This window comes from Cervus elaphus, chromosome 15, assembly GCF_910594005.1.
Source record: "Cervus elaphus chromosome 15, mCerEla1.1, whole genome shotgun sequence".
Taxonomy (NCBI): domain Eukaryota; kingdom Metazoa; phylum Chordata; class Mammalia; order Artiodactyla; family Cervidae; genus Cervus; species Cervus elaphus.
In genome coordinates, this window is record NC_057829.1 from 66,999,913 (window position 1) to 67,119,546 (window position 119,634).

The 119,634-nt window shown below is 44.9% G+C and overlaps 5 protein-coding genes and 1 non-coding gene across 7 annotated transcripts; 3 read left to right on the forward strand and 3 right to left on the reverse strand.

Annotated features, from left to right (window-relative positions):
- Positions 1-29,917: 29,917 nt before the first annotated feature.
- On the forward strand, positions 29,918-45,000 carry TAF5 (TATA-box binding protein associated factor 5). Its single transcript, XM_043926290.1, has 11 exons — positions 29,918-30,507; positions 32,749-32,986; positions 37,019-37,334; positions 38,090-38,253; positions 38,363-38,498; positions 39,228-39,348; positions 40,097-40,226; positions 41,374-41,538; positions 43,094-43,271; positions 43,460-43,637; positions 43,945-45,000. Exons 1-11 carry the CDS (start codon positions 29,949-29,951, stop codon positions 44,160-44,162), a joined length of 2,403 nt encoding a protein of 800 aa, XP_043782225.1. The 5' UTR covers positions 29,918-29,948; the 3' UTR covers positions 44,163-45,000.
- On the forward strand, positions 42,216-42,319 carry LOC122709705. The gene has a single exon (XR_006345679.1). It is a non-coding gene; the product is annotated as a U6 spliceosomal RNA (small nuclear RNA).
- ATP5MK (ATP synthase membrane subunit k) lies at positions 44,985-50,501 on the reverse strand. Its single transcript, XM_043926292.1, has 4 exons — positions 50,358-50,501; positions 46,937-47,032; positions 46,754-46,846; positions 44,985-45,088 (listed from the first exon to the last, which is right to left on the reverse strand). Exons 2-3 carry the CDS (start codon positions 47,021-47,023, stop codon positions 46,757-46,759), a joined length of 177 nt encoding a protein of 58 aa, XP_043782227.1. The 5' UTR covers positions 47,024-47,032; positions 50,358-50,501; the 3' UTR covers positions 44,985-45,088; positions 46,754-46,756.
- Positions 50,502-50,570: 69 nt separating this feature from the next.
- On the forward strand, positions 50,571-94,015 carry PDCD11 (programmed cell death 11). 2 transcript variants are annotated; one of them, XM_043925515.1, is made up of 36 exons: positions 50,571-50,698; positions 52,534-52,646; positions 53,601-53,732; positions 54,702-54,869; positions 56,317-56,478; positions 57,981-58,104; positions 58,515-58,696; positions 61,995-62,102; positions 63,248-63,454; positions 64,100-64,224; positions 64,409-64,469; positions 65,116-65,262; positions 66,957-67,208; positions 67,746-67,880; positions 68,377-68,571; positions 69,534-69,704; positions 70,487-70,706; positions 71,508-71,657; positions 72,079-72,194; positions 74,054-74,595; positions 75,538-75,600; positions 81,545-81,653; positions 83,235-83,324; positions 83,504-83,609; positions 84,031-84,208; positions 86,924-86,980; positions 87,776-87,898; positions 88,450-88,572; positions 88,925-89,225; positions 89,430-89,546; positions 90,172-90,321; positions 90,545-90,792; positions 91,485-91,653; positions 92,148-92,301; positions 92,798-92,963; positions 93,683-94,015. In XM_043925515.1, exons 2-36 carry the CDS (start codon positions 52,545-52,547, stop codon positions 93,852-93,854), a joined length of 5,625 nt encoding a protein of 1,874 aa, XP_043781450.1. In that variant the 5' UTR covers positions 50,571-50,698; positions 52,534-52,544; the 3' UTR covers positions 93,855-94,015. The 2 variants fall into 2 exon arrangements, with proteins under 2 accessions (XP_043781450.1, XP_043781451.1); XM_043925516.1 differs by having other exon boundaries at positions 90,548-90,792.
- Positions 94,016-95,639: 1,624 nt separating this feature from the next.
- CALHM2 (calcium homeostasis modulator family member 2) lies at positions 95,640-101,167 on the reverse strand. Its single transcript, XM_043925518.1, has 3 exons — positions 100,697-101,167; positions 97,951-98,664; positions 95,640-96,710 (listed from the first exon to the last, which is right to left on the reverse strand). The coding sequence occupies exons 2-3, from the start codon at positions 98,503-98,505 to the stop codon at positions 96,294-96,296; spliced, it is 972 nt and encodes a 323-aa protein (XP_043781453.1). The 5' UTR covers positions 98,506-98,664; positions 100,697-101,167; the 3' UTR covers positions 95,640-96,293.
- Positions 101,168-104,385: 3,218 nt separating this feature from the next.
- Positions 104,386-107,903, reverse strand: CALHM1 (calcium homeostasis modulator 1). Its single transcript, XM_043925416.1, has 2 exons — positions 107,352-107,903; positions 104,386-104,868 (listed from the first exon to the last, which is right to left on the reverse strand). Exons 1-2 carry the CDS (start codon positions 107,901-107,903, stop codon positions 104,386-104,388), a joined length of 1,035 nt encoding a protein of 344 aa, XP_043781351.1.
- Positions 107,904-119,634: the final 11,731 nt, after the last annotated feature.

Sequence of the window (119,634 nt, forward strand, 5' to 3'; positions counted from 1 at the left end):
GAAATTTCTACTTGGAAATATCTAAGTTTATTTGGAGGAATTAATGCTTGTATTGCCACACGGTGGAAATTTAATCATAATCCAAAGGCCATTTGTGATTTCCCATCACATAAAGGAATGTCCATTCTATTTAATTCAGCAAATATTTATTGAGGGCCTGCTGAAGCAGGAACTGAGACCTACCAATGCATCCCAACCCCCCAATCTTATTAGAAGAGAGATTTGGAGCTGGTGTACTTTATTCTTGGTAAGATATTGGCAACTAATGTCGTGAAGTTTGGAAGCCAGATTCAGAGAGGAGTCAAATGTCCCTTAACGAAATAATGCTATGGGAAATGACATCTGTGAGAGAATGTGTTGTCACCGAGTAAAATTAATGCTGTCTTGGGAGTGGTGTACATACTTCTCAGGGAACTGGTGAAGATATCAAGTTCCTATGCTCATTTGGGTAAAACTGAGCTGGATTTGATGCTGAAACCAAAAAACTTAGATTGGAACTCAAACCCCTATGTTAGAACTTCAAATGCTGCCAAAACTCAGATTGAGACTTGAATCCGTGGTGTTTTAACTGAGATCACACATCTGGTCTCAGGATTTAGTGAAGCTCAGTTTCTTCTTTTTTAAAAAATGTATTCATTTATTTTTGGCTGTGCTGGGTTTTTGTTGCTACACTGACTTGTCTCTAGGTGTGGCTGGCAGGTCTACTCTTTAGTTAAGGGATGCAGGCTTCTCATTGCAGTAGCTTCTCTTGTTGCAGAGCGTGGGCTCTAGGGTGAGGGTTTCAATAGTTGTGGCACATGGGCTCAGTAATTGTGGTGCACAGGCTTGGTTGCTCCATGGTGTGTGGGATCTTCCTGGACCAGGGATTGAATCTGTGTATCCTGCATTGGCAGGTGAATTCTTTACCACTGAGCCACAAAGGAAGCCCTGAAGCTCAGGCTCTTTATGTCTCAATGCAGAAAGAAGTAAGTGAAAGACAAAGTGATAGATAAGAGGTGAATTTATTTAGAGAGAAACACACTCTATTACCGGAGAAGGCAATGGCAACCCACTCCAGTACTCTTGCCTGGAAAATCCCATGGATGGAGGAGCCTGGTAGGCTGCAGTCCATGGGGTCGCTAAGAGTTAGACACGACTGAGTGACTTCACTTTCACTTTTCACTTTCAGGCACTGGAGAAGGAAATGGCAACCCACTCCAGGGTTCTTGCCTGGAGAATCCCAGGGACGGGGGAGGCTGGTGGGCTGCCATCTATGGGGTCGCACAGAGTCAGACATGACTGAAGCGACTTAGCAGCAGCAGCAGCAGCACACTCTATAACGAGACTGTGGGCCATCTCAGAAGGCAAAATATGCGGTGGTTGTTTTTATGGACTGAGTAACTTCATAGGCTAATGAATAGGAGGATTATTCCAACTGTCAATATTTTGGAGAAGGGGTAGAGATTTCCAGGAATTGGGCCACCACCCAGTTACGGTCAACCTCGAAACAGACATAGTATATGTGGGTGTGTCATTTAACATGCTAATGTATTGCAATGAGTGTGTGATGAGGTTCAAGGCTTACTGGAAGTCTAATCTACTCTCTTGGACCTAGTTGGTTCTAACCACTTTCGTTATATCTTCAAGGGCTGTGTCATTCCTTTAGAGGTTGTGCCTTGCCCCGATCCGTCCTGTTTCAGTCCGCATCTATGGCTCCTGAACTCGGCCTCACCTCTCTCTTTGAAGTCCCCAAAGTCTGATCAAGCCTGAGATATGGAAGTTTGCAAGATCCAAGAAGACATGGAAGGAAGGAAGAAAATGTCTCCTCCTATAAGGAGTGTAGAGTCTCAAGGGAGTAGGATAGGAACTGGACTATAACACTGAAAGAGGATGGTTGAAGAAACTGAAAGAGGCAGACCTAGATATCCAAGGCGCTCTCCTTAAAAGGCCTAAAACTGCAAAAGCCTCCACATAATTACGTTAAAAGCCATAGTTTCTAACCTTGATTGACATTGTAAAAGCTACCTGACAAAAGAATTGCTTGTACTGTGCATTTCAATAATTTTAAATTAGTATTATATAAAAATATGAATAACAACATTAATAAAGTTTTACTTTATGTAAAAAATATGAAATATTGAAAACCTTAAAATTTTTAAAAATACAATCAAGAGTTGCAGTATTTTCAAAGCTGATAAGCTGAGTAAATTATGAACTTGCATTACTGCCACAAGGGCGTGTCAGTATAGTTGGTAAACTAAAGTATCTGCAGCCTTTGTCAGTCCTTTGGTATGATAGCTAGTTTTTTTAATTTAAATCACTTATTTATTTGTTGGCCACACCATGCAGCATGTGGGATCTTATTCCCGAACCAGGGGTTGAAGCAGTGTCCCTTGCAGTGGAGTGGCAGAGTCTTAATCACTGGACCATCATGGAAGTCCCATGATGGCTCATTTTATGTGACAACTTGGCTAGGCTATAGTATAGTTATTCAAAAGCTTATGTAGGTGTTACTGTGAAAGTATTTTGTACATGTGATTAACATTGTAATCAGTAACTAAGTAAAAGATACTATCCTTCATAATTTGAATGGCCCGCATCCAGTAAGTTAAAGAGCCTTAGAAGCAAAACTAAGATTTCTCTGAGGAAGAGATTCTTTCTATAGACTGCATTATCAGCCCATGCACAGGAGTTTCCATTCTGTTGGCCTGCCCCACAAATTTCAGACCCTGCTTAGCAAGCACTCACCATCATATAAGGGAATTCCTTGTAATAATAAATCTCATATATATATATATATATATATATATATATATATATATATATATATTTATCTCCTACTGATTATATCTCTTTGGTAGAACCCTGACTTATACATATGGCTCAATGGCTCAATTATGTGATATTTGTAATATGCAGGCCTTACACAATGTATCTGTTTTGTCAAATGAGAATTTCTTGTACTCCATTGTGATCATGTGTGTTACCTCATCGAAGTTATATTTGGAGCACTTATCTGGGATCTTTACATTTTGATAAGGTGCCACAACTGAGTCATGCCCTAGATTGAGCCAGAACTTCACTCTCACCCTGGATGCTATCTTGTTAGAATGGTATAAATATAAAACAGCAAAAATGGATCTTGCACAACCAGTAATTCTAGTCCATATATCATGATTAGTTGTAGAAAATATAAAATATCAATATTAGAAGGTGTTTTTGTTTGTTTGTTTTGTCGGGGGAGAGAGGTCTGCTTTGATATTTCAAACAGCCATATCTAGGGGCTTCCTGGTGGCTCCGTGGTTAAGAATCCACCTGCCAATGCAGGAGACATGGATTCAGTCCCTAATTCGGGAAGATCCCACATGCCATAGACCAACTAAGGCCATGCATCACAACTATTGAGCCTGTACTCTAGAGTTTGGGAGCCACAACTACTGAGTCCATATGCCGCAACTATGAGCCACAACTAGTGAAGCCCGTGCACTCTAGAGCCTGTGCTCCACAATAAGAGAAGCCACTGCAAGGAGAAGCTCTCACATCACAACTAGAAAGGAGCCCTTGCGCTCCACAGCTAGAGAGAAGCCCGCACAGCAACAAAGACCCAGCACAGCCAAAAACAAATAAATAAAAGCAAAGACATACCTAAAAATCATTGGGAATTCCCTAGTGGTCCAGTTGTTAGGATTCCCGGCCTTTACTGCTGAGGGCCAGGGTTCAATCCCTGGTTGAGAAACTAAGATCCTGCAAACGACTTGGCGTGGCCAAAAAATAAAAATTGACATTAGTTCATGCACTAATTCACTATGTCCTTTACAAGATAGCAGAGTCTGGTGGTCTGTAAAGAATAGTGGGTCCCTGGGAACCAATTTTTTTTCTTGTGAATTTGTTTTTATTGGGATAAGAAGGGTGGATTGGGAAATATCTCCATGGGCTAAGGCCCATCTGGGAAATGTCCATTCTAATCTTCCTGGTACAGCCTTTGGAACTCTCTCTCTGTTGGAGCTGCTGTTCTTGCTGCCAGATGCTTTCAGGTCCACTCCTTCTGAGCACCAAAATTTTAAAGCAGATCCATGACCAACATGGTAGGACTGGTTGGGGGGGTCAAAAAATCCATAAATGCTCTTTGGAACTTGGAGTGATTTCTTTTGTTACAAAATAAATAATTCACCAAAGACTTTAATCAGCCTGACAGTTCTCAAAAGGCTAAACTAAGAGTTACCATACAGGGATTCCCTGGCAGTCCAGTGGTTAGGACTCCACACTTCCATTTCAGGGAACATGGGTTTGATCTCTGGTCAGGCAACTAAAAATCCCTCATGCCTACATGGCCAAAAAATAAGGTTACTATATAACCCAGCAATTCCACTCCTAGGTATATATTCAAGAGAAATGAAAATATATGCCCACTCAACAGCTCTTACGTGAGTGTTCATAGCAGCATAATTTATAGTAGCAAGAAAGAATTCCAATAGTCAACCAGACAATGGATAAACAAAATGTAGCCTATCTATTCAGTGGGATATTATTTAACCACAAAGTGAAACGAAGTACTGAAATATGCTACAACATGAGTGAACTTTGAAAACATTTTTCTAAGTGAAAGAAGCCAGTCATAAAGGATCACATATGGTATGGCTTTGTTTATATGAAATGTCCAGAAGAAGCAAATCCATAGAGACAGGAAATAGAATAGTGATTGCCTTTGACTGACGTGGCTGGGGTGAATGGGGTATGTACGTTTAACAGGTACAGAGTTTCTTCTGGGAGTGATGAAAAGCATGAAAATTTAATGTGGTGATGATTGCAAAAACCCACTGGACTGTACACTATAAATGGGTGAATAGTATGATATGTGAATGATTCTCAATAAAGATAGTTAAAAGTAAAATGGCAAATATGAAAATGGTATATTATGATTACATTAAACTTTCTCTTCAAAATTATGTTCAAAGACTTTGAAGACAAAAAAGAGGTCATAAAAATTGTGTAATAGAAATAACTCTTGAATTTAAAAAAAGTCCTCAAACTTTTGTTCATCAAAAATTTTGCCCCCCCCAAAAAAAATTATCCATCAAAAATAAGATGACACTGAATCAAAGAAACAGACTAAATAAGATTAAACAATTTCTCTAACATGCTTTCATGAACCCACAGATATATGTCAGGTACACATCATCACGTGTTAAGGAACGTTAGATAGCTCCTTCCTGTCCTTAAAAAATAAACAGTTTAAAAGGGGTTTGTGTATGTGTGTGTGTGTGTATATGCGCGCGTGTGAGCTAATGAAATGTCTCCAACTGATAGTTTTAAAATCCAAATATTTTAAAGTGTATAAGGCAGAGTTTTGTCATTAGGGGTGGGGGTATGGCTACATTGGTAAACACTCAGTGTAGGTTTAGCTTAATTCAGACCAGATATTCTGCAAGATAAGGCAACCCATGGCTTCTTGGTCTTCCCTGGTAGCTCAGCTGGTAAAGAATCTGCCTGCAATGCAGGAGACCCAGGTTCGATTCCTGAATCAGGAAGATCCACTGGAGAAGGGATAGGCTACCCACTCCAGTATTCTTGGGCTTCCCTGGTGGCTCAGATGGTCAAGAAGCCACCTGCAATGTGGGAAACCTGGGTTCAATCCCTGGGTTGGGAAGATCCCCTGGAGAAGGGAATGGCTACCCAGTCCAGTATTCTGGCCTGGGGAAACCCATGGACTGTATAGTTGGATACAACTGAGCGACTTTCATTTTCACTTCTCACATGGCTTCTTGGTTGAGACTACGATCAGAAGGGCCCATTGAGGAAAGAAAAAGAGCCAGTTTGTGGCAAACCACTGGAAGATATTTAAGCAAAGCAACAATCTCCTTCAGATCACTTTGGGTCCAGATAGGTAGAGAATACTTTAACTAAGCAATTGAAAGTGAATACTTTTGCATATGCTGTATAAATCATCCAGCAGCAATTTCCTGGCTTTGGGAGTTTGTTTTTTCTCTATTTTCTCCTTGTAAGAGGATAGGATGCTCTTCCACTAGAAATATTGGAATTCTAAGGCAAAACCTCTACTCGGCAGGAGTCAGAAAAGACTGGAAAAGCCGATAGCCTCCTTTCAGACAGGACTTTAGCCAGATCCTATGAATGTTTGTAAGTGACAGAAGAGCTTGCAATTTGGAGGATACTGGTTCATGCCCTGCAGGATAATCAGGTAGGAGTGGACAAAGCATCAGTTAGTCACACACTCCAGTAAGAACAGACTCCCACAGTAGAGCCAGGTCAGGACTCCAGTGTTATAGGAGAACTGGGTCATGCTTATCTTGCTCCATGAATAACAGTGTATTTGAACAGAGATAGAGACAGTTTGATGTGATAAGTACCCAGTCTGTAGGGCAGTAACATTGGCATTGACATAGGCACCTGCTGCATGCATGCATGCTCAATTGTTTCAGTAATGTCTGACTCTTTGTGACCCTATGGATTGTAGCCCACCAGGATCCTATGTCAATGGAATTTCCCAGGCAATCTTTCTGACCCAGGGAGCGAACCTGTGTCCCCCATTGCAGGTGGGAAGCCCATGCACTTTGCTAGGCATAGTAAATAAGACCATTCGCATTTGTAAGTCAGAGCCTGTTACAGAGCCAGGCACAGGAGCTGGAGAAGTGCAGAAATGGTCACTCCTTTATAAAATAAAAGTGTGCTAGTCATTTAAATTCCCTCCAGATGGGCAAGATCACTCCTTCTCTTCATTAGGAAGGGCTCAGTTGGCATGGACAAAGGTCAGTGGTTGCCTGATGTCACCTGCCTGTTCCACAAGTCACACCATGTCCTGTTAATAGGCCAAGCAACACAATCTACAATAATACAAGTTATTGAAAATTTAGAGAATTTACTAGAGGAGGCAGCAATAGCTCCTGGAAAGAAGTTAAATATTTGGAGAAAAGAGGAAACCAAATAATGGACCTGATAGCACTAAATAGGAAACCAATATCCTAGAACAGAGACTGGGAAAATTCTTTTCTGTAAAGGTCCATATAGTGAATATGTTTGGCTTTGTGGGCCACTCAGCTCTGCTGCTGTAGCTCAGAAGCAGCCATAAATAATATGTAAACAAAGAATTACGTGTGCTTATAAAACTTTATTTATAAAGAAAGACAGGTTTGAGAATTCCCAGGCTGTCCAGTGGTTAAGTTAGGACTCCACACCTTTCCACACCCCCTCACGCCACCGTGACAGCACAGGTTCAAGCCCTGATCAGGGAACTAAGGTCCTGCAAGCTATGTGGTGCAGCTGAGAAAAAAAGAAAGAAGAAGGTTTTCTGACCCCTACTGTACCAGGTAGGTTGTGTACCAGGAGGCTCAGTGATAAAGAATTCACTTGCCAATGCAGGAGATGCAGGTTCGATCCCTGGGTTGGGAAGATCCCCTAGAGGAGGAAATGTCAACCCACTCTAGTATTCTTGCCTGAAAAATCCCAGACAGAGGAGCCTGGTGGGCTACAGTTCATGCGGTCACAAAGAGTTGGATATGACTGAGCAACTGAGCACATAAAGCACTGTAGAACAACTAATATCCTAGAATTAGGTGTGGACTCCCACACCGGTTGATAGGCTAACCTGTGGAGAGAGAAGATATAGTAAGAGTTAACTGTATGAAAATGGGGATAGTGAACGGGAGAGCTGCCTAGGTGACGTGGGGAACAGATGAATGGAAGATGAGTTTGGAGAGATCAGACAGGAAGGAGCCTGGGGATCAAGGAAAGGAATTTGTATATTATTAAAACTGGGGTGGGAAGACATTGAAGGGTTATAGACATATAAAATTTTAAATAAAATTACATTTCAAAAAATCACTCTAGTCGCTAGGTGAAAAAGAAGGGATGTGGTAAGCTGAAAAAAGGCCCACAAGAAGATATCCACATTGAATCCCATGAACCTGTGAATGTTATCTTATTTGCAAAAAGGATCTTTGCAGATGCAATTAAAATCTTGAGATGAGGCTCTAACCCTGGATTATCCAGGTGGGCACTAAATCCGATGACGTGTTCTTATAAGGGAAAGGTGGAATGAGATTTGAGAGACAGAAGGTGAAAAGAGATGGACACATAGAGAAAGTGATGTGAAAACCGAGATTGATATTGGAGTAGCATGGTCACAAGTCAAGGAATATCAAGGAAAGGCAGTAAACATCAGGAGCTAGAAGAATTCAGGATTGAATACATTTCACAGAGCCTCTAAAGGGAACGGGGCCCTGACCACACCTTGATTTCAGACTTCTGGCATCCAGAGCCATGAGAGAATAAATTTCTGTTGCTTAAAACCACCAAGTTTGTGATAATTTGGGTTTTTCTGGTCACACTATGTGGCTTGTGGGATCTTAGTTTCCTGACAAGGGATCAGCAGTGATAGCTCTGAGTCCTGACCACTGGACTACCAGGGAATTCCCCTGTGATATTTTGTTATAGGATCCTCAGGAAAACTATGACAGAGGGTAAGAAAAGTAAAGAGATCCTTTAGGAGCCTCCTGGAGTAATCCACATGACAGCTGCCAATTAATGATCTGGTCTAGGATGATGGCAGTGAAGAGGGAAATACATTGTCAGAATAGAGATCTATTTCAAACTAGGACTTGGAGATGACTGATATGTCTTAATGAGTACAAGCCTGAGAAACCTGGATGATGGCCATACCCATTACTGACATAGGGAGGGAGTAGGTGTGCAGCTCAGCTTTGAATATATTGTGTTTAAAATGCTGGATAGTCATCAAGAAGATATATAGAACAAAGTATTAGAAATACTGGAGAAGGCAATGGCACCCCACTCCAGTACTCTTGCCTGGAAAATCCCATGGACGGAGGAGCCTGGTGGGCTGCCGTCTATGGGGTCACACAGAGTCAGACACGACTGAAGCAATTTAGCAGCAGCAGCAGCATTAGAAATACAGGAGGGAGGTATGGGCTAGAGATAAAAACTGGATAGTCCTTGGTATTTATATTTCCTGCAAATCAGTGAGATAATGTAAGGGGAAAACACAGAGAGAGAAGAGCATCTCAACTCTAGCCCTGTAGAACATCAAAGTATAAGAGCCAGATAGATCCAGCAACTCCACATGTGGGTGCACACTCAAAATGATTGAAAGTAGGATCCTGAAGAGACATTTGTAAGTCCATATTCTTAGCAGCATTATTCACAAATCCAAGAGGTGGAAGCAACCCAAGTGTCCTTTGATAGATGATGGATAAAGAAAATGTAGTATATACATACAATGGAGCATTATTTAGCCTCAAAAAGGAAAGCATATTTTTAAAACAGTTCTTCAATGCGCTCCATGCCACAACAAGATAAACCCTGAGAACATTATACTAAGTGGAAATAGCTAGACACAAAAGGACAAATATTAAAGGATTCTACTAATTTGAGGTATCTAGAGTACTTTGGCCACCTCATGCAAAGAGTTGACTCATTGGAAAAGACCCTAATGCTGGGAGGGATTGGGGGCAGGAGGAGAAGGGGATGACAGAGGATGAGATGGCTGGATGGCATCACTGACTCGATGGGCGTGAGTTTGAGTGGACTCTGGGAGTTGGTGATGGACAGGGAGGCCTGGCGTGCTGCGATTCATGGGGTCGCAAAGAGTCGGACATGACTGAGCGACTGAACTGAACTGAACTGAACTGAACTGAAGAGTAGTCACATTTCTAGATACAGAAAGTAGAAAGGTGTTTCCAGGCACTGGGGAGGAGGGAATAATGGGCCACTATCATTTAATTGGTACAGAGCTTCATTTGGGGAAGATGAAAAAACTCATGGAGATGGTTGCATAACAATGTGAATGAACTAAATGCCACTGTACTGTGCACTTAAAAATAGTTAAAATGGTAGATTTCATGTTAGGTATATTATCACAAATTTTTTAAAAAGTAATACATTCTCACTGTGAAGAATTAAAACAACGTGAAAGTTTATAAAGCAAAATACGGAAGTCTTTCCTCATGGTCACCCTTTACATGGACTTTAACACACTTATGTTTGTATGACTGATATCACACTGACATCCTGGCACCTGCATATCAGATGGTTATTTCCATAATTCTAGAGGTGGAATTGGTGGGTCAGAAGGTCTAAACCTTTGCGTTTTGGCCAAACGTTGAAATGGATAAGTTTTGATTATATTTTAAGCCAGGGTTTACAATGAAAGGTAAGAATGTGGTGAAAATAGGTAGTAGTAGTTTAATTAGTACAACCATAAAGAAAGCAATTTATTAACATTTATCAGGAAACTTAAAAATGCTCACACCTTAAACCTTACAGCAATTCCACTCTAGGAGTCTCTACCTCAAAGAAATAAATAAATGGATACATAATATTTAGCATTGTTTCTAACAGCCAAAATTTGGGCATAATGAATACTTTTTATTAATAAGAGAATAATCAAATAGGTTATGAAAAAATTATGACTATCTCCTTGTTTATTTATTTATTTTTATTTTTTCCCATTTATTTTTATAAGTTGGAGGCTAATTACTTTACAATATTGTAGTATCTCCTTGTTTAAATACTACAGTCATTGGGATTGGGTTGGGGAATACATGTAAATCCATGGCTGATTCATGTCAATGTATGACAAAAAGTACTACAATATTGTAAAGTAATTAGCCTCCAACTAATAAAAATAAATGGAAAAAAAATGATGGTTATAAGATTCTAATAACATAATCAAAATTGTGTAAAAAGAAATAATAACAAAGTGACATCAATGTTATGTTTGGGATTAATGTGGTTTTTCTTTGTCATTTTTGCTGTAATGTGGCTTATTTTTGCAGAAAAAATGTTTGTTTAAAGATTGGAAAATCGATAAAAATTATCAAAAGAAAAGAAGCCAGGTAGAAACAAGTTTCTTCATGGAAATAGATATGCTGATGCTATACTTCATATGGAAAAACAAACACACAAGAATAACCAGGAAAGCACTAGGAATGGACAATTTCTATAAACATTAAACACTCTATAAAGCCTTTCTAATGAAAACATTGTGGGGAATCCTGTGGCGGTCCAGTGGTTAGGACTCTGCACGTTCATTGCCTAGGATGCGTGTTCAATTCCTGATCTGGGAACTAAAATCCCACAAGCTGTGAGGTGGGGCCAAAACTAAACAAATGAAAAACACATTATGTGTACTATTGTGTGAGTAAATAGACAAGACAGGAACAGAATAGAAAATCCAGAAATAGATGTCAGTACATATAGAACTTCATTATATGATATAAGTAGCATCTCAAAACACTAGGGCAAAGAAAGACTTTTTCTTAAAGTCCTTAGGAAACCTGGTTAGCCATTTTTTCAAGGAAAGAGTTAAAATAGCAGAGCTGGTTGCATATGTCTTCCTGTCTTCAAGGGAACCTAGAACCACAACTGACCTTTGATAAACATCTTGGAATGTGACCCTCAGAGTGTTTGTGTCAGAAATTGATGGTTTTGCTGTGTACACCTGGAGCAATGGACCATGCAGTCCCAGCTTGTCAGATTGCTTTGCATAAATAGCAAGATTGATGATTTGCATGCACCTGATTTCATTGCTGGGGTTCAGCCTGTTGCCATGGCTGGTTGTGTAGCAGGATAGGCCTACTATATGACCAGCTCCCCTCCACAAAAGACTCAGACTCTAAAACTCAAACAAGATTCCTTTGGCAGAGATATACCACATATGTCTGTAGTTTGATGTGTGTGTATGAGAGAGAGAGCATGTCCTGTGTAGTTGTGGAAGGAATAGATGCAAAAGCCAGCATTTGTCCTTTGGAATCTGCCAATATACATCTTTTTCCTGCTTGCTTTTGCTCTGCATATTTTACTGTCATAAACATTAGCCTTAACTGGAAACTGCAACTGAATCTTCTGACTATGTTTTATGAGTTGCCAAACTTGAGGAGGCTGCAGGAGTTCTGAAACACTGTTAAAAAAATTTTATTCGGCTGTGCTGGGTCTTAGTTGTGGCACCTTCGATATTTCTTGCGGCATGTGGGATCTCTAGTTGTGGCATGTAGGATCTAGTTCCCTGACCAGGAATTGGGAGCATGGGGTCTTAGCCACTGGACCATTAGGAAAGTCCCATGAAACACTTTTGAAAAAGATAAAGTTAGATCTATATCTCACTATAAACATTAAACACTCTATAAAGCCTTTCTAATGAAAACATTGTGGGGAATCCTGTGGCGGTCCAGTGGTTAGGACTCTGCACGTTCATTGCCTAGGATGCGTGTTCAATTCCTGATCTGGGAACTAAAATCCCACAAGCTGTGAGGTGGGGCCAAAACTCAGTCTCAAACTGATTAGAGAGCTACTTGGAAACTATACAGGCTCTAGTCACCTATGTTAACTCTAGAAAAACATAGGTGAGTTCTTCTTTAACTTAGATGAAAGAAAAGGATTTCTATCTTGATTTAAAACCCAGATGCAATAAAATATTGTAAATATGACTTTATTAAAAACAAAACTTCTGCATGGCCCCCAAAATATAAACAGTATTAGAAGACAATGGACAAACTGGGAGAAAATATTTGCAACACTTCTTGGATAAAGAGCTAATAAACCTAACAGATCTTAATTAGAGGAAAAAAAAAAAGAAAACTTCATTCCCCAAAGTAATATAAAAACAGCTCCCCAAATATAGAAAGATGTTCAAACTCTCTAATGAGAGAAAACAAATTAAAATAACACTGAAAAAAAAGAAAATAAAAAAAGAAAAAATAATAATAATTAAAAAAATAAAGAAAGGAAACAAAAAAAAAAGAAAAAGAAAAAAAAGTAAAATAACACTGAGATTACTGGGTTCTGGTCAGGACAATAAGAACTTTATTTACACTGTATTTCCACATTAGTTAGTTAGTTAGTTCAGTCGCTCAGTCGTGTCCGACTCTTTGCGGCCCCATGAATCGCAGCACGCTAGGCCTCCCTGTCCATCACCAACTCCTGGAGTTTACTCAAACTCATGGCCATCGATGCAGTGATACCATCCAGCCATCTCATCCTCTGTCGTCCCCTTCTCCTCCTGCCCCCAATCCCTCCCAGCATTAGGGTCTTTTCCAATGAGTCAACTCTTCGCATCAGGTGGCCAAAGTATTGGAGTTTCAGCTTCAGCATCAGTCTCTCCAATGAACATCCAGGACTGATCTCCTTTAGGATGGACTGGTTGGATCTACTTGCAGTCCAAGGGACTCTCAAGAGTCTTCTCCAACACCACAGCTCAAAAGCATCAATTTTTCGGCACTCAGCTTTCTTCATAGTCCAACTCTCACATCCATACATGACCACTGGAAAAACCATAGCCTTGACTAGACGGACCTTTGTTGGCAAAGTAATGTCTCTGCTTTTTAATATGCTGTCTAGGTTGGTTATCACTTTCCTTCCAAGGAGTAAGCGTCTTTTAACTTCATGGCTGCAATCATCATCTGCAGTGATTTTGGAGCCCCCAAAAATAAAGTCTGACACTGCTTCTACTGTTTCCCCATCTATTTCCCATGAAGTGTTGGGACCAGATGTCATGATCTTAGTTTAAATACAGGTAAAACCTCTAGATAGAATACATAGAACAGCTATCTCAAATGTCAACAAACAGGTTAGGGAAGGAAACAAGAACTCAAAGTACCACTGAACCATCACTTCATTTCCCATTTTGTTTTTCCTCTGGTATCTCCTGGCCTGAACTCAAAAACAAGCTAAAACTCAGAACTTTGCACCAGGAACAAACAGCTAAAACTCTAACAGAAATTCTCTAGTACAGTCTGAGTGTCAGGAAAAGGGGCCTCCATAGGTCATAGAGAGTGAGGGGAATCCAAAATGTCCTTTGTTTTTGCTTTCCCATTCTGTCCCACACCAGTCCTTAGGCAAATCCACAGTTGCAATGGAGCAGCTCACAGAGGAGGCCAAGCCAGCACCTTAAACTCTGAGACAACTCTGACCCCAAGAGCAAGGGAGCACCCCTAGTGCTCTTCTCACTATATATACTCTTGCTGGGCCCCAATGCAATTTCAGTTCAAGGAGAGCACAGAACAGCAAGGAAGCTAAAGGACTTTAGCTTAAAGGGAGCTTAAAGGACCCTTAGCTAAAGGGAGATTAAGGCAGTCAATAAAATGTTCTCATAGAGTTGTAAATGTTTTTCTGGGCTCATCTTCAAGCTGCATATGTGAGAACAAGCAGGACACTGTGGGGCTCCTAAAACTGAGCTAGACCCTGTGGGGTTGTTACTGAGTCCAAGCTACCTCTGCTTGCCCGATGACAGGCCAGTGAATCCAAGAGACAAGGAGTTGAGTTAAGGAATTTGACTTTATTGAGAAAGCCAACTGACCAAGAAGATGGCAGACTAATGTCTCAAAATAACCATTTTGTCAGGGTCTGCATGCCAGGTTCTTTTGTAGAGTCAGAGAGAGAATCAATGAGAAACTAAAGTCAAAAGCCAGGAAAGAGAGGAAGATACAGTGAAGAAGTAAAGTAAAAAGGTCTTCAGTCTTGCAAAGCATCTCCTGAAGGGTCAGCCTTTGGAAGTGGTGTGTTAAACTCTTCTTTTTGTTGTACCTATTCACATATTCTGTGGAAAAGGTCAGTATTAATTCCAACTGCAAAGAAAGGCAATGCCAAAGAATGTTCCAACTACCGCACAATTGCACTCATCTCACACACTAGTAAAGTAATTCTCAAAATTCTCCAAGTGAGGCTTCAACAGTACATGAACTAAGAACTTACAGATGTTCAAGTTGGTTTTAGAAAAGGCAGAGAACCAGAGATCAAATTGCCAACATCTGCTGGATCATTGAAAAAGCAACAGAGTTCCAGAAAAACATCTACTTCTGTTCACTGACTATGCAAAAGCCTTTGACTTTGTGGATCACAACAAAATGTGGAAAATTCTTAAAGAGATGGGAATACCAGACTACCTTACCTACCTCCTGGGAAGTCTGTATGCAGGTCAGGAAGCAACAGTTAGAACCAGACAAGGAACAATGGACAGGTTCCAAACTGGGAAAGAGGTAAGTCAAGGCTGTATATTGTCACCCTGCTTATTTAACTTCTATGCAGAGGACATCATGTGAAATGCCAGGCTGGATGAAGCACAAGCTGGAATCAAGATCGCCAGGAGAAATAGCAATAACTGCAGATATGCAGATACCACCACCTTTAAGGCAGAAAGCGAAGAAGAACTAAAGAGCTTCCTGAAAGAGAAGAGTGAAAAAGCTGGCTTAATACTCAACATTCAAAAAACTAAGATCATGGTATCCGGTCCCATCACTCCATGGCAAATAGATGTGCAAACAATGGAAACAGTGACAGACTTAATTTGTTTGGGCTCCAAGATCACTGCAGATGGTGACTGCAGCCATGAAATTAAAAGATGCTTGTTTCTTGGGGAAAAAAAGCTATGACAAACCTAGACAGCTTATTAAAAAGCAGAGACATTACTTTGCCAACAAAAGTCCATCTAGTCAAAGCTATGGTTTTTCTAGTAGTCATGTATGGATGTGAGAGTTGGACTATAAAGAAAGCTGAGCACCAAAGAATTGATGTTTTTCACCTCTGGTGTTGGAGAAGACTCTTGAGAGTCCCTTGGATTGCAAGCAGATCAAACCAGTTCATCCTAAAGGAAATCAGTGCTGAATATTCACTGGAAGGAGTGATGCTGAAGCTGAAATGCCAATACTTTGGCCACCTGATGAGAAGAACTGACTCACTGGAAAAGACCCTGATGATGGGAATGATTGAAGGCAGGAGGAGAAGGGGATGACAGAGGATGAGATGGTTGGATGGCATCACCAATTCAATGGACATGAGTTTGAGCAAACTCCAGGAATTGGTCATGGACAGGTAAGCCTGGCATGCTGCAGTCCATGGGGTCACAGAGTCAGACACAACTGAGCGATTGAACCAACTGATTCACAGATTATCTCTATATGAGCTGAACAAAGCCTCTTTAACAGTCAGGCAGAGGGGGCAGGGTCCTCTGGGGGCAGGCCATTTTATATGATTGTAATAAGAAAAGCAGCAGCAGCAATAAGAAAAGCAATGAAAAGTAAGCCAAAGAAAGTTTCCCATATGAAGTCAAAATTTGCTTTTCCCTGCAACACCTGGGCACAGAAGCCTTTCTGTGTTCCCATTCCTTATTTATAGGAAACAGACTCAATGCCCCATGAACTTCTCTGAGTTCAAAAGAACAGATTCAAACAGTTGCTAATCTGTGAGGGAGTGGGATGCAGAGACAAGGGATAAACAGTCAAGAAACAACAATGCAGCCTTGAGGCAGGGTCCTGTTTAGCCTCAGTTCAGTTCAGTCCAGTCACTCAGTGTCTGAATCTTTGTGACCCCACAAACTGAAGCATGCCAGGCTTCCCTGTCCATCAGCAACTCCCAGAGTTTGCTCAAACTTATGCCCATTGACTCAAAGATGCCATCCAACCATCTCATCCTCTGTCATCCCTTCTCCTCCTGCCTTCGATCTTTTGTAGCATCAGGGTCTTTTCCAATGAGTCACATCAGTGCATCAGGTGGCCAAAGTATTGGAGATTCACCTTCAGCATCAGCCATTCCAGTGAAAATTCAGAACGGATTTCCTTTAGGATGGACTGGTTTAATTCCCTTGCAGTCCAAGGGACTCTCAAGAGTCTTCTCCAACATCACGGTTTGAAAGCATCACTTCTTCAGTGTTCAGCTTTCTTTATGGTCCAACTCTCACATCCATACATGACTACTGGAAAAACCATAGCTTTGACAAGATTACTTTGCTGGCAAAGTAATGTCTCTGCTCTTTAATATGTTGTCTAGGTTGGTCATAGTTTTCTTCTAAGGAACAAACATCTTTTAATTTCATGGCTGCAATCACCATCTGCAGTGATTCTGGAGCCTAAAAAGTCTCTCACTGTTTCCATTTCTTCCCCATCTATTTGCAATGAAGTGGTGGGACCAGATGCCATGATCTTAGTTTCTTGAATGTTGAGTATTTTTTTTTTTTTGAATGTTGAGTATTAAGCCAGCTTTTTCACTCTCCTCTTTCACTTTCATCAAGAGACTCTTTAGTCCTTCTTCACTTTCTGCCATAAGGGTGGGGTCATCTGCATATCTGAGGTTATTGATATTTCTTCCAGGAAACTTGATTCCAGCTTGTGCTTCATCCAGACTGGCAATTTGCATGATGTACTCTGCATACAAGTTAAATAAGCAGGGTGACAATATACAGCCTTGATGTACTCCTCTCCCAATTTGGAATCAGTCTGTTTTTCAATGTCTGGTTCTAACTGTTGCTTCTTGACCGGCATACAGATTTCTCAGGTGGCAGGTAAAGTGGTCTGGTATTTCCATCTCTTTAAGCATTTTCCACATTTTGTTGTGATCCACACAGTCAAAGTCTTTGGTATAGTCAATGAAGCAGAAGTAGATTTTTTCTGGAACTCTCTTGCTTTTTCGATGATCCAACAGATGTTGGCAATTTGATCCGGGTCCTCTGTCTTTTCTAAATCCAGCTTGAACATCTGGAAGTTCTCAGTTCATGTAGTGTTGAAACCTGGCTTGGAGAATTTTGAGCATTACTTTGCCAGAGTGTGAGGTGAGTGCAATTGTGTGGTAGTTTGAATACTCTTTGGCATTACCTTCTTTGGGATTGGAATGAAAACTGACCTTTTCCAGTCCTGTGGCCACTGCTGAGTTTTCCAAATTTGCTGGCATATTGAATGCAGCACTTTCACAGCATTATCTTTCAGGATTTGAAGTAGCTCAACTGGAATTCCATCACCTCCACTAACTTTGTTCGTAGTGATGCTTCCTAAGGTCCACTTGACTTCACATTCCAGGATGTCTGGCTCTAGGTGAGTGATCACACCATGGTTAGCTGGTTATCGTGGTTATCTGGGTCATTAAGATATTTTTTGTATAGTTCTTCTGTGTATTCTTGCCATTTCTTCTTAATATATTCTGCTTCTGTTAGGTCCATACCATTTCTGTCCCTTATTGTGTCCATCTTTGCATGAAATGTTCCCTTGATATCTCTAATTTTCTTGAAGAGATCTCTAGTCTTTCCCATTCTATTGTTTTCCTCTATTTCTTCACATTGAACACTTAGGAAGGCTTTCTTATCTCACCTTGCTATTCTTTGGAACACTGCATTCAGATGGGTATATCTTTCATTTTCTCCTTTGCCTTTAGCTTCTCTTCTTTTCTCAGCTATTTGTAAGGTCTCCTCAGACAACCATTTAGCCTTTGGCATTTCTTTTTCTTGGGGATGGTCTTGATCACTGCCTCTTGTACAATGTTACAAACCACCATCCATAGTTCTTCAGGCACTCTGTCTATCAGATCAAATCCCTTGAATCTGTTTGTCACTTTCACTGTATAATTGTAAGGGATTTGATTTAGATCATACCTGAATGGTCTAGTGGTTTTCCCTACTTTTCTACAATTTAAGTCTGAATTTGGCAATAAGGAGTTCATGATCTGAGCCACAGTCAGCTCCCAGTCTTGTTTTTGCTGACTGTATAGAGCTTCTCCATCTTTGGCCACAAAAAATATAATCAATCTGATTTTGATATTGACCATCTGGTGATGTTCATGTGTAGAGTCTTCTCTTGTGTTGTTGGAAGAAGGTGTTTGCTATGCCCAGTGCGTTCTCTTGGCAAACTCTGTTAGCCTTTGCTTCATTTTGTACTCAAAGGTCAACTTTGCCTGTTACTCCAGGTATCTCTTGACTTCCTCCTTTTGCATTCCAGTCCCCTATGATGAAAAGAACATCTTTTTTGGGTGTTGGTTCTAGAAGGTCTTGTAAGTCTTCATAGAACTGTTTAACTTCAGCTTCTTCAGCATTACTGGTTGAAGCATAGACTTGGATTACTGTGATATTGAATGGTTTGCCTTGGAAATGAACAGATATCATTCTGTCATTTTTGAGATTGCATCCAAGTACTGCATTTTGGACTCTTTTGTTGACTATGAGAGCTACTCCATTTCTTCTAAAGGATTCTTGCCCACAGTAGCAGATATAATGGTCATCTGAGTTAAATTCATCCATTCCAGTCCATTTTAGTTCACTGATTTGTAAAACATCGATGTTCACTCTCGCCATCTCCTGTTTGACCACTTTCAATTTATCTTGATTCATGTATCTAACATTCCAGGTTCCTATACAATATTGTTCTTTACAGCATCAGACTTGACTTCCATCACCAGGCACATCCACAACTGGATGCTGTTTTTGCTTTGGCTCCATCTCTTCATTGTTTCTGGAGTTATTTCTCCACAGTTCTCCAGTAGCATATTGGGCACCTACTGGCCTGGGGAGTTCATCTTTCAGTATTCTATCATTTTGCCTTTTCATACTGTTCATGGGGTTCTCAAGGCAAGAATACTGAAGAGATTTGTCATTCCCTTCTCCAGTGGACCACATTTTGTCAGAACTCTCCACCATGATGCGCCCACCTTGGCTGGCCCTACACGGCATGACTCATAGTTTCATTGAATTAGACAAAGCTGTGGTCCATGTGATCAGATTGGTTAGTTTTCTGTGATTGTGGATTTCAGTCTGTCTGCCCTATTATGGAGAAGGATAAGAGGCTTATGGAAGCTTCCTGATGGGAGAGACTGACTAAGGGGGAAACTGGATCTTGTTCTGATGGGCGGGGTCATGCTCAGTAAATCTTTAATCCAATTTTCTGTTGATGGGCGGGGCTGTGTTCCCTCCCTGTTATTTGACCTGAGCCAAACTATGGTGGAGGTGATGAAGATAATGCTGCTACTGCTGCTTGCGAAGTGGAGGTAGCTTCAGTCTGTCTGACTCTGTGCGAGCCATAGACTGCAGCCCACCAGACTCCTCTGTCCCTGGGATTCTCTAGGCAAGAATACTGGAGTGGGTTGCCATTTCCTTCTCCAATGCATGCAAGCTTGCTGAGTTGCTTCAGTCGTGTCTGACTCTGTGCAACCCCATGGACAGTAGCCCACCAGGCTCCTCTGTCCAAGGGATTCTCTAGGCAAGAATACTGGAGTGGATTGCCATTGCCTTCTCTGAATGAAGATAATGACCTCCTTCAAAAGGTCCTGTGTAGGCACTGCTGAACTCAGTGCCCCCTTACCTTGCAGCAGGCCACCGTCGACCCATGCCTCTTTCAAAGACTCCTTGACACTCACAGGCAAGTCTGGGTCAGTCTCTTGCGGGGTCACTGCTTCTTTCTCCTGGGTCCTGGTGAAGAGAAGGTTTTGTTTGTGCCCTCCAAGAGTCTGTTTCCCCAGTCCTTTGTAAGTTCTGACCATTCTACAGCAGAGTTAATGGCAATCTCCTCTATGAGGGCTTATGCCATACCCAGGTTTGCTGCACCCAGAGCCCCTGCCCCTGCAGCAGGCCACTGTTGACCCATACCCCTGCAGAAGAAACTCAAACACTCAATGGCAGGTCTGTCTCAATCTCTGTGGGGTCTCCTGGTGCTCACAAAGGTTTTGTTTGAGCCCTCTGAGCATCTCTGGCAGGTATGGGGTTTGATTCTAAATGTGATTTCGCCCCTCCTACCATCTTGCTGGGGCTTCTCTTTTGCCCTTGGATGTGGAGTATCTTTTTTTGGTGGGATCCAACATTCTCCTGTCAACGGTTGTTCAGCAGCAAGTTGTAATTTTGGAGTTCTTGCAGGACAAGATGAGGGCATGTCAGGCCCTACACACACCTTATTCTTCTAAGCAGCACTGCTCCTGAACTATTGTTATAAAACTGCTCACCATATCCTCCTGGGTTGGGACACACATCTTTTGAGGGTAGCAGTTTCTGTGTCCCCCTTTCCCTGGCAAAGAAATAGAGCTATTCTTTTCTACTCCAACCAAAATTCTGTCTCTGAAATTTGATTCAGCCCTGGTGCCCAGAGGCTGAGCTTTCAGCATCACTTCTGGGCATTGAAGCCTTTCTGTGTCCCTGTTTCTTGTTTGTAGGAAACAGGCTTCAGCTTCCCTGACTTCCTCTGAGCTTCACAGGAAAGGTTCTAACAGTTGTTAATCAGGGAAGGGAAGGGATGTAGAAACAAGGGACGGGCAGACAAGAAACAATACTGCAGGCTTGGGCAGGGTCCTGGTTCTACCTCAAGGGATATACATAACAATATTTTTTAGCAAAAGGAAGATGTTAACAACCCATGAAGCATTCTTTATTCCAGAGAGAAGGTCACAGTTTGATAACCTCAAGCATCACAGGAGCTAGTCAGAAGACCACCTGAGGCCAGATTAAAGGAATGCAGGCCCTACATACACCCTGATCCCTATCAGCAACCCCATAGGGGTTATATAGGGGTTATAGGGTTTAAAGACTGCTATAAAACACCTCACCAAATGCCCCCTAGGTTGGGACACACAGTTTTTGAGGACACAACCCTACCATGTCCCCCTTTGCCTGGCAAAGCAATAGAGCTATTCTTTTCTGCAGTTCAGTAGTTCAGTCACTGGGTCATGTCCGACTCTTTGCGACCCCATGAATTGCAGCACGCTAGGCCTCCCTGTCCATCACCAACTCCTGGAGTTTACTCAAACTCGTGGCCATCGAGGCGGTGATACCATCCAGCCATCTCATCGTCTGTCGTCCCCTTCTCCTCCTGCCCCCAATCCCTCCCAGCATCAGGGTCTTTTCCAATGAGTCAACTCTTCGCATCAGGTGGCCAAAGTATTGGAGTTTCAGCTTCAGTATCAGTCCTTCCAATGAACACCCAGGACTGATCTCCTTTAGGATGGACTGGTTGGATCTCCTTGCAGTCCAAGGGACTCTCAAGAGTCTTCTCCAACACCACAGCTCAAAAGCATCAATTTTTCGGTGCTCAGCTTTCTTCATAGTCCAACTCTCACATCCATACATGACCACTGGAAAAACCATAGCCTTGACTAGATGGACCTTTGTTGGCAAAGTAATGTCTCTGCTTTTTAATATGCTGTCTAGGTTGGTCATAACTTTCCTTCCAAGGAGTAAGCGTCTTTTAATTTCATGGCTGCAGTCATCATCCGAAGTGATTTTGGAGCCCCCAAAAATAAAGTCTGACACTGCTTCTACTGTTTCCCCATCTATTTCCCATGAAGTGATGGGACCAGATGCCATGATACTTCACTCTAAACTCTGTCTCTGAGACTCAATTTGGCACTGGTGCACAGAGGCAGAGTTTTGGGCATCATACACATGAATCTGAATCTAATCAATGTTTCACAGGTTTTGAGAACTAATATACAATGTATACCACTATCCAGGAATTTCCTTAGTTTGATTAAGGGCGTTTACAATAACCCTACAGTAAACATCATATTTAGTAGTTAACAACTAAGCATGTCTACTTCCAGTCATCACTCATATTCAACACAATATTGTAAATTCTGGCCAGTGCAATAAAACAAGAAAAAGAAATAATAAGAGGTTGGAAAGGATATAATAAAAACTGTGACATAATAAGAAATATGTATTTGGTTTCTACTTACCCCTCCTCATTTCCTGGCATATAACTCCTAAACACTTTGGAATCCCTGAAGTAATAAGTGCCTGTTTGTATGCTAATAAGATGACTAACGACTGAGGACTCCTGGATAGCTTCAGGATGAAGTCTAGTTGCCAAAAAATGCCAGCCATGTGATTAGAAGGTTGGAAATTTCAGCTCCACCCTCCTGACTTCTGGGAAGGGAAGATGGGTTGGAAGCTGAGTCATCACTAACAGCCAATGTTTTAAAAAGTCATGTCTACATAATTCAGGATTGCAGGCAGATTCTTTATCATCTGAACCACCAGAGAAGCCCCCTACATAATGAAACGGGTTATGTTTCATTAGGTAGGGTTCAGAGAGCTTCTGGGTTGCCGAACACATCGAGGTGCTGGGATGGTTACCTGGTTAGGGCATGGAAGCTTGATTCTCCTTTACCCACACCTTGTCCTGTGTACCTTTTCCATCTGAATGTTCCTGAGTTGAATTCTTTAATAATAAACTAGTAATCTAGTATGTAAACTATTTGAGTTCTGTGAATTGTTCTAGCAAATTATCAAACAGGAGGAGAGGGTTATGAGGACCCCAATTTATAGCAGGTTGGTTAGAAATACGGAAGGGCCATACTTATGATTGGCATTTGATTGGGGGGTGGGGGCATATACTAACTACAGATTGGTAATATCAGAATTAAAATGTAGAACACCTAAGCTAGTGTCAGGTAATTAGGAAGTATGGGAAGCAACCCACACACCTGGTGCCACAAGTGTTGAGAATAGAGAAGAATGAAACAGGTGAGTTAAAGTATGTTTTCCCTTTTATTATCCCTATTCAGAGAGGACACGATTGTCACTACTGAATACACACAAAACTTCTACAACAATTAAATGATTTAAGTAAGGTCACAGGATACCAGGTCAACATGTCAAAATCACTATTATTCTTATACACTAGCAATGAATATCAGAGAAGGCAATGGCACCCCACTCCAGTACTCACGCCTGGAAAATCCCATGGTCAGAGGAGCCTGGTAGGCTACAGTCCATGGGGTCGCTGAGAGTTGGACACAACTGAGCGACTTCACTTTCACTTTTCACTTTCATGCACTGGAGAAGGAAATGGCAACCCACTCTAGTGTTCTTGCCTGGAGAATTCCAGGGATGGGGGAGGCTGGTGGGCTGCCATCTATGGGGTTGCACAGAGTCAGACACAACTGAAGCGACTTAGCAGCAGCAGCAGCAGCAGCAGCAATGAATATACTGCTATATCCATGGTATCCACAAGAAAATATAAGAGAAACTCTTAACTGAAAATCATTCTACAAATTAATTGGCCCATAGTCTTCAAAAATGTCAAAGTTATGAAATATAACCAAAGATTCAAATTAAATGAGGCTATAGAGATATGACAACTGCATGCAGTAAATAATCTTGGATTTTCTTTTGCTAGAAAGGATGTTATTTGGACAACGGGAAAAATAAAAATAAGATGTGCAGACAATTATTGAGCAATATTGTAGGAACATTTATTTATTAACTGTGGTAACTGTCCTGTGGTTATGTAAGAGAATGCCTTGTTTTGAGAAAATATACGTTGAAATATTTAAAGGGTAAAAGGACATGTCTTTTTTTGTGTATACACACACACACACACACACACACATATATATTGAATCATAAAGAGTAAATCGAACTGAACCACTCTATATTTATATATAGAGAGATGGATCTATCTATCTACCTACCCACCTATTGAAGGACAAAGTATTTGTAGGAAATGTTAATATTTGGGGAATGTGGGTGGAGGATAATTGGGAATTCTTTGTACTACTTTTGAACTTTTCTGTAAATCTGAAATTATTTATTTTCAAAGTTTTAAAAATAAATCTGGAAAAAAAAGTAAAGTGAAGTAGAAGAGGCAGTGACTAACAAGGAAAAGGTCAAGGAATGGTCAGAAGAAGGAGGAAAACATACAAAGCTTTGGGTTTCTAAACACAGAAAACAATTTCAAGAACATGTGAGCTGGGGGTGAGTAGGAGGGAGATTCAAGGAGGAGGGGATATATGTATACTTATATATCTGATTTACACTGTTGTACAGCAGAAACCAACAAACATTTTAAAGCAATTATCCTCCAGTTAAAAATTAAAAAGAACATGTGACGGAGTGGTCCCGGGATTTGTCTTTAAGTATGAGTCTTCCTCTCTCCTCTTCCTGTCAGGAGTTAGATGTTGAAGAGGGAACAGAGTGCAATTCCTGAAGATTAGGTCCCCCTCCCTCTTCTTCCCTTGGGGCTTCCCTGGTAGCTCAGTTGGGAAATACACCTGCAATGCAGGAGGCCCCCGTTTGATTCCTGGGTCGGGAAGGTCCTCTGGAGAAGGGATGGGCTACCCACTCCAGTGTTCTTGGGCTTCCCTGGTGACTCAGACCCAGAGATTCTGCCTGAAATGTGGGAGACCTGGGTTTGATCCCTGGGTTGGGAAGATCCCCTGGAGGAGGGCATGGCAACCCACTCCAGTGTTCTTGCCTGGAGAATCCCCATGGACAGAGGAGCCTGGCGGGCTACAGTCCATGGGGTCGCAACCAGACACAAGTGAGCGACTCAGCACACATGGGTGTTCCTCAGAATTCCGTGCTGGATCTTCTTCATTTTTTGCCCTATACACTATTTGGGGTAATCTTACTCACTCATATGACTTCAATTACCCCCTATTTGCTGATTTCTAAATCTGTATCTCTTGTCCAGGCTTTTTTCCTTCCTTACCTCTAAACCATATATGCTTCTATCTACTGGCTAGTTTCCATGTACACCTCCAGAGATCTCAAATTCAACAAGTTAAACATTGAGTTCATAATCTTCCTCCCCAATCAGGTCAGTTCTCAGGGAATTATATCTCCGTCCTTTCAGACACCCAAGCCAAATGCCAGGATGTCTGCCATGGATTTCTTTGCCCCCATCTCCCAAATCCAACTATGAAGTCCTGTGTCTACAAAATCTATATATTTTATGAATTTATTCACATCTCCTCCAACATTTATACTTTTAATAAAAACTAGTTTGTCTGGAAGAGGGTGTTTTCTATGACCAGTGCATTCCCTTGGCAAAACTCTGTTAGCCTTTGCCCTGCTTCATTTTGTATTCCAAGGCCAAATTTGCCTGTTACTCCAGGTATCTCTTGACTTCCTACTTTTGCATGCCAGTCCCCTATAATGAAAAGGACATCTTTTTTGGGTGTTAGTTCTAGAAGGTCTTGTAGGTCTTCACAGAACCATTTAAGTTTAGCCTTTTCAGCATTACTGATTGGGGCATAGACTTGGATTACCCTGATATTGAATGGTTTGCCTTGGAAATGAAGAGAGATCATGCTGTCATTTTTGAGATTGCACCCAAGAACTGCATTTTGGACTCTTTTGTTGACTATGAGGGCTACTCCATTTCTTTTAAGGGATTCTTGCCCACAGTGGTAGATATGGTAGTAGTAGTAGATATAATGGTCATCTGAATTAAATTCGCCTATCAGTTCATCTGAATGGAATTCACACATTTCAGTCCACAGAAGAACTATATAAAAAACATGTTCATGACCCAGATAACCATTATGGTGTGATCACTCAACACAAAGCTAGTGGAGGTGATGGAATTCCAGCTGAAGTATTTCAAATCCTAAAAGATGATGCTGTGAAAGTGCTGCACCCAATATGCCAGCAAATTTGGAAAAGTCAACCAAGGACGCAGGACTGGACAATGTCAGTTTTCATTCCAATCCCAAAGAAGGGCAATGCCAAAGAATGTTCAAACTACCGCAAATTGCACTCATCTCACATGCTGGCAAAGTAATGCTCAAAATTCTCCAAGCTGGGCTTCAACAGTATGTGAACCATGAACTTCCAGATGTTCAAGATGGATTTAGAAAAGGCAGAGGAACCAGAGATCAAATTGCCAACATCCGTTGGATCATGGAAAAAGCAAGAGAATTCCAGAAAAACACCTACTTCAGCTTTATTGATTATGCCAAAGCCTTTGACTGTGTAGATCACAACAAAATGTGGAAAATTCTTAAAGAGATGAGAATACCAGACCACTTTACCTGCCTCCTGAGAAATCTGTATGCAGGTCAAGAAGCAACAGTTAGAACTGGACAGGGAACAACAGACTGGTTCCAAATTGGAAAAGGAGTACGTTAAGGCTGCATATTGTTACCCTGCTTATTTAACTTATATGCAGAGTACGCCATGCAAAATGCCAGGCTGGATGAAGCACAAGCTGGAATCAAGATTGCCAGGAGAAATATCAATAACCTCAGATACGCAGATGACACCACCCTTAAGGCAGAAAGGAAGAGGAACTAAAGAGCCTCTTGAAGAAAGTGAAAGAAGAGAGTGAAAAAGCTGGCTTAATGCTCAACATTCAAAAAACTAAGATCATGACATCCGGTCCCATAACTCCATAGAAAATAGATGGAGAAACAATGGAAACAGTGACAGACTTAATTTTCTTGGGCTCCAAAATCACTGCAGATTGTGACTGCAACCACGAAATTAAAAGACACTTGCTCCTTGGAAGAAAAGCTATGACCAACCTGGACAGCAGAGACATTACTTTGCTGACAAAGGTCCATCTTGTCAAAGCTATGGTTTTTCCAGTAGTCATCTATGGATGTGAGAGTTGGACTATAAAGCAAGCTGAGCACTGAAGAATTGATGCCTTTGAACTGTGATGTTGGAGAAGATTCTTGAGAGTCCCTTGGAGTGCAAGCAGATCAAACCAGTCCATCCTAAAGGAAATCAATGCTGAATATTCATTGGAAGGACTGATGCTGAAGCTGAAATGCTAATATTTTGGCCACCTGATGAGAAGAACTGACTCACTGGAAAAGACCCTGATGCTGGGAAAGATTGAAGGCAGGAGAAGGGGACGACAGAGGATGAGATGGTATCCTCTGGGTGGCATCATTGGATGCCATTATTGACTCTATGGACATGAGTTTGAGTAAGCTCCGGGAGTTGGTGATGGACAGGGAAGCCTGGCGTGCTGCTGTCCATGGGGTCGCAAAGAGTTGCATACAACTGAGTGAATGAACTGAACTGAACTGAGTCTATCTGGAGTTTTCAAACTGCAGATCATTTTAAAATTAAATTAAAATAAATTTAATCAGCCATACTGAACATTTTATTTAAAGAACAGAATATCAAATATCAGAGTGTATTTCATGTGATAATTACACATATTATTGTTAAAATTTGTCTCACTTATAAAAATCCACATACATATGTGAGTCCTGGGTTCTGGTGTTAAACGTATTTCTTATTGTGAATCATGGCCAAAAAAATTGAAAGCTCCTGGTCTAGATCAGTGCTGTCCAACAGAAATATAAGGTTAGCCAGATACATAAATAAAAGTTTCCAGAAGCCACAAAAAAAAAGTAAAAAGAAATAGGAAATTAATTTTAATATTTAACTCATATAAAAACACCTTTCAACATGATACCAATAAAAAACTTATTGAGCCATTTTATATTCCTTTTGTCTTTAAAATCCAGCACATATCTCACACTTAGAGAACACCTTAGCTCAGACTAGGTACATCGAGTGGCAGTAGTCAATAGCCACACTGCAGGTCACTCCTGTAGTAATGCAGATCAGTTTTGCAAATTATCTACCTTAGGAGGCAAACTCTAAATTCACTCTAAGCAGTGTGAATTTAAACTTAGGAACTGAACAAGATTGTAAACTCACACCAGTGGCTACCTCTCCCATCACAGTTAACCCTAGAGATGGCACTGAAATTGATAGATCAGTAAAAACTGTGAAAACTCTGAGGATACATGTGTGTGCACGTGTGCATTATGTTGATAAATAGGGAGTGATGGGGCCAACACATCACAGGCTTTCTTGTTTTTGGTGCATCCTTCACCTTTTACCAATGCTGGGCTTTAGCCTCTCCCTCTGGGTATACAAGGTAGCTGATACCTTCCAGGAATACAAATTCATAGAGAAAAGTAATGGGATGCAGCGGGAGGTGCAAATGCTAGTAAAGCAAGAAACTGATCAACTTAAACTAGATGAAACAGATTAAATGCATCAGATGCTAACCAGTTCTCACTCATCTCTTCCCCACTCTCTGCCCTTGCCCCTACCCATGTTTCATAATCTTCAGTTCAGTTCAGTTCAGTCACTCAGTCGTGTCCTACTCTTTTTGTGTGTGTGTGTGTGTGTGTGTCCTACTCTTTGCAACCCCATGAATCGCAGCACACCAGGCCTCCCTGTCCATCACCAACTCCTGGAGTTTACTCAAACTCATGTCCATCGAGTCGGTGATGCCATCCAGCCATCTCATCTTCTGTCGTCCCCTTCTGCCCCCAATCCCTCCCAGCATCAGGGTCTTCATAATCTTACATTATGTCAAATTCCATTAGTTTTATATTTCAGTCTTGAGATCACCATGAATGTCATGATTAGACTTTCTAACCAAACATTTGCAGAACACCGCTTAAAGTTCAGTAAAAATAATCAAGTTATTTATTATGTGTTTAGTTCAGTTCAGTAGCCCAGCGGTGACCGACTCTTTGCAACCACATGGACTCTAACTATTGTGTATTAATTATCATATATACATGATCTTATTTAATCCTCACATAACTCTATCTTCCCCACGTCCCAGGTTCACTTTTCTTGTCTGCACCTATCTCATAACGTTGTGAGGTTCAAAGGAAATCAAATATGCAGCGCAGATTCTTCACCGTCTGGGCCACAATTGAAGTCCTCATACATGCAGCAGGGCTTTTAAACCTATGAAGCATGTTGCAAAATGGCACATACTGTTTTAAAATATACACTTAAAATGCGGCCTACTTGTAATAAGGGATAATATAGCACGAATACAGCATATACCCATTTCACAATCACAAAATTCAGGTCCTTAAAAACTTTTTATTGAAGTATAACATATATGCTGTAAGGTTCACAAAACGTGAGCTTGCAGCCCAATTAATTTTTTTTCCAATTAATTTTTATAAGGCATAAATGGGAAAAAGAAAAGTAACCGCCATCCAGAAAAAAATATAAACATTACCAGTAACTCAGAAGCTTCCGTCTGGTAAATGATATATGCTTTTAAGTTAAAGACCTGGTTTCGAATCTTGACACTTTCCTCCTGCGTGACTTTGGCATTTTTAAAATGTCTTTAGGTCTTGATTGAGTCATCTGTATCGTGAGAATAACGGTACCTTATATGACTGCTGAATTAAACGTCACATAATGTAAAACGTCCATCGCAGTGCCTGAAAAATAGCTGGTCTGCAACAAACCTAACTATTATCCGGCGAATGCAAGAGGCTGTCCCCACGTTCCACTTCCTGCCTTTTTGTCACTCACTTTTGAAAGTTGCTCTTGCTGCGATTCCTTTTTCTCCTTCTTTATCGCCCCTCCTACTGCCGTAAATTGCCCTCCAGAGTTGTCGTAAAATGCTCCTCCCCGCCCTCCATGTGGCGAAAACGCAATCACGCTTGACGGCGCGAGGTGGCTCAGCCGCAAGATGGCGGCGCTGGCAGAGGAGCAGACGGAGGTGGCGGTCAAGTTAGAGCCTGAGGGACCGCCGACGCTGCTACCTCCGCAGGCGGGGGACGGCGCTGGCGAGGGTTGCGGCGGCACAACCAACAGCGGCCCCAACGGCGGCGGCGGGAACGTTGCGGCGGCGTCGTCGGCCGGCGGGGATGGTGGGACCCCCAAACCCTCGGTGGCTGTCTCCGCCGTTGCACCGGCGGGGGCGGCCCCGGTGCCCGCCGCTGCTCCGGAGGCCAGCGCTCCCCACGACCGACAGACTCTGCTCGCCGTGCTGCAGTTTCTGCGGCAGAGCAACCTCCGCGAGGCCGAAGAAGCGCTGCGCCGTGAGGCCCGGCTGCTGGAGGAGGCAGTGGCGGGCTCCGGAGCCCCGGGAGAGGCGGACAGCGCCGGCGCTGAGACGGCTAGCGCGCTTCTTAGCCGGGTCACTGCCTCGGCGCCCGGCCCTTCGGCCCCGGATCCTCCGGTCAGCTGCGCTTCGGGGTCCGCCGCCGTCTCGGGCTTAGCGACAGGTTCTGTGGCTCCGGGTAAAGGTGAGCCGCTGGGTCCCGGGTAGGCAGGACCGGCACGGCGGGGAGTGAGCCGGGAAGGCAGAGGCTGGCAGGCCTGCACCTCTGCGGGCTTGTTTTGAATTTCCTGGGCCCGCCTCTAGGGCCACATGCCCGCCCCTTTCCCTAGTGCGCCGGCTGCGCAGTCAAACCCTCTTCCGAGCTGTCAGTTCCAGCGAGAGGCTGTGGAGAGCTATTGAGCCCAAGGATGTATGGGGACGGTGGGCGAGGAGAGGCGGGAACTTTCAGTCTTTTGGTTTTTCTTATTTGGGCTCTTGCGCTTTGGACAGGGATGCAGCAACATTATTTGTACTAGCGTAATTTTACTATAAATATTTTATGTTGTTTATCTTAATTTTCACAGCTCCACTGTGAGGTAGACAGTACTTCTATTTTAGAGATGAGAAACCAGACCGAGAAAGGCCAAGGTATTTGCTTTGGACCACACAGCCAGAGAGTGATGGTACATAGTGTAGCCAGTCTTTTTCAAAATATAGGCTAAATACCATTGGTGTTAAATCTTTTAGAGGAATGCAGATTCCTGGGCATCACTTCAGACTTAGTGAATCAGATCCTGTGCAGGTGGAGTCTGGGAATCTGCATTTTCAAATAAATGCTTCAGGGACTTCCCTGGTGGTCCAGTGGTTAAGAATCTGCTTTCCAACGCAGGGGACGTGGGAACGTGGTAGGGAACCAAGATCCCTCAAGCGTGGGGCAACTAGGCCCACGAGCTCTGCAACTACTGAGCCCGCATGCGGCAAGGAAAAATCCTCGGAGCCGCTGCTAAGATCCAACGCAGCCAAAGATAAATAAATATTGTAAGGATTAAAAAAAAATGCTTCCAAGAGATATTGATGTATGGCAAGGTTTGAGAACCATTCATTTAGGAACAGGTATTGGACTTCAGTTTCTGTCTCAGTTGCTTTTACTTGTGGGATGCTGATTGTTACTCTTCCTAAGCTTGAGAGTTTTTTTCCTTCTATTAAATGGGTTATCATCATATATATGTAAAATGTCTGGCACTGACAAGTTTATGCCAAGTACCTATCCCTGACACCTGAGGCTTCTTCTTCCCCTTCCCCTTTTTTTTCAGCAACTGTTGTCACAAAGTCCATGCAGTAAAAGCCATACACAACATAAAGTTTCAAAGGTGATCCTGAGCCAGTAAAAAATGTTTATTGAATTAAATTACCCATTGTAGAGCCTCTTGCCAAATTAACCTGTGTTTATGAGATCTAATCTTGGCAGCATTGCCAGGAGTGAAGTATGACTAGGAAGCACTGTAACCCATAAGTAGAAATGTGTACAAATGTGATTGAGAGGAATCTTTTTTGAATCTGAATTTTGTGAATGAACTGTAAGATGGATGAATTATGTTGTTGATTATTTTGCTATAATCTCTCATCTCTTTAGAAACTTGACCTTCAGATTGTAACTCAGAAACCAGTAGAAAGGAAAAGAGGCCATCATAGTAACCAAAAAAACTGAAAATTTGTGCAGTAAAGAGCATAACAGTACTGTAATCGCAACTTAAAAAAATTTCCCACAAACACTCATTTGATTGACAGATGTATCATTGTTTGGTATTGAAATATTACAAATAAATACTCATGCTTTTTGCCTTGAAATGGTGGTTGTGGAAATTGTTTTACGCATATAAAATAGATTTATCTTTTGGAAATATAAAAGGCAAGTTCTTCCCACCATTTACATGGTTGTATTTTATAGGGAGTGATAGATGTACATACGTGAAGGTAACACAGGATAGGATGTGTTGCTGAAAAGTTATAAAATACTCAGGTTAAAAAAAAAAATACTCCGGTAGCTCAGAGAGCTGGGAATGTTACTCCAGGGCATGGCTTGGTGGTGGTGAGTGCCATTTGCACTGAGCCTTGAAAGAAGAGTAATACCGTTGTTTGATTTGCACATACCATGTTTTATAAAATTTGTTTTTAAAATAGGGTATCTCTAGGAAAAATGCTGAATCGTCCTGCTGTTGATTTGAAAATTTTTATTTTAAGATGTGGACAAACTGAAGGCGTGTTGGTTGGGTAACTGAACCAAACTGAATCCCATTAAAAGATTTTTGTGATCGTGTCAGGGAAGAGTATTTGAGAGGAGAGGGACAAACAGCTGAGAAACAGTTCTGGACCTTAACAGAACAGCCTTAGTCTCTTGGTGCTTGTCAGGTCATTTTCTTGAAGTTATCTTTCATTTTTTAAACAGTTGGAAGTGTAGCTGTGGAAGACCAGCCGGATGTCAGTGCTGTGCTGTCAGCCTACAGCCAACAGGGAGACCCCACGATGTATGAAGAATACTATAGCGGACTGAAACACTTCATTGAATGTTCCTTGGACTGCCATCGGGCAGAACTGTCCCAACTCTTTTACCCCCTATTTGTACACATGTATTTGGAACTAGTCTACAATCAACATGAGAATGAAGCAAAATCATTCTTTGAGAAGTATGTGAATTTATATGTGTTTATAAAAAAAATGTATATATAGCTATATATATATATATATATATACACATGCAGAATGTGTATACACATCTGTAACTACACAAATGTCAGATTGCAACTCGAAAAACACTTTATGAAGGAGAGGTTACCTGGTGCCTCTCCTAAACCTAAGATGGAGGGTTTGATCTTGTTGAAGTCAGGAAAGGCTCCTAGAGGTGATGCTTGAGATAGGATCTGAAGGTTGGAGAGGAGTTAACCAGAGGAAGAGAAAAGGGAGAAACTTGTGTGACAGTCCTGTGGCAGGAAGGATCATGGTAGGCACCGAGATGAAAGAAGGCTCGTGTGGCTGGAGCAGAGCATGGGGAGTGGGGTTTGGTACTACACGAAGCTTGATGATTAGTTAGCAGCTGGAACAGGCAGGTTCTTAGGCCGTGTTGAGGGTCTTTGTTTACCCTAAGATCAGTAGTTGGTCATATTGGATAGGATTAGATTTGGCTGAGAGTCACTGAAAAATCCAACAATAGCTGCCTGAATAAAAATTTATTTTTGCTTTTATTTTAAGAGCAGTAAAGAATTCACCTGCAATGCAGGAGACACAGGAGACACGGGTTTAATCCCTGGGTCAGGAGGATCTCCTGGAGGAGGAAATGGCAACCCACTCCAGTATTCTTGCCTGGAAAATCATATGGACAGAGGTCCTGGTGTGCTATAGTCCACGGGGTTGCAAAGAGTTGGACATGACTGAGCATGCACACACTGCTACTACTACTAAGAGCAGTATGAAGCTGTGTTAAGATTAGATTACGTGGAGAGTGACTAGAACCCAAAACAATAGAGACTTGAGTATAATAAAAGTCTATTTCTCTCTCATGAAGAAAGGCACTTGTAGGACTGGTATGGAGTCCTTGATTATTTCTTGATCATGTAGCACTGACATCCTTGTCATGCAGTTTCCACCTGTGGTGCAAGGTGACTCTCCAGCTCTAAGAAATCATATCAGTGTTAGAGTCGGCAGGGAGGGCACACATCCCTCCTGGAAGTTGCATGTATTTCTCCCTTTTTTATGGCATTAGTCTTGGCCAAGAGAGGTAGGAAATATGGTCTTTACCTAGATGTCTGTGTGCTCAGCTGGTATTCCAGTGTTTTATTGTGGAGGAAGAAAGAAAAAAATGAATACCTGCGGACAGACATTTTTGCTACAGAAGTTGTTGAAGGACCATACTTTATTAGATTTTACATTTTGAAAGGATCTTTATGCGGGGGGAGAACAGGTGATTGGGGGGATGAAGTGATTATAGAGCGATCATTTTGGAAGTTATTGTAGTGGTTCTCAACTGAGGGTAATATTATTCCTCCTTCCTGGCTATTTGAAACTGGAGGTATTTTTTTGGTTGTTGTATCGACTTGACTGGAGGATCAGGTATCTTAGGGATACCAAAAGTTCCAATATGTACAGGTAGTCACGCTTAGCAAAGAATTGTTCTGCCCCCAATACTAGTAGCACCCATGTTGAGAAACACTGGACTGGGTGTGATAGTGTTGGTGAAGGGCAGTAGACATATTTGTGAAGCACTTGGTGAAGAATTAGATACAGGTGTAAGGTGGATAAAAGTGTAATTGATAATCCCTGGGTATCTGGCTCCCTTAGCTGGATAGGGACGCTCTTCACTTAGATAGAAAACCCTGGAAGAGGGCAGGGTTTGTCAGGTTGTGGAATAATCTTGAGTTCAGATTTGTTTATGCCTTTGACTCATTTAAGAGATGTCAGGTTGATAGATGGAGGATATATAAGTCTCTGGGCTTAGAGGAGAGGTAGAGGCTAGAGCCATAAATTGGAGTTGTGTGCAATATTGGTGGATAGGATTGAAAGTGTTAGTCACTCAGTCATGTCTGACTCTTTACAACCCCAGGGACTATAGCCTGCCAGACTCCTCTGTCTATGGGATTTCCCAGGCAAGAATACTGGAGTGGGTCACCATTTCCTTTTCCAGGGGATCTTTCTGACCCAGGGATTGAAACTGGGTTTCCCACATTGCAGATTCTTTACTGTCTGTGGCACCACGGAATCCAAGATTGTCTAGGAAGGAGTATGAAATAGAAATAAGTCAACGGGAGGGCTAGACCTGCACCTCAGGGAACTCCCAACATTTGGAGGAGAAGATTAATAAAAAGAGTAGAAGAGACTACCATGTAGAAGAGAGATGAAAGGAGAGGCCAGAGAAGCAGAAAGAAAACCAGGAGAGTGCCGAGTTATGGAAGCCAGAGAAAAGGAGTGTTTAAGGTGGAGGTGTGCTCAACAGTTTGAATGAGAGCTCTTTATTTCAAGCAGTAGACCCAGAAGCTAGGACTTGTCAGGTAACACAGGTAGTGGTAATAGAGGAATAATAGAAGCCAGGATTCCTGGCTTCTGTGTGTTATGTTCATTCTTATTCTACAATGCCTAATAGAAGGTATAGAAAGCAAATGTTTGATAGCTCAGTGTTTTGGTTTTTTTTTTTAACTTTTTATTTTGTATTGGGGTATAGTCGATTAGCAAACAATGTTGTGATAGTTTCAGGTGAACAATGAAGGGATTCAGTCATATGTATACATGTATCCAAAGTCCCCTCCCATCCAGGCTGTCACATGACATTGTGTAGCTCCGTGTTTTTGAAAGAAAATATTAAGGCTGATGGTGACAGAATCTCTAAGGTAATTTTTCTTACAGTACTGTCATCAGAAGGGCTTCCCAGGTAGTGCTAGTGGTAAAGAACCCATCTTGCCAGTGCAGGAGATATGAGATGCTGGTTCGATCCCTGGGTAGGGAAGATACCCTGGAGGAGGGCATGGCAACCCACTCTGGTATTCTTGCTTGGGGAATCCCATGAACAGAGGAGCCTGGCGGGTGGCAGTCCATAGCGTTGCAGAGAGTTGGGCATGACTGAAGCGGCTTGGCAGGCGTGCGTGAATTGTCCTCAAAAAGCCTCTTCCTCTTCCAGTGTAGCCATCTCCTCACCTAGGGAGCTGGGATGTCATAGGGACTGACTCCGTGTGTCCTTGTCATGAACAGTCGCAGCCCTTGCCAGCACCCCGTGCTCAGATGAGGTTATCGGCAGAGACTAATAGAAAAATTAAGAGGCTGAGATTTCTAATTTTGTTCACATCTTAGAAACTCATAATTCATATCTTGATGAGTCATGCTAGGCTAACACAGGTAACAGATTAGGAATCTATTGGCTATGTGTCAGAGCTAAAGTCCTAATATCTTTAATCGTTTGTTTTCTAAATGTTTTTGCATTGTTTGCTGCTCTTTGTGAATGTTACTATATGATTTTTACATTTTATATTATTAGAATAATTAAGATTTGTAGAAACAAAAGTACATTTAAATTTAGCAGTTGGTACCAAAGCTGGAATCTTTATATAATTGTCTTGGTAATGGTGAGTAAATGGGAGTGCTCACTCTTTGATATCAACATATTCTTGTTCTTTAGTCATGTTATTAAAGTACTAATGTTTAATATTTATATCTAATGTTAAGAATATAAGAAATCACTAAAAATGATGAGTTTTGTGAGAATGTCATGCACTGATTATTGTTGAGAGGCTGAGTGATAGGTATGTTGAGTTTATTATATCAGTTTCTACTTTAGTATGTGTTTGAAATTTCCCATAATAAAAAGTTTTAAAAAGTGGGTTTTGAGAGAACATAAGATTCTAACATTTTCAAATCTCTGCCAATGGTGGCATTCAAATGTGACTGTCCACCAGTGGTGGATATCTTATCTTTCATTCATCTATGGTGTTTATTTCAAATTCCCTTAAAATGTTTATGATGCATTTCACTAGAGAATTAACTTGATCATTTTTAGGATGAATTCAGAGCTGAATTGTAATCATTTTGAATTGTGTTACTTCTGATTCTACAACTTAGTCCAGGATTATTCAAACTACTACGTTGAAAGTATTCTGGGATGTTTATAAATATATGGGGGAGAGGCAGATCCCTTAATGATTACATTGAAAAATGCCTTTTTAAAATCACTGAAACAGGTTCCATGGAGATCAGGAATGTTATTACCAGGATGACCTACGAGTATTATCTAGTCTTACCAAAAAGGAACACATGAAAGGGAATGAGACCATGTTGGATTTTCGAACAAGTAAATTTGTTCTGCGTATTTCCCGAGACTCGTACCAACTCTTGAAGAGGCATCTTCAGGAGAAACAGAACAATCAGATATGGAACATAGTTCAGGAGCACCTCTACATTGACATCTTTGATGGGATGCCGCGTAGTAAGCAACAGATAGATGCGATGGTGGGAAGTTTGGCAGGAGAGGCTAAACGAGAGGCAAACAAATCAAAGGTATGGGAATAAGAACTATGTAATGCAGATTATGAAAACTTGTTGCATTTCCATCTACATAATTTACACGTTTTTCTTACAGCTAGTTTGGGGATAATTTTACACTGTATACTAAGTTTCATGTTCTAAGGATGATGTATATATTAGTGAGGATTTGAGAATGGTTGCATTTAACAGAACCCTGATTATACTGACTGAAACACATAAGGTTTTTTTTTCCTCACATAAAATGAATTAAAGAGGAAGGCCCTCCTAGGCTGGTGTGAGAACTCCACAATGCCATCAGGGACCCTGGCTCCTTTTACTTTCTGCTATGCCACCTTCAGAATGTGGCTTTCTTCATTGTGTTCACAGGTGGCTATAGCAGCTCCAACTTTGCAGCTGTATTCCAGGAAGGTAGAAGGGGGAGGATATACCTGCTGAATCTCCCTTCTTATGACGAAAACAGTATTTCTAAAACACCACCCAGTATTTTTGTGTATACATCTATTGGCAAGAATGATATGATATGGCCATTCTCAGCTGCGAGGGAGCCTGGGAACAGAAATGATTTTAACTGAGCATTCTGCTGCTCCAACAAAATCAGGGTTCTGTCAGTAAGGAAGAAGGAGAGACTGGCTATTGGGTAGATAAGTACAGAATCAGTTTCAGGATATAAATGACCATATTATAATTGTAATTCCTATCAAGATATTAAAAAGATGTATCAATAAACAAAAAAGTAATTTTAAAAAATTGACTCTCTTGACTTGTAGGTATTTTTTGGCTTATTAAAAGAGCCAGAAATTGAGGTGCCTTTGGATGATGAGGATGAAGAAGGAGAAAATGAAGAAGGAAAACCTAAAAAAAAGAAGCCTAAAAAAGATAGTATTGGATCCAAAAGTAAAAAACAAGATCCCAATGCTCCACCTCAAAACAGGTGAGGGAAAAAACCTCAGGAACACGTGTGGAAGTGTAAGACGATGTTATAGATGGTTCCAGTTTTTTTTAATATTCAGAGTAATTTCCAGTTTGTTTTTCTTTCACAGAATCCCTCTTCCTGAGTTGAAAGATTCAGATAAATTGGATAAGATAATGAATATGAAAGAAACCACAAAACGAGTACGCCTGGGGCCAGATTGTTTACCTTCCATTTGTTTCTATACATTCCTCAATGCTTACCAGGTTGGTAAAATAATTGGGTAGTTTCTGGGAGAAAATTGGGAGAGTCATGGAAAATGGTGATTAACCATTAAAAGTAGCTTAGATGTCTTAACTAAAATGGAGTTTTCTTATTTAAACTTTAAAGATGGCAGTTAGAAAAGGAGAATTAGACATTGATCAGAATAGATAGAAGACAATGTTTAAAAGACCTTCAGCAACTTGTTGGTACCAGAATCTTGTTTGTATGTGTCCTTTGTTTCACTGATCAGAATTCTGCTAACCTTTGAAAAAGGAGGAAGCTATGTGGTTCGTCTCTCTTGAACTTAAGTACTTACTTAAATTTTTTATTAAGAATTCTTTATATCCTTATAGACTTTTTATAATAGACTGCTGAAGATTTATTTAGTAAATTACAAAAATAATTAGATATACTTTGTACTATAATTATGGCTGATTTGCACTGTACGGCAGAAACCAACACAATATTGTAATTTTCCTCCAATTAAAAAATAAAACTAAAAAAAAAAAAACACTTGGTTTGTATATGCATTCCAGATTTGGAGGGCAAAAAGTAAATTATGACATGTTCTCAATATAAGTGTATTTGAACAGTGAATTTCAAAAGAGAATGAAATCTCAAATGATCTTTTATGTGAAGAAAAATACCTGTCATTATGTGTTCTCTTAGATGTGATTATAATTTTTTTCCCCTAAAACAGTATTGTTTAGTATGTATTTTTTAATTGGCAGGGCCTCACTGCAGTGGATGTCACTGATGATTCTAGTTTGATTGCTGGAGGTTTTGCAGATTCAACTGTCAGAGTGTGGTCTGTGACACCTAAAAAGCTTCGTAGTGTCAAACAAGCCGCAGGTAACTGAGATGACCTGTCAGGATATAAACTCATTAGTTTACACCAATCTTTATTCTATGGAATATACCAGGACATTGTGATCTTAGCAGAATTTCACTTGATTTTACTTTAAGTCAAATTGTTAACAACATTCCCAACAGTGAAAAGTGTATTTGGAGTGGCAATCAGGAGACGGGTGCTGGACTGACTTAATTTCTCTGGTCCTCAGTTTTATCATCTGTAGAATGAGGGCATTAGGCTAGAAAACTCCCTGAACTTAAAAATCTAACATTTTATGATTGTTTGTAAATTAAAAAAAAAAAAAAGTCTTCAAATACTGGGAGAGTACTTCTCTGTTTTAGCCATAAAAATGGCTAAAATGAACTAAGATCAGGGTTATATTTTAAAGTTTCTTGCTAGTTGTTTTGTTTAAACAAGATAACACATTCTCAATAGTTTATTTTAATATTTCTATAGTTTTATTTTGTGAAACATTGTGATATAGTGGATAAATTGAGTTTCAGCCCTAGTTCCAAGACTAAGTAGCTGTGTACACTTTGGTATGTTATTAACTGTTCTGAACCTCACTTTCTTCTCTTATACACTGAAATGATAGCACCTAATTTAAAGGCATTAGCATAGTGGTTGATAAATAGGAGGAACAGTTCAAATGTTAGTTCTTCTCCTAAACTCTGATAAATGAAATAATTGCCTTAAATTGTTTTAATGAATATATTTTTAAAAAGTAATATTTCTGGATCATTTTAGATCTTAGCCTCATAGATAAAGAATCTGATGATGTCTTAGAAAGAATCATGGATGAGAAAACAGCAAGTGAGTTGAAGATCTTGTATGGTCACAGTGGTCCCGTGTATGGAGCCAGCTTCAGTCCAGATAGGTAAAAGACAAACTATAAGAATTAAATACTGCTGTATTACATTGAGATTAAATGAAAATTATATGAAATATATATATGTTATGTGAAAGTTAACAACTAGAAACATTATGCAAATGTTGGGGAAAATACTTTTAGAAAAATCCCATGGTTGCCTGTCATTCTTTATCTTTTGGAATTTTGCCCTCTGCTAATTCATCTTGGGGTACTGGTGTATAGTAGCTAAATTTACAAAATCAGGATGCATAACTTCAGGGTTTGCTGGTTATAAAAACTAGCTTTAGTTTTGTGTAATTCCAGTAGGGGTTGAATTGCTTCTTTGGGTTCCTGCTATGTGTTTGGTGGCTACTGCTGTCTTCTGTCATCTCCAAAATCCAACAGATTCCTGATATTAAAGGCATGTTACCTATCAACTGAAGATTTATCTTTGTATAATTAAAAGAACTAATACTGATAAGGGAATTGGAAACCCACAAAAATGTTTGTCTATTTTTCATGATCTCTTAACATTCTATAGCAATGTGGGGAGGGTATTTTTTTGTTTTTTGTAATACCATCTATATCTTACTGCTTTCAGTCCAAAATCTTTCATAAAGATTTTCATCTTTATGAAACTTTGAGAATGAAGATTTTTGTTTTTTATAGGGTTTAGTCAGATGGTACATTTATACTTGAGGGAAACTTCTCATTTCACTGAAAACCATAGTACTTTCTGAGTAGTTTACTTTTGAAAGCTTTTCACCCAGCTTTGTATAGGGTATGAAAATAGCAACTCCATTTTAAAGTGAAAAATTACTGATTTTAAGTGACATATTTCTTAGAAGCCTTTTTCAGGTGACCTTATTTAACGATACTTTTTGTCATTACCTCTTGGTTTTTTTTTTGTTTTTCGTTTTCCAAAGAACTGTGAATTTCTTAATAGATAGTTTAAAAAAAAAAAACCTAAGCTTATTCAGTAGGTGCTCAGTAGATGTAGTGTCATGGCTAACAGTACTTTCAACTCTTGTTATTCACTGTGAATTTCAGGCATAAATTAAAACTGAGATGTAGTAGTCAGTTACCTATATTTAACATATACAAATGTGCAGAGAAACTGGACAGGTACCTAAGTTATTCTAGGAATCAAATATATTACCTTCTCTTTTCTCAGGAACTACCTGCTTTCCTCTTCAGAGGATGGAACTGTTAGATTGTGGAGTCTTCAAACATTTACTTGCTTGGTGGGATATAAAGGACACAACTATCCAGTGTGGGACACACAGTTTTCTCCATATGGATATTATTTTGTATCAGGGGGCCATGACAGAGTAGCTCGGTAAGAACATTATGAGCTTAGGACTGGGCCTGTTCAACGAACAGAATGGTTTCTTGTTGGGAATTACAAACTCCACTTATTTTCACTTCTGTTATTATCAGCTTTTTGAGAATGTCAGTATTTGTAGGTAATCTGAAAACTAATTTGGGACAGAAATATTTCTGTGTCTGCAATCATGTCTACACCAAGAGTCCATGCCTTCCCCTTCGCCAAGTGGATGCTAAACTTTGTCTTTTGCAGCCACTTTGAGCCCTTTTATTTCCCTGTCATATCTTTAAAAGTTCAGGATGAGGTATCGTGGGCTTGAAATTATTTGTGGTAGCCCCCCAACTAGGGGCTTCCCTGGTGGCTCAATCAGTAAAGAATCTGCCTGCAATGCCAGAGACCCGGGTTTGATGCCTGGGTTGGGAAGATCCCTTGGAGAAGGAAGTGGCAACCCACTCCAGTATTCTTGCTTGGGAAATCCCACGCAGAATAGCCTGGTGGCTCCAGTCTATGGGGCTGCAAAGAGTCGGACACAACTTAGTGAGTAAACCATCACATGGTAGCCAAAACTAGGGAAAAATACTTTGAGTTAGACTAGGAGTTGGATTGGAGAGTGTACATACAGAGAACTAAAGGATTATAGAATTAAAAAATTTTTGGACCATGTTAAATTAGTTTTAAGAATGTTTAGGGTGCTCGCTTCGGCAGCACATATACTAAAATTGGAACGATACAGAGGTTAGCATGGCCCCTGCACAAGGATGACACGCAAATTAGTGAGGTGTTCCATATTTTTCAGTTCTGAGATGGATGAAACTGGAGCCCATTATACAGAGTGAAGCCAGAAAGATTAACACCAATACAGTAGACTAACGCATATATATGGAATTTAGAAAGATGGTAACATAACCCTATATGCAAGACAGAAAAAGAGACACAGATGTATAGAACAGACTTTTGGATTCTATGCGAGAAGGCAAAGGTGGGATGATCTGAGAGAATAGCATTGAAACATGTATATTATCAAGTGTGAAACAGATCACCAGTCCAGGTTGGATGCATGAGACAAGTGCTCAGGGCTGGTGCACTGGGATGACCCAGAGGGATGGGATGGGGAGGGACGTGGGAGGGAGTTTCAGGATGGGGAACACATGTAAATCCATGGCTGATTCATGTCAATGTATGGCAAAAACCACTACAATATTGTAAAGTAAGAAAATAACACACCATTGTAAAGCAACCATACCTCAAAATTTTTTTAATGGAAAGAAAAAGAATGTTTAGGGAATTCCTGGTAGTCCAGTGGTTAGGACTTAGTGTTTTCACTGCTGAGGGCACCAGTTAAATCCCTGGTTGGGGAACCAAGATCCCACAAGCTGCATGGCATAGCTTTAAAAAAAAAAAAAGCTTAGTCTCTAAGTCATTCCATCCTCCTTTCCCTCAGGTAAACTAGTGAGGGGGACCCACTTACAGCTAATATTTCACGTCGTTGTTTCTGTATTTTGGATAGAACTTGGTATTTCAGAGTTAGCTACTAATTACCTTGTGTTTTCAACAATTTTTTAAAAAGGCTCTGGGCTACAGATCACTATCAGCCTTTACGGATATTTGCTGGCCATCTTGCTGATGTGAATTGTACCAGATTCCATCCAAATTCTAATTATGTTGCTACGGGCTCTGCAGACAGAACTGTGCGGCTCTGGGATGTCCTGAATGGGAACTGTGTAAGGATCTTCACTGGACACAAGGTATTTTAACTTTCATTATTCCAGCACACAAGGTTCTTTTGAGATTAAAAATAGTTTAAAAATTAACTAGTGACATACATTTTAAAGATACTGTCCACACCACTCCACTCTGTTAAATAGTTCTTTTGTCTCATTTTCTTGGGTATTTTTAACCTTACTTTTGATTCTTGCTATGTACTTTTTTTTAGGGACCAATTCATTCCTTGACATTTTCTCCCAATGGGAGATTCCTAGCTACAGGAGCAACAGATGGCAGAGTACTCCTTTGGGATATTGGACATGGCTTGATGGTTGGAGAATTAAAAGGACACACTGATACAGTCTGTTCACTTAGATTTAGTAGAGATGGTGAAATTTTGGCATCAGGTAAATGACTAGAACTGGCTTTGTGGTTAAGGGTCAATTGTATATTTAAAGGAAGCACTGAATGTTGACAATTGCAAAATTAAGTCCTATTTTGGATTTTGCTTCCCCTTAGTATGATTCAGGACTGCTACCTACATGTATATTGACTTCTCAGGTTAAGCTACTGCTTGAAATTCTTTAGAGGGAACAGAGTTGTTAAGTTCAGATTTCTTTTACCAGAAATGTAAATGCATAAAGCATACTTGACATGTCAGAAATTTAAATATGGCAGATTCTACTAAATGGTTTCCTTTTGATTTCCTCTTAGGTTCAATGGATAATACAGTACGGTTATGGGATGCTGTCAAAGCATTTGAAGATGTAGAGACTGATGACTTTACTACAGCCACAGGGCATATAAATTTACCCGAGAATTCACAGGAATTATTGTTGGGAACATATATGACCAAATCAACACCAGTTGTACACCTCCATTTTACTCGAAGAAACTTGGTTCTAGCTGCAGGAGCTTACAGTCCTCAATAAACCATCGGTATTAAAAGACCTTTGGAAACTACTGTTTGAAAAAGGGAGACTAAAAGCAAATACCTCAGTGATTAATATTTAAGCTACAAAGAATGTTTTGTCTATATGGATCTGGAAGTATGCTGCTTAGAAAATCTGTACAGGACAGTTCCACGTTTCTATAGCAACCACATTTAACTAATTTCCGTTAGTTGAATAAGAGGTATTATGTTTGTGGAGGGGACATTCATGGTGCTTTGGATTGTGTGGAAACTATGCATTTTCTGTTCAAATGCTATTTTAATTTATTATGTTTAAAAAAATCAATTGATTTCAATAATTCATCCTGCTTCAAGATTCAAATTGAGTAATATAATACCATATTGAATTTTAGCTGAAGAATTCCATGAGCATGTATGTTTCTGCTGTAAAAATGTAGTTACTGTATGGCACTCAAGTACTATGTTATATGATCCACTAACATTTTTGCTTGGCTCATGATTAGTGGAATGTACATTAACTGGCTAAGATGAACTACAATTCCTTTCTGAGAAATAGATGAAGTACAACCATCCACTGACATCTGAATCTATACCTGTTGGATTGAGTGCACCCAAACACTCTATAAACCAGGTGAAATTAACTTCCATGTTCTACTTCAGCTAAAATGGCTACATACAACCTAGTACACTTGAAGTCAGACATTTCAGTTGCTTACCTCCAGTACTGAGCCTTGCTTTGGAAAACTAAAAGATTTAGACCAAGTTACTGCCAGTTTTTTGCCTTTGTTGCATTTTGTACAGTTTTTATATTTTTGATATCTTGTAAATAAAGACAACCAGCTTTTCCAGGTTCATAATTTATTGTATAAATTGAGTATCACATGATGAGTTGACATTAGCTTCTTCAGGTATGGGAACTTAACAGATAATGTACAGTTCAGAATCCTATAAACAAAGCAAAAATAGTTTAGACACAAACGTGTTCAATTCTGCTTTTAAGACTCAGTAATTATTAGTAAAAGACTATCCATGAACCTCCCTGAAATTGAATGCAAATTCATTAGATTTTCAAAGGAGTCATTACCTCCCCCAAATTTAGCTGTCTCTCAGCTTTCAACAATTTAATCTAAAACTCCCACCTTTAACGAAAGAGCTGTCAATAATTCAGTATGATCCAAAATATACATTGTTGTAAAAGCCTAGTATATAAGATACTGGACTGACCAAAAAGTTTGTTCTCAGAGTTTTCTGGCTTATGGGGAAAACTGAATGGACTTTTTTGCCAACCCAGTAGCATCTGCCCCACCCTGGCCCCAATAAAGTAATAGTTTAAATAGTAGAAAGGAGGGAGGATGGTAGTATCCCCATTATAAAAACAGAGTAAGGAGGTACCTAATATGAAAAACTGGGGTTCCCTTGTGGCTCAGATGGAAAGAATCCACTCCAGTATCCTTGCCTGGAGAATCCCAGGAACAGGAGCCTGGTGGGCTACGGTCTCTGGGGTCGCAAAGAGTCGGACACAACTGAGTGACTAAGCGCACACATAGTATGAAAAATTGGGCAAAAAAACTACCTGTTTGTCAGGAAAAAACCAAGGACCACTGCATTTTGGGCTATGCAGTCAGTCCGCTACTGTCAATAATTTTGGGACTGGAAAAGGTCTTAAGAGCAGAGGAGAAAATTTTCTGTCATGGAAAGCTACAGTAGATAAAATCTAGGTTTTGGGTTTTCTGTACATTGTCTACTGCCAACAAAATACTTATACAAGCAAGGGCAAATGGGCGTTGGGTTGCACTAAGAAGAAAATGAAGTCTAGGTGACAGAATTGCAAAAAAAATTGAAAGCAAGATGCATTTGCAACTGATTCAAAAGGCTGGTTAATAATTACTACCAAAAAAATAATTACTACCAAAAAAATTACAAAAAGAGCTTATACAAGAAAGAGAGGATCTTTACAAAAAGAAAGTCCCAAATAAATAAAAACACAGAGACTGTTAAAAATACAAATGGTAATCAAATGGAAAAAATATACAACTTCACAAAAAAAATTTTTTACTCATCAAACTGTTAGAAACTGACATTATCCTCCAACTAATAAAAAAAATTAAAAAAAAAAAAAAAAAGAAACTGACATTATTTAACACTGCAGGGGGTGGGTGGGGAAGAGAGAGAGAAAGCTAGGTGTCCCACAATCCTTTCAGAAGGCACTTAATTAGGAGAACAATCATGTATAAACACTTCTTGCTCAAAATCATTCATTGTAATGTTATTTATATTTTAAAAAATTCTAGTAGGAAACAGATCTGTATAAAATAAATCATATATCCATGAGCACCCATGCATTCAAATTTATAGAGAACATACATGTTATAAAGCAAAATTACAGATGGATCATAGCCATTGGAAACCAAACAAATACAATAAAAAAGAGCTAAACTGAGATATTAACAAAAATTGTCAGGGTGATGGAGACATGGACAATATTTTTCTTTTTTTTTGAATGTAATAAAATTTTGAACAATGACAACAGTATAACTTTTATAGTGTGGGGGAGGGGAACCCTAACATCAAAATGGCAAAGTCATAAAGTTTTAAATGTTATCTCCTTACTGTTTATGTTGCTTTCACAGCTGGAGTTTTCTTAGACCTTAACTTGAAGTATAAGACTATCAAAGCAATACTTCCGTATGTGGCCAGCACACACTAAAAAAGAAAGGAAAAAGCAAACAAGAGTTGTTGTCACATCTATATTATTCTAAAACATAACTACTTAAAGGTATCATTAATACTTACATTCATTCTCCCTGTGAGAGTGTAAGAGTTGAAATATTTTTTGATACCAGTGAAATGGAACTGGGCATCAGCTTCTGGACCTGCCATGATTTCAATCTTTTAAAAAAAGAAAGAAGGCAACAAATTGGTTTGGATGCTATTTAAAATAAAAAATTTTTTTTTTAATTAAAGTCATATAAGTATTGTATATTAGCATATACATATACATATTGCATATAAATATTGTAAATTTTATGTATGCCTCACCCAACAAATCAGTAGCAAAATGGTGGAAAAAACATTGCTAAGAATTTGGAAGGAGGACTTTTGTCTTGGTTGCTATCACACAACATTCCAGAATGTACATCAAATAACACACAGAACACAGTAGTCTCTAATTCCATCTTCTGACCCAAAATAGGATGATGTTTTCATTCCTGGCTCTATCTATATATCATAGCACACTGTACATGGAATTCCATCAGTTTTAAGACTAGTTGAAAGTTGGAGCTTGTGATACTTTTCAGTCTCTCAGAGGGTTAACAACCAAAACAACTAACTGAATAGCTCACCTTGCAACACCACTTTTTACAGTTTTTCCTATAAATAATTTAGGACCTCCATGGGGAGGAGACAGGATTATTTATTACCAAATGGAATTAATACATACTAACTATTGGTGGTGGAGGGGAAGCTGAAATCCTTACTCTTTACAGCAAAAACAGATGAAAACATGTAAAGGTAAAAAGTAAAACCAAAATATCTGAAGAAAACATGGGCAAACATTTTAATCATCTTAGGGAAGGGAAAATACAAAGGTGGCTGAAGAAACACAGATAATCAACCTCATGATCAGTGAAGGAAATATGAAATGAGACAAATATTTAACCATCAGACTGCAAAGATAAATTTATCATAATAAGCAGCAGTAGCGGGAATGTGGGAAAATAAGCAGTCTCTCTGCTGCCTGGAGGGAGTGTAAACTGGAGTGAGTACAACCTTCCTAAAATGCAATTCTGTAATATCTACTGAATTATGACAGGGTACAGTTTATCCTTTTATCTAGTTGGTTCAATTTGTTCACCAGGAATTTATCCTTATATAGAAACATTACAAAGTGGAAATATGTAGTATGGTTCAAGGATGGTAACTGAAATACAGTTTATGGAAATAACTACAAGTGCATTTACAGGAAACTGATAAATGATGTTCCCATGGAAGGAAACAATGCATGGAGATCTTTAAATACAGACATGAAAAGATGTCCCCTTGCAATATTAAATATTAAAAGTTCCTATTTCTGGGCATTATAGAGCATATCGAAGGTTCTCAAAGTTTGGTTCCTACACTGTCAGCATCCATGGAAACTTAATGGAAATGCAAATTCTTAGGCCTTTTGAATCAGAAACTGGGGCCCAGCAATCTGTTTTAATATGCAGTCTAGGTGATTCCGATGTATGTTAAAGTTTGAAAAACACTGCAGTAACAGAAAACCAAACCCTTATTAGTAATTATATAGGGGGGAAAAAACCCTCGAATATACAGCAGGCTTGAAAAGGGGATTACATCTATAGAGCCTATGCATTTCACAAAGGCATGTATTTCTTTTATAAAGGCACATCAAAGGTCACCAGAGCAACACTCGAAAACTCGTCTGTATGACCGCCTATCTACCACGACCGACGCCACGCCGAGTCGATTGGCAATATAGACGAGCCGGTCGAGGTCCGGTCGAGATTGGTAGGCAGTGGCAGTGACTCAGCCGACTCTTGATGATGAGATAGACTCAGGGGAAACCTGTGAGGAAGTTGCTGCTATGGAAACCGGCACTCTACAGTTTGCCATTCAAAGGCCTTCAAGGGCATTCACAAGCATAGAATTGGCAATGAAAACCTTGACAAATGACCTTAATTGTGAACAGTTTCAAGAAGGTTCTTGCAGCAATGGAGGATTCCAAACTTCCTTGGGTCACCTTAGAGGCCTTGGCCAGTCCAGTCCAAGTAGGAAAATCTCCATTAAAAGAAAATTTTATAATATGGCTTTTATATTAAAGGTTTTAGTAAACTTATTAAAGACATGCTTTCCCATTCATCTTCAGGACTGATTTTTGGATCCTTAACAGTATCAAGCAGGTTTCTAGGAAAAATCCTACAGAAAACAAGGGCTTAATTCCCACTAACTTGTGTCTAACAAACATTTTCCAAAGAATGTGGTATCCAACTGAAACAATCTTAAGGTGCCTTAAATCTCCCTCTATACAATACAGAAGGAAGGCTGATGTCTGCAATATTCCACAGAGGACTAATTCTGACTGTAGGGGAAGGCACAGTTTACTAGCGGCAATTTAGTCGAGATCCGAAAAACACTGAGATGGAAGGGGAAGTGAGATGCTGCCGCTGAACAACTGCAGCAAAGCCAGTAAGCACTTCGGTTAGTATCCTCAAGCAAACTTCAGGTTACTTTTGGACAAAGATCAGGAATCCTTGTGTTAAGTGTACTTTGTGGAATAATTAAACCGAAACTTGCTTTCCTTTTGAGTTATACATTAGTTTAGAAAGACATGAATGAAAAATACCTAAGATTAAACAGAACCGTACTAATTGTTAAACTGTAGCCTATGGCAAAGTCTAAGCCATGGGGTCTTCGCTTGTTTCTAATTGCGCGGCGAACTACTTTTAAATATAATTAATCTTTACATGCCTCTCTAGATCACCTGTAAAATGGGCACTTCAGAAAAGGCCAAAAGTGACCCACTACCCTCGCTTTCTGTTTTTCGGTATTGCTGGTGGGTCTGACCGGACACCTACCCGAAATGGTGAGATCTCGCGGGAAAAGAGGCAAACACAAGAGACAGCCGCTCAGGTACCAGAAGCTGCCTCTGGTACAAGGAGTTTATAGCTCTCTGTTCTAGCTACTATTAGTGAAAGGGCTTCCCGCCGACCGAACACAGACAGATATCTAACCCGCTTACCCGGGGCCGGGCCACACTCACTCTCGCCGGACAAAGGCTGCAGCGCAGCTAAAGGAGACCTGGCTGGACAGCTTCCTAAGCATAGCTCAGTGGAAACAAACTGCTTTGGGCATACTGTGGAAGAGAGGTTACTAAGACGAGAGGTGGGGTCATAAGTCCGTTCTGATCCAATAATACGTCACTGAGTGACCTTGGAGGGGCCTCCCTTCCCTGCGGGCTTCCTTTTCTCCACTGCAAAATACATTCTAAGGGCCTTTAGGAGCCTCGCGCCGAGGCTTCCCAATCACTGTCCGAACACTCACGCCCGGCCTTCATTTTCTCTAATTCCTTTTCTATTTACCACCACTCTCCGCCAGCCCCCACCAAAGCGAAGGCCTCGCGGTGTGCCCGGACCAGGAGACAATCTGACTCCAGGCCGGCCCCACAAAGCGGAGGCGCGTGGTCTAAATCCATGTTCCCCTCCACACTCACCTTTCAAGGGGTTCAAACTCCACAGCCTACGTCCTTCACCGTACGCTGCTGCCCCTCGACCCCGCCGGAAGACACCACCTCCCCCTCACACGTTAAACGGGCCTGATGTGTTAGGGCCTCTGCGTCGATTGGCTACCTTTATAAGCCCCGCCCTTCCGTTTCCTGTCTCTAAATCTCCTCCCCCTCCCTGTTGAACTGGATCCAGTATAGTAACGGAAATAGGGCATTGAGCCCGCCCACGCTTCCGGAAGAGCAGCGTTAGGCTGCGGGTGTACCAGTCTCCGCGTGTGTGATTACAGTGGCGCGGCCTCTGAAGTAGAAGTGCTGGCGTCCCTGGGCTGGTGAGTGGGGGAAAAAGCGACAAGGGTGGAAACTTCGTGGCTTCCAGGTCTGTCCCAGGACTAGCTGCTTTGGATCCCTGCCATGCACCCGCAGTGCCGGGTGAGTGGTTAGGCCACCGCATTCAACCTCAGAAGCCGGCTCTGCTGGAGTGGTCCCTGTAACGTCAGGTTATGTTCCTAGGAAGTAGCTCAGATCCCTTTGTCGCAGGGTCACTTTACTCTTTGAAGTTTCAGTTTCCTCTTCTGTGAAGTGAAATTAAGGGTCAAATTCCTAGTAAACTAGACCGCATTGCTTTGTCCTGTTTTGGTTTTTTTTTTTTTTAACGAAATACATTCATTCCTTATTCCAACTCCTTCCTAGGCTCCCTCTAGGTCCTCACCTCTTCCACAGTACTATTCCCAAGTGTCTCTCAGAACCAATCCCTCCTCCTGTTCTCACTTAAACCTAGTTCTGGCTCTCGTTATTTCTCTATTGTACTGCAGTTGAATCCTACCCGGTGTGTACCTTCCTTCAGTTCTATCTCCTTGTGGCGCTAACGGTAAAGAACCCGCCTGCCAGTGCAGGAAACATAAGAGAGGCAGGTTCGATCCCTGGGTTGGGAAGATTCCCTTGAAGGACGAAATGGCAGCCCATTCCGGATTCTTGCCTGGAGAATCCCATGAACCCAGGAGCATAGCGGGCTACAGTCTGTAGAGTCGCGAAGAGTCGGACAGAACCAAAGCGGCTTAGCACGCAGTCGGTTTACCTTCGAAGCTTCATTCCTGTCTCCTTGTCCAGGCTATAGCCTGCAGTATATATATGTTTGGGTTACTGTTCTGTGTTTTCCTTTTCTTAAGGGTCTAACTTGCCCAAGTAAAAGTTAATTTACTCACACCCAATGAAAGATCTGACACAGAGAGCTCAACCTGTCTTTTAAAATTTAATTCCAATTATTATGCTTTATTTACCTTGTAATCTAGTTGGACAGTTCTTCAAAGAAAGACGAGCAAGCTTATGAGCAGTTTTAAATATTTTTTAAATTATGTATTATTTATTTGGCTGCACTGAGTCTTTGTTTCTGCAGGCTTTCTCTAGTTGTGGCGAGCAGGGGCTTCTCATTGCGGTGGCTTCTCTTATTGTGGAGAACAGGCTCTGCAGTGCTGCGGCTTCAGTAGTTGTAATGCATGGACTTAGTTGTTCATGGGATGTGGAATTTTCCTGGATCCAGGGCTCAAAATGGTGTCCCCTGCATTGCCAGGAGGATCGTTAACCACTAGACCAGCAGGGAAGTCTTTGTGAGCAATTTGACAGACGTATTGGTGCTCAGAATAATTGGTTTTTCCTGTCTCCATGCTTTTTCTCATATTCATTCTGCTTTCCCCTTTTCATCTGTCAAAATCATTTTCATCTTTTAACATGCAACTCAAACATGCAGCATCTTTTTAAGGAAGGCTTCCTCCTCTGCTGAAGCCTCGTTATTTTCTACCTCCTTTTTGATAGCTTATAACCTGATCTGTATTTTAGATTATTTGCAGAATTGTTTTATCTTAGAAGTGTGCGTATTCTTTGAAGGTAGGGGGTTATGTAGTCAGAGTATCTGTGACTTAACTGAAGCTGCTTAATGATGCTCCATTGAAAGTATAACTTACTGGAGAAAAATATGTGAATGTGTGGTTTTGAAGCAAAGACCTTTGGAAAGATGAATTATGAATTATCTGTTGCCTGGCATCAAACCATCCATTTCTTAGTCCTGAATGCTGTCTAGCACACTGGTGCTAGAAGGCTCTGTCTCTTGCCCATCGATCACAGCCTTGACACTGAAGTACATATTACCAACTTTTTGCATTGTTTTTAGGACACTCAAACATGGCAGCCATGGAAGAAAGCTTCCCCCGCGGGGGTACAAGAAAGACCCACAAATCAGAAAAAACTTTGCAGCGATCAGTTGAACAAGACAACTTGTTTGACGTAAGTGGTGTGCTTTTTTGGAAAGACTCACAGAACACTTTCTCTCTAGTGTCCTTCTGGAGAATGAGCCTTGTTTTCCAGATAGGATTCTTGTTGAAGTCTATTTTTATAAATTTAACTTGTTAAAGAGTCCATCCCACCACAAGGCTATATCTTTTAAAGCATGAGTGGCATTTATTATATAAGTTTTCAATGCCGTTTTTTCTTTCTTTTTTTGGCCACACCGGGAGGCCTGTGGGATTTTAGTGTCCTGACCAGGAATCGAATCTGCACCATCAGCAGTGAACGTGCAGAGTCCTAACCACTGGACTGCCAGGGAATTCCCTGTTTCTCATTCTCAGAAACTTACCATGTTGATTAAGGATGGGGAGAAAACAGTTTGAATGAGGTTTGAATGAGGCTCTGTAAAATGATCATGATTTGCATTAGAGTTTAAAATCTTCACCTAAAGTAGGTTGTGCTCCAAATGCTAGCGGGACCAGAACTAACGTTCAATTGTATGAATAGGTCTATTTTATGTAATCTTTACAACTGTATTGTGAAGCAGAGATCACCATTCCATGGTGGGAAACTGAGGCCCAGAGAGGTTATATAATTCAGCTGAAACCACACAGCTTGTTATGGTGGAGATCTTTGTGACTCTACCTTTTTTATTTTCATGCACTCTTCCAAATTGCTTCTCCCAGTGGGGAACCCCCGTGTCCATCCCTGTCTAGGGAGGAAGAACACAGAAGGGAAGAGGCTTTTAGAATAGAGCTCAGATTGTCGTCACAGGGAGAATTGGTGTCAGGATGGGAGACTGGCCACGAGACAGGAATTAAAGAACAGTTGGGAGTGGGGTGGAGTAGAAGGGTGACAAAACAGGGTGACAGATGAACTGAAATTGAAGGGAAAGGCCTGGATAAGCTACTTTTTATTTTTTTGGATCTTTTCCTCCTCCCTCCCCCACTTTAGATTTCTACTGAAGAGGAATCTACCAAAAGGAAAAAGATCCAGAAAGAGCCAGCAAAAACAAAAAAGTTGAAAGTTGAAACCAGAGAAAGCAGCAAGTTTGTCAGAGAGAAGTTTGAAATCCTTAATGTGGAGGTTTGTCAATGTTTGGTTTTGAACAAACTCTGATGTGTTCTTCTTTCTTTCCTCTTCCCATTTTTCCTTCATTCTTTGCGTATATATACATGTATATATATCTTCTGTCTCTATTCCAGTTTTGTCAATGCCTGTGATCATGGATCGTGTGTTCTTTTTCTTTTTAGCAGCTAAGTCCCTCATCCTGCTGATGCTGTCACGGAACTTGTGTTTTAGTAAATTCATAGGTTAGAATTGACAATACCCTTAACAGTCATTCTGATTCTCCCCTTTCATTTCACAGATGTGGAAACTTACCTCAGAGAAGTGAAGCAGCCTTTTTATGTCCCTTAAATTTTTAGGTAACTCTGATACTTTAGTTATAAAAAAGAAAAAGCCAAATGATAGTGAAGGGAAAGATACACATGGATGTAGATAGTGAAGGGAAAGATACTTCCAGCCTGCAGAAGTATTTTGTTCCTCCTGTGTGCTACTTAAAAAAAAGTTGATGCCAACATTAGAAAACTTAAAAATTTTACATTAAGAATGTGATTTCTGGCTTCTTATAGAAACTTGAAAGTGCTGATAATACAAGTATGCACTCCCTCATATTTGTAGCCACACATTGCTGAATAGTGTTTGTGCCCTTTAGACCTGGCACACACATGCCGGACTTCCATAGTCTCCCCTGGCCTGTGTTCTGCCTTGTGTTGCCTCCCAGGCATTTGAGCTTAGGTTGCTTGGAATAAAGGAAAAGGCGAGCGTGCCCTCCAACACCCTCATGCTGTAAACACAGTGGTATCATTTCAAACTTTAATGGTGCTCAGTCAGAAATATGACGGGTGTATGATATATACACGTATGTTTCTCTTGTAGCTTTTTTATGTCAGAGTTAGGGTTAGAAGCCAGATTCCCCCACCTCCCCACCTCCCTACCTCCCTATTCATTGTTCTCTTCCCTCTTGTACATAATTCACTCTTTCTCTTCTAGTCCCTGTGTGAGGGGATGCGGATTTTGGGTTGCGTGAAAGAGGTAAATGAACTAGAACTGGTGATTAGTCTCCCCAACGGCCTCCAAGGGTGTGTGCAAGTGACTGAAATCTGTGATGCTTACACTGAAAAGCTGAATGAGCAGGTGGCGCAAGAAGAACCCCTGCAGGTAAGGGAAACCTGGATTAAATCTGTAACTGGAGTAAGATGTAAGATGACAGCTTTGCTAAGTGCTAAGAAGGAAAGGTACAAGATACCAAGAGAGTTTATCTAGAGAATTTATTTTTAGGTTTTTAAAATTTTTTTAATAAGGCGACTTTCACTTAAGCCAGGGAACCTGGAAGACTTGCCCGAGGAAGGGATACCTGAGCTGAATGTGAAGGATGAGGGTAGGCTGGAGAAGGAAGGAAGGGAGTTCAGGCAGAAGGAGCCTGATATGTAGCAGAAGATGGCCGGTGTGACTAAAACAGAGAGCAGGGAGAGTGGTGTGAGATGGGGCTAGAGGGCTGGGTGGAGACTAGACCATGTTAAGGATTGGTTTTTCTGGAATCAATTGGAAGCCCTTGAAATGCTCTCATTGAGGTGGGTGATATGTAGACAGAAGACAGAATGAATCAAAGCAGCATGAGTAGTTGCTTAGGAACTAGTTCAGAGGCTGTTGTTATAGTCCAAGCTGTGAGATTGATGGATTTACTGAGGGCTGAGGAGGTAAAGTCAGTGCCTAGTGATGGATTCCATATGGATGGCAAGGCCAAGAGACATGTCAGAAATGAGTCCTAGGTCTCTGTTGAGCATGGTTAACAGTTGGCCAGGTCATCTTGAGATAAGAAACCCTGAAAGGGTACCAGGATTGGGAGAGATGATCATGATTTGATTTTTGGTTGTGTTGAGTTTGAGGTACAATTGAGACGACCAGTAAATAGGTGATTCTAGAGCCCAGTGAGATTGCTTTGTGTAAGTAGGTGGTGGTTGAAGCTGTAGAGGAGGAAGAAATTGCTTATAGGGGGCACACAAAGGGAGAAGAGACTGAAAGACTGAACCAGGAGTAAACAGTGTATGTTAGTTGCTGAATAAAAGGAGAGTTGCAGTCAGAAGAAGGTGGGGCCAGTGAGGTAGAGGAAAAATCCGATGAAGGAAAGGTCAGAAGCTGTGAGGAAGTGTTTCAGGAAGGAAGCAGCACCAGAGTAAAATGCCTCGTTAAGGTCATGTGAGAGAAGGACTGGAAAGTGGGCTGTTGCATCTAGCCACGTGGAGGTCATTGGAGATTTTGTTGGGAGATCAAGTATGGAGTGAGGGGGTGGAACGCAGATTGCAGAAAGCTGAGAAGTAAGTGGAAGATGAGGAAGTAAACGAGGAAGTACAGTAATTGTAGAAGATTGTTTTGACAAATCATTTTATATCTGCCTTTGTGTGAAGATGTTTGGAGACCTTACCTGTAATCCAAGACTGTGACATGGCCACAAACCAATGCCTTTGTGGGGGGGCAGTTACTCTCTTCAACTGCCTTTTGGGCTCTGGGAATCTAAGGATGAGAAACCACTGAATCAGGGTCGGGCAGTGAATTCTCAGTTTAGGGGAAAGGTATATATCAGATTTTTCTCACTTGTATTATGCAGGACCTGGTTGGCTTGCCTGAGCTCTTCTCACCTGGAATGCTGGTGAGATGTGTGGTGAGCAGTCTGGATACCACAAAGGGGGGCAAAAAGAATGTCATCCTATCATTGAACCCCAAAAATGTCAACAAAGTGCTGAGTGCTGAGACCCTGAAACCTGGCATGGTACGTATCTGGGGTGAGGGAGGAGGAGTAGGCAACATGCCTTCTCCGTGTCCTGCCTTCTTGGGGTGTCTAGACTACCCTTCACTTTGAGCTTAACTGTTATACATGGGGGTGTGTCTTTTCCTGGGGGAAGATCTCCACGGTGCTTTGGGTACTTAATGGAAGTTGAAGACTTGAACCTAATCACATCATTCTGGATGGGAGAAAGGGAAAGCAAGCCCCACATTCGCTGGTAGGGGAAAAAAAGATGCCTCCAAGGCACCTTAGCAAGGGTGAGAAAGTAAGTTCTTGAAGTGCCTTCTTTGCTGAGACTTCTTCACAGATGAAGTCCTTTTCAAAAGCCACTGAAATTTGTGGGGAAAGCTTGGGGGCTGCTGTCAGAGCAAGAGACAGGGTAGACAGAGCAGTTAGTCTGTCAGCCGTATTAATGGATACTCCACTACTGATCTCCCAGTCCAGGGGTGGTTCAGGAGATGTGAGTCCCTGCCCAGCACCTCCAAGTTGAGTAGGTGTAAAACACACTTATGTAAACTGTACTCACTTAAGAGGAAGGAGATCAATGTGATCTTGAAACATTTGGTTAGAAGCAGTGAAGTTTGGGCCAAGCCCTGAACATTGAGTAGAATGGGGAACACACCACAAGTAAGTTGTTGGAAATTGACAAGTACTGAGAGGTGGCTGTTTGACAGTTGCTGTTTTAGACACTTTCTCTGAAGACATTTTCATAGCTACCTTGTGAGGCCAATAGGTATCACTCTTGTACATTTGAGAAAATAGACTGAAAAGGGTTTACCTGACTTAAGTGGCCAAAGGCCAAATAGGTAGTGATTATTAGAGCCAGATTTGAATGCCACAGTGCTTCCAGTGAAATGTAAAGGAGGTTGGCAAGATTTTTTGGTGAAGTGAGGGGCGTGTTGGAGGTGCTTAGAAAAGACATGATGACAGCTAGAAGGGTGGCTCTGGATTCTCAGTTGTCTTGGCACTGGGGGTGCCAGCACTGCACCCCTTTCATGTATATGACATGAAAGGCTTGCCTATCTTTTGAAAATCCTCTGGAAAGAGAACCCTCTTTGTCATTCCATTAGTCAGCTCCTCACTGTCTGGAAACCATAAGATCTTCAAACCCCAGGAGAGTTAAAGTTGATTGATGTCTTTCCCTCTTCTATCCTTTAATGAGATTGAGGTTGTTTTCCTTTTCTTAAAAAAATTTCTTTCAGTATAGTTGATGTATAGTATTATACAAGTTACAGTTGTACATTAGTGATTCACAACTTTGGAAGGTTATATTCCATTTAGAGTTATAATCAAATATTGGCTGTATTCCCTGTGTTGTAGCAATTGAGGTTTAAATTTAAAAGTGGGAGGATACTTGGGATTCTGGGATGATTTGTCGAGACCATTGGTGGGGACAGTCATGTTTGGCGTGTTTGGTAGTGAATGTTGGTTATGTATCCTATGACCGTAGACTTTTTAACTTTTGGGAATGCTTTCTCTTCCTCCAGCTGCTCACGGGCACTGTGTCCAGTCTGGAAGACCATGGCTACCTAGTGGACATCGGTGTTAGTGGGGCCAGAGCTTTTCTGCCACTGCAGAAAGCCCAGGAGTACATTCGGCAGAAGAACAAAGGTGAGGGGAAGGAGAAGGACGAGTGCATGGTTGTGAGGTGGTCTGTGTGGGGATTATGTTTAAATGCCACCATTTCAGTAAGGGTGGAGTGCCAGGCTCACTAAAATCTGATGGTTCAGTTTCACTTTTTCCCACGTAGAAGATTCCACTGAAATTTGGACCCTCAGGGCCTCTGAACCAGCACTCTCCTGCCTTGTTGAGGTTTTTGTATTTTTTTATGTGGTAGTTGATTCTAAATCAGTTAGAGTCATTTCACTCCCTTTTTTGTAGATGGTTTCTTGAAAATTGGGAATATGGGGAGTACTGCATGGTGACTGGACAAGTAGGCCATGGATCTTGAAGGTGTCACTTGAGCCCAAGTTAAAAGTTCTTCTCAGATGTTTTTTCCTTTTGGGGGGCTGGACTTGCAGGTGCTAAATTGAAGGTGGGTCAGTACCTGAACTGCCTCATTGAAGAGGTGAAGGGCAGTGGAGGAGTGGTCACTCTGTCTATTGGTCACTCAGAAGTTTCTGCTGCCACTGCTACTGAGGAGCAGAGTTGGACCCTCAATAGTTTGCTACCAGGACTGGTGGTCAAAGCGCAGGTACAGAAGGTAAGCCATTCATTGTTACTATTATTTTCTAAAATAAAAATAAATTGTATTAAAGTAGAGTGCACACAGTCTAAAATTGTGCTGTCCAGTCGGGTAGCCCCTGGTCCCATGTGGCCATTAGTACTTGAAATATAGCCAGTATCACATGTTAAAATGATAATATTTTGCCTGTATTGGGTTAAGTAAACTATTAAAACAAATCTCACCTCTTTCTTTGTAGTTTTTACAGTGTGACTGCTAGGAAACTGAAAATTACATATGTGACTTCAGTTACATATGTGCTGTGGACAGTGCTGACCTAAAGATTAAATGGTATTAATATTAAAAGGCTTCTGATGAAGAACTCTCACCCCATTGAACCTCCATCTTTAATTCTTTTAGCTTATCTTTTAAAGTTTACCTCTGTATTTCTAAGTAATACGCTTCTGCTAGATCTCATGGTTTAACACTTTGAGGCACTGAGTTTTAACCCTTTATCAAGGTAGATGAAATTTCAGCTCTTATTCCTCCCTTCTCCCAACTTTTGATTAAATCATTATTCAGTGTTTAAGTCATTACAACCACATAAATACTGTTTACTCACTGAACTAGGTAATATAATTTGTTTCTTGAACCATTTCCTCCCCCAACCCTGGAGTTAGTGATCAGTTTTGTTTCTCTCATTTGCTGAATTCTCTTCCTATCATTGCTTCTTCATACATCCTATAGTTATTTTTCCCTCATTATTTTCTATATTTTCAAACCCTTTAAAATAATCTTTGTTATTTTTCTTCCCATCTGGAGTCCTTCTACTGTCATCTGGCTCCAGTCTGGTTGCTTTATAAAGCTGCTGAATAGCTGATATCCAGAGGCTTCCGGTCTTTATCATTCTGGATCCTTCCCCACTCTTCTGTATTGGATAGAACATTCTTTGATTCCATGTATTTCTCTTTTTTGGTTTACTCACTTGTTTTAATGTGTCACATTCTCCAGAAACATCCTCAGAAAACCACAAGCATTCATGCTAAGTTGCTCAGCTGTGTCCGACTCTTTGCAACTTCATGGACTGTAGCCCACCAGGCTCCTTTGTCCATGGAATTCTCCAGGCAAGAATACTGGAGTGGGTAGCAATTCTCTTTTCCCAGGGACCTTCCCAACCCAGAGATTGAGCCCAGGTCTCCCACATTGCAGGTGGATTCTTCACCATCTGAACCACCAGGAAAGTCCCCTAAAAGCACATTGGAGGTTAATCTCTACTTAATGTGTCTTGAAATTCCCAAGACCGCTGCCAGGTTTGATGATTCCCCATGGAGACTCATAAGACTAACCATGTAGTGGTCCTCACAGCTGTGATCCCCTACCGTGAAAGGGGGTAAAGCAAAATCAGCAAAGAGAAAAGGCCCATGGAGTGAAGTCTGAAAGAAACCAGGCATAAGCCTCTGAGAATCCTCTTCTAGTGGAGTCACAGGGGTGTATTTAATTCCTCTAGGAACAGGTTATGACAACACATATGAATGTTGTGAGGGCTTCTCAGGTGGTGCTAGTGGTAAAGAACCTGCCTGCCAATGCAGGAGATTTAAGAGATGTGGGTTCGATCCCTGGGTCGGGAAGATCTCTTGGAGGGGGATGGAGGCATGGCAACCCACTCCAGTATGCTTGCCTGGGAAGTCTCATGGACAGAGGAGCTTGGTGGGCTACAGTCTATGGGGCCGCAAAGAGCTGGACACGACTGAAGCGACTTAGCATGCACACATGCACGTGAGTGTTGTCTACCAGCAAAGCTCATTGAGGGTTTTTATTTTTATGACTGAATATGAAGTTCATGGACGTTCAGTTGTTTCCACTTTTGGCTCTTAGTAATGCTGCTGTGAAATTTGTGTGCAGGTTTTTGTGGGGACACATGTTTTCATTTCTAGGAATGGACTTGCTGGGTCATATGGTAACTCTGTGTTTAACTTTTTGAGGAACAGCCAAAGTGGCTTCAATGTTCCATATCCTCACCAGCAATTTAAGAGTTCTAGTTTCTTCATATTCTCATTAACACTTCTCCTTCTTTTTATTATGGCTCTCCTGGAAGGGGTGGGTGTGAAGTGGTATTTTGTTATTTTGATATGCATTTCTCTAATGATTAGTGATGTTGAGCATCTTTTCATGTTGCGAATTGGCCATTTATAAATTTTTTGGAGAAATATTGAATCAGAAGTCCTTTATCCATTGTTTTTTATTGTTATGGTAAAAAGAATTCTTTGTATATTCTAGATACATGCCCCTTATCAGATATTTTAAAGTATTTAATTTTCTTTTTCCGGAATTCCTATTAGTATGATGTTGGACTTAATGGATCAGTTCTAATTTTCTTACTTTTTACACTCTGTTTTGATACATGCATGCATTTGCAGCCTACCTTAGGGAGAGGCTCTCAACTTAAACCTCCCATTCTCTATTGAGTTTTTGTTTGACTGCCATCTTATGAGAGAGGCACTAAAAAACTGCTTGGAAATCTGTGAGCCTGGGTGGACTTGCTGTCTGGCCGACTTGCCTGTCAGGGGCAGGAGCTAGCGGGTCATCTTTAAGAAACCTCGAGGTGTCACTGTTAGAAATCCTCTCTGGCATGTTAGATTTCTCTAGAAAGGATCTAAGGATATAAACCTGGCTGCCTAAGAGCTGGATGGCTGAAAGGGGCTGGATGTCTTCATATCAATATCTGTATGATATTCAGAATTTTTCTTAATTCACATTTTCATGGTTTGTGTACTATTCCTGTGTTTTGAATCTGATAACAGTTTCCAAGAGAATAAGTCTCCCACTTTCTATGGAGATGGAAGAAGGGTGAACCCTATAGGACCTGGGGATCTGACTTAGTTTCCCTACCTCAGTGCTCTCTTTTGAGGGCCTTGTCACCCTGCTTTCTTGGCTTTGCGAGCCTCTGGTTGCTCGTGGTTAGTAGCTCCCTCTTGCACGCATGTGGATTTTCCCATGTTAGCCTGAGCACATCACCAAGTTAGCAACATCTTGTCCAAGTTGTCAGGCTGGCGGTTCCTCAAGGATCTTTGTGTAAAGTGCCTTCCATCCCTTTGGGAAATCCTGAGAGTGGAGAATCCTCTCAGGCTGGGGGATGTAGTGGTGGTGGGTGAGCTTACTGAGTATAGGAAGAGCCAGTGCCAGGGGTTGTGCTGCCCCTTTAAGAAAGATGATCAGGGTTGTGGGGGGTGGGGGAGAGTTATGGTAATGTGGCCTTGAATGTTTAGTATGAACAGTCTCTCTCATTCCTGATTCTTTCAGAGAGATGTTTTTCACAATTGGTTCTGTTTATTTCTAGGTGACTCCACTTGGCCTTACGCTTAAATTCCTCTCATTCTTCAATGGCCTGGTTGACTTTATGCACCTGGATCCTAAGAAAGCCGGAACATATTTCTCAAATCAGCAGGTAAGAAATGTTGCATTTATCTTTTCTTGATTTCACTTGAGTTGCAACCAGTGTCACAGCTGCTACAGGCAGGTCCTGGGACTTGGCTGGCTGGGTGTTAGGGGTGGTGAGGAGAATGAGAGGTGTCTTGGAAGGACCATAGGAAACGGTCAGTGATTATTTCTGGGGATTGAGATTAGAATAGGAGCCTGTGAAGAAGAAAGCACCTTGGAATTTTTGTTTCATGGACTCTGATTCTTTTTCTGTCTTGGTAGTGAAACTTTTACCTTTATAATTTAAAGTGTTCTAAGAAAGTGTTAATGTAGGAGAACAAAATGTATGTTTAATATATATGTTTGTCTTCAAAATATGAAAGTGCTATATGAGATGAATGTGAATGTGAAAGTGCTATGGTACACCTGGCTAAAATACTGCCTGATTATGCAGTCAAGTGTTAGTGGTTAAGTCTAAGTGATTTTTCTTCCCTGATCTAAATATTCAAATTTTCTACAATGATTGTGGATATTTGGGAAGAAAATTCCAATATATTCTAACTGTGAGTTAGAATATATATAGTCACAAGTGTAGAATTTAATTTTTATTAAAAATTCCAAAATGATTTATTTATTTTTTACCAGTAACTCATGCTAATGGAAGCTATAGAGACCTTGTTGGTTTTTTGTTTTTGTTGTTTTATTTTTTAAAGTAGATTTTCCCAGCACCCGGTGATAATATTATTGATTTTTTGGTGAACCTCTTTCTAGTGACTTTGTTTCTCCTTGTAGTCATACTTTAGAGTTGAGACATTTTACATGCTATGACCTTGTGATCAGAGCAGGCTGTTTCTGGTCTTTCAGATGAGCTTCTGGATACAGTGATGCCAGTGCATGGCTCCTGTTGCATGTGCATTATTAGGCTCATGGTGTTGAGGGGACCCTGATACCCATGATACCCGTGTTCCTGCCCTTGCGTAAGCGTTGATTCAGTCAGACGTAGTTCCTCTGGGGTGTTGTGTGTGAATTTTCCACATGCCGTTTGATTGTACAAACTGATTTTAGTACTTCCACCTATAACTTGGTCAGCACAGGGAGAGTCTTAACCCCTGAAAGTCGGCTCCGGGTGTCTTGTCTCCAGCGTGCGTTATCCTCATTGTGTCCCTTGTCTAGGTACGGGCCTGTGTCCTCTGCGTGCATCCTCGGACGAGAGCTGTGCGGCTGAGCCTGCGCCCCGTCTTCCTGCAGCCTGGGCGCCCACTCACCCGGCTCTTGTGCCCACAGCTAGGAGCTGTGCTGGATAACGTGCCCGTCCAGGGCTTTTTTGGCAATGCCGGGGCCACCTTTAAGCTGAAGGATGGTGCTCTGGCCTATGCTCGGGTAAGGAGTCTCTTTGTTTCATCAGGTTCTCATCACCAGAAGGACTTAAGGGACATGCGTTCTTTTTGCTTCCTTCATCCCTGAGTATTAGTTTCCTATTTTTGAATTTCCCAAACGTGGCAGACAGTTAATAAGAACTTGAACAAAATCTGTTATATTAGAGTACCTTAAAATTGGCTTGCCTTAATTGATACCACGTTGATGATTGGAACAGGAATTAATTAGGATCTACACCAGGGCTTGGTGAAGTTGTTTTAAAGGGCCAGATAGTAAATATTTTAGACTCATGTACCATATGGACTCTGTCCTAACTACTCATCTTTGTTGTAGCCTGAAAGCAACAAGGACGGTATGTGAATGAAACGGCATAGCCATGTTCCAGGCAAACTTTTACTTACAAAAATAGGCATTTCATTGTGAACTGTGATTTATTGACCCATGATTTAGACTGTTCTCTGACTTTATAGAGATTCTGTGGTAGTAAAAAACAGTTTTTTAGTTAGAGCAGTTATTTTAACATGTAATCAGAGTGCTGTTTTTATGGTAGGTGATAAATGTTCTGAGTCATTTGCACATCTGATTTAATGTCTGATTGTCTCCGATCTCTTGCCTATGACTTGTCCTTAATCACTTGGTACTCTGTAGCGCAACCACCTCTCCAATTCAAAGAAAACTTTCAAACCTGAGGCCTTCAAGCCAGGGAACACTCACAAGTGTAGAATCATCGACTACAGCCAAATGGATGAACTAGCCTTGCTCTCTCTGCGGACGTAAGTCTGTCCACTCACTGTGTGGGGTATAGAGGTGTGCGTCTTTGTCTGTGGTGCACGCTCACAGCGTTTCCTGTTCTTACTTGGTAAGGGTTCTTTTCCTGCCAGTGTGATTTTGGTAGCCCTGAATTTTAGTCAGCCTCTGCCCTAATGTATTTAATCTTGTATTTGCCTTTTGTTCTAGGTCTATTATTGAAGCTCAGTTCCTTTGGTATCATGACATCAAACCTGGGGCTTTGGTTAAGGTAAGACCTCAAGCATGTAATTAGACGCTCTCCCACCTTCAGTCTTTAGTTCACAGGTTAACTGGCAGCTCATTAGTCCTTAGATGAACACATTTAAAGGCATGCTCCTTCCCTCTGCCTGCTAACTGGGATTTGTTTTTCTTCTATTGGGTGACTTGAAATTAATTTCACGGTAAAGTCTTGCTAGCACCATGCCACTACACAGAGGCAGTAGATCATCAGTCTTGACAATTGATGGTGTTTATTAGACCAGGTCAAAAGTTAGTTCTTTGGTAATTTAGCCACCTGGGATATTAGTAAGGAGTCAGTTCCAGTTGCCTCTCCTGTCTGTAGCCACTTAGCCCCAGTGGAGCAGCTCCCCTTTATACGTAGAGTTCATTCCTTAGCAGACCTAGTCCTCTCCATTGGAGATGGAACTGGTAAGACAGACAGGAAGATGCTCACACAGAAAGGTGTGAAGGTTCTCATAAACAAACCCTACTGCATCCAGCCCAGTGTGGGGCATGTGCTTTGCCCCATGAAATCTGGAACAACAGGTAGTTAGCTTAGGAAGCTAAACTTTGAAAGAGAGGTGTGAGATGCTTTGTTGTAAGAAGTGTAGGAAAGACATTCTTGAGGCATCATGTCATCTTCCTTGGATTCTTAGGGCAAAGTGCTGACCATAAAGCCACACGGAATGGTGGTGAAGATGGGCAGGCAGATCAGGGGCCTGGTACCTACCATGCACCTGGCCGACATCCTTATGAAGAATCCGGAGAAGAAATACCACGTTGGGGATGAGGTCAAGTGCCGGGTGAGCCTTCCGAAGGGTTGCCGGTGGGGTTGGCCAGATAGGAAGAGAGCAGTGCTTCGCAGGTGGAGTTTCTGCCTTTTTCCGCAAAGTGACCACATAATGTCTGCAGTGCTGTGCCTGGCACTGGGAAGAGAAAAGTGGGTCCCTGCCTTTGATAATTGTACGGTATAATTGAGAGTTAAAATATCCATTCCTGAAGAGTGCAGGCCATGTGGCCTGGTGCAGGCTGTATGCTGTGGCCACATCTCAGAACAGGGAGATGAGGGTAGGCCGGGGCAGCAAGAATCATTGAGAATCAGTGATGATCAATAGCAGCTACCATGTAACATGTATTCTGTGCCAGTTGCTGAGCTCGGCACATCATAACATTTCATTTCATCCTTAAAATGGCCATGAGAAGGAAGTGCTGTTTTCCTCCTCTTAAATGAAAGGCTAGGAATGCCAAGTGTCTTGCCCAGAGTCATATGGCTAATAAATGGCAGAACCACTTTTCAAGTTGGGCTCTATATGATAATGTCTTCTAGATCTCTGGCAGAGGCGGGGCTTGAGCTGGAAAGGATCAGTAGGATTTGGAAGGTTTAGGAAGATCAGGGGGTGTGTCAGGTACAGAAGTAGCCCAAACAAAGCTGTCCAAACTTGAGTGTTTTACAACATAGACCTGAGAGAAACTGCACAGAGTTGTAAAGAGTACACATGATAATACACAGTGCTTAGGGCCTGGTGTATGCACACTCAAGTGTTAGGTTTTCTTATTTTCATGTAATTTCGTTATTGAGTCAATAAAGATACTGGTTAGCCATTGGTACAAAATTTTACAGTAATGGGGTTAGGAAGTTAAAGGAATTTCTCTGCCTTCAAGGAGATGACCTTTTGAGGAATAAGAGGTGGTTGGTTCTCTCAGTCATAGTTTATAGCTAGTACACAGCTGTATTGAGGGGGGTGAACACACAGCAGTACTGAGGACTGAGCGGGTGAACAGATTCCGTCATTCATTCTGTTAGACAAGATGCAGCGCTCCAGGAGAGAGAGGGAGCGGAGGCCAGGTAGGAGTAACCGACACAGGCCTCCCTGGAGGTGTGATGGCATGATGAGCGTTGCTGTAGGCCCAGGGGGTCACTTACAGGAGGAGATACATTTGAAATGGAGATGAACGCTCGCTGGATTATCATCCAGCAGGAAGCAGGGAGGATCTACAGTTAAGATTTTTCTCAGAGAGAAAGAGAGAGCGGGTTTTTAGGGACTGACCATGGCCCAGGTCAGGGCTTCCCGGATAGCTTGGCTGGTAAAGAATCTGCCTGCAATACAGGAGACCCCGGTTCAATTCCTGAGTCAGAAAGTTCCCCTAGAGATGGGATTGGCCACCCACTCCAGTATTCTTGGGCTTCCCTGGTGGCTCAGATGGTAAAGAATAAGAATCTTCCTGCAATGCAGGAAGCCTGGGTTTGATCCTTGGGTTGAGAAGATCCCTGGAGAAGAGCATGGCAATCCATTCCTGTATTCTTGCCTGGAGAATCCCCATGGATGGAGGAGCCTGGTGGGCTACAGTCCATGGGGTTGCTAAGAGTCAGACATGACTGAGCGACTAAGCACAGCACAGCACGTGGCCTTCGGGCTCAGCGGGTGGCAGAGACTCCCTCTTGCAGTGGCTCCCTCAATAATGGATGACTTGGTGACAGCCAATATCCTGTCCCTAGGTTTTGCTTTGTGACCCTAAAGCCAAGAAGCTCATGATGACCCTGAAGAAAACCCTGGTTGAGTCCAAACTTCCTGCCATTACCTGCTATGATGATGCCAAGCCTGGTCTGCAGACGCACGGCTTTATCCTCCGGGTCAAGGACTACGGCTGCATCGTGAAGTTCTACAATGACGTGCAGGGACTGGTGCCCAGGCACGAGCTCAGTGCCGAGTACATCCCTGACCCAGAGAGTGTCTTTTACGTGGGCCAGGTAACCCTTCCCCTGGACAGGCTCCTCTCCTCGATGACCCTGGGAACACAGATTTGAAGGAGTAGGAGGGCTGCTTTTTAAGGCATCTGGAAGAGAGCATGAGGGTAGTGGGCCTGAGCCAGCTAAGTGGAGATGGACTGGAACAGAGAGAAACCCTCACAAGGGCTTACTGGTAAAGTTAACGGACCTTAGGCCGTCAACCTGGAAGGTGTTGGTCTTCACCACAATACACTTGAGTCACTCCTATCAGCAGTTGTTCTGAGGCCAGTGTCACCACAAGGGGGCACTGTCCTAAATCTAGTGAGTGTGCTGCTGTCTAGGAAGAGTTTTTTTAAAACTTGGGATTATACCCCAAAATTCATTCATGTCTGTTTCTCACCCAGAAGGCTGATTCATGGGGATTCTGTGTAACTCTCAGTATGCTTGTTTTCACTGCCTTCTGATCTGATCCAGAGTCTTGGGGGCTCTCCCAAGGCCTGTGCGGCACTGGTGGGGGGTACCTCTCTCCAGGGCCAAGCAGGTGTGGTTTCTCACCAGGTGGTGAAGGTTGCGGTGCTGAACTGTGAGCCGTCCAAGGAGAGGATGCTCTTGTCCTTCAGGCTGTCGAGTGATCCCAAGCAAGAGTGTGAAGGACAGAGTCAGAAGAAAAAGAAAGCCGTTAGTGCTGGGCAGGTACCTGACTTCTCCAGACAAATTTTAGTTACAGAAGCAGAGAGCAGGGTGCCACTGACACTGGGGTCCTGGCACCCTTGGAGGGGGGAGCTCAAAGGAGCTAGTTACAATTGTGGGGCCGTGTGTCAGAGCACAGGGACGCTGTTTAGGAAAGGAGAATGCTGCTGCAGCTTGGCTTGATCTCGGTGTGCTGCTGTCCTCTTCCTCTGTGGGCTCTGGGCCAGCGTGCAAGGTTGTCTTTCCCTTGGGACCCATTGGAGGGACTTGGGAGAGGAGCGACCTGAGCAGCAGATGGGTCCTGCTGTGTGTGTGATGTGTGTGCCTGCCGGGCCTTTGGGCGCATGGAGTAGGAGTGGGAGAAAGCTGCCTCTCTGATCTCGACCTCTCAGTCATCCCTGGTGCTGGAATTTGATGCCTCTGATCTCCGCCTGACCCACACAGGCTGCTCTCTTCCCAAGGCAAGTGCTGTATTTTTGTGTTTCTCCTCCCTGAGTAGTTGGTGGATGTGAAGGTTTTAGAGAAGACCAAAGATGGGCTGAAGGTGGCTGTCCTGCCCCACAACATCCCTGGCTTCCTCCCCACGGCTCATCTCTCGGACCATGTCACCAACGGCCCACTGTTGTATCACTGGCTCCAGACAGGCGACACCCTGCACCGGGTCCTGTGTCTGAGCGCGAGTGAGGAGCGGGTTGTATCCTTTACTGGGCTGTAGGGGTGACGGAAGTGGAGGTGGGGGAGCGCTGCGCCTCTGGGGAGGGGCACAGGGGACCTCTGGGTCAGGTTCTGCTCTTAGTTGGAAACTCATGGGAAAGAAGTGGGTTTTGCCTTCAGAGGTACACCCATCCATCAAACCACAGCAGTGGGCAAGCCTGCACTTTGCCTCTGTTTACCTGGTGGTAATTAGAGCAAGACTGAGGTGCTGCTTGCAGATGCTAGTGGTCAGCGCAGAGTGGGAGTCCAGGGTGTTGGGGAGGGGGCCGCGTGGCATACTGGGCCCGGTGGGACACCCCCAGTGGCACACCCAGCCTTCTCAGGGCACTTAGTGCTTGTCCCCGAGTGGGAGCAGTTAGTCAGTACCTACTGTCCTCTTTCCTTCCCTCTCCCTCTCCCTCTCCCTCTCCCCTGCTGAGATACGGGTCTCAGAATATTCCTTTTGGTCTTAGTGTGGCAGCTTAGAAGGAAGACCCTGCCTTCTTTCTCACAGAATGTAAAATGAAATCTCCTCAGAATGAAGATGGACAGAGGAGGTGCAATAGGGTTGGTTGGTATAAGATGGAGGGAGGAGGGTGGTGTCATGGCTGATCCAGCTGCCACGCCACCGGAGATGAGCCATTCTCTTCCGGTCCCCTCTGATAATCTGGAGGTAAGTTGATAAGAAAAGGGATGAAGCAGTGATTCCCAGACTTCAGTGTGTATCAGAGTCACCTGGAGGATTTTGGTCCAACAGAGCCTGCTGTCCCCATTGCCCCCACCCCGTCTGATTCAGCTGGTCTGGGGTGGTGCGTAAGGGTTTGCCTCAGGTTGCAGGCGATGCGGTGGTTGCTGGTCTGCACACTCAGAGAATCACTGTGGTAGAGAGAGTGGGGAAAGGAGACGGGAGAGGTGGACAGTGCATCTACCCTTTTTGGAACATTCCTTGATGAAGTCCACTAGCTCCTTTGCAGGAAGCCAGCCTTAGTCTCTGCAGTAGAAGGTGGCCAGAATCCCAAGAGCTTCTCAGAAATCCATCCTGGAATGCTGCTCATTGGTTTTGTGAAGAACATCAAGGACTATGGTGTGTTCGTCCAGTTCCCCTCAGGTCTTAGTGGACTGGCCCCCAAAGCTGTAAGTTCAGCTTCCTGCACAAGGGCCTTTGAGGGGAGACAACAGGGTCACAGACCCGGAGGGTTGGTGGGGAAGAGCAGGATACTCTATATTCTCTAGAAACACTCGCAGGGGCTTCACATAAAGGTGCTGGCTGAGGAGGAGCGGAGCTGACATTCCATCTGCACACTTCTCTTGCCCATTGTGTGTCCTGGCTCAGGGCTGTGTCCTGGAGGAAGGGGTAGCTTTTCCACTTCATGCTCTAGCGTTGGGAAGGTCATTGGATGGCCAGCTTTTACAACTGGAGAGGATCCTAGAGATCCCATAGGATCACTTAGGCCTACTGCATACACTGAGACCCAGAGGGCAAGGGAGTCTTATCAAAGCCCGTGTAAGAAAATGGAGAGCACAGGGCGCATCGCTCATTCCTGTCACAGACAATTCATAAATCTCTCTTCCCTTCCCTCAGTGTGTTTCCCTCATGTCTTACCTGGGCAGGTCTCATTTGCATCTCCTGCCAAAACAATTTTAAAGATGGGAGCAGAGGGGAGGGCCCCAGAAGCATGCATAGTGAGGGGCAGAGAGTTGCTCTGGGCCTTCTTAGCTGGGTGGCCTTAGAAGGCTGGGTTGGCAGCCAGGGGCGCCTCCTGTGTTTTTACGGACAGGAATAGAGCTGTACTCAGAACTGGAGGTACTTTCTTGGGGTACACCTACTGCCTCACATACTTCTTTCTGGGTGTTTCAAGGGGAGTGTTCTAATAGAGGCGTCCTTTCCTTTGTTCATTTGTGCTTCTTCCCTTTAGATCTTGAGTGACAAGTTTGTGACCTCCACAAGTGACCACTTTGTCGAGGGGCAGACGGTGGTTGCAAAGGTGACCAACGTGGACGAGGAGAAGCAGCGGATGTTGCTGTCACTGCGGCTGTCGGATTGCACCCTGGGGGACCTGGCCACAACCAGCCTCCTCCTCCTGAGCCAGTGCCTGGAGGAGCGGCAGGGCGTCCGGAGCCTCATGAGCAACCGAGGTGGGGGCAGTAGGGCAGACAGTGAGGGCCAGGGTGGAGCATGTGGAGCCTCCATTAGGCTTCTCTGTTCCGATGAGTTGTTTGGCTCCCCCGATATTTAAAAAAACAAGGTTTAACTTTTAAAAACTGAGTAGGACCTCTGAAAAATGCACAGATCTGTTAGGGTACTGCTCAGTAAATGTTTATAAAATGAACACCCCCATTTGACTGCCACCCAGATTCCGATAAAAGATCATCGCTGTTATCCCTGGAGTTGCTGTGCTCCCTTCTAGTCCAGAATCCAGATTCCCCTAAGTTCTGTGGCCGCAGGTTTGCATTTGTGTGAATCCATTCACCCCTTCACTTTCTGTTCCTTTATTCATCACGTGTGGTGAGTGATAAAATGGAACCAGGGACCTGCTGGAGGACTTCGTGGGGGTTATTAGTCTGATCTTCCTAAGTGTTGAACATTGTGTAGAATTGTTGGAACCCTGATGGGATTTGGGAATAAGAAGCTTGAAAGGGTAGCTTCCAAACAGAAAGGATGAAAATTCCAAAGCCAAAACAAAGCATGTGTTCCTGACATTCATTGGCTATTTCCATGGATTGTGGCCAGGAGAGATTAGCAGGGGGCATAGGTCTCTCTGCCTGTGATGGGAGTGTTCATGGATATCAGACATTTTTACCAAGAGTGGTTTTATCTTCACAGTGTTTCCAATGCAGAGCATTGGAAATGTCCTCCATATGGCAGCATATTTCCAAAGGAAAAAGAATGGTGAGTGTTCATCTTGTTAATCCCTGTTTCCTTTGGCTTTTTGTCAGACTCTGTGTTGATCCAGACTTTGGCTGAAATGACCCCTGGAATGGCCCTTGACCTGGAGGTGCAGGAGGTGTTGGAAGATGGCTCTGTGCTGTTCAGTGAGGGCCCCGTGCCCGGCCTGGTCCTGAGAGCCAGCAAGTATCATCGGGCAGGTGAATACATCTCTCTCACCTGTCTTGGTTGGTAGGGGAACTGTTTGCCCATTGCTTCCTCTGCTGGGTACAGAATTTCCAAATATATAGGCTAGATGAGCTGATTCAGTAGAAGTTTTTGGCATGCTTATCTTGTGTAAATGCAAATGAAGACAGCAGCAATACTAAAGAAGGTTTAGGTATGAGTCCTTTTATTGTTGTATTCAGGTGAATCTAGATTTTTATTTATCAGGTTGTATAAATTGACACACTTGAGTTATGGGAACTCAACCCTAGGCTTCCCTAACCCGTATAGACCCAGAACATAGGTCCTCTTCTGTTTTGTGCCTAAGGGCTGCAGGGCGGTTGGGGAGATGCTGTCGTCTTCCCCCCGCCCCCGCTCCAGGAGGGTGATCCCATTGTGTGTGGTTCTGCACTGCAGGGCAGGAGCTGGAACCTGGGCAGAAAAAGAAGGCTGTAATATTAAACGTTGATATGTTGAAGTTGGAAGTACATGTTTCCCTCTGCCACGACTTGGTGAATAGAAAAGCTAAAAAGGTAAGCTTGTTGATTGTGGACTTCATTCCCATGATTTCAGAGGCACTAACACCCCTTCAATCCCACGTGCTCTGCAGATGCTTGTAGACAGGGTAACCGTGCCTGGGTCATTCCCAGGTGTACCTGTCGTTCTGGTGTGCTTGTTTTTTTTGTTTTTGGTTTTTTGACCAAGCTGCATGGCTTGCAGGATCTTGGCTCCCTGACCAGGGATTGAACCCAGGCCCTGGCAGTGACATCATCAGGTCACGACCATGGGACAGCCTGGGAATTGCCCTGGTGTGCTCCTTAGTAGCAGTGACTTTCACTCTAGTTCAGGAGGATGAATCACATGGTCACCCTGATTAGGGCCAAGCTGGTGTCGTAGAGGAGAGCAGCAGGCAAGGGTGGTAACTGTAGGACTCTGACGGATTGAAGAGTCCACGCCAAGGAGTGGAGACCTCTGTCTGCTTGTTGCCATGTGAGAGCATCTGGGTTAGTGTTGCTAAGGCATTGAATTTTTATTTTTTTTATTTATTTTTTTTAACATGATTTTAAACATTCATATCTTATTCATTTCTAAATGTCAAGAGTTATTGGTAGACTTGAAAACACTTTAAAAACAAGTCCTTGGCCACCTCCAAATTATTCTTGGTGACCTTAACATCCCTCTGGCCATAGTCTTGGGATAGAGGGCATATAAAAAGTCACCATTAAGGCATTGAATTTTAAGAGAAGGCAGAATTTAATTTTTTTTTTTTCTTTTAAATAGGTGTGGGAAATGTTAGAAACTCTTTCTTAAACATCATGTGAACCAAACAGAACTACTCTGTGTAGTCTGACCCCAGGCTATTCATTTGCACCCGCTCTGTCCACTTTGTGTGGGCAAAGAATAGCTTCAAGAAAGCTCTCAAAATGAGTGGTATTTTCTCTTCAGGTGGCACATATATTTCATCATTTTCTGAAGTACTTATTAAGCTCCTCATTGCACAGGGTATGCTACAGAGGATTATATGGATGTAATCCTTAACCTCTAGTTGCTTCTAATTTTGAGACTTTGAGACACAAAGAGAAATAGCAAGCAGTATTAACTCCTCACTAAGCTTTCTAACAGGGCTTCCCAGGTGGCACTAGTGGTAAAGACCCTCCCTGCCAATGCAGGAGACATAAGAGATGCAGGTTCGATCCTTGGGTCGGGAAGATCCCCTGGAGGAGGGCACAGCAACCCTCTTCAGTATTCTTGCCTGGAGCATCCCCATGGACAGAGGAGCCTGGTGGGCTACTGTCATAGGGTCGCAAAGAATCGGACATGACTGAAGCAACTTAGTATGCATGCATATGAGCTTTCTAGTAGGCCCCTGTTCCATTTTATTACCTGAGTGAAGCTGGCGCTCGTGTAAAGGCATGAGCACATGTTGGATGATGGGGAAGGATAGGCTACATCCTTGTACACAGTAAGCTGTCGGTAACGACTCTCTTGTTGGCTGAGTGAAAACGTTGGCTGGAGAGCTGCAGGACTAGGAGAGCAGGAACCACAGTGTTGTGTTAAAGCTGGAGAACTGTTAGCGGTCACCTGGCTGTACATCAGAGTCACCTGTAAAGTTCTGCTTTTGCCAGTTGTAGGATAGGACTGGGAATCTGAGTTCAAAACAGAAGCTAACTCCAGGCGATCCTGACATAGTTCCTTGAGTGTGATCATGTTGACAGCCTCAGAATAGAGGAGGGAAAATGGGTCCAGGGAGTGGAGGCTAATTTGTTCCAGTGCACGTGAGCCTTGGGTCCCTGGGACTCAGAGGGCTTCCTCAGTCACACCCTCCCCAGTGGGTGAGGAATGAGTCCTTGTGCTCTGTAAGAAGCAGGGATGTTGGTTTTCTGTTTTCCAGCTGAAGAAAGGCAGTGACCTCCAGGCCATTGTGCAGCACTTGGAGGAGTCCTTTGCCGTCGCCTCCTTGGTAGAGACTGGCCACCTTGCAGCTTTCTCCCTGACCTCTCACCTGAATGACACCTTCCGCTTTGACTCAGAGAAATTGCAGGTGGGGCAAGGCGTCTCCCTAACCCTCCAGACCACAGAACCAGGAGTGACTGGTCTCCTTTTAGCCGTTGAGGGGCCAGCTGCTAAGAGGACCATGAGACAGACCCAGAAGGACTCAGAGACAGTCGACGAGGATGAGGAAGTGGATCCAGCTCTGGTTGTAGGGACTGTAAAGAAGCACACCCTGTCCATTGGGGACATGGTCACGGGAACTGTCAAATCCATTAAGCCTACGCATGTGGTTGTGACCCTGGAAGATGGCATCATTGGCTGCATCCATGCCTCCCACATTCTAGATGATGTTCCAGTGGGCACATCTCCTACTGCCAAGCTGAAAGTTGGGAAGAAAGTCACTGCCCGAGTGATTGGTGGGAGAGACATGAAGACCTTCAAGTATGAAAGCTTCGGGCAAGGGGCTGGCTTTTTTTTTTTCAGCTTTGTTTTTATTTATGCAGAGGGTCTGGCTTTGAGGAGAGCTTATCGTAATTGTGGGAGAAGAGATGGAAACTGGGGCAGGTTCCAAAAATTGTGCATATGTCAGATTTTCTTTTAGTTAACCAAAATATTCACCAGAGAGTCCCTTTGTCTCTCTTTATTTTTTTTAATGGTGTATAATGTAGTGGTAAGAGCATTCATTTAAAGTCAGATCTGGGTTGAATTCCAGATTTGCCACTTAAAATTACATGACCACGAGTTAAACAGTTCCTTAGCTCTCAGTTTTATTTTCCTAATTTATAAAGTGAGAGTAATAGTAGTGACATCACTACTAGGGCCATCGCAATCATTGGAAAAAGAACACCTAGTGTGGAATGTTCCTGCTGGGTTGTCTGACATATAGTTATTGCTCAGTATATATCAAGTTACTGTAATCCACTCTCCAGTACATACCTTAATTGTATTCATTTACTTTAAATTGAGTCACAGTATGTTATTGCTGCAGAAGTCCTTGCTATGAGAAAACCAAAAGAAGAATTCTAAGTCTAGCCAATAATTTGCATGTTAATTTCAGTACCTGTGGGAACTTCAGTAGGTCATTTATTCTCTCTAGACCTCAGTTTCCTTCGTTTTAGAATGAAAGAGTTGGAGTATATTGTCTGTAAGGAAAATTCATTTCAGGGTTTAATATGATAATCCCAAAAGATCAGATGAGCTAATTTCTGAACGTTTACTCAGACATTGAGAATGAAAACCCTCAGGCCTGACGTTACCAGTGGGTGGTGTGGCAGTGGAATGGTTGGTTTTTTAAGCTCGGTTGAGTGGGAAGTTAGAAATTCTGATCTCCAGATTATAGTGACAGAGAAAGAGAGAATTGATCTGACTTTATTTCTTTTCCAGGTTTCTCCCAATAAGTCATCCCAGATTTATTCGAACCATCCCAGAGCTGAGTGTTCGGCCAAGGTGAGGGGAGCTCCAGTGGTCCTGTAGAAAGAGCATGGGCTTTGGAGTTAGGAACCTGAATTCTTAGTCTTAATTCAGCCAGTGTTGTGACTTATTTTGCCTCTATCTGTCCAGGTTGTCTTTTTTACTTCAGGAGGGATATTTGTCTGGTTTTTCAGTACAGCTAAATTAGAGCGATTATATGAAAATCAATGTGAAACTGTATTCAGAGTTTAAGTATCAATTTAAAGGCTGATTGCAGTTCTATTTGTTGACATGTGACAAAAAGAAACATTTTTGCTCTCAACCTAGTATTCTCAGTTCAGTTCAGTTGCTCAGTCGTGTCCAGCTCTTTGCGACCCCATGGACTGCAGCACGCCAGGCTTCACTGTCCATCACCAACTCCCAGAGCTTACTCAAAAACTCATGTCCATTGAGTTGGTGATGCTATCCAACCGTCTCATCCTCTGTTGTCCCCTTCTCCAGCCTTCAATCATTCCCAGCATCAGGGTCTTTTCAAATGAGTCAGTTCTTCACATCAGGTGGCCAAAGTATTGGAATTTCAGCTTCAGCATCAATCCTTCCAATGAATATTCAGGACTGATTTCCTTTAGGATGGACTGGTTTGATCTCCTTGCAGTCCAAGGGACTCTCAGGAATCTTCTAACACCATAGTTCAAAAGCGTCAGTTCTTTGGTGCTCAGCTTTCTTTATAGTCTGACTCTCACATCCATACATGACTCCTGGAAAAACCATAGCCTTGACTAGACAGACCTTTGTTGACAAAGTAATGTCTCTGCTTTTTATTTATTTATTTATTTTTTATGTCTCTGCTTGTTAATATGCTGTCTAGGTTGGTCATAGCTTTTCTTCCAAGGAGCAAGCGTCTTTTAATTTCATGGTTGCAGTCACCATCTGCAGTGATTTTGGAGCCCAAAAAAATAAAGTCTGTCACTGTTTCCCTTCTTTTTGCCATGGAGTGATGGGACTGACTGTGTGGATCACAATAAACTGTGGGAAATTCTGAAGGAGATGGGAATACCAGACCACCTGACCTGCCTCTTGAGAAACCTGTATGCAGGTCAGGAAGCAACAGTTAGAATTGGACATGGTACAACAGACTGGTTCCAAATAGGAAAAGGAGTCCGTCAAGGCTGTATATTGTCACCCTGCTTATTTAACTTATATGCAGAGTACATCATGAGAAACGCTGGGCTGGAAGAAGCACAAGCTGGAATCAAGATTGCCGGGAGAAATATCAATAACCTCAGATATGCAGATGACACCACCCTTATGGCAGAAAGTGAAGAGGAACTAAAAAGCCTCTTGATGAAAGGGAAAGAGCAGACTGAAAAAGTTGGCTTAAAGCTTAACATTCAGAAAACTAAGATCATGGCATCTGGTCCCATCACCTCATGGGAAATAGATGGGGAGACAGTGGAAACAGTGTCAGACTTTATTTTTTGGGCTCCAGTATCACTGCAGATGGTGACTGCAGCCATGAAATTAAAAGACGCTTACTCCTTGGAAGGAAAGTTATGACCAACCTAGACAGCATATTAAAAAGCAGAGACATTACTTTGCCAACAAAGGTCCGTCTAGTCAAGGCTATGGTTTTTCCAGTGGTCATGTATGGATGTGAGAGTTGGACTGTGAAGAAAGCTGAGTGCCAAAAAATTGATGCTTTTGATCTGTGGTGTTGGAGAAGACTCTTGAGAGTCCCTTGGACTGCAGGGAGATCCAACCAGTCCATCCTGAAGGATATAAGTCCTGGGTGTTCATTGAAGGACTGATGCTGAAGCTGAAACTCCAATATTTTGGCCACCTCATGTGAAGAGTTGACTCACTGGAAAAGACCCTGATGCTGGGAGGGATTGGGGGCAGGAGGAGAAGGGGACAACAGAGGATGAGATGGCTGGATGGCATCACTGCCTCAATGGGCATGAGTTTGAGTAAACTCCGAGACTTTGTGATGGACAGGGAGGTCTGGCGTGCTGCGATTCATGGGGTCGCAAAGAGTCGGACACAGTTGAGTGACTGAAGTGAACTGAACTGAACTGATGGGACCGGATGCCATGATCTTAGTTTTCTGAATGTTGAGTTTTAAGCCAACTTTTTCACTCTCTCACTTTCAAGAGGCTGTTTACTTCTTCTTCGCTTTCTGCCATAAGGGTGGTCATCTGCATATCTGAGATTATTGATATTTCTTCTGGCAAGCTTGATTCCAGCTTGTGCTTCATCCAGTCCAGCATTTCTCATGATGTACTCTGCATATAAGTTAAATAAGTAGGGTGGCAGTATACAGCCTTGACGTACTCCTTTCCCAATTAGGAACAAGTCAGTTGCCGTGTCCAGTTCTAACTGTTGCTTCTTGACTTTCATACAAATTTCTCAGGAGGCAGATAAAGTGGTCTGGTATTCCCATCTCTTTTAAGAATTTCCCACAGTTTGTTTTGATCCACATAGTCAAAGGCTTTGGCATAGTCAATAAAGCAGAAGTAGATGTTTTTCGGGAACTCTCTTGCTTTTTCAATGATCTAGCAAATGTTGGCAGTTTGATCTCTGGTTCCTCTGCCTTTTCTAAATCCAGCTTGAACATCTGGAAGTTCATGGTTCACGTACTGTTGAAGCCTGTCTTGGAGAATTTTGAGCATTACTTTGCTAGCATGTGAGATGAGTGCAATTGTGCGGTAGTTTGAGCATTCTTTGGTATTGCCTTTCTTTGGGACTGGAATGAAAACTGTCCTTTTCCAGTCCTGTGGCCACTGCTGAGTTTTCCAAAAATGCTGGCATATTGAGTGCAGCACTTTCACAGTATTATCTTTTAAGATTTGAAATAGCTCAACTGGAATTCCATCACCTCCACTAGCTTTGTTCGTAGTAATGCTTCCTAAGGCCCACTTGACTTTGCATTCCAGGATGTTTGGCTCTAGGTGAGTGATCATACCATCATGGTTATCTGGGTCATGAAGATCTTTTATAGTTCTTCTGTGTATTCTTGCCACCTCTTAATATCTTCTGCTTCCATTAGTTCCATACCATTTCTGTCTTTTATTGTGCCCATCTTTGCATGAAATGTTTCCTTGGTATCTCTAATTTTGAAGAGATCTCTGAAAGTGAAAGTGAAGTCGCTCAGTCGTATCCGACTCTTAGCGACCCCATGGACTGTAGCCTACCAGGCTCCTCCATCCATGGGATTCTCCAGGCAAGAGTACTGGAGTGGGTTGCCATTTCCTAGAAGAGATCTCTAGTCTTTCCCATTCTATTGTTTTCCTCGATTTCTTTGCATTGGTCACTGAGGAAGGCTTTATCTCTCCTTGCTATTTGGAACTCTGCATTCAAATGGGTGCATCTTTCCTCCTTTGCCTTTCACTTCTGTTCTTTTCACTGATATTTGTAAGGCTGCCTCAGACAACCTATTTGCCTTTTTGCATTTCTTTTTCTTGGGGATGGTCTTGATCACTGCCTCCTGTACAATGTCATGAACCTCTGTCCATAGTTCTTCAGGCACTCTATCTATCAGATCTAATCCCTTGGATCTATTTGCACCTAGTATTCTAGAACTCAATAATTCCCTAAACATACACTGTGTAGCCAAGTATACTTGTTCTTTGAGTGTGGACTATTGCTTGGTGGATGAAAATTTAGGTCATACTCTAGTGGATTATGCAAAGGGATGTTCACAAGGGATTCTGAGTGAACTTAGTAGAACTAGTAGTAGACTGGTAGAACTAGTAGTTCCATGTAGTGGTGGATCCAATTTGTCTGGGGTCATTCTTTCAGAGAATCTTAAGCATGTTGATCTGTGGGCCTATCTGCTTCTGCTTCCCACATTAAAAAAAAACAACCCAGCCTCTTGGAACTGAACAGGCCATCTGTGAATGAAGCTAGTCCCACATTATTGCCAGCGCTTCTGCAGAGTCAGGTGCCCATCCATCTAGGCTGTAAGTCTTATGTGCCTAGCATGTCATGGAAGGACAGGACCACTTAAACAGCTTTCTGAGGTTAAGGTTTGATCAGCATCCCAAAGGGATCAGAACAGAAATGGAATAGTTCTGAGAAGGCTTGTGTCTGAGATAGGGAAATACTTCTGGAACCTTGAGTACCAAATGCTGACAACGCCATGGCAGTGTGGGTCAAGCCAGGAAATGAGTGCATTGGGATGGAGAGTTAGAATAACAGACAGATGGACAGGTAAAACTCTAGCATATCTTGCACCTCCTCCATGCACCTGTGTTGTATTGTTAATTATTTTATTTTAATCAACGCCTCTGAGAAGCATAGTATAAACATAATGGTATAACTGCTGTTTTTCTCAAATGCTTTTGTTTAAAATTACGTATCTTGAAGTCAGGAGGAAAAACATTTGTTTAATCAGTGGTGTTGACTTACTTGACAAAATGCCACCATATTTTCATTCCCACTTGGATATGGAGATCTCCTGCACAAAAAGAATGTCCTGTATCTTGGAGCAGAGTTCAGGGTGGGTGAGGGTCTCTCAAACTAGATGAGATGTTTCCTGATCAATTAATTACTCCTTTGGAGGGGCTGCAGTTAGGAGAGCAGACCGTTCAGGAGTCTTTACGTGTGTCTTTGGAATTCCTGTTAGTCGCTGAGTTTTCTCTTGGCATTAATGTAGTTATGGCTGCTTTTTTTTTTGAGAGAGAAAAGTAAATTAAAATAATTTGGGAAAAAGAAAAAAGACAACACATACTTGTAATGTGTGTTTGTGTTTTACTTTTAATTTTTTTTTTTAGCTTAAACAGCGGACATCTATTTTCTCATGATTTTGGAGACTTTTGGTCTGAGACAAAGGTATCAGCAGGGTTTGTGCTTCTGAGACCTGTCTCAGCTTGCAGATGCCTCTCTCCTCCCAGTGTCTTCATATGGGCTTTTCTTTGTATTTATCTGTATTTGAATCTTTTTTCAAATTTTTTTTTATTGTGGTGAAAACACAATGTAAATTTACCCTTTTACCATATTGTTAGCTATATGCACATTGTTGTAAACAGATCTCTAAACCTTTTCATCTTGCGTAACTGAGACTCTATACCCATTCATTTCCTGCTCACCTCCCAGCCTCTTGCAACCATCATTCTACTTTCTGTTTCTTTGAGTTTGAGTTTGATGTCTTTAGATGCCTCATATAAGTGGAGTCATGCATAGTCCTTCTGTGACTGGCTTATTTCACTTAGTACCATGTTCTCAAAGTTCATAGGATATCTGTATTTCAGCTTTACTTGTATATGAGTTGCCTGTGGTTTTTATATTCGCCAGTACTTGGCTATTATATGTTACATTTATACCAGTGTTACTTGTACCATTTTATTGACGAGTTCTGTTTTGTTTTAGAAATTTGGATAGGCAAGCTGGGCTGGGTTAGAATGGTGGGAATTCTGTGCTTCCTTTGAAGTGATTTGTAGACTGATAATTTTCGGACCACATCTCCTTGTTGCTTTTCTGCATAGACAAAGAGAATCAAGAAAGTGATAATGCCAAGGTAGCATGGGACAGAGCCCTGAATTTTTTAATCAGAAGCTCTGACTTGAGTTCCTGGGTCTGTAGCATAAAATGAGTTTAATAGTATCTTTCCTGTTTGAGTCACACATGAAAGTGTTGTCACATTCATTTGTGAAAGCAGTTCTGCAAACAGTAAAGCAGTAGCTCAAGCATTGAAAGAAGTAAAGCAATTTCATTTTCTACACTTACGAATATTATTGTTGGCTACCTACTTTGTAGTTTGTTCACACCTAGGTGAGTGAGTTGGAAAGGATTAACTTTCATGCAGGTATTGTGAACATTCATTCCCCTAATGAACAGAAATTGGGGTGGGGGGGTGCCTGGTTGGTGTGTATGTTGTTGGGGGAGTCCAATAAAATTAATCCAAGGCCAGTTGGGGGAGATGGTCTCAAGCTAGAAGCTTATAGAGGTTGGTTTACTCTTTCCATTGCCTTTCTGCAAACAGTGAGCTGAAGGAGGATGGCCATACTGCTCTCAACACTCACTCTGTAAGCCCCTTGGAGAAGATTAAACAGTATCAGGCTGGTCAGACTGTGACTTGCTTCTTGAAGAAGGTGAGAAGTGCATGCCCTGCAATGCAATGCTGTCTTTCTTATAGAAGAAAGGGGTGAGGAACTGACAATGACCATTTGCACTAGGCTTTGATTCTGTGCTTGCTGCCTTGCTGATTTGTGGGAGACAGTAGAACCCCTCTGCTCTTAGAAAACATCTGGTCTATTCAAGGAGCTAAATTTACGGCTTCCAAAGAGCAAGCAACTCACAGTTCTACGTGTTTGTAGATTTCTTATACAAAATAGACAGGAAAATACATCACAGAGCAAGAATTTGAATCCGGTACTTTATTTTAAATAACATAAAATTCACATTTCAGTGTCCACAAATAAAGTTTATCAGAACATACAAGAAATAAAAAATTTTATTTAAAATAAAGTATTGGATTTTAGATTTTTGCCTTTCATAAAGTTGAGGAACAGTGTAAAACAATATGTAAATTGGGTGTCAGATTATGTGTTCAAACCCTAAATGGAATAGTAGTTGAGTAAAGGGAAGAGATCAGTGAGAACTGTACTGGTTGGAATATATCAGAGAGAAGGTCAAGTTCTGTCTGGGCTTGACCTTGAGGGATAACTCCTCTTCAGTGTTGCCAGAGTCTTCTTGCATGAGCATCTGTCTAATTATGTCCATGATGCTTGATACCTTTAGTTACTTTTTGTCTATAGACATTCATAAACCCAAGATGCCTTAGAGTAATATTTAAGGTTCTTCAGAGGGAATTCCCATTCCACTGCAAGGGCTATGGGTTTGATCCCTGGTCAGGAGCTAAGATCCATAAGTCACACGGTGTGGCCAAAAAAGGGACTCTTTATAATCTGACCTCGTGAATCTGGGGTACCGGTCATGCTGAAAGCCTCCTTTTTTTCCCTTCTTTATTTCTACACTGGGGTACTATCTGTTCCCATTGCCTATAATTCAGGGTCTAGCACAGATAACCTTCCCTTCTTACTAGTTCTCCTATAGAGTCTGTAGCATATTATATTCCTGTGTGTTGCTTTCTGCTCTAGTTATTTACATACTCATTCAACTTACTTTTTGCAGACTGTAATCTCTTTGAAGGCAGGGCCTGGCTGTTACCACTATCATGCCGTGTGTAGTGGCTACTTGATAAATGTTTTACTGAGTTGACTTGAAAATTGGGGTGTATATTTAGGGCAGAGCACTGTGTCAATAGAAAAATCTAAACTGATTTAGAAATGAGATGTTAGTCCCTGAAGGCTGTTAACTCACTGTGCACAACTGAGCTTGGAGGAGGCTACGAGGTCAGCGGGATTGGTGCTACTGCTTGAGGACATTGTCTCTGAGGCCTTTTCTGCCTCCTGATCAGCTGAGGCACCAGGAAGGATGTGTGTTCTGCTGGGCTGGTGGAGGCTCTGAGCTAGACTGAGTAAAGCCTGTGAGAAGTGGAGGGTGGGCAGGGGCATTGGGCCATGGGGGTGAGTTCCTGTTACTTGGGAAAATGTAGGATTAGGGCCCTTTCAGCTGTGTGATTTTAGGAGTGTCTGTTTTAGTGAAAGGAAAAGAAAAGATGCTTGTATCTGCCCCATTCCATTTCTCCTCTTGTTTTGTTTCTCTCCTAGTACAACATGGTTAAGAAATGGCTCGAGGTAGAGATTGCTCCAGACGTCCGAGGGAGAATTCCCTTGCTGCTCACTTCTCTTAGCTTCAAGGTCAGTGTGCCTGAGATGCCTGGAGAGGAGACCCCGGCTCCCTGAGCTCAACTTAATCCTTGGTGTGTGCTCACAGTGGGGACAGGGAACCATCCCATGGGGGATACATACTGTACTGTGGTTTTAGATAAATGACAGGCCTTTCTTCAAACATCAAAGGAAATTTTTTGCCCTTCTAGGTTCTGAAACACCCAGATAAGAAGTTCCGGATTGGCCAGGCCCTGAAGGCCACCGTGGTTGGCCCAGCAGATTCCTCCAAGGCCTTCTTGTCTCTTTCACTCATAGGTGTGGTGATGAAACGGGACCTGGTCAAGGAAGGGAGGGGTTGGAAAGGGTTGGGAGAAGGTCTTAGTCATCGCTCAGGTTGAAGGATGCCGTGGATGTCGGCATCCTCAGAAAGTCTAGTGCAGAGGCTGTCCTTGGAACAGCTTTTCTCTTGGGGCTTTGCTCTGTGGCCTGTGTCTGAGACACCTTTACCTACAGTTGTTTTTCTTAGGTCTCTCAGAAAGGGTTGTCCAGCACTCGGCCCTGGCATCCTTGACCACATGGCACAGTGGTCTGGGTCTGTGTGATCATTCTGGCCCATGCAGTCTAGACACCCTGAGTCCAGACACCTCCACCTCCCCCCAGCCTCTGGTTGGCTACTGTCTCAGCTTCTTTCTTGGCTCATTTCTTCTTCCCTGAATCTGGTTCATTCTCCTGCCAGGTCCTCACAAGCTCAAGAAGGGGGAAGTGGCCATGGGCCGTGTGGTGAAGGTGACTCCCAAGGAGGGGCTGACTGTCTCCTTCCCCTTTGGGAGGCTTGGAAGAGTCAGTATGTTTCATGTGAGTGACTCCTACTCAGAAACACACCTGGAAGACTTCGCCCCACAGCAGATTGTCAGGTAGGCTGCATTCTTTTCCTTTTTTCTGTTATCTGTGGGATTGGTGGGGATTTTGGGGGTTTTGATTTTTTAAATTATAGGTGTGTGGTTTTGTACCAGAAAAAAAATAGTATATAAAATGGAAACTGAACATTGCTGTTGCTCCTCTGTTTCTCCATCACTTTTGCTTCAATTTCTTTCAAGACCCTAATATAGGTAGTTATAATTTTCCCTTATGTGATAGTAGAATTTAATTTTCTATACTGTTCTGCAACTTGCTTTTTCTTCATAGCAGTGACTCATGCACTTTTTCTTTCCTATGCTAGTATTTCGAAAACTTCCTTGTTCTTTTACCTTACTTTTATCATTTTTTTTGAGTTGCATTATGTGTTTTTTTTTAAAATCACAGTTAATGTAAATAATTCTGTTTATGGACAGTAATGTTGAAGTGAGTATATTTGCACATGTTTGGATATTAGTGCAAGTATGTCTGTGAAATAAATTTCTAAAAGTAAAATTGATGGGTTAAATAATGTTATACATCTTGCCAAAGTGTCTTCCAAAAGGACTGTGCTAAATTTTATCTCTGTTAACTGTTAATGTGTCTGTTCATTTTTCACACCTCTGTCAACACTGGGTATTTTTATTCTGACTGCTCTGTGTGGCATGTGGGATCTTACTTCCCCAACTAGGGATCAAAACCATGTTCCCTGCATTGGGAGCACAGAGTTTTAACCACTGGACCACCAGGGAAGTCTCGACACTGGAACTTAATTTTATCCAACACTGGATATTCTTAATTTTTAATCTTTGCCATTGAATAGGCCAAGATTGATCTCTTAATTTAATTTGAATTTCTTTTACTGGTCATTTTTCATGGTTATTGGCTGTTTACATTTGTTCTATGCTTTTCTTGGTTAAGTTGCTTTATTAACTATTTTGGATGCATAGAAATGAACCTGATTCAGACTTTTGAAATCATTTTATAGCCTGAATAAACTAGCATTGGAGAGGCATATTTCAGCTTGGTACAATACATACTTTTCTGACAGTCACACACAATTATCCAGCGATGGAGCAGGCGCCTTCTGGAGGCTGAGACTGGAAAGTAGTAATTGCCATTTCCCATCTCGAGTGTCCCAGCCACCAGCACCTGCTTTCATTCTCAACCACTTGCCAGCGCTCAACAGCACAAAAATGCCCAGGGCCTAGGAGAAGAAGAATGTCACAGAGAAATCCAGAATCATCTCTGTTTTCTTTAGGCTTACAAAATATGGATGTGATTTTTTTTTTTTTTTTAATTTTTATTTTTAGCAAAATATTTTTTTTAAGTAACCTTATAGTTAAGCATCTGGTCCCATCACTTCATGGCAAATAGATGGGGAAACAATGTCAGACTTTATTTTTTTGGGCTCCAAAATCACCGCAGATAGTGATTGCAGCCATGAAATTAAAAGACACTTACTCCTTGGAAGGAAAGTTATGACCAACCTAGACAGCATATTAAAAAGCAGAGACATAACATTGCCAACAAAGGTCCGTCTAGTCAAGGCTATGGTTTTTCCAGTGGTCATGTGTGGATGTGAGAGTTGGACTGTGAAGAAAGCTGAGTGCCGAAAAATTGATGCTTTTGAACTGTGGTGTTGGAGAAGACTCTTGAGAGTCCCTTGGACTGCAGGGGGATCCAACCAGTCCATCCTAAGGGAGATCAGTCCTGAGTGTTCATTGGAAGGATTGATGCTGAAGCTGAAACTCCAATACTTTGGCCACCTCATTGCGAAGAGTTGACTCACTGGAAAAGACCCTGATGCTGGGAGGGATTGGGGGCAGGAGGAGAAGGGGACGACAGAGGATGAGATGGCTGGATGGCATCACTGCCTCGATGGACATGAGGACATGAGTAAACTCCGGGAGGTTGTGATGGACAGGGAGGCCTGGCGTGCTGCAATTCATGGGGTCGCAAAGAGTCGGACATGACTGAGTGACTGAACTGAGCTGAATAGTTAAGCATATGAGTAGTGTTCAGTTGTAGTTCATTCGACTCTCAAATGTGGATAAGTTAACTCCCTAAAGGCAGACAGTCTCTTCAGGTCCTTCCCTGCGTTAAGGGCTGTGATACCCTGGTGGGAAACACAGATGCCATTGTGGGAGGATTTGGGCTGTATTGTTACTGAGACCCTTCCTCCTGATAAGATTCCTGACCCTATGACTTCGGGCTATTACTTGCCATTTTCTGTGATGTGAGTGTGGAAGCACCCTAGCAAGAGTAAACCCTGCCTTCCCCCCAGAAGCCTTTTCTGCTTAGGTCTCATTCAGGGGGCCACCTCTGAACTGTGAATCTGCAGTGGTCCTGGGCCATCCCTGCCACGGTTCCCTGGGTGAGTCTCTCCATGAGATCAAACCCTCCCAACCGCCAACACGGGGCAGGTCTTGTCTCCTGAGTGTTCCCCACGTGGCTCTGCATGCCTTCCAGAGGGCTTGCGTGTCCTCTGGTTTCCTCCTGCCAGCACCGTTCTTGGGTGAGAAGAGCAAATAGCACTGCTTTTACTTGCTGGACTAGTACACTGAAGCCCAGAAAAGGGCCTTGTCCCGAGTCCCTCAGCAGGTGGTCAGCAGGATGAAGAGCAGAGCCCTCACTCTGGCCTGTTGCTCAGCCTTGTGAGAGGAAGCCGGGGCCCTCTTCCGTCTCCCGAGGTGCTGGGGTCTGCATTGCCTTCTCCTTTGCTCCCGTTCTAGGTGTTACGTCCTGTCTGCTGCGAGCCCTGTAGTGACTTTGTCGCTGAGATCGTCCAGGTGAGTGTCTGTGTCATCAGGATAAGAATCGGGGAAGAACCTCCCAGAGGACTGAGGAGAGGCTGCATGGATCTGACAGAGCTTTGGGCCTCCCAGCTTGCCTCACTGCTCACCTGCTTTATTCCCGGCCCTGTTTTTATCCAGAAAAGCTGAAGACATCTTAACTGTAGAACCTGTCTGCTCAGGCTCTTGTTTCCCAGGGAAAGGTGCAGACATCCAGAGTGGGGCTTGGGCTTGCCTGTTGGTGGTCCTGGTGAAGGGAGGTGGTGTAGCCCCCAGGGTTACACAGCAGGGGTGAGTGCCATTAAGTGGATTGGCCTGAAGTCATGGTTTGAAATGGACATTTATGAGGCTTGACCTCCCTCTGGCTAGCTCATCCTCTCCCTGTTACTATTAGCGCTGTCCAGAGCGGACAGGACTTCAGAAGAAGGTGGGGCTGGGCTCTGCAGGTGATGTCCTACTGACAGGTCCAGAGTCACATTCTTAAAAAGAGTTGTTACCAGAGGAGGTCTTCCCAGGTAGGGCAGCGGTCAAAGAGTCCTGCCAGTGAGGGAGATGCAGCAGATGTGGGCCTGATCCCTGGGTGGGGAAGATCCCCTAGAGCAGGAAATGGCAAGTGGTTCCAGGATTCTTGTCGGGGAGATTCCATGGACAGAGGAGCCTGGCGGGCTACAGTCCATGGGCTGGCAAAGAGTCTGACGTGACTGAGTGACTGAGCACATTATCACGGGAGAGTTAGGGGTGAGGGTGGGCAAAGGGTTAGAGGTATGTGTGTAAGCCTTTTTATTCCTTTAGGACAAACCCAGAGACGAAAAGCAAAATAACAGATCCAGAGATTAACTCCATCCAGGACCTTGAGGAAGGGCAGCTCTTGAGGGGCTTCGTGAAGTCCGTGCAGCCATCCGGCGTGCTCGTAGGGTGAGTGAGGTAGAGCCTGGGGACGTGGACCAACCCCGAGTGTCCTCCAGGAGCCTGTCCTGGTTGGCCCCCACTGCTCCCTCAGTCACCATCTCTGAAGGAACGTGAAAGAAGGAGACTCGGAGTTCCCACAGTGTTTTAAATTCCAAGTCTTTTCATACTTTTAAAAGAAGTTTTAAATTATTCTTCTGTTCTGTGTTTTGGACAAAGAATGTGGCATGTCACAATTTGTGAGTATTCCGTGAACTACAGCACAGACGTTGCAGGCTCCCCTGCTGTTAATGTTTTCTTATTCTCGTCTTTCTAGCAGCTTTTGAGTTGTGTGTTGTGATGCTCTGATATGGGGTGAAAAATACCTTTCAATTATATCTCCATTATGCTGGATGATTTTTCCAGGCTACAGAGCCCTCTTTAGTTAGTTGAATGCCAAGAACCTTGTGTTTGTTGTAAATCCTTGTCCCACTGGGTCTCTGGGAGGGTGCGGGCACTGGCTTGGCTGGGACTCCGTTGCCATGTTTACGACCATGGGACGCTTGTCTCTCTCCTGTCAGCCTTGGCCCCTCAGTTACGGGTTTGGCCCAACACCCGCACGTCTCCCAGCACAACCAGTCCAAGAAAGCTCCTTATGACAGACACCTCCCCGAGGGGAAGCTGCTTACAGCCAAGGTCCTACGGTGGGTGCCTTCTCTCTCTCTCACCCCTTTCTATGGGAACTCTGGGAGGAGACTGAGAGGTAAACTTCAAACATCATGGCCTAGGTAATGATAAATGCGGTCCATGAAATCCCTTTGTTTGGTGCCTTCTGCCTCAGCTCCTGAAAGCGGGTGTGTAGCCTTTTCTTTGCACAGCACCTGTAGTTGGGGCCGGAGGAAGGGGCAGCACAGCCGTGCTCTATATTTTTATACTAAGTGTCGTACAGTGTGTGGGTCATTCCTAAGATGACTGAATGGATTCCAGGGCAGGTGGGGGTGGACCCATTGTACTGTGTAGTCCTCATCATCCACTCTCCCTGTCATCCTGTCGTAGTCTGAACCATCGGGAGAGCCTGGTAGAGCTGTCACTTCTTCCCGGAGACACTGGAAAGCAGGACGCGCTTTCTGCCCCCCTGGGACAGCCACCTCCGAAGCAAGAGGGGAGGGAAACGGAGGCAGCGGAGAGAGACCACAAAGGAAAAGCAAAGGAGAAGAAGCAGCAGAAACAGAAAGAGAGGAGAACTGGGAAGGGGCAGGAGGGGGCGCAGCCACCCAGCAAGGATAAGAAAGAGCCCCAGAAGCCCCAGGCAAAGAAGCTGGGCAAGCGTCCGCACCCTGAGTCCAGCAGTGAGCAGGTAGGGCCCTTGGGAAGATGGCCTCCCCTCACGTGAGAAGGCGAGCCTTTCAGAGGCCCCCAGCAGCTTCCTCGCCTCAGCCTCTTGGACTGAGAGCAGCTGAGTTTGGGTGGGGCACTGGGTGCTGCTGGAGGGCAGGGATCAAGCACCCCCTGGGCCAGGAAGAGAAGCGAGGCTCAGCATCGTCCCTGCCTGCCATCCCAGGAAATCGGGAACAAGAAGCAGAAGAAAGCTGCCCTGTCTGAGGAGGACGACAGTGGCGTGGAAGTGTATTACCGGGAAGGAGAAGAAGAGGTAGAAGAGATGAGCGTGTTGCCCAAGGTGAGGGGTGGCGGGGCTGGGGAGGAGGCTGCTCCGGGAGGAAGGTCCCTGGTCTCCTGCCTCAGGACTGGGCTGTCATCAGCACCCCTTTCTTGTCCTCATTTTCTGTAAAATAGGACAAGGTGGCGAGGCTAGTTTCCTCAGTTGATCGTCAGGTCCTAAGGACAGGGCCCCTGCTAACCGTTGAGTGGACTTAAAAGTCAATTCTAATCCACATGTATTAAGTGGAGCTAAATTAAATTAGTCAGGAGGTGGGAGAGCCGGCAAAGAAAGAAAGGCTTTTAGCCTGTCTGAGCCTGTGTCTCCCTGTGAGAAATGAGGACAACACTGAGGATGGGTGTGGAAGGGCTTCCTGCCACCCTCAGAATGTTTGGCACACCTCTGTGCTAGCATTAATGTATGTGTGCATATGTAGCTTTTAAAAAAATTATTACTTAAATTTACTTATTTACAAAGAAAGCTTTTCGTCACTCCTATAAGTTTCCCCAGTGGACCAGGGTGTAGCCTGGTCTAGACCTCTAGGTTTCTGGGCACGGTGGGAGCCCCTGCTCCTCCAGTGGGAAGGGGCTGGGGAGCAGGGGCCACTGGGCCCAGTGCTGGCCTCATGTGCGCCTTTGATCCTCAGGAGAAGCTGACCAGGCCAGCAGAAGCACCCCGGCTGCAGCTGTCTTCTGGCTTCGTTTGGGATGTGGGTCTGGACACCCTGACCCCAGCCTTGCCACCTCATGGAGAGAGCTCGGACAGCGAGGAGGACGAGAAGCCAGAGCAAGCCACGGTGATGTATCTTCCAGGGCATCACCGTTTCGCAGGGACCCTTGGCTCTGGCCAGGCTCCCATGCTCTGCCCTAGCCCCGGTGTCTCTTCTGGCGGGCAGGGCCGTCCCAGGCGGGGAGTGTTTGCTGAGCCGGGAACTGCCCTGCCGGCTCCTGGCCTCCACTGCAGACCTCTCCAGGCCTGAGGAGCAGACGACTCACTTGCTGCTCTGCTTTCCACGGCAGAAGAAGAAAAGCAAGAAGGAGAGGGAGCTGGAGAAGCAGAAGGCCGAGAAGGAGCTGTCCCGCATCGAGGAGGCGCTGATGGATCCTGGGCGACAGCCAGAGTCGGCCGAGGACTTTGACCGCCTGGTGCTGAGCTCGCCCAGCAGCTCCCTCCTGTGGCTGCAGTACATGGCCTTCCACCTGCAGGCCACGGAGATCGAGAAGGCCCGGGCTGTGGCCGAGAGGGCGCTCAAGACCATCTCCTTCAGGTCCCGGCCCCGCCATCCTGCTTTGGGCCCTGTCTTTCCTCAGGGAGGGCCATGTCTCCTCTGCAGGCCGGCAGCAGTTGGGGTGACTGCCACCAGGGCCTGTGGGGTCACAGGCTTTCTCTCAGAGACAGGCTGGCCATGACATAGATCTGCTCATTTATATTTCATGGTCCTCTTCACTGAGAGAGGTGGAGTCACATTTCCATGAGTTCCTACACTTTAGGTGCCCCACTTAGAGAAAAGTAGAAGAGGAAAAACTTGCCTCTCCACGTACCTGGGTGAAAATCCTGGTAGTGACCATCTTCCAGGCCGAGGGTCTGACAGGTTTCCCAAAAGCTAATGAAGAGGGGTGGTGCTCCTTTGCATCATTATCCTAGTTTGAGGGGAGATTCAGACCACAGGTTCTACCCCGTCCAGCCCAGACCTCAGGCCAGTTTGAGATTTGGTAGATTTCCTTCCCACGAGTGGAGGCAGAAGCCACGGGAGCCTCAGACCCCACAGCCATGGATCAGGGTTCCTGCTTCCACGTGAGCTGCAGTGGGGACGGGGGCTCTGAGTGCCGGCTTGTGTGGGTAGGGACTGAGGCCATGGGTGGAGCCTGGGGAGGGGGACGTAGTTCCAGCCCCCAAATTGGGAGTGGGGGCTCCTGGGGCTGAGAAGATGGACTCATATGCTGACTGTTCTCCCTCCAGAGAGGAGCAAGAGAAGCTGAACGTGTGGGTGGCCCTGCTGAACCTAGAAAACATGTATGGCTCCCAGGAGTCACTGACCAAGGTCTTCGAGCGGGCCGTGCAGTACAATGAGCCTCTTAAGGTCTTTCTCCATCTGGCTGACATTTACACCAAGTCAGAGAAATTCCAGGTAGGGGTCTGGGCCAGGCGGCCAGCTTCCAGAGGGGCCTCAGCCACTCAGAGACAAGCTCCTGGAAGTCTCTGAGGCAGCGGGGATGTCTCGGGGAGGGGGGAAACCCCTGCCTCTGGGCCCAGTCCTGCCCCAGGCTTGCTCATCTTCCAGGTGGGAGAAGTCGTTTCCCCCACCCTTGAGCCACCAACAGAGGTGTCACAGAGAGGAGGTGATATAGCCCAGTCGCCCCGTTCCGTCTCTCGCCTTCATCACACTAACGCTCTCTCTTCTAGTCTCGACCTCCTCGCGGCATGGGATTAGGAGGGAGACTCCCCAGCACATGCTCTCCTCATCCTGGGTGCCTGCCCTTTCCCCTCACATACCTGGATCGGGGCCTGGACACTGAGGGAGCCCCTGAGCCCAGGGCTAGCTTTCCACGAGCGTCGCCATCTGTCTTTGTTGCCCCCTCTACTCTCACCTGCTGTCCTCAGCTTACATCATTCGTCCCACAGGAAGCTGGTGAACTCTATAACCGGATGCTGAAGCGTTTCAGGCAGGAGAAAGCTGTCTGGGTCAAATACGGCGCCTTTCTTCTTCAGAGGGGAAAGGCGGAGGCCAGTCACCGTGTGATGCAGCGAGCCCTTGAGTGCCTGCCTAAGAAGGAGCGTGAGTGCTCGTTCCTTCCACCCACCCAGTTCCTGAGCACAGTAGACTCCCTGCATCTGGGCAGGGGCATGGGGGGTCTTCTCATCCAAGGGCTGGTTTAGGGAAGCCTTCTGGAGGGTACGTAGCTTGCTCTCTGTTGATTATATGCTCGTGAACATGTGCTCGTGTTGCATTTTAAATGCTGAACTCCAGAGGTTGAGGAACGAAAAAGGGATTAGCATCAATTCTTTGGCCTGTGCCTGCCTGCCCCACAGCCCACCTCCCGTCCCCCGTCCACCTTCTGGGCCCAGAGAGTAGAATGTCTGCTGTTGGGGAGTCGTAGAGCAGTGCCCATCTGTGTGTTTAGCCCTCAACCCGCCCCTGCGTCCCTCTTGTCATCACCTGGGTCTCAGGACCCAAGGGCAGGGAATCAGGCGTCAGACTCTGCCCGTGGTGTCACGTGTTGTGCTGAGGGCGTCTCTCTGCTTTCTGTGTCTGAGCCGTCCTCTCCCTGCAGACGTGGATGTCATCGCCAAGTTTGCCCAGCTTGAGTTCCAGCTGGGGGATGCAGAACGTGCCAGGGCCATTTTTGAGAGCACACTGAGCGCCTACCCAAAGCGCACGGACGTCTGGTCGGTTTACATCGACATGATCATCAAGCATGGCAGCCAGAAGGAAGCCCGGTGAGAGGGGAGGGCGGGCCGAGGCCTCACTCTGTGGTGGGCAGGGGGCGGGCACTGACCACTCAGAGGAGTTTCAGCCCCACAGCAGCTCCCGGCACCCCAGTTCTCTTACTCTGTCTGGAAAAACAGCTTTGAGATGACACAGCAGGTTCTGTGGCATTCATGTTTCCAATTTCTTTTTCTACCTCGGGGGCCAGCCACCGGTCTGGCTGGAACCTCAGCTGGGAGGTAGACTGGCCCCAGGCCTGCGAGTCAGGAGACTGGGTTTTCCTCATAATTGATGCTTAGCCTGGCTCTCATTGTAGAGAGTGTTCACAGGCATGATCTCACCGATCACTGCCAGCATCCCCCCAAGACAGGGAGGATTAGAGATGGCTGGACTGAGGTCCAGAAAGAGTTGGTGCCTCGCCCACGCCTCTCAGTGAGTTTTAAGCAGAGCCGTCCTCACAGATCCACACCTCACTGGTTGTCCCATCCCGTTAGCTCTGTCGTGATTCACTGTGTGCCTTCAGGGCACTCGGTCTTGTAACATCTCAGTCTGCTCCTCTGGAAAGCAAGGGTGGTGTTCTCTCTGTCCACGGACGTGACAGTTTATAATAGGAATAAAAATAAAGTTAGGAGTGGGAGTGCTCCAGAGCCTGAGAGCAGTGAGTGAAGGTCAGCTAGGAATCATGTGGCCAGAGACTTAAGAGGCAAACGCCATCTGCTTTCCCTCCCAGGGACATCTTCGAGCGGGTCATTCACCTGAGCCTGGCCCCCAAGCGAATGAAATTCTTCTTCAAGCGCTACCTGGACTATGAGAAGCAACACGGCTCGGAGAAGGATGTGCAGGCAGTAAAGGCAAAGGCCCTGGAATACGTGGAGGCTAAGAGCTCCATGATGGACGACTAGGGGCCGGCTGGCTCCAGGGCACGCGACAGCCTGGCTGACTCTCAGGCTCCTGGGCAGTTGAGAAACTGTGTTGCCTGGGGACTCTATTTAAGTGCTGCTTTTTCTGCAGCATCCTTGGGGTAATCCTGTCAAGATAAAAAAGAATTTGAGATTTCTTATAATTCCTTTTTGTTTGTGTTAAGAACCAATCTGTTTCATCTTTTTCCTTTTCTGGAGCTGCTCACTGGTTGCAGGCAGCAGGCTTCTGGGGCCCCAGAGAACCTGAGAGTCTCCTTTGTGGGAGGTCCCTGGGAGCAGGAATGGAGGGCCGACTCCACACAACCCTGGAGTCAGGATCCCACTGTGGCCCTGGCGGGCTCTTGGTCCAGCCGGGGGTGTGGGTGGGGTGATGAGCAGGGTCCTGGGAGCAGGCCACACCTTCTAGATTATGGGATCTCTGGACCTTGCCTCTGCCTCAGCTCCGTGGTCCCTTGTGCCCCTTGGTGAAGGCTGTGAGGCTTGGACAGGAGGAGAGGCAGAGCCCAGACGGGAAATTCAGGGGCCTGAGTGCCTGAGAGGAAGGTGATAGGTGTTAGCTCAAACCACCTGGTGATGTTTCCTCCCAGGGCCAGTGGGGCCAGATTACCCAACCTGTCTGAACTGGGTGCCTCATTTGTCGAATGGGGTAAAAAATCCCACTTGAAGGATTTTAGGATTGAGTGAGAGCGTGTATGTTATGTGCTGCCACAGGGCCTGGCACATGCGAGGCTCAGTGAGGACCTAGATTGACATGCTGTGTGACCTCGGGAGACTACACAGATTCTCTCTCCCCCTGTTGCTCCCCTGAGGCACTGCTGGGCAGAGGGCATTGACTGACTTGTTTCTTGGGACCTGAGGGAGAAGGGATGTGATGGGCCCACTACACCCCCACCTCCCTGTAAATTTCCCAGAAAGACACTCTGCCTCCTTTGATAATAATCCCGTGATCCTGAATTAAGAGGCCAGCCCAGACCCAGCTAGTTGAAGCCAGCTCATTTTTGGCTTGGTCTTAAGGGAATTAAAAGTTTCCTTAGGCAGAGCTTTAAACGTCCTGAGAGCTGGGGAACTTTTCCGTGGGAAATGACCGAGTCCCTCTCCAGAGAGCGGGACAGGGACAAGGGAGAGTGCATCAGAGGTCCTAGAAGTGGCGCAGGTGCTCAGGCAGGGCGGGCGTGGGAGGGAGGCCAGGCAGGGCTGGCCTGTTCTCGCTCGTTAGCTCTGGGTTACGAGAACTGCACTGCCCAGCTGAGCACAGGGGCCGGGTCTGCTGACTCCTGACGTCTAAGCCGAGCTTCCCTCTGAGAAAGGCCAGGCTCCATCTGTTTCCCAGATCAAATCAGATGACTGAACCCAGTTAAGAGATCGTCAGCCCCAGGGCCTCCCCACAAGTGGGAGCACCTGCCTCTGCCTCCCCTGACCCCCAGCCCTCCCTTCCACCCATTTCAGTCTTGCCCAGGGTCTCTGTCCTCTTCCCTCCCCAGGTCTGGGATTTAGTCCTGTCCCCCCGGTAGCTCAGCTGTTAAAGAATCCGCCTACAACGCAGGAGACCCCAGTTTGATTCCTGGGTCGAGAAGATCCCCTGGATAAGGGATAGGCTAACCCTCTCCAGTATTCTCGCCTGGAGAATCCCCATGGACAGAGGAGCCTGGTGGGCTGCAGTCCATGGTGTCGCAAAGAGTCGGACATAACTGAAGCAACTTAGCGCCCAGCATCATGACCTCCAGCGTGCTGTAGCATGACCCATCTAGTCACGCAGACACCAAGCTAGTCCTTTATATTAAGAAAAGCTTTATCAAAAATGTGTATAAAACAAAGCTGGAGGCATATGCCAGAGGGCTGCTTCCCAGCTGTGCACACCGAGCCAGATGTCCATGTGCAGTTCCACAAATGAACTGCATAGCCTTCTGCACGCAGAGCCTGCTGGTGAGTTTCATCATCACCTGACTCTGCTGGTCAGGGCTTCCCACACTGGTGGGGCTGGGTCCCTCTAGTCAGAGGTCATACTCCACATCATAGTTCATGAAGGACCAGTTCTGGGAAAGGGTCTTTTCTCCAAAGCTGTTGACCAAGTGGCTGGTGGCAACAGGAAAGGGGACTTCTTCAGGTCTGAGGGCCTTCCTGCCAGAGCCCACCTCGTCTGCCAGCTCTCACATCCATATCCCAGTTTTACTTTGTGTTCGTTTCTCTCCTGGCCTGTTTCCCCAAAATCCACGGTTAAAAAAGTCTCTGGAGAATTCAGTGGTTGGCACCCTGCACCTTCATTGCAGAGGGCGAGGGTTCAGCCCTGGGTCAGAGAACTAAGATCCCACAAGCCACGCACAGCCAAAAAAGAGAAGTCCCCTCTGATGCTGATGTGAGCAGGCAGTGGGGTTCAGTTTGGGACCAAATACTGTCATTGGCCAAAAGTGTGGGAACAGGCCCTCAGGAGGCAAGCAGGGACATCTCTACATGGTCCGGGGCCACGCCGTTGCCCAGCACACCCTGGGCCCACTTGTGCAGGCGGCTGTAGAGTGGGAGGCCCTGGTTCTCACGGTACAGATAGACGCCGGTGATGGCGTTCCACTGTGGCCGCGGCTGTGTGCCTTCCACTGGGAACTTCGCGACCAGCTCCTCGTCATCCTTGTTGAGCGCCACAAAGCCGAAGAAGCGGCGCACGTTGTTGGCAGCCAGCACCCGCGAGTGCACCTCGGCCGTGCGCTGGAACAGCTGGTCCTCGTTGGCGCGGTACTGCGCCCAGTAGGCCTCCTGGCGGTAGCTGAGTGGTGAGCAGTAGTGCTTGAGGCATTTGGTCAGGAACACCAGGATGGCCACCACGCCGATAAGCAGCCACCCGAAGAGCTGGCCAGAGAAGGGGCAGGGTTGAGGGCGGGCAGGGACCTGCCTGGACCCCCACCTGCCCCGGGAAGAAGTGGCGGGAGCTGGTCAGAGGGTGTGGGCTGGGTGGAACCAGACATAACCCCCTAAGAGCTGGCTCTGTCACTTTCCTGGCCTCAGATTCTGTTCCTCTAAGGGCAGCAGGTCCTTCTGATTGATTCCTCCACTTTGCCCTCACTCCCTGGAGCTCACACCTTCTCTGTGTTTAGACTTAGCCTCTTGGAAATCACTCATGTGCTTGTCTCGTGTGGCTGTGAACCTATTGAGGACTAGGACAGTCAAGGTCATCTTTGTTTCCCCATTTAAGCGTGGACAGAGATCTGTGGGCATTTGAGCATCAAACACATTTTATTTCTCTGTCTACCGTCTTCCATCTCCTTTGGTGCTGTCTCTAGCCCTGCTTTTCTACTTGTGTTACTTATGTACCTTTAGAAAATCTATGCTCAGGTCTTCCCTGGCGGTCCAGTGGTTAAGACTCCACACTTTATTGCACGGGTTCAATCCCTGGTCAGGGAACTAAAATCCCACATGCTGTGCAGTGTGACCCCCCCCCCAAAAAAAAAGAAAACTGCTCTTTTCTGCCTTTTTCTCACACCCTGCTTCTTTTAAGTTAACACAAGCTGTTTTTCTGCTCCTGCCCAGCTCTCTGCCCTTGCCTCCTCTACCTGACCAACTCCGCTCCTTCAGAACTAAGCTGAGGCTGAGGCTAGGATTGTGGTGGCAGGTGCTACTTCCTGACTGGACACCCCTCCTGTCTCAAGGGACTCCTCTTCTGTCACCAATGCCTGAGGCTGACTCTGCTGGGCAGTGGCTTTTCCTGGGATAGGAACAGGCTCGTCCCCTGAGCCAGCCATCCTCCACTACCAGCTCACGGCCAACAGCAAAAGTTTCGTAAGATGGCAAGGGTTTGTGCTCAATCCGGCTGGAACAAAGGGCTTAATCTGTGACAGGTATCAGGCTCGGACTGAGCAAGAAGAAAATTCCTTTAATGTTTAAAACTCTCTTATTTGGGATGGCGTTGACCCTTGCCCCGCCAATCGCTAACCCGTGGATACCCAGCTCTGATGCCTGAGACTGATAATCTAGTGATTTTCTGGAGAGCTCAGCCCCGGAGGACTAACTCCAGGATTAACCCTGAGCTGTTACCTGCCCACTCACCATCAGGTAGGGGGGAAAAGAGGAGCTTCTCTTGGTACAGTCTTACCTGGGACTCGTACTTGAGTCTGCGGCTGACCTCCTCCCGGAAGACTGACAGGTTGGCAGGGCCCTCCCCACATGGAAACCTGGCCAGGATTTCTGTGGCATGGGCTAGCGGGAAGCTCCTTTCTCCAACCGTGAGCGAATAGGGGTTCACGAACTCACTGAGAGCGCAGACGTAGGCCTCACCACGCAGCAGGGAGATGACAGACCAGGTGACGGGGGCCACGGCCGCGCGGCCCACGATGGAGCTTAGGAGGAGGAAGTTGGGGGCAGCCGAGCAGTTCTTGGTCCTCCGGTACTGGCACTCGGCAACCAGGTTCCAGGTGTGGTTGTTGAGGATGACGCCAATGAGGAAGAGTGCCAGGGCGGGCACCCCAATGGCTGCCAGCCCATACAGGTAGTTCCGGGCTGGTGAGCAAGGGCAGTGGAAAGCCACCACAGTGAACAGCTCCTGGCTGCCCACCGTGCCTAGTGCTACCAGCCCATTGAAAATCATCACATCCTTGCTCTTGAAGAAGAGTGACAGGAAGCGGAAGTTCTCTGCGATCAGGGCTGCCATGGTGGTGGGTCAGCTGGAGGACTACGGCAAGGGTGGAGGCAGGAGGAGATCTGGGTGATGGCTCCAGGTGGGACTATGAGAGCTTGCAGGCTAGTGGGCACCGGAAGGCAGGGCACAGTCTTGCCATTTCATCCCCTGTAGTGGCCAGCCGGGTGCTTCCTGTAGGACAGTAGATGACAAATCAGTATTTGCCTCTGAAAATAGGGACCAAGGGGGCTATTGTGAAGTCAGGCTGGTGAGGAATGAAGGAGACTCAGGGAGCCCCAGGGCCTGGGTGGAAGGAGAGTAGCCACTGTTCGCTGAGCTCCTATGTGTCAGGCGTTTTGCATCCCTCATTGCGCATCATCACGGTCCTGCACTGAGCTGTGATAGCCCAGTGCACGGTTGAGAAGGTGGAGGCTTCCCCCGGGTGATTGCCTGTCCGGCTCACACATGAGTGCAGAGCTGAGATTCAAGCTCAGGTCTGTCTGCCTCACACACTTAGGTTCTTGTCATCTCCATAAGCTTCCCTTGAGGTGGGGACTAGGAATGGCCCTGTGGCTTTGGGGAATGTGGGATATTGACTGGCTTTCCCTTTGGGATTCCAGGCACTGCTAATGTGCTGGGGGACCTAGGACAGTTTGGAGGGTGTGTCCTCGGGTGTCTAGCCCATGGGTATACAAGCTGGAGTGGGTGTCCGTGGATGAGGGACTTGGGCTTGACCCTGTGCTATGGGCTGGTGTGGAGGAAGGGGTCTCCAGTCAGTAGAGAGCCTGGTGCAGCCTCATAAGAGCCTTTTCATTTTGGAGACCACAGGCTCTGGGCTGGTTTAGGAGATCCTGGCTCTCAACATACTTCATGACTTTTCTCTGGACTTCAGTGTCCTCATCTGTGAAAAGAGGATAAATCATTCGGCCCTTGCCCTCCTCTTAGGAATGCTGGAGGGAAAGAAAGGGAATAAACGGTGCCTGATAACTGTCATGTATGACACCCTCTATCTCACCCTGTCCAGTCCTGAAGGTGCCTCCCAGAGGTGAGGTTGATGGCGGGGGGGAAGGGGGGTAATTCTTCGTGGGACAAAGATCAGGAAACTAAGACCTCCAGAGGATAAGCGCTTTGCTCAAAGCTATTCAAATATGGATGTGCCTGGACGGGACTTTTGAGCGTGACCTAAGGAGGCCTGGGAAGTGGACAACGGTGGGTCAAGCTAAGCAAGCCCTCTATTTTCCTGGTTTCCTACTGCCCCTGCTCTGTGCCCATCCACAAGAGCGCTGGCAAGCCTCCCCTTCCCCATCCGTTCCCCTTTCTTTGTCCAGCAGCCTGTTCCACCCAGGTCCCCAGGCCTGGGGCCACCCAGTCAGCCAGCAAAGGAGGCCTTGATGAAGCTTAAGGCTTGGCCATGCCCGAGAGACAGTGGGGCCTCCGAAGGCAGGCTGTCTCTCAAGCCTGCTCTCGGTCTGGGTAGCAGCAGTGCTGGCAGCCTGCCAGGAAGTAGCCACGGCCTCCAGTTTCAGCCCTGTTCTGCCCCAACTCCCCTCCCAGGCTCCGCCCACACAGGCAAGGGTGTGGCCCCTGTTCTTCTTTCTATCCCGGGATGAAAAACAAAAGTCCTCAGGCCAGAGGCAGCTGGGGAGTGGAGACATGGGAGGTGGGGGGTGGGCAGCAAACAGAGGTGGGGGGCCCTGCCAGTATTTCCTTCTGTGCCTCCTCTCTGGACTACTGTCCCTCCTGGTTCCTGCCAAGACTGCCTGATGGGCTGGGGCAGAGCTGGGTGCCACGTGGGCTGCCAGGTGGAGAAGGAGAAGAGATCTGTCTTCCCTAACTCACTGTCTCCGGTGGTCCTGGAGCTCCAGTCTAACTCCCTGGGAAACAAGAGTTTGCCATGTTGCTGGGGATGATCTGGTTAAAGGCAGCCCCCTGCCCCGGCCCGTCCTCTTGACTTAACGGCCTCTAATATGCTCCCCTGCGTTCAAAAATCACAACACTGGTGGGTGGTGTGCAGAGGAGAGAACACTGCCCCTGAGAATACTGCCCTTGGGCCCCAGGCCTGGGAGTGTCATATCCAGGCCCGGATGGGACCTCAAACAACAGCAGTCAGGACAGGAAACAGGTGCCTGGGGAGTGGGAGGAGGCGGCTCAGTGAGGGGCCTGGCTCCCTGGGAAAGTCCCTCCGGGTAGCCCCAGAGTGGCCCTGTGTGCTCCCCTTCCTTACCTGGGATCCGCTGCAGTCACCGGTAGCTTTGGCCTCTGAGGGGCAGGGCTCTCCAAGTGGCGCAAAAACATCAGAGACCCTGGGTGAGGACCAGCCCATGCCCTCTCCCTCCCCCTTTGCTTCTTCTGTCCAGGAGAAACGGGCAGGGCCTGGGGCTGTTGGGGTCTTCCGAAAAGTTTAACTCCAGAAAAGGGGCTGAACCCCGCGGGATGGATGGTGTGCCAGCCAGTGGAAAAACAGCCTCCAGGCAGGCGGGCGCCAGGCAGTGGGGGCGGGCGGAGGGCGGGCGGCGCGGGGAGAGGAGAGGAAGTGGAGGAGTCAGTTTTGCCGCGGCCCGCCTGCCTTCAGAGGCTCCACACCAGTGGGACCAGTTTGGGAGCCAGGCAGGGGGCCCCCGGCCTTTCTGGTCTGGGCCTGTCCTCCAGGCTGGTTTCAGGAGCACCCGCTCTACTTGATCCCCACTGACAGAAGCAGCCAGAACCGAGCCCCAGGCAGGATTAGGAGAGAGGAGCCACCAGACTGACGCTGACTCCTAGTGGGGTATGCAAAGCCAAAGGCCCCCTCCCCCATCCTGGTCCTCTCTGAGCAAGCCCTCCCCCTGCTGGTTCTTCTGTCCTCACTTCCACTCACTCCCCAGATGCTGCTTCAAATCTCAGGAGCGCTGACAAGAAAATTCTGGACTCCAGGGATTTTCTGAGGCCCTGTGGGGAGAGCTCTGACTGGTGGGTGGAAATTATGAGGAGGCAGATGAAGACCTTTGTAACAGTTAGAGCTATCCAGCCTGTTCCAGAAAGTGGTCGTGAGATCCCTGTCTGTGGAGGTATACAAGCTGAGGCTGAAAAGTCATGGATCGGGAATGCTGAAGGGGAGAGCCCGGCCCAAAGACAGTGTAGATGACCCACCCTCCCGGATCAAGGGAAAGACCCCCGGCCACCTGTCCACTCTGCAGTCTTGGGGTTCTGTGACCTTAGAACTGCTGAGTGACCTGCTGGCCTCCCTCAGCTGGGCTTGCTCACGTGCAGGAATGAAGGGAAAAGGACCAGTGTTCATTTTTTCACATCTTACCATGTCCCAGATACAGTTCCAGATTCTTCCTCAGCAGTTATCCTTTAACCTCACTATAATCCTGAAAAGCAGGTCTTTTAAACATCCGTTTGACAGACAGACAACTGAGGGTCAGAGGGATTGACCCACAGGGATTGAATCCTCTGTGGGTCAGAGGATTGTGGGTCAAAGGACTTGCCACAGGTCCTACAGTCCCAGTATTTGAATGCAGGTTTGCCTGACCTAAATTTTTACTCTTTCCTTCACATTTCTTTAAAATTTCTTTTTATTTATATTTTGGCTGTGGTGGGTCTTTGCTGCTGTGCACAGGCCTTTTCTAGTTGCGGCAAGTGGAGGCTACTCTTGGTTGCGGTGCTCGGGTTTCTTCATTGCAGTGGCTCCTCTTGTTGCAGAGCACGGGCTCTAGGCGTGTGGGCTTCCCTAGTTGCAGCGCATGGGCTCGGCAGTTGTGGTTTACGGGCTCTAGAGCTCAGGTTCAAGCAGTTGGGGCACATGGGCTTAGTTGCATGTGGGATCTTCCTGCACCAGAGATCCAACTGGTGTCTATTGCATTGCAAGGCAGATTCTTAACCACTGATCCCCGGATCACCCTCCTTCACATTTGTACTTCCCAGTTACTCTGGGCTGGCTTTTTTCCTCTGGACAACAACCCTCCCCCCTCCGCCGCCCACTCCCAGCTGCTAACACACCCCTGGTTTACTTATCTGAATCTCCCCCTGGAGTAAGTCCCACCTCCTGGAAGAAGATTCCAGCCTACCTAGGCTTCCAGGTTTCTCCCTCTTCCCAAATAATTAAAGGGAGAGAGACTGGGTCTCAGAAGTGGGAATAGAGGGAAGGATGCCTGAGGAAGAATGAAAATTATTAACCCAGTGTTGTAAGGCTCAAGATCAAAATGAATTCTTAGATAAGTGGGACCTAGGCCCCCAAGATGTCTTGGTGCAAGAAGCTCATCTTCTTGCCCTCTGCTTCCCCCTGAACAAAGGAAGCTCTAGTTCCTTACATCCCTTCCTTCTGTCCAGGAGAAGGAGAAAGCCTCAGATTTGGAAATTAATACCCTTGTTATCCTCCAGGTACTGAGGATATGGCCTACCACACGCCATGCATTTTACGTACCTCACCCATTTAAAGCTCACACAATCCCATGAGGTTGGTGCCTCATCTCCTTTGTACAGATGAGGAAACTGAGGCAAAGTGAAGCAACTGACCCAAGGCACACAGTTTGTAAGTGGTAGAGCCAGCATTTGACCCATTCTATCTCACTCTTGAGTCTGGTTTATCTCCGCCCTAGGTAGCTCCCCTCCCACCCCTCCACCCTCACCCCCACCTCAGGGGTGAGACTTTCAGCACTTCAGAACCCCCTCCCCAGGGGATGTGGTCTCTGAGAACATGGGAAGACATCAGCTTCCCTTTCTAAATGCTCTGGGGATGGTCTGATTTCCACCTGAGATCTGGATGTGAGGGACATATCAGGGCCATCTCCAAGGCCTCCCCATGGCATGGGCTATGGTCTGAATGTGTCCCCTGCTCAAATTCATATGTTGAATCTTAACCCCCAAAGGCGATGGGATTAAGGAGTGGGACCTTTGGGAGGTGCTCAAGGCATGGGATTCATGCCTTATTAAAGAGGCTCCAGAGACTTCCCTGGTGGTGCAGTGGTTAAGATTTTCTGTTCCCAATGCAGAGACTCGATCCCACATGCCACAACTAAGATCCAGTGCAGCCAAATAAATAAATAAAATTTTTAAAAAGAGGCTCCAGAGAGCCCCCAGTCTCACCCACCACAGGAGGACACAGTGAGCTGGCATGCTCTACCAACCAGGAAGAGGGCCTCTATCAGAACATGACCATAGCAGTGCCATGATCTTGGACTTCCAGTCTCCAGAATGGTGAGAGAGGCGTCTGTCATTTAGAAGCTACCCAGTCTGCTGTATTTGTTAGAACAATTCAAACAGACTAAGACAGGGGCCTTTTGTGCCCGTGCTAAGTGTGCAGTCCCGCCTTGATGATGCTGAGTGACCTCCATGGTAAGCCACCCTGGCGTCTCCTGACGGGACCTAGCTTCTGATATCTTATCACCTGTGACCATAGGCGTGTCCCATCAGGTGGGGCTGTATCAGGTCCTTATGGCCCACTTTGGTCTGTTCAGCCTCACTCAGGAGACCAGCCAGAATCAGAGGATTCCTGCTTCATGAGGTGGCTGGACTTCCCTGAGCCTTGAGCATAAGGGAACTAAGATCCTTAAAAAAAAATCACAGATGAGTGAACGCTGGGGCAAGGCGTTCACAGGGCCTGAGAGGAGATAGTGAACCAGGGGTGAAGTGGCCTGGGAGGGGCTGAGCAGATGGCAGCTTGTCTCCCCTAAAGGCAGTTCTGAATCCCTCTGACTAATACTGCTCATGGCCCGATAACTCCAGGACCTTCCAGGATAGTCCCATCGCTGGGGGACTGAGGTCCCCTTCCAACTCCAAATTTCCCGCCTCAAATGGGCAGATGAGTGCCTGGGCATGTGGGTCTGCCCTGGAGCCTACAGCCAGCACCTGCAGCCTTCATTTCTTCATCCAGTTTGGGGGTCTGAGGAGCTGTGGGCTCACACCCCCATTCCCACCTCTTCACCTGGCTGCGGCTCACACTTTACTGAAGTAGGTGGCCACCTCCTTGCGTGAAGGCCGGGGCCCACCCCCAGCCCAGCCGTTGCCCACCAGTGGCTCGTCCTGGCCCAGCCGCAGGGGCGGCTTGCACTCATGCCAGCTTGTGAGCAGCCTGTTCATGGTGCCCTGATCGGTGATGCCACGCAGCTTCTCCCTCTCCTCATCCACCCCTTCTGTGGCGGCAGGGGCAGCTGAGCCAGTGGGGCCGGCAGCCAGCGCCCCATGGGCGTGACCCAGCTCCAGGTCGTGGTTCATGGCCTCAAAGAACTGCTGGATACAGACCTTGGCGAAGGCCTTGGCGTGCTCCGTGCATGTCTCATCAAAGAGCTTGCGCTCAATGTCGATGTAGTGGGACCAGTACTTGCTTTTAAGGAAGGCAGCCTGTGTGAAGCAGGGCCGCACAGAGCGCACGACAAATGCCAGCAGTGTGGTCAGCAGCACGAAGGACCAGCCCAGGGCCTGAGACGAGAGAAGACAGAGTCAGCCGGGCACTGCCCTCCGGCCTCCCACGCCTGTCCAAGCCCCCAAACCACACTCTGTGTCAGGGCCTTGAAGGAAAAGAGCACTGACCACAAACAGCAAATGATGGCACCTCACGGCCTCCACTTCCTCTTCTGTACAATGGGCACAGATATACCATCTCATGGGAATGAGACTGTGTGAGTAAAATGCCCTGTATGTAGGCCTGGCTCTCAATACATAGGACTTGGCTGGGCAGACCTTGGAACTAGACTGCCTGGGTTTGCCTGTTTTGACCACAGGCATATTCCAGAGATATGGTGGGATCTGCTCCAGGCTGTTACATTAAAGCAAACAGGTCAATAAAGTGAGTCACACCACGTTTTTGGGTGCCCAGTGCATATAAAATTTATGTTTACACTAACATAACATGTGCAATAGCATTACGTATAAAAAACAATGTGTATAACTAAATTAAAAAATACTTTATTGCTGCAAAATGCTAGCCATCATTTGAGCTTTCAATGAGCAGTAGTAGTAACATCAAAGATCAGTGATCACAGATCACCATAACAAATCAAATAATGAAAAAGTTTAAAATATTATGAGAATTGGCAAAATGTGACCTAGAGACAAGAAGTGAGCAAAAGATGTTAGAAAAATGACACCAACAGACTTTCTCGATGCAGGGTGGCCAGGAACCTTCAACTTGTGAAACACGCAGTATCTGTGAAGCCTGATAAAGTGATGTGCAGTAAAACAAGACATGCCTGTCCTTAACAGTTGACTGGGAGCAAAGTGCCTGCCTTCTCTGTGCCTCAGTTTCCCCACCTACAAAATGGGGCTGTTGATCATAACCATCCCACTGGGTTGTTCTGAGGACTAAAAGTGACAATAAACTTAGCACAGTGCCTGGGACCTAGTTAGTGCTCAGTAACTGTTAGTCACTATTATTAGGCCAACCAGCCCTAACTATGCCTCTTCCTTCAGGAAGCCCTCCTTGACCACCCACAGTGACACTTCCTCCTCTGAGTCCTGTACCTCTCCTCTGGCTCCTGCTGCTGTCTGCCTTTCAGTCGCCAGGTCTCAGTCAGTACCTCCTGTGTAGGCTCCGAGCTGAGCCCTCAGGGGTCACAGAGACAAACTGCACAATTGCTCAAACTTGTGCTGAAGAGCACTGGGCACTCAGGTGCTGGTTCTATTCCTCCAGTAACTCACTGCGGTGAAGGCTGCTCCCCCAGTGTGAACTTCAGGGTCAACCCCAGCTGCACAGAGAAGCATTCGGCCAAATCAGGGTGAGCGAGGCAGGGCAAACGCTGTCAGTAGTGGGGGTCAGTGGGTTATGGTAGAGCAGCCCTGGGGCGGGGAAACTGCAGAGCATGTGCTGGATGAGGAAATGTGGGCCCTGCTGGGCTGAATCTCCTAAAGTTTCAGGTAAACCTGGAAATCTCATTTTTATGTGATAGTTTTCAGGTTTTAGATGATGTCAACTAATTCTAAAATTAAACTTTGAATTCAGCCCCCGAAGTCCAAATGACATAATATAGGCCATGCAGTCTGCCCTCTGGGACCCCTTTTAGTCCATGAAGTAATTGTTTAAAGGTCAGGTGGAGGGTAAAGTGGATGATGGACAAGTGCTCACAGGAGAGGAGGCACAGGCAAGAAGGAAAGCAGAGTTCAGATGGTACACTCGGAGTGTGAGGTTCACAGGGGCACCTGGTGACGATGCAAGCCCCAGAGGGGAGAGTTCAGGCTGGAGGGGAAGCCGGGGTGTCTGGACTCGTTGCAGCAGAGCGTGCATGCTTCTGTAGCCTTGTCCCCTCCCCGACAGACCCCTGCCCAGGTCTTCCTGCCCACGCACAACAACTGCTGAGGAGTCCTGAGGGGCTCAGATGAGTGACGGGCCAGAGGGGCAGAGAATGTGGAAGCAGGGCTGGAGGACCAGAGCTCCAGAATTCCCCGTCAGTGGGCCCTCCAGCCCTGCCTTTGGGGCACATCCCAACAGTCCATCCCCTCACTCAAGCCTCCTTCCCCTGAGCAGGGAATGCCATCTGGGGGGCATTTGCCAGGGAAATGTACCCAAATGGCCCAGCCACCCACCGGCCTCACCACTGCCCGGGCCTGGAAGAGGAAAAGGATGCAAATTCCCCCAGGTTTCCAAACTGGAGCTCAGGAAGGAGGACGTGGGGCTGACTGAGCGGTTGGGTCCACTCAGGGAAACCTCAGGACAGGGCACAGGCCTCTTTCCCCAGGTGGCACTGACCTGAGGAAAGACACTGCCTCCGCCTTCAGAAGCCCTGGCCTCCTTTGGGAAAATATGCCCCCGCCCCAGGGAGCTGAGTCTGAGTGGGCAGACCCAGCCCTGGCTGGGGGGGCCCCCATCTATTGGGGAAACATGAGCACGCCCTGAGGGAGCTCCACTTCAAGACCGGGGGACCCGACCTGTAAGGGGAGCCCCAGCCCAAGGCCATCCGGCCCCTCACCTGCGAGATGCAGCGCAGGTAGCGCACGGCCACCTCGCGGGCCAGCAGCCAGTCGCCGTCATAGATCTCAGGGCAGGGCACCCGGGCCAGCAGGCGGGCGAGCTCGGGTGGGGGCAGGCCAGGCACCAGGCTGCCATTGCCCAGCAGGCTCACGGGCACCGCCGTGCAGAAGGCACAGAGGAAGCACTTGCCGTCGAGCAGTGTGACGGCCACCCAGACGACGGGCGCGATGAGGGCACGCTGGGCCATGGAGCAGAACATGTAGCGCAGCACGGCAGGGTCCTTGGCCCGGCGGCCCGGCGGCCGCTTCCACTCTTCGGCCAGCATGGACACGTTGTTGTTCATGACCAGGCCGAGCAGGAAGAGCACCAGGGGCGGCGCCAGCAGGATGCCGGCGCTGTAGGCAGCATTGTAGCCTGGCAGGCAGGGGCAGTTGAAGTCGAAGGCGGAGTACATCTGGGCGCTGGCCAGGGCCATGATACCGCAGATGCCATTCATGAAGGACTCCTGGTTGGACTGCAAGAACTGGAAGATCATCCGGAACTTGTCCATGGTGACCCCACGGGGCCTGCTGGCCTCCTCCCACCTCACCGCAGCCTCAGGATGGCCCCTGAGGCCCACTCTGCCCAGCCGGCGCCCACCTCATGGCTGAGACAGGCAGAGCTCCGGGCAGAGGCTGGGGCCACTGTCTCTTTGAACCTTCCAAGTCAGGTGCTGGCCGAGAGGGTGCAGCTTGACCAATCCCGTGAGTGCAGCAGTCTGCCCTTCCCTGCTCCACCCCTCCTGGGTTTCTCTCTCTCTCCACAGCTGGCTCCGCCACTGGGAAACCAAGAGGACCACACCTGACCGGGACCAGTTCTCTGGCTGCTGGAGGAGGGCGGGGATGGAGGCTCCAACTCAGCTGGAAAGACAGGGCCTTGGGCAGGGTTGAAGTTTGGGAGGATCCAGGACTGCTGCAGAGGCCTGAGCTTCCGGGCCTTGACCCCTGGGTTCCTAGGAAGCGTGTCACCCTCCTTCTGCCCTTCCCATTGGGTCTTGCATCCATGCTGTGTCAGGATCCAAGAGGACTCTTCCACTAGTGCAGACAATGGTATGATGATGTAGTGAGGGCAGTGATGGTGGCGCTGTCATAGGTGTGATAATGGTGGTGGGGATGCCAGTTACGGTGGTGATGGTGCTGATGGTGCTGGGATGCCAGTTATGATGGTGATGGTCCTGATGGTGCTGATGGTGCTGGGATGCCAGTTATGATGGTGATGGTCCTGATGGTGGTGGGATGCCAGTTATGATGGTGATGGTCCTGATGGTGCTGATGGTGGTGGGAATGCCAGTAATGATGGTAATGGTCCTGATGGCTATGCTGTTGTTGCTGGTGGTGATGGTGGTAATATCGTGATGATGGTGGTGATGGTGGTCATGGTGGGGATGGATGGTGATGGTGGTGGAGATAGCGCTAAAGGAATAAAATAGGAAGCCCTGATTTTGGAGTTCAGAGGATTTGGATCTGAGAGGTTGCTAGGGCCCCTTCTGCAAGGCAGAAAGAGCTGTGGCTGGTAAGCATAATGTAGGTGTTTTTATGTCCTGTCTCCATGTGTCTTGGTGGGTGTGTCTGTGTGTTTATGGATTATGGATGAAAAATCCTTTCCTCTCCTCCTACCTCTACTTCATCAGGTCAAAAATTAACGGAATGGGTGATGGGGTTTCATGCCTGGGGCTGAGGAACCCAGAGTGTCTGTGGGAACCAAGGCAAGGCCCCACCATCAGCACAGCAAAGTGGAAGGGGCTCCCTTTGATGCTGCCAGCTCTCCCACAAGAGTGGGTTAGATCCAGTTCCAACTAGATGGCTCCTGTCTGGAGCGAGATGGGGGGCTGTGGGCGGGACCGGAGGAGGGCTAAGACTGAAGTAAAACAATAGACTGGACAGGGCAGCTCCCTGGGACCCTCAGATCTGTGTGTCCCTGTGTGCCATGTGTCCGTGTGTGAAATTTCTGTGGCTTTGGGCCTCAATGTCTGTGCGTCTACAGTGTGTGTAACTATGACCATGCAAAACTCGATGGGGTCTTTCTGAGACAGCACCACCTCCCACCCCAGCTCCACCATGTCCACCTACCTCTCATCTGTAGCAAAGCTTTAGTCTCCCAGGCCTCCCCTGAGTCTCAGATGGCCGACTCAGGAATTAATTGTTATTAAAAATGGAGAGTTCAGTTCAGTTCAGTCGCTCAGTCATGTCTGACTCTTTGCAACCCCATGGACTGCAGCACGCCAGGCCTCCCTGTCCAACACCAACTCCCAGAGTTTACCCAAACTCATGTCCATTGAGTCGGTGATGCAATCCAACCATCTCATTCTTTGTCGTCCCCTTCTCCTCCCACCTTCTATCTTTCCCAGCATCAGGGTCTTTTTAAATGAGTCAGCTCTTCGCATCATGAGGCCAAAGTATTGGAATTTCAGCTTCAGCATCAGTCCTTCCAATGAACACTCAGGATTGATCTCCTTTAGGATGGACTGGTTGGATCTCCTTGTAGTCCAAGCGACTCTCAAGAGTCTTCTCCAACACCACAGTTCAAAAACATCAATTCTTTGGCACTCAGCTTTCTTTATAGTCCAACTCTCACATCCATACATGACTACTGGAAAAACCATACCTTTGACTAGACGGACTTTCGTTGGCAAAGTAATGTCTCTGCTTTTTAATATGCTGTCTAGTTTGTTCATAACTTTCCTGCCAAGAACTAAGCATCTTTTAATTTCATGGCTGCAATCACCATCTGCAGTGATTTTGGAGCCCCCCAAAATGAAGTTTGCCACTGTTTCCCCATCTATTTTCCATGAAGTGATGGGACCGGATGCCATGGTCTTAGTTTTCTGAATGTTGAGCATTAAGCCAGCTTTTTCACTCTCCTCTTTCACTTTCATCAAGAGGCTCTTTAGTTCTTCTTTGCTTTCTACCATAAGGGTGGTGTCATCTGCTTATCTGAGGTTATTGATATTTCTCCCGGCAATCTTGATCCCAGCTTGTGCTTCCTCCAGCCCAGCGTTTCTCATGATGTACTCTGCATGTAAGTTAAATAAGCAGGGTGACAACATATAGCCTTGATGTACTCCTTTCCCGATTTGGAACCAGTCTGTTGTTTCATGTCGGGTTCTAACTGTTGCTTCTGGCCTGCATACAGATTTCTCAAGAGGCAGGTTAGGTGGTCTGGTATCCCCGTCTCTTTCAGAATTTTTCACAGTTTATTGTGATCCAGACAGTCAAAGGCTTTGGCGTAGTCAATAAAGCAGAAGTAGATGTTTTTCTGGAACTCTCTTGCTTTTTTGATGATCCAGCAGATGTTGGCAATTTGGTCTCTGGTTCCCCTGCTTTTTCTAAAACCAAATGGAGATGTAGAAACAAAGAATAGCTGGTAACAATTTAGAGGACAGACCAGCCACTAAGTAGTCACTGAACTCCCAGTTCCCTGAAAAATATAGATAAAGGCCTGACCCACATTCCTAAGTTCCTTTAAGAGGAAGCAGACCCCCACCAGATAAAAACTGTTGACCACAGTCACACAGACCGCAGACCGGCTGAAACCAGATTAGTGACGCTTGAAACTTCACCTTGAGGCCAACCAATTTGAGAACTGTGCCCGAGCTAATCACACACCCTGCAGCCCCCACCTCACACAATCTAAAACTTTGTCCTCTGACCCACAACTTGGAAATGGGCTTAGGATATTAGTCCACCACCTTCCCAGGTTGCTGGCCTCCTGAATAAAGCAGGAGGCCAACTTTTCCTTTTCCACCAACCCTTGTCCCTCAAGTACTGGCCTTCGAGCAGGGAGCAGTCAAACTTGGTACCAGCCTCTTCCTCTAATGTAATCACGTGTGTGGCCTTTGTGTCTGTGTATCTCCATGTGACCAACAAGGACTGGCACTGACCAGCAATTCCGCTTGGTAGGCCCTCTGCCAGCACTCCACACACGTCACCTAATGGGATCCTCATACAACGTCCTGGGGGAGCTGCTATCATCCCCATGTCACAGAGGGTGGGACTCAGGCTCACGGAGGTCAAGTCACGACTGTAGGTTCAGGACAGACCTCCTCAAGATGTGCTACTGTTACCGAGTCCAAGCTCACTCTGCTCGCCGCCACACAATAGGCCAATAAATCCCAGACGAGATGTAAAGACAAGTGAGTGAGTGTTAGTAGCTCGGTTGTGTCCAACTCTTTGTCACCCCATGGACTATAGTCTGCCAGGCTTTTCTGTCCTTGGGATTCTCCAAGCAAGAATACTGGAGTGGGTTGTCATTTCCTTCTCCAAGGGATCTTCCCAACCCAGGGATCGAACCCAGGTCTCCTGCATTGCAGGCAGATTCTTTACCACTGTGCCACAAGGGCTTCAGTGTTAAGACAAGGGAAGGACTTTATTTGATAGCCAGGTGACTGGCTGCAGTAGACTACAGGCTAATGTCTCAAAATAATCACCTTGTTGGGGCCTGGATTCCAGTTTCTTTTATGGATCAGAGATGGAGGGGAGGAGAAGAAACAAAGTAAAAAGACTATTCTGTCCTTGCAAATGTCCCCTAGAACAGCCTCAGGTAGGAGGATGTGTTAGTTTCACTTCCTAACAGTCCTTCACAGGTAGACTGGCTCTGGGTATCTCCCTGAAGCAGGTCATTATGTTTGCCTCCAATAACAAAAGCCTTGAGAGTCCCTTGGACTGCAAGGAGATCAAACCAGTCCATCCTAAAGGAAATCAGTCCTGAATATTTATTGGAAGGACTGATGCTGAAGCTGAAATTCCAATACTTTGGCCACCTGATGCGAAGAACTGACTTATTTGAAAAGACCCTGATGCTGGGAAAGACTGAAGGCAGGAGGAGAAGGGGATGACAGAGAATGAGATAGTTGGATGGCATCACTGACTGAATGGACATGAGTTTGAGTAAGCTCTGTGAGTTGGTGATGGACAGGGAGGCCTGGCATGCTGCAGTCCATGGGGTCACAAAGAGTTGGACACGACTGAGCGACTGAACTGAACAACAAAAGTGGCAAGATGAGGGTTAAAGTCACAGAAGCAGATCCAGCATGAATTCAAAATTAACCTTTTCCTGGTTACACTATTTTGGCATACAGGTTATTCTGAACTAATGGCAGTGAAGACCCTGTGGGCTCCAGAGAAACTACTGCTCCTCTCTTAACTAACTTGCAGAACTTAAACTGAGAATTTTTCCTAGAGAAATTTTTTTCCCCTATGTGTCAGGGCAAACCTCTGATTGCCAAATATCTGCATGTCTTATGAAATCATACCCCCACAGACTTTACAGAAGCTAGTGCTGTGATTAGTCACTCAGTCGTGTCCGACTCTTTGCGACTCCATGGAGCCTGCCAGGCTCCTCTGTCCATGGGGATTCTCCAGGCTAGAATACTGGAGTGGGTTGCCATGCCCTTCTCTAGTGGATCTTCCCAACCCAGGGACTGAACCCAGGTCTGCCTCATTGCAGGAGGATTCTTTACTGTCAAAGCCACCAGGGAAGCCCAAGATTACTAGAGTGGGTTCCCTATCCCTTCTCCAGGGGTCTTCCCGACCCAGGAATTGAACCGGGGTCTCCTGTATTGCAGGTGGATTCTGGTGGTGAACAGGAATTCTTGAGCTTGTCTTTCACAGCAACAGACAGGGGAAGAGCTTGTAAAAGCCCCTCTGCTTATAAACTGCCTTCACTGATTAAGCTTGCTTTAGTTACCTTATTTCTTGTTTTTTTAAAAATGTTTTTAATTTATTTCTTTCTGGCTGTGCTGGGTCTTTGTTGCTGCACAGGCTTTCTCTAGTTGATGGCGTATCTTCTCAGTGTCACGTAACCCAGCTGACTTATGGAAACTTGGAGTCAGTTCTTTCCAGTGCAAGCCAGCTAAGGCTGGCTGGGACCACGACCCTAAAACTGGGCCTGCACATAGGTGTTTAACGAATGACTTTTTGACATCAGAGGACTGGAAAACTTTACCCTCAGATCATGCTAAGTGCCTACAGTTTTGAGTATTCAGAAGCATGTAACCCAGGCATACCTGTGCAGAACACCAGTTACCTCACGTTTCCCCTACCTCCAATCACCTTTCCCCATGCCAAGACCACCTGCTTATTCCATAAATATCCCAACCCCCTTGCCTTGGGGGACAGAGATCTGAGGCTTGTTCTCTCATCTCAATTGCCTTCCTTGTGAACAAACTCTTTCTCTGCTACAGATCTTGGCATCTCAGTGTTTGGTTTGCTGTGTGTTGGGCAAATAGACCTGGTTTTGTAACACTTATTATCCTGTGCATGACCCTCCTGTCCTAGGAACCCCCCAGGCTCCTACCCCATTCCTTAGCTCAGGATGGTGTTAAGCACCTCATTTTCTTTCTGTCTCTGAACCTCTCGTGTATGTGAGAGTCCCATACATATGAAATTAATTGATTAAATGAAAAAAATTGATTTTCTCCTATTAATTTGTCTTGTTTCAATTTAATTCTTAAACCAATCAGAAGAACCAGAAGGGTAGAGGACAGTTTTCTTTCTCCCCGACACCAGCTAAAGGCTACACAATTTGTGGATGGAAGAGGGGTATTTGAACCCAGGCCAGGTGGGAGTGGGGAGGTGGAGGAGGGGGCAGGCAATCATTTTTTTGTTTTATTTTTTTTGCTTTCTTCTCAATGCTAGCATGTCACAAGTAGGATACAGGTGGGGAAGGATATCGCTCCCATCAGCCCTCAAGCTGGGCCTTGGGTAACTGGAGCACTCAGGCTGGTGGCCCCTGGAGGACCCTGTTAGGGGATGCCGAGGAGGGGCACAGGTGGACAGCAGGTGAGAGAGACCCAGAAAAGGGGGTGTCCACCCTTGTGCATCTACTGCTGCATCAATGCAGACGGCTGACAAAAGGTCAGAGTGGCAGGCAGAGCCTGGCACACAGCCCCCAGTGTGGAACATGGGGTGAGGTGACCCAGGAGGCTGGGAGCCCAGGAGGAGTGTGGCTCCAAGAGGCTGTCTGGAATCACTGTCTTTCGTCTGCAGTGGACATGGGTCTCTATTTGTAGCTGATGTACCCTTTTCATGGTGTCCAAATTGACTTCAGATGCCTGCTCTAAACACATATACACTCTCTGCAAATCCTAACTTCAGTGTGATTTTAAAATACTTGGAGTAAAACAGCTTGACTGGATTCTAAACCCATTATTCTCATGATCACTAGAATTGTAATTACAGTTATTGAAAGTAAATGAATGTTAGAGTCTTTACATACCATTCAAGCCACTGTAGATGTTTATGTGGCTGTAAAAATTGGTTTTAAGTTTATCATCTCCTTTGTTGTTGTTTAGTCACTCAGTCGTGTCCAACTCTGTGCAACCCCATGGACTGCAGCACACCAGGGTTCCCTGTCCTTCAACATCTCCTGGAGCTTGCTCAAACTCATGTCCATTGAGTCAGTGATGCCATCCAACCATCTCGTCTTCTGTCGTCCCCTTCTCCACTTGCCTTCAATCTTTCCCAGCATCAGGGTCTTTTCCAATGTGTCAGCTCTTCGCATCAGGTAGCCAAAGTATTGGAGCTTCAGCTTCAGCATCAGTCCTTCCAATGAACACTCAGGACTGATTTCCTTTAGGGTTGACTGGCTTGATCTCCTTGCAGTCCAAGGGACTCTCAAGAGTCTTCTCCAACACCACAGTTCAAAAGCATCAATTCTTTGGCCTTCAGCCTTCTTTATAGTCCAACTCTGATATCCATATGTGACTACTGGAAAAACCATAGCTTTGACTAGACAGATCTTTGTGGACAAAATAATGTCTCTGCTTTTTAATATGCTCTCTAGGTTGGTCATAGCTTTTCTTTCAAGGAGCAAGTGTCTTTTAATTTCATGTCTGCAGTCACCATCTTCAGTGATTTTGGAGCCCCCCAAAATGAAATCTGTCACTGTTTCCCCATCTTTTTACCATGAAGTGATGGGACCAGATGCCATGGTGACTATGGTTAATAATACTGTATTGTATGTTTAAAAGTTGCTAAGAGAGTAGATCTCAAAAGTTCTCATCATAAAAAAAAAACTTTTTTTAACCATGCATGGTGATGGATGCTAACTAGACTTATTGTGGGGAACATTTAACAATATACAAATAACTAATTATTATGTTTTGCACCTGAAACGAATATAATGTTATCTGTTAATTTTAAGAAAGACCCTTAAAAAATAAAATTAAAAAATTTTGAAAAAGACCTTTGAATGAGAATTGCCTGTGGTCATTTCATGCAAGAAGTCCAATGTTAAAAAGCTGTGCTCACTGAAGAAAGCTCAAATTTCTCATTTTAAGAAGTCTGGGAGATTCCATTTTAATGTTTTATACCAATTCACTGTTTAATATCTTTCCTAATACATTGTTTTACATCTTCCTTCTTATTCTCATAATTATATTAGATCAAGAAGATAGTAATATAATTGCCTTTTTCCCAACAGACTCTCAAAAGGTATCTCCAAATTCCCTTGGTTTGCCCCAGTGTCATGTACCAAGGTGACCAATGTCATGATGCACTGGGATGTGAGGAAAGTTAGGACCCTCCCACCTGGCTAATCTAGGATAGTCTCCTCATTGCAAGCTTTTCAACAGAATCATATCTGCCAAGTGCCTGTTGCAGGTAACACATTCTGGAGATAGGGGACCCTTGGTGGACTTTGGGAGCCCATTACCCTGCCGACTGTGGTAGTTTATTTGGTAGCGACTTAGCAATGCTTTGTGTCTTCACCACTTCTCCCCTGAACTCCTTGAGCATGACTGGGTGTACACAGAAAGCAGGATATCATAGCCCTACTTAAACGTTTCAATGCATTGACAGCAAACCCAACCACGGCCACCACTGAGGTGTGCACCAACCCCTTCTCCTCCTGCCCTCTGGAGTGTCGTCTGGGCACCCATCCCAGTGCTGATGAGTCCCCTCCATCTTGAAAGAGTTAAGTGTCATGAAAAGCAGCATGCAAAGGGGGCCTCTGGAGAGCGGATGCTGTACTTTAGGAAAATGCCTCATTTGCATTGGACAGCATGAGTGTGTGTGTAGCGCTCAAGTGGGCACAGCGCTCATCCAGCAACTGGGGGAGCACCCAGAGAACAGGGCAGTGGAGGAGGCAGGAGCCATTGGTCAGATGGCGCTGCCGGGGTGGCTCAAGGACTGTCAGGCTGTTTTATCAGAGGTATGAGGACTTTAACTGAAAAGGACAGAGTGCTATTCGATTCTGCATCAGTCAAACTGCATTGTGACAAAAAATGGTAGTGCCCAGCAAACATTTCATGGGCTTCCTTACAATTCCTGCCCCTGTTTCATGTGGCTTAGGGTCATGTGATTGAGTTCTGGCATAGAAGCCCTCACCTCTTACTATTGTCTCTGCCCTTTTTCATTTTTCTCCCTCTGACCCTAGACATCAGTGCAACAGGTGCCTCTGAGCTCCACCCATTTTTTTGTTTGTTTTTGAAGTATAATTGACCAGCAACAGTAGGTTAGTTCCGGTACACAGCATAGTGATTTGATGTTTCTATACATTTCAAAACAATCGCCATGGTAAGTTATTACCATCTATCACCATACAAAAATATTACACAATTATTGACTATATTTCCCATACTGTTCATTTCATACCTGTGACTCATTTACTTTTCAACTAAAAGTTTGCACCTCTTAATCTCCCTCACCTATTCCTCTCTTCCCCTAAGTCCTCTCCCCTCAGGCACTATCTGTTTCCTATGTCAATGACTCTCTTTCTGTTTGTGACATGTGTTCGTTTGTTTTGTAGATTCTAAACATAAGTGAAATCATACTGTATTTGTCTTTCCTCTATCTGACTTAATTCACTTAGCATAAAACTCTCTAGGCCCATCCATGTTATTGCAAATGGCAAGATTTCATTCTTTTTTATTAACGAGTAATATTCCGCTATATATACGTATCTCACATCTTCTTTATCCATTCATCTGTTGATGGGCACTTAGGTTGCTTCCATATCTTAACTCTTGTAAATAATGTTGTAATGAACATAGGGATGCATTTATCTTTTCAAATTAGTGGGGTGTTTTTCAGATAAATACTCGAGTGGAATTACTGGATAATATAGTAGTTCTATTTTTAATTTTTTGAGCAATCTACTATTTCCCTAGTGGCTGCACCAACAGTGCACAAGGGTTCCCTTTTCTTTATACCCTCACCAACACTTGTTATTTGTTGTCTTTTTGATAATAGCCATTCTGACATGTGTGAGGTGACATCTCATTGTGGGTTTGATGTGTCTTTTCCTGAATATTCATAACGTTAAGAATCTTTTCATGTACCTGTTGGCCATATGTATCTCTTCCTCAGAAAAATGTCTATTCAGGTCCACTGCCCATTTTTTTAATCAGGTTGTTTTTTGACACTGAGTTGTGTGAGTTCTTTGTATCATTTGGATATTAACCCCTTACTGGGGTAATGTTTGTAAATATCTTCTATTCAGTAGGTTGCCTTTCTTGAGAGAAGATCCTGAACCCTTAGCTTAGTTGAGTCCTGCTGACAAAGGCTTTCATGCCCTCCACCCCACCCACGTACTTCCTCTTCACAGCACTGATCTCAGTTAGTAATGTGTTTTGGAGGGTGTGTTTGTTTAATATCCAGAGCTCCCATCAGACCATAAAGGGCTCATACCTGTTTTGTTTCCCTGCTATGTTCCTGGGGCTCAGAAGAGTGTGCCTGGTATAAGAGATGCTCAGTTAACAAGTGCTGAAAATTTGAATGAATACCCGAGCAAGTGAATAAAGGAGAGAAGTGAGCCTTGGACCAAAATGAATTTGTGAGGAGGTAGGAATCTGGACACAAATAGGATATGACTGTCCTCACCACTCTGGCTCTGTTAGCTTCTGTGAGTAGGGTAAGAAAGGCTGAAGAGCAGGTCCTCCTCTATGTGCCAGCTGGGTGGGCAGGAAGGGCTGGTGTATATTCAAAGCTCACCACCACGGCGATAGCCACTTGGCAGACCAATGTCACCTCTATTCTGCTACCATTGGCCACCCCAGCCATCTCCTCCTGCTCTTCTCTAGAGCCTCAGGGCCACTCTCCTCTTCCCATAGCCCTCTGGCCCTCCCCAATGTGAGAGCTGATCAAACTTCAAGGACAACTCATTTCATTCGACCTCAAAGAGTTGGGCAGAGGTGGCCTCTCAGCAGAGAGGTATGGATTCCTTGACTCCCATCATAGTCTTTGGGTCCTGGTGCCCTCCTCCATGTCAATATTCTAAATGGGAGCAGGCTCCAGACCTCCCACTCTTCCTTTATGAGGCTGGGTGGGGCAGGTGCCCAGGGATTTAGATAATTCCTACTGAAATCCATCCATCTTCTTTGCCAGGACCATCTCTCTTGGGGAGCATTCAACTACCCTTGAAGGTTACCAAGAACCTGTGATTTTGCTCAATCCCCTGCACCCCCACTGCTGGTTTCCCGGAAGCTCATTGCTCATCCTTCCCTCATCTTTAGGGCTTCCCTGATAGCTCAGTTGGTAAAGAATCCACCTGCAATGCAGGAGACCCCGGTTTGATTCTGGGGTTGGGAAGATGCCCTGGAGAAGGAATATGCTACCCATTCCAGTATTCTTGGGCTTCCCTTGTGGCTCAGCTGGTAAAGAATCCGCCTGCAATGCAGGAGACCTGAGTTTGATCCCTGGGTTGGGAAGATACCCTGGAGAAGGGAAAGGCTACCCACTCCAGTATTCTGGAGAATACATGGACTATATAATCCATGCAGTCACAAAGAGTTGGACACCAACTGAGCAACTTTCATTCATTCATTCTCTCATCTTGAAATTCACTCCTCCTTGGCATTCTTTTTTTTTTTTTTTTCTTAAAAACAAAGCTGCTTGTTTATTGATTGATTCTCTTCCCCAGAAAGTACAAATCTCTATGACTCTAATAATTATTTAGATATTACCAAGAATGGACTCATACAGCCATAGAATACCAGTGCTGGGAAGGATCTTAGAGTCCATCAGTAAAATCTTATTTCATCAAGGCATGGATTGAATGAAATAGTCAAAACTTGATCAATTTTGGCTCTCAAAACATAATTAAAAAATTTTTTTTCATTGGTGGATAATTGCTTTACAATGTTGTGTTGGCTTCTGGCACACAACCACGTGAGTCAGCCATAAGAATATGTATGTCCCAACACTCTTGAACCTCCCTCCCACCCGCCACTCCATCCCACCCTTCTAGGTTGTCACAGAGCACCAGGTTGCCCCCTGGCATTCTTATAGAACTTCTGCCTCTGT

Coding starts and splice junctions, on each gene's coding strand:
- PDCD11 (XM_043925515.1), top strand. CDS start 52,545: ATGGCAGCCATGGAAGAAAGCTTCCCCCGCGGGGGTACAAGAAAGACC. Junction 52,647..53,600: donor AACAAGACAACTTGTTTGAC/GTAAGTGGTGTG, acceptor CCCCCACTTTAG/ATTTCTACTGAAGAGGAATC. Junction 84,209..86,923: donor GCCCCACAGCAGATTGTCAG/GTAGGCTGCATT, acceptor CTCCCGTTCTAG/GTGTTACGTCCTGTCTGCTG.
- ATP5MK (XM_043926292.1), bottom strand. CDS start 47,023: ATGGCAGGTCCAGAAGCTGATGCCCAGTTCCATTTCACTGGTATCAAA. Junction 46,847..46,936: donor CTCTCACAGGGAGAATGAAT/GTAAGTATTAAT, acceptor TTTCTTTTTTAG/TGTGTGCTGGCCACATACGG.
- CALHM1 (XM_043925416.1), bottom strand. CDS start 107,903: ATGGACAAGTTCCGGATGATCTTCCAGTTCTTGCAGTCCAACCAGGAG. Junction 104,869..107,351: donor ACCTGCGCTGCATCTCGCAG/GTGAGGGGCCGG, acceptor CTCTCGTCTCAG/GCCCTGGGCTGGTCCTTCGT.
- TAF5 (XM_043926290.1), top strand. CDS start 29,949: ATGGCGGCGCTGGCAGAGGAGCAGACGGAGGTGGCGGTCAAGTTAGAG. Junction 32,987..37,018: donor GCAAAATCATTCTTTGAGAA/GTATGTGAATTT, acceptor TCACTGAAACAG/GTTCCATGGAGATCAGGAAT. Junction 38,254..38,362: donor AATGCTCCACCTCAAAACAG/GTGAGGGAAAAA, acceptor TTTCTTTCACAG/AATCCCTCTTCCTGAGTTGA.
- CALHM2 (XM_043925518.1), bottom strand. CDS start 98,505: ATGGCAGCCCTGATCGCAGAGAACTTCCGCTTCCTGTCACTCTTCTTC. Junction 96,711..97,950: donor GACTCAAGTACGAGTCCCAG/GTAAGACTGTAC, acceptor TTCTCTGGCCAG/CTCTTCGGGTGGCTGCTTAT.